This window comes from Schistocerca serialis, chromosome 3 (genome assembly GCF_023864345.2).
Source record: "Schistocerca serialis cubense isolate TAMUIC-IGC-003099 chromosome 3, iqSchSeri2.2, whole genome shotgun sequence".
NCBI lineage: Eukaryota > Metazoa > Arthropoda > Insecta > Orthoptera > Acrididae > Schistocerca > Schistocerca serialis.
The window spans coordinates 1,053,735,111-1,053,879,289 of record NC_064640.1 but is presented as its reverse complement, the minus strand read 5'-3'; positions in this window follow the sequence as shown (position 1 = coordinate 1,053,879,289).

Below are 144,179 nucleotides of genomic sequence, written 5' to 3'. Positions count from 1 at the left end.
AATTCGTCAGTGTGAGGGAGCCAGGGATGCAATAAAGAAGGAATAGTGTATCGGGAAGGAGATACTCGTATCCCAAAAGAAAATCCTGTTGATTCCATATAAACGTTACTCGATTAAGAAGGAGATGTCATAGAACCCATTGTCTTTCATAGCAACGCAATTTCTGTGTTAATTCGTCAATGTAGCGGATCAAGGGATGCAGTAAAGATGGAGTAGTGCTTCGGGAAACGAGATACTCGTAATCCAAAGGAAAATCCTGTCGTTTCAATACAAACGTTACTCGATTTACCAGTAGATGTCATAGAACCCATAGTATTTCATAGCGACGCAATTTCTGTGTTAATTCGTCAATGTGAGGGAACGAGGGATGCAGTAGAGAAGGAATAGTGCATCGGAAAGGACATACTCGTATCCCAAAAGAAAATCCTTTCCTTTCCATAGCAACGTTACTCGATTTATAAGGAGAAGTCATGGAACCCATAGTAATTCATAGCGACGCAATTTCTGTGTTAATTCGTGTATGTTAGGTAGCGAGGGATGCAGTAAAGAAGGAATCGTGCATCGGAAAGGAGATACTCGTATCCCAAAAGAATATCCTGTCGTTTCCATAGAAACGTTACTCGATTTAGAAGGAGATGTCATAGAACCCATAGTATTTCATAGGGACGCAATTTCTTTGTTAATACGTCAATGTTAGGTAGCGAGGGATGCAGTAAAGAAGGTATAGTGCATCGGAAAGGAGATATGCGTATCCGAAAAGAAAATCCTCTCGTTTCCATAGAAACGTTACACGATTAAGAAGGAGAAGTCATAGACCTGATAGTACTACATAGCGACTTAATTTCGGTGTTAATTCGAAAATGTGAGGGAGCGAGGGATGCAGTAAAGACGGAATAGTGCATCGGAAAGGAGATAGGCGTATCCCAAAAGAAAAATCCTGCCCTTTCCATAGACACGTTACTCGTTTTCGAAGCAGAAGTCATAGAACCATAGCATTTCATAGCGACGCAATATCTGTGTTAATTTGTCAAGGTGAGGGAGCGGGGGATGCAGTAAAGACGGAATACTGCATCGGAAAGGAAATACTCGTATCCCAAAATAAAATCCTGTCGTTTCCATAGAAACGGTACTCGATTTAGAAAGAGAAGTGACAAATCGCATAGTATTTCATAGCGACGCAATTACTGTGTTAATTTGTCAATGTGAGGGAGCGAGGGATGCAGTAAAGAAGGAATAGTGCATCGGAAAGGAGATACTTGTATACCAAAAGAAAATTCTGTCGTTTCCATAGAAACGTTACTCGATTTAGAAGGAGAAGTCACAGACCCAATAGTATTTCATAGCGACGCAATTACTGTGTTAATTTGACAATGTGAGGGAGCGAGGGATGCAGTAAAGAAGGAATAGTGCATCGGAAAGGAGATATTCGTATCCCAAACGAAAATCCTGTAGTTTCCATAGAACTGTTACTCGATTTAGAAGGAGAAGTCATAAACCCGTGGAATTTCATAGCGACGCAACTTCTGTGTTAATTCGACAATGTGAGTTGGCGAGTAATGCAGAAAAAAAGGAATAGTGCATCGGAAAGGAGATACTCGTATCCCAAAAGAAAATCCTGTCGTTTCCGTAGAAACGTTACTCGATTTAGAAGGAGTAGTCATAGAACCCATAGTATTTCATAGCGACGCAATTTCTGTGCTAATTCGACAATGTAAGGGAGCGAGGGTTGCAGTAAAGACGGAAAGGTACATCGGATAGGAGATAGGCGTATCCCAAAAGAAAAATCGTGTCCCTTCCATAGACACGTTACTCGATTTTGATGGAGAAGTCATAGAACCCATAGTATTACATAGCGACGCAATATCTGTGTTAAATCGTCAATAAGAGGGAGCGAGAGATGCAGTAAAGAGGGAATAGTGCATCGGGAAACGAGGTACTCGTATCCCAAAAGAAAATGCAGTCGTTTCCATAGAAACGTAACTTGATTTAGAAGTAGAAGTCATAGAACCCCATAGTATTTCATAGCGACGCAATTTCTGTGTTAATTCGTCAACGTTAGATAGCGAAAGTTGCAGTAAAGAACAAATGGTGCATTGGAAAGGAGATATTCGTATCCAAAAGAAAATCCTTTCGTTTCCAAAGAAACGTTACTTGATTTAGATGGAGAAGTAATACAACCCATAGTATTCCATAGCGACACAATTTCTGTGTTAATTCGACAATGTGAGGCAGCGAGTGAGGCAGTAGTGAAGGAATAGTGCATTGGAAAGGAGATACTCGTATCCCAAAGAAAATCCTTTCCTTTCCATAGAAACGTTACTCGATTTAGCAGGAGAAGACATAGAACCCTTAGTAATTCATAGTGATCACTTTCTGTGTTAATTCATAAAAGTGAGAGAGCGAGCGATGCAGTAAAGCGGGAATAGTGCATCGGGAAAGGAGATACTCGTATCCCAATAGAAAATTTAGTCGTTTCAATAGAAGCGTTACTCGATTTAGAAGTAGAAGTCATAGGACCCCATAGTATTTCATAGCGACGCAATTTCTGTGTTAATTCGTCAAAGTTAGGTAGCGAGGGATGCAGTAAAGATGGAATAGTGCATCGCAAAGTAGATATTCGTATTCAAAAGAAAATCCTATCGTTTCCATAGAAACGTTACTCGATTTAGATGGAGAAGTAATACAACCCATAGTATTCCATAGCGACGCAATTTCTGTGTTAATTCGTCAATGTGAGGGAGCGAGAGATGCAGTAAAGAAGGAGTAATGCATCGGAAGGGAGATAGTCGTGTCCCAATAGAAAATCCTGTAGTTTCCATAGAAACGTTACTCGATTTAGAAGGAGAAGTCATAGAACCCATGGAATTTCATAGCGACGCAACTTCTGTGTTAATTCGTCAATGTGAGGGAGCGAGTGATGCAGTAAAAAAGGAATAGTCCATCGGAAAGGAGATATTCGAATACCAAAAGAAAATCCTGTCGTTTCCATAGAATCGTTACTCGATTTAGAAGCAGAAGTCACAGACCCCATAGTATTTCATAGCGACGCAATTACTGTGTTAATTTGTCAATGTGAGGGAGCGAGGGATGCTGTAAAGAAGGAATAAAGCATCGGAAAGGAGATACTCGTATCCCAAAAGAAAATCCTGTCGATTCCATATAAACGTCACTCGATTAAGATGGAGATGTCATAGAAACCATTGTATTTCAAAGCAACGCAATTTCTGTGTTAATTCGTCAATGTGGCGGATCAAGGGATGCAGTAAAGATGGAGTAGTGCCTCGGGAAACGAGATACTCGTAATCCAAAGGAAAATCCTGTCGTTTCCATACAAACGTTCCTCGATTTACCAGTAGAAGTCATAGAACCCATAGTATTTCATAGCGACGCAATTTCTGTGTTAATTCTTCAATGTGAGCTAGCGAGGGATGCAGTAGAGAAGGAATAGTGCATCGGAAAGGACATACTCGTATCCCAAAAGAAAATCCTGTCCTTTCCATAGCAACGTTACTCGATCTATAAGGAGAAGTCATGGAACCCATAGTAATTCATAGCGACGCAATTTCTGTGTTAATTCGTCTATGTTAGGTAGCGAGGGATGCAGTAAAGAAGGAATCGTGCATCGGAAAGGAGATACTCGTGTCCCAAAAGAAAATCCTGTCGTTTCCATAGAAACGTTACTCGATTTAGAAGGAGATGTCATAGAACCCATAGTATTTCATATAGACGCAATTTCTTTGTTAATACGTCAATGTAATTTAGCGAGGGATGCAGTAAAGAAGGTATAGTGCATCGGAAAGGAGATATGCGTATCCGAAAAGAAAATCCTGTCGTTTCCATAGAAACGTTACACGATTAAGAAGGAGAAGTCATAGACCTGATAGTACTACATAGCGACTTAATTTCGGTGTTAATTCGACAATGTGAGGGAGCGAGGGATGCAGTAAAGACGGAATAGTGCATCGGAAAGGATATAGGCGTATCCCATAAGAAAAATCCTGCCCTTTCCATAGACACGTTAGTCGATTTAGAAGCAGAAGTCATAGAACCATAGCATTTCATAGCGACGCAATTACTGTGTTAATTTGTCAATGTGAGGGAGCGAGGGATGCAGTAAAGACGGGATAGTGCAACGGTAAGGAGATAGTCGAATACCAAAAGAAATTCCTGTCGCATCCATAGAAACGTTACTCGATTTAGAAGGAAATGTCATAGAACACATAGTATTTCATAGTGCCGTAATTTCTGTGTTAATTCGTCAGTGTGAGGGAGCCAGGAATGCAGTAAAGAAGGAATAGTGCATCGGAAAGGGGATACTTGTATACCAAAAGAAAATCCTGTCGTTTCCATAGAAACGTTACTCGATTTAGAAGGAGAAGTCACAGACCCCATAGTATTTCATAGCGACGCAATTACTGTGTTAATTTGACAATGTGAGGGAGCGAGGGATGCAGTAAAGAAGGAATAGTGCAACGGTAAGGAGATAGTCGTATCGGAAAAGAAAATCCTGTCGCTTCCACGGAAACGTTACGCGATTTAGAAGCAGATGTCATAGAACACATAGTATTTCATAGCGCCGCAATATCTGTGTTAAATCGTCAATAAGAGGGAGCCAGGGATGCAGTAAAGAGGGAATAGTGCATCGGGAAACGAGGTACTCGTATCCCAAAAGGAAATGCAGTCGTTTCCATAGAAACGTAACTTGATTTAGAAGTAGAAGTCATAGAACCCCATAGTATTTCATAGCGACGCAATTTCTGTGTTAATTCGTCAACGTTAGGTAGCGAAAGTTGCAGTAAAGAACAAATGGTGCATTGGAAAGGAGATATTCGTATCCAAAAGAAAATCCTTTCGTTTCCAAAGAAACGTTACTTGATTTAGATGGAGAAGTAATACAACCCATAGTATTCCATAGCGACGCAATTTCTGTGTTAATTCGACAATGTGAGGCAGCGAGTGATGCAGTAGTGAAGGAATAGTGCATTGGAAAGGAGATACTCGTATCCCAAAGAAAATCCTTTCCTTTCCATAGAAACGTTACTCGATTTAGCAGGAGAAGACATAGAACCCTTAGTAATTCATAGTGATCACTTTCTGTGTTAATTCATCAAAGTGAGAGAGCGAGCGATGCAGTAAAGCGGGAATAGTGCATCGGGAAAGGAGATACTCGTATCCCAATAGAAAATTTAGTCGTTTCAATAGAAGCGTTACTCGATTTAGAAGTAGAAGTCATAGAACCCCATAGTATTTCATAGCGACGCAATTTCTGTGTTAATTCGTCAAAGTTAGGTACCGAGGGATGCAGTAAAGAAGGAATAGTACATCGCAAAGTAGATATTCGTATTCAAAAGAAAATCCTATCGTTTCCAAAGAAACGTTACTCGATTTAGATGGAGAAGTAATACAACCCATAGTATTCCATAGCGACGCAATTTCTGTGTTAATTCGTCAATGTGAGGGAGCGAGAGATGCAGTAAAGAAGGAATAATGCATCGGAAGGGAGATAGTCGTGTCCCAATAGAAAATCCTGTAGTTTCCATAGAAACGTTACTCGATTTAGAAGGAGAAGTCATATAACCCATGGAATTTCATAGCGACGCAACTTCTGTGTTAATTCGTCAATGTGAGGGAGCGAGTGATGCAGTAAAAAAGGAATAGTCCATCGGAAAGGAGATATTCGTATACCAAAAGAAAATCCTGTCGTTTCCATAGAATCGTTACTCGATTTAGAAGCAGAAGTCACAGACCCCATAGTATTTTATAGCGACGCAATTACTGTGTTAATTTGTCAATGTGAGGGAGCGAGGGATGCTGTAAAGAAGGAATAAAGCAGCGGCAAGGAGATACTCGTATCCCAAAAGAAAATCCTGTCGATTCCATATAAACGTCACTCGATTAAGATTGAGATGTCATAGAACCCATTGTATTTCAAAGCAACGCAATTTCTGTGTTAATTCGTCAATGTGGCGGATCAAGGGATGCAGTAAAGATGGAGTAGTGCCTCGGGAAACGAGATACTCGTAATCCAAAGGAAAATCCTGTCGTTTCCATACAAACGTTACTCGATTTACCAGTAGAAGTCATAGAACCCATAGTATTTCATAGCGACGCAATTTCTGTGTTAATTCTTCAATGTGAGCTAGCGAGGGATGCAGTAGAGAAGGAATAGTGCATCGGAAAGGACATACTCGTATCCCAAAAGAAAATCCTGTCCTTTCCATAGCAACGTTACTCGATCTATAAGGAGAAGTCATGGAACCCATAGTAATTCATAGCGACGCAATTTCTGTGTTAATTCGTCTATGTTAGGTAGCGAGGGATGCAGTAAAGAAGGAATCGTGCATCGGAAAGGAGATACTCGTGTCCCAAAAGAAAATCCTGTCGTTTCCATAGAAACGTTACTCGATTTAGAAGGAGATGTCATAGAACCCATAGGATTTCATATAGACGCAATTTCTTTGTTAATACGTCAATGTAATTTAGCGAGGGATGCAGTAAAGAAGGTATAGTGCATCGGAAAGGAGATATGCGTATCCGAAAAGAAAATCCTGTCGTTTCCATAGAAACGTTACACGATTAAGAAGGAGAAGTCATAGACCTGATAGTACTACATAGCGACTTAATTTCGGTGTTAATTCGACAATGTGAGGGAGCGAGGGATGCAGTAAAGACGGAATAGTGCATCGGAAAGGATATAGGCGTATCCCATAAGAAAAATCCTGCCCTTTCCATAGACACGTTACTCGATTTCGAAGCAGAAGTCATAGAACCATAGCATTTCATAGCGACGCAATATCTGTGTTAATTTGTCAAGGTCAGGGAGCGGGGGATGCAGTAAAGACGGAATACTGCATCGGAAGGAAATACTCGTATCCCAAAATAAAATCCTGTCGTTTCCATAGAAACGGTACTCGATTTAGAAAGAGAAGTGACAAATCGCATAGTATTTCATAGCGACGCAATTACTGTGTTAATTTGTCAATGTGAGGGAGCGAGGGATGCAGTAAAGACGGGATAGTGCAACGGTAAGGAGATAGTCGAATACCAAAAGAAATTCCTGTCGCATCCATAGAAACGTTACTCGATTTAGAAGGAAATGTCATAGAACACATAGTATTTCATAGTGCCGCAATTTCTGTGTTAATTCGTCAGTGTGAGGGAGCCAGGAATGCAGTAAAGAAGGAATAGTGCATCGGAAAGGGGATACTTGTATACCAAAAGAAAATCCTGTCGTTTCCATAGAAACGTTACTCGATTTAGAAGGAGAAGTCACAGACCCCATAGTATTTCATAGCGACGCAATTACTGTGTTAATTTGACAATGTGAGGGAGCGAGGGATTCAGTAAAGAAGGAATAGTGCAAGGGTAAGGAGATAGTCGTATCGGAAAAGAAAATCCTGTCGCTTCCACGGAAACGTTACGCGATTTAGAAGCAGATGTCATAGAACACATAGTATTTCATAGCGCCGCAATATCTGTGTTAATTCGTCAGTGTGAGGGAGCCAGGGATGCATTAAAGATGGAATAGTGCATCGGTAAGGAGATACTCGTATCCCAAAATAAAATCATGTCATTTCCATATAAACGTTACTCAATTCAGAAGGAGATGTCATAGAACCCATAGTATTTCATAGCAACGAAATCTCTGTGTTAATTTGTCAATGTGACGGAGCGAGGGATGCAGTAAAGAAGGAATAGTGCATCGGGAAGGGAGATACTCGTATCCCAAAAGAAAAACCCTGTCGTTCCCATACAAACGTTACTCGATTTAGAAGGAGAAGTCATAAAACCCTTAGTATTTCATAGCGATCAATTTCTGTGTTAATTCATCAATGTGAGAGAGCGAGGGATGCAGTAAAGAGGGAATAGTGCATCGGGAAAGGAGATACTCGTGTCCCAATAGAAAATCCAGTCGTTTCCACAGAAACGTTACTCGATTTATAAGTAGATGTCGTAGATCCCATAGTATTTCATAGGGACGCAATTTCTGTGTTAATACGTCCACGTTAGGTAGCGAGGGATGCAGTAAAGAAGGAATAGTGCATCGGAAAGGAGATATTCGTATCCCAAACGAAAATCCTGTAGTTTCCATAGAAATGTTACTCGATTTAGAAGGAGAAGTCATAAACCCGTGGAATTTCATAGCGACGCAACTTCTGTGTTAATTCGACAATGTGAGTTGGCGAGTGATGCAGAAAAAAAGGTATAGTGCATCGGAAAGGAGATACTCGTATCCCAAAAGAAAATCCTGTCGTTTCCGTAGAAACGTTACTCGATTTAGAAGGAGTAGTCATAGAACCCATAGTATTTCAAAGGGACGCAATTTCTTTGTTAATACGTCAATGTTAGGTAGCGAGGGATGCAGTAAAGAAGGTACAGTGCATCGGAATGGGGATATTCGTATCCCAAAAGAAAATCCAGTCGTTTCCATACAAACGTTACTCGATTAAGAAGGAGAAGTCATAGAACTGATAGTACACCATAGCGACTTAATTTCTGTGCCAATTCGACAATGTGAAGGAGCGAGGGATGCAGTAAAGACGGAATGGTGCATCGGATAGGAGATAGGCGTATCCCAAAGGAAAAATCATGTCCCTTCCATAGACACGTTTCTCGATTTAGATGGAGAAGTCATAGAACCCATAGTATTACATAGCGACGCAATATCTGTGTTAAATCGTTAATAAGAGGGAGCGAGGGATGCAGTAAAGAGGGAATAGTGCATCGGGAAACGAGGTACTCGTATCCCAAAAGAAAATGCAATCGTTTCCATAGAAACGTAACTCGATATAGAAGTAGACGTCATAGAACCCCATAGTATTTCATAGCGACGCAATTTCTGTGTTAATTCGTCAACGTTAGGTAGCGAATGATGCAGTAAAGAAGAAATGGTGCATCGGAAAGGAGATATTCGAATCCAAAAGAAAATCCTTTCGTTTCCAAAGAGACGTTACTCGATTTAGATGGAGAAGTAATACAACCCATAGTATTCCATAGCGACGCAATTTCTGTGTTAATTCGTCAATGTGAGGGAGCGAGAGATGCAGTAAAGAAGGAGTAATGCATCGGAAGGGAGATAGTCGTGTCCCAATAGAAAATCCTGTAGTTTCCATAGAAACGTTACTCGATTTAGAAGGAGAAGTCATAGAACACATGGAATTTCATAGCGACGCAACTTCTGTGTTAATTCGTCAATGTGAGGGAGCGAGTGATGCAGTAAAAAAGGAATAGTCCATCGGAAAGGAGATATTCGTATACCAAAAGAAAATCCTGTCGTTTCCATAGAATCGTTACTCGATTTAGTAGCAGAAGTCACAGACCCCATAGTATATCATAGCGACGCAATTACTGTGTTAATTTGTCAATGTGAGGGAGCGAGTGATGCAGTAAAGAAGGAATAGTGCAAGGGTAAGGAGATAGTCGTATCCCAAAAAGAAAATCCTGTCGCATCCATAGAAACGTTACTCCATTTAGAAGGAAATGTCATACAACACATAGTATTTCATAGTGCCGCAATTTCTGTGTTAATTCGTCAGTGTGAGGGAGCCAGGGATGCAATAAAGAAGGAATAGTGCATCGGAAAGGAGATACTCGTATCCCAAAAGAAAATCCTGTCGATTCCATATAAACGTCACTCGATTAAGAAGGAGATGTCATAGAACCCATTGTATTTCATAGCAACGCAATTTCTGTGTTAATTCGTCAATGTGGCGGATCAAGGGATGCAGTAAAGATGGAATAGTGCATCGGGAAACGAGATACTCGTATCCCAAAGGAAAATCCTGTCGTTTCCATACAAACGTTACTCGATTTGGCAGTAGAAGTCATAGAAGCCATTGTATTTCATAGCGACGCAATTTCTGTGTTAATTCGTCTTTGTGACGGAGCGAGGGATGCAGTAGAGAAGGAATAGTGCATCGGAATGGAGATAAGCGCATCCCAAAAGAAAAATCTAGCCCTTTCCATAGACACGTTACTCGATTTCGAAGCAGAAGCCATAGAACCATAGCATTTCATAGCGACGCAATATCTATGTTAATTTGTCAAGGTGAGTGAGCGGGGGATGCAGTAAAGAAGGAATACTGTATCGGAAAGGAAATACTCGTATCCGAAAAGAAAATACTGTCGCTTCCATGGAAACGTTACGCGATTTAGAAGCAGATGTCATAGAACACATAGTATTTCATAGCGCCGCAATTTCTGTAATTCGTCAGTGTGAGGGAGCCAGGGATGCAGTAAAAAAGGAATAGTGCATCGGAAAGGAGATATTCGTATCCCAAAATAAAATCCTGTCATTTCCATATAAACGTTACTCGATTTAGAAGGAGAAGCCATAGAACCCTTAGTATTTCATAGCGATCAATTTCTGTGTTAATTCATCAATGTGAGAGAGCGAGGGATTCAGTAAAAAGATAATTTTGCATCGGGAAAGTAGATACTCGTATCCCAATAGAAAATCCAGCCGTTTCCATAGAAACGTTACTCGATTTAGAAGGAGAAGTCATACAACCCATAGTATTCCATAGCGACGCACTTTCTGTGTTAATTCGTCAATGTGAGGGAGCGAGGGATGCAGAAAAAAAGGAATGGTGCATCGGAAACGAGATAGGAGTATCCCAACAGAAAAATCATGTCCCTTCCATAGACACGTTACTCGATTTAGAAGGACAAGTCATAGATCCCATAGTATTACATAGCGACGCAATATCTGTGTTAAATCGTCAATAAGAGGGAGGCAGTGATGCAGTAAAGAGGGAATAGTGCATCCGGAAACGAGGTACTCGTATCCCAGAAGAAAATACAGTCGTTTCCATAGAAACGTTACTCGATTTAGAAGTAGATGTCATAGATCCCATAGTATTTCATAGGGACGCAATTTATGTGTTAATGCGTCAACGTTAGGTAGCGAGGGATGCAGTAAAGAGAAATGGTGAATCGGAAATTAGATATTCGTATTAAAAAGAAAATCCTTTCGTTTCCAAAGAAACGTTACTCGATTTAGATGGAGAAGTAATACAACCCATAGTATCCATAGCGACGCAATTTCTGTGGTAATTCGACAATGTGAGGCAGCGAGGGATCCAGTAGTGAAGGAATAGTGCATCGGAATGGAGATACTCGTATCCCAAAAGAAAATCCTGTCGTTTCTATATAAACGTCACTCGATTAAGAAGGAGATGTCATAGAACCCATTGTATTTCATAGCAACGCAATTTCTGTGTTAATTCGTCAATGTGGCGGATCAAGGGATGCAGTAAAGATGGAATAGTGCATCGGGAAACGAGATACTCGTATCCCAAAGGAAAATCCTGTCGTTTCCATACAAACGTTACTCGATTTAGCAGTAGAAGTCATAGAACCCACAGTATTTCATAGCCACGCAATTTCTGTGTTTATTCGTCATTGTGATGGAGCGAGGGATGCAGTAGAGATGGAATAGTGCATCGGAAAGGACATACTCGTATCCCAAAAGAAAATCCTGTCCTTTCCTTAGCAACGTTACTCGATTTATATAAACAAGTCATGGAACCCATAGTATTTCAAAGCGATGCAATATCTGTTTTAATTCGTCTATGTTAGGTAGCGAGAGATGCAGTAAAGAAGGAATCGTGCATCGGAAAGGAGATACTCGTATCCCAAAAAAAATCCTGTCGTTTCCATTGAAACGTTACTCGATTTAGAAGGCGAAGTCATAGAACCCATGGAATTTCATAGCGACGCAACTTCTGTGTTAATTCGTTAATGTGAGGGAGCGAGTGATGCAGTAAAAAAGGAATCGTTCATCGGAAAGGAGATATTCGTATCCCAAAAGAAAATCCTGTCGTTTCCATAGAATCGTTACTCGATTTAGTAGCAGAAGTCACAGACCCCATAGTATTTCATAGCGACGCAATTACTGTGTTAATTTGTAAATGTGAGGGAGCGAGGGATGCAGTAAAGAAGGAATAGTGCAAGGGTAAGGAGATAGTCGTATCCCAAAGAAATTCCTACCGCTTCCATAGAAACGTTGCTCGATTTAGAAGGAAATGTCGTAGAACTCATAGTTTTTCATAGTGCCGCAATTTCTGTGTTAATTCTTCAGTGTGAGGGAGCCAGGGATGCAATAAAGAAGGAATAGTGCATCGGAAAGGAGATACTCGTGTCCCATAAGAAAATCCTGTCGTTTCCATAGAAACGTTACACGATTAAGAAGTAGAAGTCATAGACCTGATAGAACTACATAGCGACTTAATTTCGGTGTTAATTCGACAATGTGAGGGAGCGAGGGATGCAGTAAAGACGGAATAGTGCATCGGAAAGGAGATAGGCGTATCCCAAAAGAAACATCCTGCCCTTTCCATAGACACGATACCCGATTTCGAATCAGAAGTCATAGAACCATAGCATTTCATAGCGACGCAATATCTGTGTTAATTTGTCAAGGTGTGGGAGCGGGGGATGCAGTAAAGAAGGAATACTGCATCGGAAAGGAAATACTCGTATCCCAAAATAAAATCCTGTCGTTTCCATAGAAACGGTACTCGATTTAGAAGGAGAAGTGACAAATCGCATAGTATTTCATAGCGACGCAATTACTGTGTTAATTTCTCAATGTGAGGGAGCGAGGGATGCAGTAAAGAAGGAATTGTGCATCGGAAAGGAGATAGGCGTATCCCAGAAGAAAAATCCTGCCCCTTCCATAGACACGTTACCCGATGTCGAAGCAGCAGTCATAGAACCATAGCATTTCATAGCGACGCAATATCTGCGTTAATTTGTCAATATGAGGGAGCGAGGGATGCAGTAAAGAAGGAATTGTGCAACGGTAAGGAGATAGACGTATCCCAAAAGAAAATCCAGTCGCTTCCATGGAAACGTTACGCGATTTAGAAGCAGATGTCATAAAACACATAGTATTTCATAGCGCCGATATTTCTGTGTCAATTCGTCAGTGTGAGGGAGCCAGGGATGCAGTAAAGAAGGAATAGTGCATCGGAAAGGAGATACTCGTATCCCAAAATAAAATCCTGTCATTTCCATATAAACGTTACTCGATTCAGAAGGAGATGTCATAGAACACATAGTAATTCATAGCAACGCAATCTCTGTGTTAATTTGTCAATGCGACGGAGCGAGGGATGCAGTAAAGAATGAATAGTGCATCGGGAAGGGAGATACTCGAATCCCGAAAGAAAAACCCTGTCGTTCCCATACAAAAGTTACTCGATTTAGAAGTAGAAGTCATAGAACCCATAGTATTTCATAGCCACGCAATATCTGTGTTAATTCGTCTATGTGAGGTAGCGAGGGATGCAGAAAAGAAGGAACCGTGGATCGGAAAGTAGATACTCGTATCCCAAATCAACATCCTGTCCTTTCCATAGAAACGTTACTCGATTTAGAAGTAGATGTCATAGATCCCATAGTATTTCATAGGGACGCAATTACTGTGTTAATACCTCAACGTTAGGTAGCGAGGGATGCAGTAAAGAAGGAATAGTGCATCGGATAGGAGATATAAGTATCCCATAAGAAAATCCTGTCGTTTCCATAGAAACGTTACTCGATTAAGAAGGAGAGGACACAGATCCGATTGTATTCCATAGCGACTCAATTTCTTTGTTAATTCGACAATGTGAGGCAGCTAGGGATGCAGTAGTGAAGGAATAGTGCATTGTAAAAGAGATACTCGTATCCAAAAAGAAAATCCTTACCTTTCCATAGAAACGTTACTCGATTTAGAAGGAGAAGTCACAGACCCCACAGTATTTCATAGCGACGCAATTATTATGTTAATTTGTCAATGTGAGGGAGCGAGGGATGCAGTAAAGAAGGAATAGTGCAACGATAAGGAGATAGTCGTATCCCAAACGAAAATCCTGTAGTTTCCATAGAAACGTTTCTCGATTTAGAAGGAGAAGTCACAAACCCGTGGAATTTCATAGCGACGCAACTTCTGTGTTAATTCGACAATGTGAGGGAGCGAGTGATTCAGAAAAAAAAAACAATAGTTCATCGGAAAGGAGATACTCGTATCCCAAAAAAAATCCTGTCGTTTCCGTAGAAACGTTACTCGATTTAGAAGGAGAAGTCATAGAACCCATAGTATTTCATAGCGACGCAATTTATGTGTTAATTCGTCATTGTTATGTAGTGAGGGATGCAGTAAACAAGGAATCGTGCATCGGAAAGGAGATACTCGTATCCCAAAAGAAAATCGTGTCGTTTCCGTAGAAACGTTACTCGATTGAGAAGGAGATGCCATAGAACCCATTGTATTTCAAAGGGACGCAATTTCTTTGTTAATACGTCAATGTTAGGTAGTGAGGGATGCAGTAAAGAAGGTATAGTGCATCGGAATGGAGATATTCGTATCCCAAAAGAAAATCCTGTCGTTTCCATAGAAACGTTACTCGATTAAGAAGGAGAAGTAATAGAACTGATAGCACACCATAGCGACTTAATTTCTGTGTTAATTCGACAATGTGAGGGAGCGAGGGATGCAGTTAAGACGGAATGGTGCATCGGAAAGGAGATAGGCTTATCCCGAAAGAAAAATCATGTCCCTTCCATAGACACGTTACTCGATTTAGAAGGAGAAGTCATAGAACCCATAGTATTACATAGCGACGCAATATCTGTGTTAAATCGTCAATAAGAGGGAGCGAAGGATGCAGTAAAGAGGGAATAGTGCATCGGGAAACGAGGTACTCGTATCCCAAATGAAAATACAGTCGTTTCCATAGAAACGTTACTCGATTTAGAAGTAGATGTCATAGATCCCATAGTATTTCATAGGGACGCAATTTATGTGTTAATGCTTCAACGTTAGGTAGCGAGGGATGCAGTAAAGAAGAAATGGTCCATCGGAAAGGAGATATTCGTATCCCAAAAGAATATCCTGTCGTTTCCATAGAAACGTTACTCGATTAAGAAGGAGAAGTCATAGAACCGATAGTATTCCATAGCGACGCAATTTCTGTGTTAATTCGACAATGTGAGGCAGGGAGGGATGCAGTAGTGAAGGAATAGTGCATTGGAAAGGGGATAGTCGTATCCAAAAAGAACATCTTTCCTTTTCCATAGAAACGTTACACGATTTAGAAGGAAAAGAAATAGAACCCATAGTATTTCATAGCGTTCAATTTCTGTGTTAATTCATCAATGTGAGAGAGCGAGGGATGCAGTAAAGAGGGAAAATTGCATCGGGAAAGTAGATACTCGTATCCCAATAGAAAATCAGTCGTTTCCAATGAAACGTTACTCGATTTAGAAGGAGAAGTCATAGAATCCGTGGAATTTCATAGCGCCGCAACTTCTGTGTTAATTCATCAATGTGAGGGAGAGAATGATGCAGAAAAAAAGGAATGGTGCATCGGAAAGGAGATACTCGTATTCCGAAAGAAAATCCTGTCGTTTCCATAGAGACGTTACTCGATATAGACGGAGAAGTCACAGAGCGCATAGTATTTCATTGCGACGCAATTACTGTGTTAATTTGTCAATGTGAACGAGCGAGCAATGCAGTAAAGAAGGAATAATGCAACGGTAAGGAGATAGTCGTATCCCAAAATAAAATCCTGTCGCTTCCACAGAAACGTTACTCGATTGAGAAGGAAATGTCATCGACCACATAGTATTTCATAGTGCCGCAATATCTGTGTTAATTCAACAGTGTGAGGGAGCTAGGGATGCAATAAGGAAGGAATAATGCATCGGAATGGAGATACTCGTCTCCCAAAAGAAAATTCTGTCGATTCCATATAAACGTTACTCGATTTAGAAGGAGATGTAATAGAACCCATTGTATTTCATAGCAACGCAATTTCTGTGTTAATTCATCAATGTGAGGGAGCGAGGGATGCAGTAGAGAAGGAATAGTGCATCGGAAGGACATACTCGTATCCCAAAAGAAAATTCTGTTCCTTCCATAGCAACGTTACTCGATTTAGAAGGAGAAGTCATAGAACCCATAGTACTTCATAGCGACGCAATTTCTGTGTTAATTCGTCAATGTTAGGTAGCGAGGGATGCAGTAAAGAAAGAATCGTGCATCGGAAAGGAGATACTCGTATCCCAAAAGAAAATCCTGTCGTTGCCATAGAAACGTAACTCGATTTAGTCGGAGAAGTCATAGAACCCATGGTATTTCATAGGGACGCAATTTCTTTGTTCATACGTCAATGTTAGGTAGCGAGGAATGCAGTAAAGAATGTATAGTGCATCGGAAAGGATATATTCGTATCCCAAAATAAAATCCTATCGTTTCCATAGAAACGGTACTCGATTTAGAAAGAGAAGTTATTGAACCCATAGTATTTCATAGCGACGCAATTTCTGTGTTAATTCGTCAATGTGTGGAAGCGAGGGATGCAGTACAGAACTAATAGTGCATCGGAAAGAAGATACTCGTATCAAAAAAGAAAATCCTGTCGATTCCATATAAACGTTACCCGATTTAGAAGGAGATGTCATAGAGCCCATTGTATTTCATAGCAACGCTATTTTGTGTAAATTCGTCAATGCGACGGAGCGAGGGATGCAGTTAAGAAGTAATAGTGCATCGGGAAAGGAGATACTCGTATCCCAAAAGAAAATCCTGTCGTTTCCATACAAACGTTACTCGATTTAGAAGTAGAAGTCATACAACCTATAGTATTTCATAGCGACGCAATTTTTCTGTTAATTCGTCATTGTGAGTGAGCGAGGGATGCAGTAGAGAAGGAATAGTGCATCGGAAAGGAGTTACTCGTATCCCAATAGAAAATCCAGTCCTTTCCATAGAAACGTTACTCGTTTTAGAAGGTTTAGTCATAGAACCCATAGTATTTCATAGCGACGCAATTTCTGTGTTAATTCGTCAATGTGAGGTAGCGAGGGATGCAGTAGAGAAGGAATAGTGCATCGGAAAGGAGATACTCGTATCCCAAAAGAATATTCTGTCCGTTCCATAGAAACGTTACTCGATTTAGAAGGAGAAGTCATAGAACCCATAGTATTTCATAGCGACGCTATTTCTGTGTTAATTCGTCAATGATAGGTAGCGAGGGATGCAGTAAAGAGGGAATCGTGCAACGAAAAGGAGATACTCGTATCCCAAATGAAAATCCTGTCGTTTACATAGAAACGTTACTCGATTTAGAAGGAGATGCCATAGAACCCATAGTATTTCACAGGGAAGCAATTTCTGTGATAATACGTCAATGTTAGGTTGCGAGAGATGCTGTAAAGAAGGAATAGTGCATCGGAAAGGCGATATTCGTATCCAAATGAAAATCTTTCGTTCCCATAGAGACGTTACTCGACTTAGATTGAGAAGTCATACAACACATAGTATTCCATAGCGACGATATTTTTGTGTTAATTCGGCAATTTGAGGGAGCGAGGGATGCAGTAAAGAAGGAATAATGCTTCGGATGGGAGATAGTCGTATCCCAAAAGAAAATCCTGTAGTTTCCATAGAAACGTTACTCGATTAAGAAGAAGGAGTCATAGAAGTGATGGTACTCCATAGCGACGCAATTTCTGTGTTAATTCTACAATGTGAATGAGCGAGGGATGCAGTAGGGACGGAATAGTGCATCGGAAAGGAGATAGGCGTATCCCAAAAGAAAAATCCTGTCCTTTCCATAGACACGTTACTCGATTTAGAATGAAAAGTCACAGATCTCATAGTATTTCATAGCGACGTAATTTCTGTGTTAATTTGTCAATGTGAGGGAGCTAGGGATGCAGTAAAGAAGGAGTAGAGCATCGGTAAGGAGATAGCCGTATTCCAAATGAAAATACTATGGATTCCATAGAAACGTTTCTCGACTTAGAAGAAGAAGTCTTGGTACCCATAGTATTTCATAGCGACGCAATTTCTATGTTAATTCGTCAATTTGAGGGAGCGAGGGATGCAGTAAAGAAGGAATAGTGCATCGGAAAGAAGATACTCGTATCCCAAAAGAAAATCCTGTCGATTTCATATAAACGTTACCCGATTTAGAAGGAGATGTCATAGAACCCATTGTATTTCATAGCAACGCAATTTCTGTGTAAATTCGTCAGTGTACGGAGCGAGGGATGCAGTAAAGAAGGAATAGTGCATCGGGAAAGGAGATACTAGTATCGCAAAAGAAAATCCTGTCGTTTCCATACAAACGTTACTCGATTTAGAAGTAGAAGTCAAAGAACCCATAGTATTTTATAGCGACGCAATTTCTCTGTTAATTCGTCAATGTGAGTGAGCGAGTGATGCAGTAGAGAAGGTTTAGTGCATGGGAAAGGAGATACTCGTATCCCAAAAGAAAATCCTGTCCTTTCCATAGAATTGTTACTCGTTTTAGAAGGAGTAGTCATAGAACCCATAGTATTTCATAGCGACGCAATTTCTGTGTTAATTCGTCAATGTGAGGTAGCGAGGGATGCAGTAGAGAAGGAATAGTACATCGGAAAGGAGATACTCGTATCCAAAAAGAGAATCCTGTCCGTTCCATTGAAACGTTACTCGATTTAGAAGGAGAAGTCACAGAACCCATAGTATTTCATGCCGACGCAATTTCTGTGTTAATTCGTCAATGTTAGGTAGCGAGGGATGCAGTAAAGAAGGAATCGTGCATCGGAAAGGAGATACTCGTATCCCAAAAGAAAATCCTGTCGTTTACATAGAAACGTAACTCGATTTAGTCGGAGATGTCATAGAACCCATAGTATTTCATAGGGACGCAATTTCTTTGTTAATACGTCAATGATAGGTAGCGAGGGATGCAGTAAAGAATGTATAGTGCATCGGAAAGGAAATATTCGTATCCCAAAAGAAAATCCTGTCGTCTCCATAGAAACGTTACTCGATTAAGAATGTGATGTCATAGAACTGATAGTACTCCATAGCGACTTAATCTCTGTGTTAACTCGACAATGTGAGGGAGCGAGGGATGCAGTAAAGACGGAATAGTGCATCGGAAAGGAGATAGGCGTATCCCAAAAGAAAAATCCTGTCCTTTCCGTAGACACGTTACTCGATTTCGAAGCAGATCTCATAGAACCCATAGCATTTCATAGCGACGCTATATCTGTGTTAATTCGTCAAGGTGAGGGAGCGAGGGATGCAGTTGAGTGGGAATACTGCATCGGAAATGAAATACTCGTATCCCAAAATAAAATCCTATCGTTTCCATAGAAACGGTACTCGACTTAGAAGGAGAAGTTATTGAACCCATAGTATTTCATAGCGACGCAATTTCTGTGTTAATTCGTCAATGTGTGGAAGCGAGGGATGCAGTAAAGAAGGAATAGTGCATCGGAAAGAAGATACTCGTATCAAAAAAGAAAATCCTGTCGATTCCATATAAACGTTACCCGATTTCGAAGGAGATGTCATAGAAGCCATTGTATTTCACAGCAACGCAATTTCTTTGTAAATTCGTCAATGCGACGGAGCGAGGGATGCAGTAAAGAAGGAATAGTGCATCGGGAAAGGAGATACTCGTATCCCAAAAGAAAATCCTGTCGTTTCCATACAAACGTTACTCGAATTAGAAGTAGAAGTCATAGAACCCATAGTATTTCATAGCGACGCAATTTTTCTGTTAATTCGTCATTGTGAGTGAGCGAGGGGAGCAGTAGAGAAGGAATAGTGCATCGGAAAGGAGTTACTCGTATCCCAAATGAAAATCCTGTCCTTTCCATAACAACGTTACTCGTTTTAGAAGGTGTAGTCATAGAACACATAGTATTTCATAGCGACGCAATTTCTGTGTTAATTCGTCAATGTGAGGGAGCGAGGGATACAGTAAAGATGGAATCGTGCATCGGAAAGGAGATACTCGTATCCCAAATGAAAATCCTGTCGTTTACATAGAAACGTTACTCGATTTAGAAGGAGATGTCATAGAACCCATAGTATTTCACAGGGACGCAATTTCTGTGATAATACGTCAATGTTAGGTTGCGAGGGATGCAGTAAAGAAGGTATAGTGCATCGGAACGAAGATACTCGTATCCCAAAAGAAAATCCTGTCGATTCCATATAAACGTTACCCGATTTAGATGGAGATATCATAGAACCCATTGTATTTCATAGCAACGCAATTTCTGTGTAAATTCGTCAATGTGACGGAGCGAGGGATGCTGTAAAGAAGGAATAGTGCATCGGAAAGGCGATATTCGTATCCAAAAGAAAATCCTTTCGTTACCATAGAGACGTTACTCGACTTAGATTGAGAAGTCATACAACACATAGTATTCCATAGCGACGATATTTCTGTGTTAATTCGGCAATTTGAGAGAGCGAGGGATGCAGTAAAGAAGGAATAATGCTTCGGAAAGGAGATAGTCGTATGCCAAAAGAAAATCCTGCAGTTTCCATAGAAACGTTACTCGATTAAGAAGGAGAAGTCATAGAAGTGATGGTACTCCATAGCGACGCAATTTCTGTGTTAATTCTGCAATGTGAGGGAGCGAGGGATGCATTAAAGACGGAATTGTGCATCGGAAAGGAGATAGGCGTATCCCAAAAGAAAAATCCAGTCCTTTCCATAGACACGTTACTCGATTTAGAATGAAAAGTCACAGATCCCATTGTATTTCATAGCGACGCAATTTCTGTGATAATTTGTCAATGTGAGGGAGCTAGGGATGCAGTAAAGAAGGAGTAGAGCATCGGTAAGGAGATAGTCGTATCCCAAATGAAAATACTGTGGATTCCATAGAAACATTTCTCGACTTAGAAGAAGAAGTCTTGGTACCCATAGTGTTTCATAGCGACGCAATTTCTATGTTAATTCGTCAATGTGAGGGAGCGAGGGATGCAGTAAAGGAGGAATAGTGCAACGGTAAGGAGATAGTCATATCCCAAAAGAAAATCTTGTCGATTTCATATAAACGTTTCCCGATTTAGAAGGAGATGTCATAGAACCCATTGTATTTCATAGCAACGCAATTTCTGTGTAAATTCGTCAGTGTGACGGAGCGAGGGATGCAGTAAAGAAGGAATAGTGCATCGGGAAAGGAGATACTAGTATCCCAAAAGAAAATCCTGTGGTTTCCCTACAAACGTTACTCGATTTAGAAGTAAAAGTCATAGAACCCATAATATTTTATAGCGACGCAATTTCTCTGTTAATTCGTCAATGTGAGTGAGCGAGGGATGCAGTAGAGAAGGATTAGTGCATGGGAAAGGAGATACTCGTATCCCAAATGAATATCCTGTCCTTTCCATAGAAACGTTACTCGTTTTAGAAGGAATAGTCATAGAACCCATAGTATTTCATAGCGACGCAATTTCTGTGTTAATTCGTCAATGTTAGGTAGCGAGGGATGCAGTAAAGAAGGAATCGTGCATCGGAATGGAGATACTCGTATCCCAAAAGAAAATCCTGTCATTTACATAGAAATGTTAATCGATTTAGAAGGAGATGTCATAAAACCCATAGTATTTCACAAGGACGCAATTTCTGTGATAATACGTCAATGTGAGGGAGTGAGGGATGCAGTAAAGAAGGTATAGTACGTCGGAAAGGAGATATTCGTATTCCAAAAGAAAATCCTGTCGTTCCCATAGAAATATTACTCGATTAAGAAGGAGAAGTCATAGAACTGATAGTACTCCATAGCGACGCAATTTCTGTGTTAATTCGACAATGTGAGGGAGCGAGGGATGCAGTAAAGACGGAATAGTGCATCGGAAAGGAGATAGGCGTATCTCCAAAGAAAAATCGTGTCATTTCCATAGACACGTTACTCGATTTAGAATGAAAAGTCATAGAACCCACAGTATTTCATAGCGACACAATTTCTGTGTTAATTCGTCATTAAGACGGGGCCAGGGATGCAGTAAAGAGGGAATAGTGCATCGGGAAAGGAGATACTCGTATCCCAAAAGAAAATACTGTCATTTCCATAAAAACGGTACTGGACTTAGAAGTAGAAGTCATAGAACCCATAGTATTTCATAGCGAGGCAATTTCTGTGTTAATTCGTCAATTTGAGAGAGCGAGGAATGCAGTAAAGAAGGAATAATGCTTCAGAAGGGAGATAGTCGTATCCCAAAAGAAAATCCTGTCTTTTTCATAGAAACGTTACCTGATTTAGAAGGAGAAGTCACAGAACCAATAGTATTTCATAGCGACGGAATTTCTGTGTTAATTCGTCAATGTGTGGGAGCGAGGATTACAGTAAAGAAGGAATGGTGCATCGGGAACTAGATAGAAGTTTCCCAAAAGAAATTCCTGTCGTTTACATATAAATGTTACTCGAGTTGGAAAGAAATGTCATAGAACACACAGTATTACATAGCAACGCAATTTCTGTATTAATTCGTCATTGTGAGTTAGCGAGGGATGCAGTTAAAAAGGAATAAAGCATCGGAAAGGAGATGGTCGTATCCCAAAAGAAAATCCTGTCGTTTCCATAGAAACGTTTCTCAATTTAAAAAGGGGGAGTCATTGATCTGACAGTATTTCAGAGCGACGCACTTTCTATGTTAATTCGTCTATGTGAGGGAACCAGGGATGCAGTAAAGATGGAATAGTCCATCGGAAAGAAGATACTCGTTTCTCAAAAGAAAATCATATCGTTTCCATTGAAACGTTACACAATTTAGAATGAGAAGCCAAAGAAACCATAGTATTTTATCGCGCCGCAATTTCTGTGTTAATTCGTTAATGTGATTGAGCGAGGGATGCAGTAAAGAAGGAATAGTGCATCGGAAAGGAGATACTCGTACACCAAAAGAAAATCCTGTCGCTTCCATAGAAACGTAACTAGATTTAGAAGGACAAGTCATAGAACCCATAGTATAACATAGAGACGGAATCTCTGTAATTATTCGTCAATGTGAGGGAGCGAGGGAGGCAGTAAAGAAGGAATAGTGCAAGGGAAAGGAGATACTGGTATACCAAAAGAAAATCTGCCGTTAACATAGAAACGTTACTCTATTTAGAAGGAGAAGTCATAGAACACATAATATTTCTTAGCCACTCAATTTTTGTGTTAATTCGTCAATGTGAGGGAGTGAGGGATGCAGAAAGGAAGGAATAGTGCATCGGAAAGGAGATACTCGTATCCCAAATGAAAATCCTGTCGTTTTCATAGAAACGTTACTCGATTTAGGAGAAGTCATGGAACACATGGTATTTCATAGCGGCGCAATTACTGTGTTAATTCGCCAATGTGAGGGAGCGAGGGATGCAGTAAAGAAGGAATAGTGCATCGGAAATTAGATACCCGTATACCAAAAGAAAATCCTGTCGTTTCCATAGAAACCTTACCCGATTTAGAAGGAGCAGTCATAGAACCCATAGGATATCATAGCGACGCAATATCTGTGTTAATACGTCAATGTGAGGGAGCGAGGGATGCAGTAAAGAAGGAATAGTGAGTCGGAAAGGAGATACTCGTATGCCAAAAGAAAATACTGTCGTTTCCATAGAAACGTTACTCGATTTAGAAGGAGAAGTCACAGTACCAATAGTATTTCATATCGACGCAATGTCTGTGTTATTTCGTCCATGTGAGGGAGGGAGGCATGCAGTAAAGAAGGAATAGTACATCGGAAAGGAGATACTCGTATCCCAAATGAAAATCCTGTCGTTTCAATAGAAACGTTACTCGATTTAGAAGGAGAAGTCATAGAACCCATAGTATTTCTTAGCGACGCTATTTCTGTGATAATTTGTCAATGTGCGGGAGCGAGGATGCAGCAAAGAAGGAAAAGTGAAATGGAAAGTTGATACTCGTATCCCAAATGAAAATCGAGTCGTTTCCATAGAACGTTATTTGATTTAGAAGAAGAAGTCATAGAACGCATAGTATTTCATAGCGACGCAATTTCTGTGTTAATTCGTCAATGTGAGGGAGTGAGGTATGCAGTAAGGATGGAATAGTGCATCGGAAAGGAGATACTCGTATCTCAAAAGAAAAGCCTGTCGCTTCCAAAGAAACGTTACTCGAGTTAGAAGGAGAAGTCATAGAACCAATAGTATTTATTAGCGACGCAATTTCTGTGTTAATTTGTCAATGTGAGGGAGGGAGGGACGAAGTAAAAACGGAATAGTGCATCGGAAAGGAGATCCTCATATGCCAAAAGAAAATCCTGTCGCTTTCATAGGAACGTTAATCGATTTAGTAGGTGAAGTCATAGAACCAATAGTATTTCTTAGCGACGCTATTTCTGTGATAATTTGTCAATGTGCGGGAGCGAGGATGCAGCAAAGAAGGAAAAGTGCAACGGAAAGGTGATACTCGTATCCCAAAAGAAAATCGAGTCGTTTCCATAGAACGTTATTTGATTTAGAAGAAGAAGTCATAGAACGCATAGTATTTCATAGCGACGCAATTTCTGTGTTAATTCGTCAATGTGAGGGAGCGAGGTATGCAGTAAGGATGGAATAGTGCATCGGAAAGGAGATACTCGTATCTCAAAAGAAAATCCTGTCGCTTCCGTAGAAACGTTACTCGATTTGGAAGCAGATGTCATAGAACCAATAGTATTTCATAGCGACACAATTTCTGTGTTAATTTGTCAATGTGAGGGACCAAGGGATGCAGTAAAGAAGGAATAGTACATCGAAAAGGAGATACTCGCATCCCAACAGAAAATCCTCTCGTTTCCATAGAAACCTTACCCGATTTAGAAGGAGCAGTCATAGAACCCATGGGATATCATAGCGACGCATTATCTGTGTTAATACGTCAATGTGAGGGAGCGAGGGATGCAGTAAAGAAGGAATAGTGAGTCGTAAAGGAGATACTCGTATGCCAAAAGAAAATACTGTCGTTTGCATAGAAACGTTACTCGATTTAGAAGGAGAAGTCACAGTACCAATAGTATTTCATAGCGACGCAATGTCTGTGTTATTTCGTCAATGTGAGTGAGCGAGGCATGCAGTAAAGAAGGAATAGTACATCGGAAAGGAGATACTCGTATCCCAAATGAAAATGCTGTTGTTTCAATAGAAACGTTACTCGATTTAGAAGGAGAAGTCATAGAACCCATAGTATTTCATAGCGACGCAATTTCTGAGTTAAATCGTCAGTGTGAGGAAGCGAGGGTTGCAGTATAGAAGGAATAGGGCATCGGAATGGAGATAGTCGTATCCCAGAAGAAAATTCTGACGTTTCCATAGTAACGTTACTCTAATTAGTAGGAGTAGTCATAAAACCCATAGTATTTCATAGCGACGCAATTTCTGTGTTAATTCGTCAAAGTGTGGGAGCGAGGGATGCAGTTAAGAAAGAATAGTGCATCGAAAAGGAGATACTCGTATACCAAAAGAATATCCTCTCGTTTCCATAGAAACGTTACTCGATTTAGAAGGAGAAGTCATAGAACACATAGTATTTCATAGCGACGCAATTTCTGTGTTCATTCGTCAATGTGAGGGAGCGAGGGAAGCAGTAAAGAAGACATAGTGCATCGGAAAGGAGATACTCGTATCCCAAAAGAAAATCCTGTCGCTTTCATAGGAACGTTACTCGATTTAGTAGGAGAAGTCATAAAACCAATAGTATTTCTTAGCGACGCTATTTCTGTGATAATTTGTCAATGTGAGGGAGCGAGGGATGCAGTAAATAAAGAATAGTGCATCGGAAAGGAGATACACGTATGCAAAAAGAAAATTCTGTCGTTTCCATAGAAACGTCGCTCGATTTAGAAGGAGAAGTCATTGAACCCATAGTATTTCATAGCAACGCAATTTCTGTGTTAATTCGTCAGTGTGAGGGAGCGAGGGATGCAGTAATGAAAGAATAGTGCATCGGAAAGGACATACTCGTTTCCCAAAGAAAATCCTGTCGTTTCCATAGAAACGTAACTAGATTCAGAAGGAGAAGTCATAGAACCCTTGTACTTCGTAGCGACGCAATCTCTTTGCTTAGTCGTCAATGTGAGGGAGTAAGGGAAGCAGTAAAGAAGGAATAGTGCATCGGAAAGGAGATATTGGAATCCCAAAAGAAAATCTGTCGTTTCCATAGAAACGTTACTCGATTTCGAAGGAGATGGCATAGAACCCACAGTATTTCATAGGCACGCAATTTCTGTGCTTATTCGTCAATGTGAGGGAACGAGGGATGCAGTAAAGAAGGAATAGTGCATCGGAAAGGAGATAGTCGTATCCCAAAAGAAAATCCTGTCGATTCCATAGAAACGTTACTCGATTGGAAGGAGAAGTAATAGAATCCATAGTAATTCATAGCGACGCAATATCATTGTTAATTCGTCAATGTGAGGGAGCGACGGATGCAGTAAAGGAGGAATAGCACATCGGAAAGGAGAAACTTGTATCCCAAATGAAAATCCTGTCGTCTCCATGGAAACGTTACTCGATTTAGAAGGAGAAGTCATAGAACCCATAGTATTTCATAGCGACGCAATTTCTGTGCTTATTCGTCAATGTGAGCGAACGAGGGATGCAGTAAAGAAGGAATGTTGCATCGGAAAGGAGATACTCGTATCTTAAAAGAAAGTCTGTCGTTTCCATAGAAACGTTACTCGATTAGAAAGAGAAGTCATAGAACACATAGTATTTCATAGCCATGATATATCATTGTTAATTCGACAATGTGAGGGAGCGAGGGATGCAGTAAAATAGGAATAGCGCATCGGAAAAGAGAAACTCGTAGCCCAAAAGAAAATCCGGTCGTTTCCATAGAAACATTACTAGATTTAGAAGGAGAGCTCATAGAACCGGTAGTATTTCATAGCGACGCAATGTCTGTGTTAATTCGTTAATGTGAGGGAGCGAGGGATGCAGTAAACAAGGAATAGCGCATCGGAAAGGAGAAACTCGTACCCCAAAAGAAAATCCGGTCATTTCCATAGAAACATTACTAGATTTAGAAGGAGAGCTCATAGAACCGGTAGTATTTCATACATCGCAAAGTCTGTGTTAATTCGTCACTGTGAGGGAGCGAGGGGAGCAGTAAAGAAGGAATAGTGCATCGAAAAGGACATACTCGTATACCAAAAGAATATCCTGTCGTTTCCATAGAAATGTTACTCGATTTAGAAGGAGAAGTCATAGAACCCATAGTATTTAATAGCCATGCAATTTCTGTCTTAATTCGTCAACGTGAAGGAGCGAGGAATGCAGTAAAGCAGGAATAGTGCATCGGAAAGGACATACTCGTATACCAAAGGAAAATCTTGTCGTTTCCATAGAAACGTTACTCGATTTACAAGGAGAATTCATAAAACCCATTGTATTTCGTAGCCACGCAATTTCTGTCGTAATTCGTCAATGTGAGGAAGCGAGGAATGCAGTAAAGCAGGAATAGTGCATCGGAAAGGAGATAGTCGTATCCCAAAAGAAAATCCAGTCGTTTCAATAGAAACGTTACTCGATTTAAAAGGAGAAGACATCGAACACATAGTATATCATAGCGACGTCATTTCTGTGTTAATTCGTCAATGTGAGGGAGCGAGGGATGAAGTAAAGAAGCATTAGTGCATCGGAAAGGGGATACTAGTATCCCAAAAGAAAATTCTTTCGTTTCCATAGAAATGTTACTTGATTTAGAAGGAGAAGTCATACAACCAATAGTATTTCATACCGACGCAATTGCTGTGTTAATTCGCCAATGTGAGGGAGTGAGGGAATCAGTACAGAAGGAATAGTGCATCGGAAAGGAGATAGTCGTATCCCAAAAGAAAATCCAGTCGTTTCCATAGAAACGTAACTCGATTTAGAAGGAGGAGTCATAGAACCCATAGTATTTCATAGCGACGCAATTTTTGATTTTATTCGTCAATGTGAGGGAGCGAGGTATGAAGTAAAGAAGGAAAACTGCATCGGAATGGAGATACTCGTTTCCCAAAAGAAAATCCTGTCATTTCCATAGAAACGTTACTCGATTTAGAAGGAGAAGTCATAGAACCCATAGTACATCATAGCCACACAATTTCTGTTTTAATTCGTCAATATGAGGGAGCGAGGAAGGCCGTAAAGAAGGAATAGTGCATCGGAAAGGACATAGTCGTATCCCAATAGATAATCCTGTCGTATCCATAGAAACGTTACCCGATTTAGTAGGAGAACTCATAGAACGCGAGTATATCATAGCGACGTAATTTCTGTGGTTATTCGTCTATGTGAGGGAGCGAGGGATGCAGTAAAGAACCAAGAGTGCATTGGAAAGGAGATCCTCGTATCCCAAAAGAAAATCCTGTCGTTTCCATATAAACGTTGCTCGATTTAGAAGGAGATGTCATAGAACACATAGTATTTCATAGCCACGCAGTTTCTGTGGTTATTCGTCAATGTGAGGGAGCGATGGATGCAGTAAACAAGGAATAGCGCATCGGAAAGGAGAAACTCGTAGCCCAAAAGAATATCCGGTCGTTTCCATAGAAACATTACTAGATTTAGAAGGAGAACTCATAGAACCGCTAGTATTTCATAGCGACACAATGTCTGTGTTAATTCGTCAATGTGAGGGAGCGAGGGAAGCAGTAAAGAAGGAAAAGTGCATCGAAAAGGACATACTCGTATTCCAAAAGAAAATCCTGTCGTTTCCATAGAAATGTTACTCGATTTAGAAGGAGAAGTCATAGAACCTATAGTATTTCATAGCCAAGCAATTTCTGTCTTAATTCGGCAATGTGAGGGAGCGAGGAATGCCGTAAAGAAGGAATAGTGCATCGGAATGGTGATACTCGTATCCCAAAAGAAAATCCTACCGTTTCTATTGAAACCATACTTTATTTAGAAGGAGAAGTCGTAGAACCTACAGTATTTGATAGCGACGCAATTTCTGTGCTTATTCGTCAATGTGGGGGAGAGAGGGATGCAGTAAAGAAGGAACAGTGCATCGAAAAGGAAATACTCGTATCCCAAACGATAATCCTGACGTTTCCATAGAAACGATACTCTATTTAGAAGGAGAAGTCATAGAACACATAGTATTTCATAGCGACACAATTTCTGTGCTTATTCGTCAATGTGAGGGAACGAGGGATGCAGTCAAGAAGGAATAGTGCATCGGAAAGGAGATACTCGTATCCCAAAAGAAGATCCTGTCGATTCCATAGAAACGTTGATCGATTAGAAGGAGAAGTCATAGAACCCATAGTATTTCATAGCGACGATATATCATTGTTAATTCGTCAATGTGAATGAGCGAGGGATGAAGTAAAGTAGGAATAGCGCATCGGAAAGGTGAAAGTCGTATCTCAAAAGAAAATCCTGTCGTTTCCATAAAAACGTTACGCGATTAAGAAGGAGAAGTCATAGAACAAGTAGTATTTCATAGCGACGCAATTTCTGTGTTAATTCGTCAATGTGAGGGAGCGAGGGATGCAGTAAAGAAGGAATAGTGCATCGGAAAGGAGGAACTCGTATCCCAAAAGAAAATCCTGTCGTTTCAATGGAAACGTTACTCGATTTAGAAGGAGAAGTCATAGAACCAATAGTATTTCATAGCGACGTCATTTCTGTATTAATTCGTCAATGTGATGGAGCGAGAGAAGAAGTAAAGAAGGAATAGCGCATCGGAATGGACATACTCGTATCCCAAAAGAAAATCCTGTCGATTTCATAGGAACGTTACTCGATTAGAAGGAGAAGTCATTGAACTTATAGTATTTCATAGCGACGCAATATCATTGTTAATACGTCAATGTGAGGGAGCGACGGATGCAGTAAAGAAACGATAGTGCATCGGAAAGGAGATAGTAGTATCCCAAAAGAAAATCCTGTCGTTTCTATAGAAACGTTACCTGATTTAGAAGGAGAAGTCATAGAACAGATAGTATTTCATTGCGACGTCATTTCTATGTTTATTCGTCAATGTGAGGGAGCGAGGGATGCAGTAAAGAAGGAATAGCGCATCGGATAGGAGAAATTCGTATCCCAAACGAAAATCCAGACGTTTCCATAGAAACGTTACTCGATTTAGAAGGAGAAGTCATAGAACAGATAGTATTTCATTGCGACATCATTTCTATGTTTTTTCGTCAATGTGAGGGAGCGAGGGATGCAGCAAAGAAGGAATAGTGCATCGGAAAGGAGATAGTCGTATCCCAAAAGAAAATCCTGTCGTATCCATAGGAACGTTACACGATTTAGAAGGAGAGCTCATTGAACGCATAGTATATCATAGCGACCCAATTTCTGTGGTTATTCGTCAATGTGTGGGAGCGAGGGATGCAGTAAAAAACCAATAATGCATTGGAAAGGAGATCCTCGTATCCCAAAAGAAAATACTGTCGTTTCGATAGAAACGTTGCTCGATTTAGAAGGAGATGTCATTGAATCCATAGTATTTCATAGCGACGCAGTTTCTGTGCTTATTCGTCAATGTGAGGGAACGAGGGACGCTGTAAAGGAGGAATAGAGCATCGGAAAGGAGGTACTCGTATCCCAAAAGAAAAACCTGTCGTTTCCATAGAAACGTTACTCGATTTAGAAGGAGAAGTCATAGATCACATAGTATTTCATAGCGACGAATTTTCTGTGCGTATTCGTCAGTGTGATGGAACGAGGGATGCAGTAAAGAAGGAATATTGCATCGGAAAGGAGATACTCGTATCTTAAAAGAAAATCCTGTCGTTTCCATATAACCGTTACTCGATTAGAAAGAGAAGTCAGAGAACCCATAGTATTTCATAGCCACGATATATCATTGTTAATTCGTCAATGTGAGGGAGCGAGGGATGCAGTAAAATGGGAATAGCGCATCTTCAGGAGAAACTCGTAGCCCAAAAGAAAATCCGGTCGTTTCCATAGAAACATTACTAGATTTAGAAGGAGAACTCATAGAACCGGTAGTATTTCATAGCGACGGAATGTCTGTGTTAATTCGTCAATGTGAGGGAGCGAGGGAAGCAGTAAAGAAGGAATAGTGCATCGAAAAGGGCATACTCTTATACCAAAAGAAAATTCTGTCGTTTCCGTAGAAATGTTACTCAATTTAGAAGGAGAAGTCATAGAACCCATAGTATTTAATAGCCATGCAATTTCTGTCTTAATTCGTCAATGTGAGGGAGCGAGGAATGCAGTAAAGAAGGAATAGTGCATCGGAAAGGAGATACTCGTATCCCGAAAGAAAATCCTACCGTTACTATTGAAACGATACTTTATTTAGAAGGAGATGTCGTAGAACCTACAGTATTTGATAGCAACGCAATTTCTGTGCTTATTCGTCAATGTGAGGGAGCGAGGGAAGCAGTAAAGAAGGCATAGTGCATCGGAAAGGACATACTCGTATACCAAAAGAAAATCCTGTCGTTTCCGTAGAAACGTTAATCGAATTAGAAGGAGAAGTCATAGAACCCATAGTACTTCATAGCCACGCAATTTCTGTCTTAATTCGTCAATGTGAGGGAGCGAGGAATGCAGTAAAGAAGGAATAGAGCATCGGAAAGGAGGTACTGGTATCCCAAAAGAAAATCCTGTCGTTTCTATAGAGACGTTACTGCATTTAGAAGGAGAAGTCATAGAAACAATAGTATTTCGTAGCGACGCCATTTCTGTGTTAATTCGTCAATGTGATGGAGCGAGAGAAGCAGTAAAGAAGGAATAGTGCATCGGAATGGACATACTCGTATACCAAATAATTAAATGTCGTTTCCATAGATACGTTACTCGAATTAGAAGGGGAAGTCATAGAACCCATAGTACTTCATAGCAACGCAATTTCTGTCTTAATTCCTCAATATGAGGAAACGAGGAATGCAGTAAAGAGGGAATAGTGCATCGGAAAGGACATACTCGTATCCCAATAGAAAATCCTGTCGTTTCCATAGAAACGTTACCCGATTTAGAAGGAGAAGTCATAGAACAGATAGTATTTCATTGCGACGTCATATCTATGATTATTCGATAATGTGAGGGAGCGAGGGATGCAGTAAACAAAGAATAGCGCATCGGAATGGATAAACCCGTAGCCCAAAAGATAATTCGGTCGTTTCCATAGTAACATTACTAGATTTAGAAGGAGAACTCTTAGAACCGGTAGTATTTCATAGCGACGCAATGTCTGTGTTAATTCGTCACTGTGAGGGAGCGAGGGTAGCTGTAAAGAAGGAATAGTGCATCGAAAAGGACATACTCGTATACCAAAAGAAAATCCTGTCGTTTCCATAGAAATGTTACTCGATTTAGAAGGAGAAGTCGTAGAACCTACAGTATTTGATAGCGACGCAATGTCTGTGCTTAATCGTCAATGTGAGGGAGCGAGGGATGCAGTAAAGAAGGAACAGTGCATCGGAAACGAGATACTCGCATCCCAAACGAAAATCCCGGCGTTTCCATAGGTACGATACTCGATTTAGATTGAGAAGTCATAGAACACATCGTATTTCATAGCGACACAATTTCTGTGCTTATTCGTCAATGTGAGGGAACGAGGGATGCAGTAAAGATGGAATAGTGCATCGGAAAGGAGATACTCGTATACCAAAACAAGATCCTGTCGATTCCATAGAAACGTTACTCGATTAGAAGGAGAAGTCATAGAACCCATAGTATTTCATAGCGACGATATATCATTGTTAATTCGTCAATGTGAGGGAGCGAGGGATGCAGTAAAGTAGGAATGTTGTTGTTGTTGGTGTGGTCTTCAGTCCTGAGACTGGTTTGATGCAGCTCTCCATGCTACTCTATCCTGTGCAAGCTTTTTCATCTCCCAGTACCTACTGCAACCTACATCCTTCTGAATCTGCTTAGTGTATTCATCTCTTGGTCTCCCTCTACGATTTTTACCCTCCACGCTGCCCTCCAATACTAAATTGGTGATCCCTTGATGCCTCAGAACATGTCCTACCAACCGATCCCTTCTTCTGGTCAAGTTGTGCCACAAACTTCTCTTCTCCCCAATCCTATTCAATACTTCCTCATTAGTTATGTGATCTACCCATCTAATCTTCAGCATTCTTCTGTAGCACCACATTTCGAAAGCTTCTATTCTCTTCTTGTCCAAACTATTTATCGTCCATGTTTCACTTCCATACATGGTTACACTCCATACGAATACTTTCAGAAATGACTTCCTGACACTTAAATCAATACTGGATGTTAACAAATTTCTCTTCTTCAGAAACGCTTTCCTTGCCATTGCCAGCCTACATTTTATATCCTCTCTACTTCGACCATCATCAGTTATTTTGCTCCCCAAATAGCAAAACTCCTTTACTACTTTAAGTGCCTCATTTCCTAATCTAATTCCCTCAGCATCACCCGACTTAATTAGAGTACATTCCATTACCCTTGTTTTGCTCTTGTTGATGTTCATCTTATATCCTCCTTTCAAGACACTGTCCATTCCATTCAACTGCTCTTCCAAGTCCTTTGCTGTCTCTGACAGAATTACTATGTCATCGGCGAACCTCAAAGTTTTTATTTCTTCTCCATGAATTTTAATACCTACTCCGAATTTTTCTTTTGTTTCCTTTACTGCTTGCTCAATATACACATTGAACAACATCGGGGAGAGGCTACAACCCTGTCTTACTCCCTTCCCAACCACTGCTTCCCTTTCATGTCCCTCGACCCTTATAACTGCCATCTGGTTTCTGTACAAATTGTAAATAGCCTTTCGCTCCCTGTATTTTACCCCTGCCACCTTTAGAATTTGAAAGAGAGTATTCCAGTCAACATTGTCAAAAGCTTTCTCTAAGTCTACAAATGCTAGAAACGTAGGTTTGCCTTTCCTTAATCTTTCTTCTAAGATAAGTCGTAAGGTCAGTATTGCTTCACGTGTTCCAGTGTTTCTACGGAATCCAAACTGATCTTCCCCGAGGTTGGCTTCTACTAGTTTTTCCATTCGTCTGTAAAGAATTCGTGTTAGTATTTTGCAGCTGTGACTTATTAAGCTGATAGTTCGGTAATTTTCACAGCTGTCAACACCTGCTTTCTTTGGGATTGGAATTATTATATTCTTCTTGAAGTCTGAGGGTATTTCGCCTGTTTCATACATCTTGCTCACCAGATGGTAGAGTTTTGTCAGGACTGGCTCTCCCACGGCCGTCAGTAGTTCCAATGGAATATTGTCTACTCCGGGGGCCTTGTTTCGACTCAGGTCTTTCAGTGCTCTGTCAAACTCTTCACGCAGTATCATATCTCCCATTTCATTTTCATCTACATCCTCTTCCATTTCCATAATATTGTCCTCAAGTACATTGCCCTTGTATAGACCCTCTATATACTCCTTCCACCTTTCTGCTTTCCCTTCTTTGCTTAGAACTGGGTTTCCATCTGAACTCTTGATATTCATACAAGTCGTTCTCTTATCTCCAAAGGTCTCTTTAATTTTCCTGTAGGCGGTATCTATCTTACCCCTAGTGTGATAGGCCTCTACATCCTTACATTTGTCCTCTAGCCATCCCTGCTTAGCCATTTTGCACTTCCTGTCGATCTCATTTTTGAGACGTTTGTATTCCTTTTTGCCTGTTTCACTTACTGCGTTTTTATATTTTCTCCTTTCATCAATTAAATTCAATATATCTTCTGTTACCCAAGGATTTCTACTAGCCCTCGTCTTTTTACCTACTTGATCCTCTGCTACCTTCACTACTTCATCCCTCAAAGCTACCCATTCTTCTTCTACTGTATTTCTTTCCCCCATTCCTGTCAATTGCTCCCTTATGCTCTCCTTGAATCTCTGTACAACCTCTGGTTCTTTTAGTTTATCCAGGTCCCATCTCCTTAAATTCCCACCTTTTTGCAGTTTCTTCAGTTTTAATCTACAGGTCATAACCAATAGATTGTGGTCAGAGTCCACATCTGCCCCTGGAAATGTCTTCCAATTTAAAACCTGGTTCCTAAATCTCTGTCTTACCATTATATAATCTATCTGATACCTTTTAGTATCTCCAGGGTTCTTCCATGTATACAACCTTCTTTCATGATTCTTAAACCAAGTGTTAGTTAAGATTATGTTGTGCTCTGTGCAAAATTCTACCAGGCGGCTTCCTCTTTCATTTCTGCCCCCCAATCCATATTCACCTACTATGTTTCCTTCTCTCCCTTTTCCTACACTCGAATTCCAGTCACCCATGACTATTAAATTTTCGTCTCCCTTCACAATCTGAATAATTTCTTTTATTTCATCATACATTTCTTCAATTTCTTCGTCATCTGCAGAGCTAGTAGGCATATAAACTTGTACTACTGTAGTAGGTGTGGGCTTCGTATCTATCTTGGCCACAATAATGCCTTCACTATGCTGTTTGTAGTAGCTTACCCGCATTCCTATTTTCCTATTCATTATTAAACCTACTCCTGCATTACCCCTATTTGATTTTGTGTTTATAACCCTGTAGTCACCTGACCAGAAGTCTTGTTGCTCCTGCCACCGAACTTCACTAATTCCCACTATATCTAACTTCAACCTATCCATTTCCCTTTTTAAATTTTCTAACCTACCTGCCCGATTAAGGGATCTGACATTCCACGCTCCGATCCGTAGAACGCCAGTTTTCTTTCTCCTGATAACGACATTCTCTTGAGTAGTCCCCGCCCGGAGATCCGAATGGGGGACTATTTTACCTCCGTAATATTTTACCCAAGAGGACGCCATCATCATGTAATCATACAGTAAAGCTGCATGCCCTCGGGAAAAAAAGTAGGAATAGCGCATCGGAAAGGAGAAACTCGTATCCCAAAAGAAAATCCTGTCGTTTTCATAGAAACGTTACTCGATTTAGAAGGGGAAGTCATAGAACCCATAGTACTTCATAGCCACGCAATTTCTGTCTTAATTCGTCAATATGAGGGAGCGAAGAAGGCCGTAAAGAAGGAACAGTGCATCGGAAAGGAGATACTCGTATCCCAAACGATAATCCTAAAGTTGCCATAGAAACGATACTCGATTTAGAAGGAGAAGTCATAGAACACATAGTATTTCATAGCGACACAATTTCTGTGCTTATTCGTCAATGTGAGGGAGCGAGGGAAGCAGTAACGAAGGAATAGTGCATCGGAAAGGACATACTCGTATACCAAAGGAAAATCCTGTCGTTTCCATAGAAACGTTACTCGAATTAGAAGGAGAACTCATAGAACACATATTATTTCATAGGACGCAATATCAGTGCTTATTCGTCAATGTGCGGGAGCGAGGGAAGCAGTAAAGAAGGAATAGTGCATCAAAAGGACATACTCGTATACCTAAAGAAAATCCCGTCGTTTCCATCGAAATGTTACTCGATTTAGAAGGAGAAGTCATAGATCCCATAATATATCATAGCGACGAAATATCTGTGCTTATTCGTCTATGTGAGGGAACGAGGAATGCAGTAAAGCAGGAATGGGGCATCGGAAAGGATATACTCGTATCCCAAAAGAAAATCCTGTAGTTTCCATAGAAACGTTACTCGAATTAGAAGGAGAAGTCATAGAAGACATATTATTTCATAGGACGCAACATCAGTGCTTATTCGTCAATGTGAGGGAACGAGGGATGCAGTAAAGAAGGAATGCTGCATCGGTAAGGAGATACTCGTACTCCAAAAATAAATCCTGTCGTTTCCATAGAAACGTTACTCGATTAGAAGGAGAAGTCATAGAACCCATAGTATTTCATAGCGACGCTATTTCTGTGCTTATTCGTCATTGTGAGGGAGCGATGGTTGCAGGAAAGAAGGATTAGTGCATCGGAAAAGGAGATACTCGTATCCCAAAAGAAAATCCTTTCGTTTCCATAGAAACAATACTCGACTGAGAAGGAGAAGTCATAGAACCCATGGTATTTCATAGCGACGCTATATCATTGTTAAGAAAATCCGGTCGTTTCCATAGAAACGTTACTAGATTTAGAAGGAGAAGTCATAGAACCCGTAGTATTTCATAGCGACGCAATTTCTGTGTTAATTCGTCAATGTGCGGGAGCGAGCGATGCAGTAAAGAAGGAATAGTGCATCGAAAGGACATACTCGTATACCTAACGAAAATCCCGTCGTTTCCATCGAAATGTTACTCGATTTAGAAGGAGAAGTCATAGATCCCATAATATATCATAGCGACGGAATATCTGTGCTTATTCGTCTATGTGAGGGAACGAGGAATGCAGTAAAGCAGGAATGGTGCATCGGAAAGGATATACTCGTATCCCAAAAGAAAATCCTGTAGTTTCCATAGAAACGTTACTCGAATTAGAAGGAGAACTCATAGAACACATATTATTTCATAGGACGCAATATCAGTGCTTATTCGTCAATGTGCGGGAGCGAGGGAAGCAGTAAAGAAGGAATAGTGCATCAAAAGGACATACTCGTATACCTAAAGAAAATCCCGTCGTTTCCATCGAAATGTTACTCGATTTAGGAGGAGAAGTCATAGATCCCATAATATATCATAGCGACGAAATATCTGTGCTTATTCGTCTATGTGAGGGAACGAGGAATGCAGTAAAGCAGGAATGGGGCATCGGAAAGGATATACTCGTATCCCAAAAGAAAATCCTGTAGTTTCCATAGAAACGTTACTCGAATTAGAAGGAGAAGTCATAGAAGACATATTATTTCATAGGACGCAATATCAGTGCTTATTCGTCAATGTGAGGGAACGAGGGATGCAGTAAAGAAGGAATGCTGCATCGGAAAGGAGATACTCGTATACCAAAAGAGAATTCTGTCGTTTCCATAGAAACGTTACTCGATTAGAAGGAGACGTCATTGAACCCATAGAATTACATAGCGACGCTATATCATTGATAATTCGTCAAGGTGAGGGAGCGAGGGATGCAGTAAACAAGGAATAGCGCATCGGAAAGGAGAAACTCGTATCCCAAAAGAAAATCCGGTCGTTTCCATAGAAACGTTCCTAGATTTAGAAGGAGAAGTCATAGAACCCGTAGTATTTCATAGCGACGCAATTTCTGTGTTAATTCGTCAAAGTGAGGGAGCGACTGAAGCAGTAAATAAGGAATAGTGCATCGGAAAAGAGATACTCGTATTCCAAATGAAAATCCTGACGTTTCCATAGAAACGTTACTCGATTTAGAAGGAGAAGTCATAGAACCCATAGTATCTCATTGCGACGAAATTTCTGTGCTTATTCGTCAATGTGAGGGAACGAGGGATACGGTAATGAAGGAATAGTGCATCGGAAAGGAGATACTCGTATCCCAAAAGAAAATCCTGTCGTTTCCATAGAAACGTTACTCGATTTAGAAGGAGAAGTCATAGAACCCATAGTATTTCATAGCGACGCAATTTCTGTGTTAATTCGTCCATGTGAGGTAGCGAGGGATGCAGTAAAGAAGGAATAGTGCATCGGAAGGAGGTACTCGTATCCCAAAAGAAAATCCTGTCGTTTCATAGAAACGTTACTCGATTTAGAAGGAGAAGTAATAGAACCCATAGTATTTCATAGCCACCCAATTTCTCTCTTAATTCGTCAATGTGAGGGTGCGAGGAATGCAGTAAAGAAGCAATAGTGCATCGGAGATGGGATACTCGTATCCCAAAAGAAAATCCTTTTGCTTCCATAGAAACGTTACTTGACTTAGAAGGAGAAGTCATAGAACCAAAAGTATTTGATAGCGACGCAATCTCTGTGCGTATTCGTCAATGTGATCGAGCGAGGGATGCAGTAAAGAACCAATAGTGCATCGGAAAGGAGATAGTCGTATCCCAAATGAAAATCCTGTCGTTTCCATAGAAACGTTACTCGGTTTAGAAGGTGAAGTCATAGAACCCATAGTATTTCATAGCCACGCAATATCTGTCCTAATTCGTCAATGTGAGGGAGCGAGGAAAGCAGTAAAGAAGGAATAGTGCATCGGAAAGGAGATACTCGTATCCCAAAAGAAATTCATGTAGTTTTATGCGAAACGTTACTCGATTTAGAAGGGGTAGTCATAGAACCCATAGTATTTCATAGCGACAATTTCTGTGTTAATTCGTCAATGTGAGGGAGCGAGGGATGCAGTAAAGAAGGAATAGTGCATCGGAAAGGAGATACTCGTATCCCAAAAGAAGATCCTCTCGTTTCCATTGAAACGTTAGTCGATCAGAAGGAGAAGTCACAGAACCCATAGTATTTCATAGCGACGATATATCATTGTTAATTCGTCGATGTGAGGGAGTGAGGAATGCAGTTAAGAAGGAATAGCGCATCGGAAAGGAGAAACTCGTATCCCAAAAGAAAATCCTGTCGTCTCCATAGAAACGTTACTCGATTTAGAAGGAGAAGTAATAGATCCCGTAGTATTTCATAGCCACCCAATTTCTGTCTTAATTCGCCAATGTGAGGGAGTGAGTGAATCAGTACAGAAGGAATAGAGCATCGGTAAGGAGATAGTCGTATCCCAATAGAAAATCCTGTCGTTTCGAAAGAAACGTTACTCGATTTAGAAGGAGATGTCATAGGACCCATAGTATTTCATAGCCACGGAATTTCGGTCTTAATTCGTCAATGTGAGAGAGCGAGGAATGCAGTAAAGAAGGAATAGAGCATCGGTAAGGAAGTACTCGTACCCTAAAAGAAAATCCTATCGTTTCAATAGAAACGTTACTCGATTTAGAAGGAGAACTCATAGAACCCATAGTATTTCATAGCGACCCAATCTCTGTGTTAATTCGTCCATGTGAGGCAGTGAGGAATGCAGTAAAGAAGGAATAGCGCATCGGAAAGGAGAAACTCGTATCCCAAAAGAAAATCCTGTCGTTTCCATAGAAACGTTACTCGATTTGGAAGGGGAAGTCATACAACCCATAGTATTTCATAGCGACGCAATTTCTGTGTTAATTCGTCAATGTGAGGGAGAGAGGGAAGCAGTAAAGAAGGAATAGTGCATCGGAAAGTAGATACTCGTATCCCAAAAGAAAATCCTTTTGCTTCCATAGAAACGTTACTTGACTTAGAAGGAGAAGTCATAGAACCAAAAGTATTTGATAGCGACGCAATTTCTGTGCGTATTCGTCAATGTGATCGAGCGAGGGATGCAGTAAAGAACCAATAGTGCATCGGAGATGGGATACTCGTATCCCAAAAGAAAATCCTTTTGCTTCCATAGAAACGTTACTTGACTTAGAAGGAGAAGTCATAGGACCAAAAGTATTTGATAGCGACGCAATTTCTGTGCGTATTCGTCAATGTGATCGAGCGAGGGATGCAGTAAAGAACCAATAGTGCATCGGAAAGGAGATAGTCGTATCCCAAATGAAAATCCTGTCGTTTCCATAGAAACGTTACTCGGTTTAGAAGGTGAAGTCATAGAACCCATAGTATTTCATAGCCACGCAATTTCTGTCCTAATTCGTCAATGTGAGGGAGAGAGGAATGCAGTAAAGAAGGAATAGTGCATCGGAAAGGAGATACTCGTATCCCAAAAGAAATTCATGTAGTTTTATGAGAAACGTTACTCGATTTAGAAGGGGAAGTCATAGAACCCATAGTATTTCATAGCGACAATTTCTGTGTTAATTCGTCAATGTGAGGGAGCGAGGGATGCAGTAAAGAAGGAATAGTGCATCGGAAAGGAGATACTCGTATCCCAAAAGAAAATCATGTCGTTACCATAGAAACGTTTCTCGATTTAGAAGGTGAAGTAATAGAACAAATAGTATTTCATAACCACCCAATTTCTGTCTTAATTCGTCAATGTGAGGGAGCGAGGAATGCAGTAAAGAAGCAATAGTGCATCGGAAATGGGATACTCGTATTCCAAGAGAATCCTTTTGCTTCCATAGAAACGTTACTTGATTTAGAAGGAGAAGTCATACAACCAAAAGTATTTGATAGCGACGAAATTTCTGTCCGTATTCGTCAGTGTGATCGAGCGAGGGATGCAGTAAAGAACCAATGGTGCATCGGAAAGCAGATAGTCGTAACCCAAATGAATATCCTGTCGTCTCCATAGAAACGTTACTCGGTTTAGAAGGAGAAGTCATAGAACCCATGGTATTTCATAGCGACGCAATTTCTGTGTTAATTCGACTATGAGAGGGAGTGAGGGAATCAGTACACAAGGAATAGTGCATCGGAAAGGAGATAGTGGTATCGCAATAGGAAATCCTGTCGTTTCCATAGAAACGTTACTCGATTTAGAAGCAGATGTCATAGAACCCAAGGTATTTCATAGCGACGCAATTTCTGTGTTATTTCGCAAATGTGAGGGCGTGAGGGAATCAGTAGACAAGGAATAGTGCATCGGAAAGGAGATACTCTTATACCAAAAGAAAATCCTGTCGTTTCCATAGAAACGTTACTCGATTAGAAGGAGATGCCATAGAACCCATAGTATTTCATAGCGACGCTATATCATTGATAATTCGTCAAGGTGAGGGAGCGAGGGATGCAGTAAACAAGGAATAGCGCATCAGAAAGGAAAAACTCGTATCCCAAAAGAAAATCCGGTCGTGTCCATACAAACATTCCTAGATTTAGAAGGAGAAGTCATAGAACCCGTAGTATTTCATTGCGACGCAAATTCTGTGTTAATTCGTCAAGGTGAGGGAGCGAGGGAAGCAGTAAAGAAGGAATAGTGCATCGAAAAGGACATACTCGTATAGCAAAAGAAAATCCTGTCGTTTTCATAGAAATGTTACTCGATTAAGAAGGAAAAGTCACAGAACCCAAAGTATTTCATTGCCACGAAATTTCTGCCTTACTTCGTCAATGTGAGGGAGCGAGGAATGCAGTAAAGACGGAATAGTGCATCGGAAAGGAAGAACTCGTACCCAAAAAGAAAATCCAGTCGTTTCAATAGAAACGTTAATCGATTTAGAAGGAGAACTCATAGAACCCATAGTATTTCATAGCGACGCAATTTCTGTCCTTATTCGACAATGTGAGGTAACGAGGGATGCAGTAAAGAAGGAATAGTGCATCGGAAAGGACATACTCGTATCCCAAAAGAAGATCTTGTCGTTTCCATTGAAACGTTTGTCGATCAGAAGGAGAAGTCATAGAACCCATAGTATTTTATAGCGACGATATATCATTGTTAATTCGTCATTGTGAGGGAGTGAGGAATGCAGTTAAGAAGGAATAGCGCATCGGAAAGGAGAAACTAGTATCCCAAAAGAAAATCCTGTCGTCTCCATAGAAACGTTACTCGATTTAGAAGGAGCAGTAATAGATCCCGTAGTATTTCATAGCCACCCAATTTCTGTCTTAATTCGCCAATGTGAGGGAGTGAGTGAATCAGTACAGAAGGAATAGAGCATCGGTAAGGAGATAGTCGTATCCCAATGGAAAATTCTGTCGTTTCGAAAGAAACGTTACTCGATTTAGAAGGAGATGTCATAGAACCCAAAGTATTTCATAGCGACGCCAATTCTGAGTTAAATCGTCAATGTGAGGGAGCGAGGGATGCAGTAAAGAAGGAATAGTGCATCGGCAAAGAGATACTCGTATCCCAAATGAAAAACCTTTCGTTTCCATAGAAACGTTACTCGATTTAGAAGGAGAAGTAATAGAACACATAGTATTTCATAGCGACGCACTTCCTGTGTTAATTCGTGAATGTGAGGGAGGGATAGATGCAGTAAAGATGTAATAGTGCATTGGAAAGGAGATACTCGTATCCCAAAAGAAAATCCTGTTGTTTCCATAGAAACGTTACTCGATTTAGAAGGAGAATTCATAGAACGCATAGTACTTCAAAACTACGCAGTATTTGTGTTAATTCGTCAATGTGAGGGAGCGAAGGATGCAAAACAGAAAGAATAGTGCATCAAAATGGAGATAGTCGTATCCCATAAGAAACCCCGTCGTTTCCATAGAAGCGTTACTCGATGTAGAAGGAGCAGTTATAGAACCCATAGTATGTTATAGCGACGCAATTTCTCTGAATTCGTCAATGTGAGGGAGCGAGGGATGCAATACAGAAGGAATAGTGCATCGGAAAGGAAATACTCGTATCCGAAAAGAAAATCCTGTCGTTAACATAGATGCGTTACTCGATTAAAAGGAGAAGTCATAGAACCCATAGTTTTTCATAGCGACGCTATAGCATTGTTAATTCGTCAAGGTGAGGGAGCGAGGGATGCAGTAAACTAGGAATAGCGCATCGGAAAGGAGAAACCCGTATCCCAAAAGAAATTGCTGTCGTTTCCATAGACACGTTACTCGATTTAGAATGAGAAGTCATAGATCCCACAGTATTTCATAGCGACGCAATTTCTGTGCATATTCGTCAATGTGAGGGAACGAAGGATGCAGTAAAGAAGGAATAGTGCATCGGAAAGGAGATACTCATAAACCAAAATGATATCCTGTCGTTTCCATAGTATGTTATAGCGACGCAATTTCTCTGAATTCGTCAATGTGAGGGAGCGAGGGATGCAATACAGAAGGAATAGTGCATCGGAAAGGAAATACTCGTATCCGAAAAGAAAATCCTGTCGTTAACATAGATGCGTTACTCGATTAAAAGGAGAAGTCATAGAACCCATAGTTTTTCATAGCGACGCTATAGCATTGTTAATTCGTCAAGGTGAGGGAGCGAGGGATGCAGTAAACTAGGAATAGCGCATCGGAAAGGAGAAACCCGTATCCCAAAAGAAATTGCTGTCGTTTCCATAGACACGTTACTCGATTTAGAATGAGAAGTCATAGATCCCACAGTATTTCATAGCGACGCAATTTCTGTGCATATTCGTCAATGTGAGGGAACGAAGGATGCAGTAAAGAAGGAATAGTGCATCGGAAAGGAGATACTCATAAACCAAAATGATATCCTGTCGTTTCCATAGAAACCATACTCGATTAGAAGGAGAAGGCATAGAAGCCATAGTATTTCATAGCGACGCTATATCATTGATAATTCGTCAAGGTGAGGGAACGAGGGATGCAGTAAACAAGGAATAGCGCATCGGAAAGGAGAAACTTGTATCCCAAAAGAAAATCCGTTCGTTACCATAGAAACGTTCCTAAATTTAGAAGGAGAAGTCATAGAACCCGTAGTATTTCATAGCGACGCAATTTCTGTGTTAATTCGTCAATGTGAGGGGGCGAGGAATGCAGTAAAGAAGAGATTGCGCATTGGAAAGGGGATACTCGTATCCCAAAAGAAAATCCTTTCGTTTCCATAGAAACGATACTTGATTAAGAAGGAGAAGTCATAGAACCAATAGTATTTGATAGCGACGCAATTTCTGTCTTAATACGTCAATGAGAGGGACCGAGGAATGCAGTAAAGAAGGAATAGTGCATCGGAAAGGAGATACTCGTATCCCAAAAGAAAATCCTTTCTTTTCCATAGAAACGTTACTCGAGTTAGAAGGAGAGGTACTAGAACACATAGTATGTCATAGCGACGCAATTTCTGAGCTTATTCGTCAATTTGATGGAGCGAGGGATGCAGTAAAGAAGGAATACTGCTTCGGAAAGGAGATGCTCGTATCCCAAAAGAATATCCTGTCGTTTCCACAGAAACGGTACTCGATTTAGATGGAGGAGCCATAGAAACCATAGTATTTCATAGCCACGCAATTTCTGTCGTAATTCGTCAGTGTGAGGGAGCGAGGAATGCAGTAAGAAGGAATAGTGCATCCGAAAGGAGATACTCGTATCCCAAAAGAAAATCCTGTAGTTTCAATAGAAACGTTACTCGATTTACAAGGAGATGTCATTGAACTCATAGTATTTCATAGCCACGCAATTTCTGTCGTTATTCGTCAGTGTGAGGGAGCGAGGAATGCAGTAAAGAAGGAATAGTGCATCCGAAAGGAGATACTCGTATCCCAAAAGAAAATCCTGTAGTTTCAATAGAAACGTTACTCGGTTTAGAAGGAGAAGTCATAGAACCCATAGTATTTCATAGCCACGCAATTTCTGTCTTAATTCGTCAATGTGAGGGAGCGAGGAATGCAGTAAAGAAGGAATAGTGCATTGGAAAGGAAGTACTCGTACCCCAAAAGAAAATCATGTCGTTTCCATAGAAACGTTACTCGATTTAGAAGGAGAAGTCATAGAACGCATAGTATTTCAAGGCTACGCAATATCTGTGTTAAATCATCAATGTGAGGGAGCGACGGCCGCAATACAGAAGGAATAGTGCATCAAAATGGAGATAGTCGTATATCAAAAGTAACCCTGTCGTTACCATAAAACCGTTACTCGATTTAGAAGGAGAAGTCATAGAACACATAGTATTTTATCTTGACGCAATTTCTGTGCTTATTCGTCAATGTGAGGGAACGTGGGATGCAGTAAAGAAGGAATAGTGTATCGGAAAGGAGAAACTCTTATCCCAAAAGAAAATCCTTTCGTTTCCATAGAAACGTTACTCGATTAGAAGGAGAAGTCATAGAACTCATAGTATTTCATAGCGACGCAATATCATTGTTAATTCGTCAATGTGATTGAGCGAGGGATGCACTAAAGAAGGAATATCGCATCGGAATGGAGAAACTCGTATCCCAAAAGAAAATCCTGTCGTTGCCGTAGAAACGTTACTCGATTTGGAAGGAGAAGTCATAGAACCCATAGTATTTCATAGCGACGCAATTTCTGTGTTAACTCGTCAATGTGAGGGAGCGAGGGAAGCAGTATAGAAGGAATAGTGCATCGGCAAGGTCATACTCGTATCCCAAAAGAAAATCCTGTCGTTTCCATAGAAACGTCATATGATTTAGAAGGAGGAGTCATAGAACCCATAGTATTACATAGCCACGCAATGTCTGTCTTAATACGTCAATGTGAGGGACCGAGGAATGCAGTAAAGAAGGAATAGTGCATCGGAAAGGAGATACTCGTATCCAAAAAGATAAACCTGTCGTTTCCTTAGAATCGTTACTCGATTTTGAAGGAGAAGTAATAGAACCCATAGTATTTCATAGCGACGCAATCTCTGTGTTAATTCATTAATGTGAGGGACCGAGGGATGCAGTAAAGAGGTAATAGTGCATCGGAAAGGTGTTACTTGTATCCCAAAAGAAAATCATGTCGTTTCCATTGAAAAGTTAGTCGATTTTGAAGAAGTCATAGAACGCATAGTATTTCAAGGCTACGCAACTTCTGTGTTAATTCATCAATGTGAGGGAGCGAGGGATGCAATACAGAAGGAATAGTGCATCGGAAAGGAGATACCCGTATCCCAAAAGCAAATCCTGTCGTTTCAATAGAAACGTTTCTCGATTTAGAGGGAGAAGTCATAGAACACATAGTATTTCATAGCGACGAAATTTCTGTGTTAATTCGTTTATGTGAGTAGGCGAGGGATGCAGTAAAGAAGGAATTGTGCATCGGAAGGGAGATACTCGTATCCCAAAAGAAAATCCTGTCGTTTACATAGAAGCGTTACTCGATTTAGATGGAGAAGCCACAGAACCCATATTAATTCTTAGCGACGCAATTTCTCTGTTAATACGACAATGTGAGGGAGCGAGGGATGCAGTAAAGAAGGAATAGTGCATCTGAAAGGATATACCTGTATCCCAAAAGAAGATCCTGTCGTTTCCATTTAAACGTTACTCGATTAAAAGGAGAATTCATAGAACCCATAGTATTTCATAGCGACGATATATCATTGTTAATTCGTCAATGTGAGGGAGCGAGGGATGCAGTAAAGAAGGAATAGTGCATGGGAAAGGAGATACTCGTATCCCAAAAGAAAATCCTGTCGTTTCCATAGAAACGTTACTCGATTTGGAAGGAGATTTCATAGAACCCATAGTATTTCATAGCGACGCAAATTCCGAGTTAAATCGACAATGTGAGGAAGCGAGGGATGCAGTAAAGAAGGAATAGTGCATCGGAAAGGAGATACTCGTATCCCAAAAGAAAATCCAGTCGCTTCCATAGAAACGTAACTCGATTTAGAAGGAGGAGAAATAGAACCCATAGTATCTTATAGCGACGGAATTTCTGAGCTTATTCGTCAATGTGATGGAGCAAGGGATGCAGTAAAGAAGGAATACTGCATCGGAAAGGAGATACTCGTATCCCAAAAGAATATCCTGTCGTTTCCACAGAAACGGTACTCGATTTAGATGGAGGAGCCATAGAAACCATAGTATTTCATAGCCACGCAATTTCTGTCGTAATTCGTCTGTGTGAGGGAGCGAGGAATGCAGTAAGAAGGAATAGTATATCCGAAAGGAGATACTCGTAACCCAAAAGAAAATCCTGTAGTTTCAATAGAAACGTTGCTCGGTTTAGAAGGAGAAGTCATAGAACCCATAGTATTTCATAGCCACGCAATTTCTGTCTTAATTCGTCAATATGAGGGAGCGAGGAATGCAGTAAAGAAGGAATAGTGCATCCGAAAGGAGATACTCGTATCCCAAAAGAAAATCCTGTAGCTTCAATAGAAACGTTGCTCGGTTTAGAAGGAGAAGTCATAGAACCCATAGTATTTCATAGCCACGCAATTTCTGTCTTAATTCGTCAATATGAGGGAGCGAGGAATGCAGTAAAGAAGGAATAGTGCATCGGAAAGGAAGTACTCGTACCCCAAAAGAAAATCCTGTCGTTTCCATAGAAACGTTACTCGATTTAGGAGGAGAAGTCATAGAACGCATAGTATTTCTAAGCTAAGCAATATCTGTGTTAAATCATCAATGTGAGGGAGCGACGGTCGCAATACAGAAGGAATAGTGCATCAAAATGGAGATAGTCGTATATCAAAAGAAACCCTGTCGTTACCATTGAAACGTTACTCGATTTAGAAGAAGAAGTCATAGAACACATAGTATTTTATCTCGACGCAATTTCTGTGCTTATTCGTCAATGTGAGTGAACGTGGGATGCAGTAAAGAAGGTATAGTGTATCGGAAAGGAGAAACTCTTATCCCAAAAGAAAATCCTTTCGTTTCCATAGAAACATTACTCGATTAGAAGGAGAAGTCATAGAACTCATAGTATTTCATAGCGACGCAATATCATTGTTAATTCGTCAATGTGATTGAGCGAGGGATGCAGTAAAGAAGGAATATCGCATCGGAAGGGAGAAACTCGTATCCCAAAAGAAAATCCTGTCGTTTCCATAGAAACGTTACTCGATTTGGAAGGAGAAGTCATAGAACCCATAGTATTTCATAGCGACGCAATTTCTGTGTTAATTCGTTTATGTGAGTAGGCGAGGGATGCAGTAAAGAAGGAATTGTGCATCGGAAGGGAGATAATCGTATCCCAAAAGAAAATCCTGTCGTTTACATAGAAGCGTTACTCGATTTAGATGGAGAAGCCACAGAACCCATATTAATTCGTAGCGACGCAATTTCTCTGTTAATACGACAATGTGAGGGAGCGAGGGATGCAGTAAAGAAGGAATAGTGCATCTGAAAGGATATACCTGTATCCCAAAAGAAGATCCTGTCGTTTCCATAGAAACGTTACTCGATTTGGAAGGAGATTTCATAGAAACCATAGTATTTCATAGCGACGCAAATTCCGAGTTAAATCGACAATGTGAGGGAGCGAGGGAAGCAGTAAAGAAGAAATTGTGCATCGGCAAAGTCATAATCGTATCCCAAAAGAAAATCGTGTCGTTTCCATAGAAACGTCATATGTTTTAGAAGGAGAAGTCATAGAACCCATAGTATTACATAGCCACGCAATGTCAGTCTTGATTCGTCAATGTGAGTTACCGAGGAATGCAGTAACGAAGGAATAGTGCATCGGAAAGGAGATACTCGTATCCCAAAAGATAAACCTGTCGTTTCCTTAGAGACGTTACTTGATTTTGAAGGAGATGTCATAGAACAAATAGTATTTCATAGCGGCGCAATTACTGTGTTAATTCGACAATGTGAGGGAGCGAGGGATGCAGTAAAGAAGGAATAGTTCATCGGAAGGAGATACTCGTATCCCAAGTGAAAATCCTGTCGTTTCCATAGAAACGTTACTCGATTTAGATGGAGAAGCCATAAAACCCATAGTATTTCATAGCGACGCCATTTCTGTGCTTATTCGTCACTGTGAGGGAGCGAGGGATGCAGTAAAGAAGGAATATCGCATCGAAATGGAGAAACTCGTATCCCAAAAGAAAATCCTGTCGTTTCCATAGAAACGTTACTCGATTTAGAAGGAGAAGTCGTAGAACCCATAGTATTTCATAGCGACGCAATTTCTGTGTTAACTCGTCAATGTGAGGGAGCGAGGGAAGCAGTAAAGAAGGAATAGTGCATCGGAAATGTCATACTCGTATCCCAACAGAAAATCCTGTCGTTTCCATAGAAACGTCATATGATTTAGAAGGATAAGTCATAGAACCGATAGTATTACATAGCCATGCAATGTCTGTCTTGATTCGTCAATGTGAGGGAGCGTGGAATGCAGTAAAGAAGCAATAGTGCATCGGAAAGGAGATACTCGTATCCCAAAAGAAAATCCTGTCGTTTCCTTAGAAACGTTACTCGATTTTGAAGGAGATGTCATAGAACAAATAGTACTTCATAGCGGGGCAATTACTGTGTTAATTCGACAATGTGAGGGAGCGAGGGATGCAGTAAAGAAGGAATAGTTCATCGGAAGGAGATACTCGCATCCCAAAAGAAATTCCTGAGGTTTCCATAGAAACGCTACTCAATTTAAAAGGAGAAGGCATAGAACATATAGTATTTCTAGCGACGCCATTTCTGTGTTAATTCGTCAATGAGAGGGAGCGAGGGAAGCAGTAAAGAAGCAATAGTGCATCGGGAGGAGATACTCGTATCCCAAGTGAAAATCCTGTCGTTCCCATAGAAACGTTACTCGATTTAGATGGAGAAGCCATAAAACCCATAGTATTTAATAGCGACGCCATTTCTGTGCTTATTCGTCATTGTGAGGGAGCGAGGGATACAGTAAAGAAGGAATAGTGCATCGGAAAAGAGATACTCGTATCCCAAAAGAAAATCCTGTAGTATCCATCGAAACGTAACTAGATTTAGAAGGAGAAGTAATAGAGCCTATAGTATTTCATAGCGACGCTATCTCTGTGTTTATTCGTTAATGTGAGGGAGCGAGGGATGCAGTAAAGAGGTAATAGTGCATCGGAAAGGAGATACTTGTATCCCAAAAGAAATTCCTGTCGTTTCCATTGAAACGTTAGTCGATTTTGAAGAAGTCATAGAACGCATAGTATTTCAAGGCTACGCAACCTCTGTGTTAATTCATCAATGTGAGGGAGCGAGGGATGCAATACAGAAGGAATAGTGCATCGGAAAGGATATACCCGTATCCCAAAAGAAATTCCTGTCGTTTCCATAGAAACGTTACTCGATTTAGAAGGAGAAGTCATAGAACCCATAGTATTTCATTATGAGGGATCGATAGATGCAGTTAAGAAGGAATAGTGCATCTGAAAGGCTATACCCGTATCCCAAAAGAAAAACCTGTCGTTTCCATTGAAACGTTACTCGATTTAGATGGAGAAGCCACAGAACCTATAGTAATTCGTAGCGACGCAATTTCTCTGTTAATACGACAATGTGAGGGAGCGAGGGATGCAGTAAAGAAGGAATAGTGCATCTGAATGGATATACCTGTATCCCAAAAGAAAATCCTGTCGTTTCAATAGAAACGTTACTCGATTTAGAAGGAGACGTCATAGATCACATAGTATTTCATAGCGACGTCATTTCTGTGTTTAGTCTTTATTATGAGGGAGCGAGAGATGCAGTAAAGAAGGAATAGTGCATCGGAAAGGAAGTACTCGTACCCCAAAAGAAAACCCTGTCGTTTCCATAGAAACGTTACTCGATTTAGAAGGAGAAGTCATAGAACACATAGTAATTCACGGCTACGCAATAACTGTGTTAATACGACAATGTGAGGGAGCGAGGGATGCAGTAAAGAAGTAATAGTGAATCTGAAAGGATATACCCGTATCCCAAAAGAAAATCCTGTCGTTTCCATAGAAACGTTACTCGATTTAAAAAGAGAAGTCATAGAACCCATAGTATTTCATTGCGACGCCATTTCTGTGTTTATTCGTCATTATGAGGGAGCGAGAGATGCAGTTAAGAAGGAATAGTGCATCGGAAAGGAGATACTCCTACACCAAAAGAAAATCCTTTCGTTTCAATAGAAACGGTTCTCGATTTAGAGGGAGAAGCCATACAGCCCATAGTAATTCGTAGCGACGCAATTTCTGTGTTAATACGACAATGTGAGGGACCGATTGATGCAGTAAAGAAGGAATAGTGCATCTGAAAGGATATACCCGTATCCTAAAAGAAAATCCTGTCGTTTCCATAGAAACGTTACTCGATTTAGAAGGAGAAGTCATAGAACCCATAGTATTTCATAGCGACGCCATTTCTGTGTTTATTCGTCATTATGAGGGATCGATAGATGCAGTTAAGAAGGAATAGTGCATCTGAAAGGATATACCCGTATCCCAAAAGTAATTCCTGTCGTTTCCATAGAAACGTTACTCGATTTAGAAGGAGAAGTCATAGAACCCATAGTATTTCATGGCGACGCCATTTCTGTGTTTGTTCGTCATATGAGGGAGCGAGAGATGCAGTTAAGAAGGAATAGTGCATCGGAAAGGAGATACTCGTACTCCAAAAGAAAATCCTGTCGTTTCAATAGAAACGTTTCTCGATTTAGAGGGAGAAGCCATAGAGCCCATAGTACTTCATAGCGACGCCATTTCTGTGTTTATTCGTCATTATAAGGGATCGATAGATGCAGTTAAGAAGGAATAGTGCATCTGAAAGGATATACCCTTATCCCAAAAGAAAATCCTGTCGTTTCCATAGAAACGTTACTCGATTTACATGGAGAAGCCATAGAGCCCATGGTATTTCGTAGCGACACAATTTCTGTGTTAATACGACAATGTGAGGGAGCGAGGGATGCAGTAAAGAAGGAATAGTGCTTCTGAAAGGATATACCGGTATCCCAAAACAAAATCCTGTCGTTTCCATAGAAACGTTACTCGATTTAGAAGGAGAAGTCATAGAACCCATAGTATTTCGTAGCGACGCCATTTCTGTGTTTATTCGTCATTATGAGGGAGCGAGAGATGCAGTTAAGAAGGAATAGTGCATCTGAAAGCATATACCCGTATCACAAAAGAAAAACCTCTCGTTTCCATAGCAACGTTACTCGATTTAGAGGGAGAAGTCATATAACCCATAGTATTTCATAGCGACCCAGTTTCTGTGTTAATTCGTCAATGTGAGGAACGAGGGATGCAGTAAAGAAGGAATAGTGCATCCGAAAAGAGACACTCGTATCCCAAAAGAAAATCCTGTCGTTTCCATAGAAACGTTACTCGATTTAGATGGAGAAGCCGTAGAGCCCATAGTATTTCGTAGCGACGCAATTTCTGTGTTAATACGACAATGTGGGGGAGCGAGGGATGCAGTAAAGAAGGAATAGTGCATCTGAAAGGGTATACCCGTATCCCAAAAGAAAACCCTGTCGTTTCCATAGAAACGTTACTCGATTTAGAAGGAGAAGTCATAGAACCCATAGTATTTCATAGCGACGCCATTTCTGTGTTTGTTCGTCATATGAGGGAGCGAGAGATGCAGTTAAGAAGGAATAGTGCATCGGAAAGGAGATACTCGTACTCCAAAAGAAAAACCTGTCGTTTCCATAGCAACGTTACTCGTTTTAGAGGGAGAAGCCATAGAGCCCATAGTATTTCGTAGCGACGCAATTTCTGTGTTAATAAGACAATGTGTGGGACCGATTGATGCAGTAAAGAAGGAATAGTGCATCTGAAAGGATATACCCGTATCCCAAAAGAAAATCCTATCGTTTCCATAGGAACGTTACTCGATTTAGAAGGAGAAGTCATAGAACCCATAGTATTTCATAGCGACGCCATTTCTTTGTTTATTCGTCATTATGAGGGATCGATAGATGCAGTTAAGAAGGAATAGTGCATCTGAAAGGCTATAGCCGGATCCTAAAAGAAAAACCTGTCGTTTTCATAGCAACGTTACTCGATTTAGAGGGAGAAGTCATAGAACAAATAGTATTTCATAGCGACACAGTTCCTGTGTTAATTCGCCAATGCGAGGAACGAGGGATGCAGTACAGAAGGAATAGTGCATCGGAAAAGAGATACTCGTATCCCAAAAGAAAATCCTGTCGTTTCCATAGAAACGTTACTCGATTTAGATGGAGAAGCCATAGAGCCCATAGTATTTCGTAGCGACACAATTTCTGTGTTAATACGACAATGTGAGGGAGCGAGGGATGCAGTAAAGAAGGAATAGTGCTTCTAAAAGGATATACCGGTATCCCAAAACAAAATCCTGTCGTTTCCATAGAAACGTTACTCGATTTAGAAGGAGAAGTCATAGAACCCATAGTAATTCGTAGCGACGCCATTTCTGTATTTATTCGTCATTATGAGGGAGCGAGAGATGCAGTTAAGAAGGAATAGTGCAACTGAAAGGATATACCCGTATCCCAAAAGAAAAACCTCTCGTTTCCATAGCAATGTTACTCGATTTAGAGGGAGAAGTCATAGAACCCATAGTATTTCATAGCGACCCAGATTCTGTGTTAATTCGTCAATGTGAGGAACGAGGGATGCAGTAAAGAAGGAATAGTGCATCGGAAAAGAGATACTCGTATCCCAAAAGAAAATCCTGTCGTTTACATAGAAACGTTACTCGATTTAGATGGAGAAGCCGTAGAGCCCATAGTATTTCGTAGCGACGCAATTTCTGTGTTAATACGACAATGTGAGGGAGCGAGGGATGTAGTAAAGAAGGAATAGTGCTTCTGAAAGGATATACCCGTATCCCAAAACAAAATCCTGGCGTTTCCATAGAAACGTTACTCGAATTAGAAGGAGAAGTCATAGAACCCATAGTATTTCATTGCGACGCCATTTCTGTGTTTTTTCGTCATTATGAGGGAGCGAGAGATGCAGTTAAGAAGGAACAGTGCATCTGAAAGGATATACCCGTATCCCAAAAGAAAAACCTGTCGTTTCCATAGCAACGCTACTGGATTTAGAGGGAGAAGTCATAGAACCCATAGTATTTCATAGCGACACAGTTTCTGTGTTAATTCGTCAATGTGGGGAACGAGGGATGCAGTAAAGAAGGAATAGTGCATCGGAAAAGAGATACTCGTATCCCAAAAGAAAATCCTCTCGTTTCCGTAGAAATGTTACTCGATTTAGATGGAGAAGCCATAGAGCCCATAGTATTTCGTAGCGACGCAATTTCTGTGTTAATACGACAATGTGAGGGAGCGAGGGATGCAGTAAAGAAGGAATAGTGCATCTGAAAAGATATACCCGTATCCCAAAAGAAAATCCTGTCGTTTCCATAGAAACGTTACTCGATTTAGAAGGAGAAGTCATAGAACCCATAGTATTTCATAGCGACGCCATTACTGTCTTTATTCATCATTATGAGGGAGCGAGAGATGCAGTTAAGATGGAATAGTGCATCGGAAAGGAGATACTCGTATCCCAAAAGAAAAACCTGTCGTTTCCATAGCAACGATACTCGATTTAGAGGGAGAAGTCATAGAACCCATAGTATTTCGTAGCGACGCAATTTCTGTGTTAATACGACAATGTGAGGGAGCGAGGGATGCATTAAAGAAGGAATAGTGCATCTGAAAGGATATACCCGTATCCCAAAAGAAAATCCTGTCGTTTCCATAGAAACGTTACTCGATTTAGAAGGAGAAGTCATAGAACCCATAGTAATTCATAGCGCCGCCATTTCTGTGTTTATTCGTCATTATGAGGGAGCGTGAGATGCAGTTAAGAAGGAATAGTGCATCGGAAAGGAGATACTCGTACTCCAAAAGAAAATCCTGTCCTTTCAATAGAAATGATATTCGATTTAGATGGAGAAGCCATAGAGCCCATAGTATTTCGTAGCGACGCAATTTCTGTGTTAATACGACAATGTGAGGGAGCGAGGGATGCAGTAAAGAAGGAATAGTGCATCTGAAAGGATATACCCGTATCCCAAAAGAAAATCCTGTCGTTTCCATAGAAACGTTACTCGATTTAGAAAGAGAAGTCATAGAACCCATTGTATTACATAGCGACGCCAATTCTGTTTTTATTCGTCGTTATGAGGAAGCGAGAGATGCAGTTAAAAAGGAATAGTGCATCGGAAAGGAGATACTCGTACTCCAAAAGAAAATCCTTTCGTTTCCATAGAAATGTTACTCGATTTAGATGGAGAAGCCATGGAGCACATAGTATTTCGTAGCGACGCTATTTCTGTGTTAATACAACAATGTGAGGGAGCGAGGGATGCAGTAAAGAAGTAATAGTGCATCTGAAAGGATATACCCGTATCCCAAAAGAAAATCCTGTCGTTTCCATAGAAACGTTACCCGATTTAGAAGGAGAAGTCATAGAACCCATAGTATTTCATAGCGACGCCATTTCTGTGTTTATTCGTCATTATGAGGGAGCGAGAGATGCAGTTAAGAAGGAATAGTGCATCGGAAAGGAGATACTCGTACTCCAAAAGAAAATCCTGTCGTTTCCATAGAATTGTTACTCGATTTAGATGGAGAAGCCATAGAGCCCATAGTATTTCATAGCGACGCAATTTCTGTGTTAATACGACAATGTGAGGGAGCGAGGGATGCAGTAAAGAAGGAATAGTGCATCTGAAAGTATATACCGGTCCCAAAACTATATCCTGTCGTTTCCATAGAAACGTTACTCGATTTAGAAGGAGAAGTCATAGACCCCATAGTATTTCATAGCGACGCCATTTCTGTGTTTATTCGTCATTATGAGGGAGCGAGAGATGCAGTTAAGATGGAATAGTGCATCTGAAAGGATATACCCGTATCCCAAAAGAAAAACCTCTCGTTTCCATAGCAACGTTTCTCGATTTAGAGGGAGAAGCCATAGAGCCCATAGTACTTCATAGCGACGCCATTTCTGTGTTTATTCGTCATTATGAGGGAGCGAGAGATGCAGTTAAGAAGGAATAGTGCATCTGAAAGGATATACCCGTATCACAAAAGAAAAACCTGTCGTTTCCATAGCAACGTTACTCGATTTAGAGGGAGAAGTATAGAACCCATAGTATTTCGTAGCGACGCCATTTCTGTGTAAATACGACAATGTGAGGGAGCGAGGGATGCAGTAAAGAAGGAATAGTGCATCTGGAAGGATATACCCGTATCCCAAAAGAAAATCCTGTCGTTTCCATAGAAACATTACTCGATTTAGAAGGAGAAGTCATAGAACCCATAGTATTTCATAGCGACGCCATTTCTGTGTTTATTCGTCATTATAAGTGAGCCAGAGATGCAGTTAAGAAGGTATAGTGCATCTGAAAGGAGATACTCGTACTCCAAAAGAAAAACCTGTCGTTTCCATAGCAACGTTACTCGATTTAGAGGGAGAAGCCATAGAGCCCATAGTATTTCGTAGCGACGCAATTTCTGTGTTAATAAGACAATGTGTGGGACCGATTGATGCAGTAAAGAAGGAATAGTGCATCTGAAAGGATATACCCGTATCCCAAAAGAAAATCCTATCGTTTCCATAGAAACGTAACTCGATTTAGAAGGAGAAGTCATAGAACCCATAGTATTTCATAGCGACGCCATTTCTGTGTTTATTCGTCATTATGAGGGATCGATAGATGCAGTTAAGAAGGAATAGTGCAACTGAAAGGATATACCCGTATCCCAAAAGAAAAACCTGTCGTTTCCATAGCAACGCTACTCGATTTAGAGGGAGAAGTCATAGAACCCATAGTATTTCATAGCGACACAGTTTCTGTGTTAATTCGTCAATGTGAGGAACGAGGGATGCAGTAAAGAAGGAATAGTGCATCGGAAAAGAGATACTCGTATCCCAAAAGAAAATCCTCTCGTTTCCGTAGAAATGTTACTCGATTTAGATGGAGAAGCCATAGAGCCCATAGTATTTCGTAGCGACGCAATTTCTGTGTTAATACGACAAAGTGAGGGAGCGAGGGATGCAGTAAAGAAGGAATAGTGTATCTGAAAGGATATACCCGTATCCCAAAAGAAAATCCTGTCGTTTCCATAGAAACGTTACTCGATTTAGAAGGAGAAGTCATAGAACCCATAGTATTTCATAGCGACGCCATTACTGTCTTTATTCATCATTATGAGGGAGCGAGAGATGCAGTTAAGATGGAATAGTGCATCGGAAAGGAGATACTCGTATCCCAAAAGAAAAACCTATCGTTTCCATAGCAACGATACTCGATTTAGAGGGAGAAGTCATAGAACCCATAGTATTTCGTAGCGACGCAATTTCTGTGTTAATACGACAATGTGAGGGAGCGAGGAATGCATTAAAGAAGGAATAGTGCATCTGAAAGGATATACCCGTATCCCAAAAGAAAATCCTGTCGTTTCCATAGAAACGTTACTCGATTTAGAAGGAGAAGTCATAGAACCCATAGTAATTCATAGCGCCGCCATTTCTGTGTTTATTCGTCATTATGAGGGAGCGAGAGATGCAGTTAAGAAGGAATAGTGCATCGGAAAGGAGATACTCGTACTCCAAAAGAAAATCCTGTCCTTTCAATAGAAATGATATTCGATTTAGATGGAGAAGCCATAGAGCCCATAGTATTTCGTAGCGACGCAATTTCTGTGTTAATACGACAATGTGAGGGAGCGAGGGATGCAGTAAAGAAGGAATAGTGCATCTGAAAGGATATACCCGTATCCCAAAAGAAAATCCTGTCGTTTCCAGAGAAACGTTACTCGATTTAGAAAGAGAAGTCATAGAACCCATTGTATTACATAGCGACGCCAATTCTGTTTTTATTCGTCGTTATGAGGAAGCGAGAGATGCAGTTAAAAAGGAATAGTGCATCGGAAAGGAGATACTCGTACTCCAAAAGAAAATCCTTTCGTTTCCATAGAAATGTTACTCGATTTAGATGGAGAAGCCATGGAGCCCATAGTATTTCGTAGCTACGCTATTTCTGTGTTAATACAACAATGTGAGGGAGCGAGGGATGCAGTAAAGAAGTAATAGTGCATCTGAAAGGATATACCCGTATCCCAAAAGAAAATCCTGTCGTTTCCATAGAAACGTTACCCAGTTTAGAAGGAGAAGTCATAGAACCCATAGTATTTCATAGCGACGCCATTTCTGTGTTTATTCGTCATTATGAGGGAGCGAGAGATGCAGTTAAGAAGGAATAGTGCATCGGAAAGGAGATACTCGTACTCCAAAAGAAAATCCTGTCGTTTCCATAGAATTATTACTCGATTTAGATGGAGAAGCCATAGAGCCCATAGTATTTCATAGCGACGCAATTTCTGTGTTAATACGACAATGTGAGGGAGCGAGGGATGCAGTAAAGAAGGAATAGTGCATCTGAAAGGATATACCGGTATCCCAAAACAAAATCCTGTCGTTTCCATAGAAACGTTACTCGATTTAGAAGGAGAAGTCATAGACCCCATAGTATTTCATAGCGACGCCATTTCTGTGTTTATTCGTCATTATGAGGGAGCGAGAGATGCAGTTAAGATGGAATAGTGCATCTGAAAGGATATACCCGTATCCCAAAAGAAAAACCTCTCGTTTCCATAGCAACGTTACTCGATTTAGAAGGAGAAGTCATAGAACCCATAGTATTTCATAGCGACACAGTTTCTGTGTTAATTCGTCAATGTGAGGAACGAGGGATGCAGTAAAGAAGGAATACTGCATCGGAAAAGAGATACTCGTATCCCAAAAGAAAATCCTGTCGTTTCCATAGAAATGTTACTCGATTTAGATGGAGAAGCCATATAGCCCATAGTATTTCGTAGCGACGCAATTTCTGTGTTAATACGACAATGTGAGGGAGCGAGGGATGCAGTAAAGAAGGAATAGTGCATCTGAAAGGGTATACCCGTATCCCAAAAGAAAACCCTGTCGTTTCCATAGAAACGATACTCGATTTAGAAGGAGAAGTCATAGAACCCATAGTATTTCATAGCGACGCCATATCTGTGTTTGTTCGTCATATGAGGGAGCGAGAGATGCAGTTAAGAAGGAATAGTGCATCGGAAAGGAGATACTCGTACTACAAAAGAAAATCCTGTCGTTTCAATACAAACGTTTCTCGATTTAGAGGGAGATGCCATAGAGCCCATAGTACTTCATAGCGACGCCATTTCTGTGTTTATTCGTCATTATGAGGGAGCGATAGATGCAGTTAAGAAGGAATAGTGCATCTGAAAGGATATACCCGTATCACAAAAGAAAAACCTGTCGTTTCCATAGCAACGTTACTCGATTTAGAGGGAGAAGTCATAGAACCCATAGTATTTCGTAGCGACGCCATTTCTGTGTAAATACGACAATGTGAGGGAGCGAGGGATGCAGTAAAGAAGGAATAGTGCATCTGAAAGGATATACCCGTATCCCAAAAGAAAATCCTGTCGTTTCCATAGAAACATTACTCGATTTAGAAGGAGAAGTCATAGAACCCATAGTATTTCATAGCGACGCCATTTCTGTGTTTATTCGTCATTATAAGTGAGCCAGAGATGCAGTTAAGAAGGTATAGTGCATCTGAAAGGAGATACTCGTACTCCAAAAGAAAATCCTGTCGTTTCAATAGAAACGTTACTCGATTTAGATGGAGAAGCCATAGAACCCATAGTATTTCGTAGCGACGCAATTTCTGTGTTAATACGACAATGTGAGGGAGCGAGGGATGCAGTAAAGAAGGAATAGTGCATCTGAAAGGATATACCCGTATCCCAAAAGAAAATCCTGTCGTTTCCATAGAAACGTTACTCGATTTAGAGGGAAAAGCCATAGAACCCATAGTATTTCATAGCGACGCCATTTATGTGTTTATTCGTCATTATGAGGGAGCGAGAGATGCAGTTAAGAAGGAATAGTGCATCGGAAAGGAGATACTCGTACTCCAAAAGAAAATCCTGTCGTTTCCATAGAATTGATACTCGATTTAGATGGAGAAGCCATAGAGCCCATAGTATTTCATAGCGACGCAATTTCTGTGTTAATACGACAATGTGAGGGAGCGAGGGATGCAGTAAAGAAGGAATAGTGCATCTGAAAGGATATACCGGTATCCCAAAACAAAATCCTGTCGTTTCCATAGAAACGTTACTCGATTTAGAAGGAGAAGTCATAGACCCCATAGTATTTCATAGCGACGCCATTTCTGTGTTTATTCGTCATTATGAGGGAGCGAGAGATGCAGTTAAGATGGAATAGTGCATCTGAAAGGATATACCCGTATCCCAAAAGAAAAACCTCTCGTTTCCATAGCAACGTTACTCGATTTAGAAGGAGAAGTCATAGAACCCATAGTATTTCATAGCGATACAGTTTCTGTGTTAATTCGTCAATGTGAGGAACGAGGGATGCAGTAAAGAAGGAATACTGCATCGCAAAAGAGATACTCGTATCCCAAAAGAAAATCCTGTCGTTTCCATAGAAATGTTACTCGATTTAGATGGAGAAGCCATATAGCCCATAGTATTTCGTAGCGACGCGTGAGGGAGCGAGGGATGCAGTAAAGAAGGAATAGTGCATCTGAAAGGGTATACCCGTATCCCAAAAGAAAACCCTGTCGTTTCCATAGAAACGATACTCGATTTAGAAGGAGAAGTCATAGAACCCATAGTATTTCATAGCGACGCCATTTCTGTGTTTGTTCGTCATATGAGGGAGCGAGAGATGCAGTTAAGAAGGAATAGTGCATCGGAAAGGAGATACTCGTACTACAAAAGAAAATCCTGTCGTTTCAATACAAACGTTTCTCGATTTAGAGGGAGAAGCCATAGAGCCCATAGTACTTCATAGCGACGCCATTTCTGTGTTTATTCGTCATTATGAGGGAGCGAGAGGTGCAGTTAAGAAGGAATAGTGCATCTGAAAGGATATACCCGTATCACAAAAGAAAAACCTGTCGTTTCCATAGCAACGTTACTCGATTTAGAGGGAGAAGTCATAGAACCCATAGTATTTCGTAGCGACGCCATTTCTGTGTAAATACGACAATGTGAGGGAGCGAGGGATGCAGTAAAGAAGGAATAGTGCATCTGAAAGGATATACCCGTATCCCAAAAGAAAATCCTGTCGTTTCCATAGAAACATTACTCGATTTAGAAGGAGAAGTCATAGAACCCATAGTATTTCATAGCGACGCCATTTCTGTGTTTATTCGTCATTATAAGTGAGCCAGAGATGCAGTTAAGAAGGTATAGTGCATCTGAAAGGAGATACTCGTACTCCAAAAGAAAATCCTGTCGTTTCAATAGAAACGTTACTCGATTTAGATGGAGAAGCCATAGAACCCATAGTATTTCATAGCGACGCAATTTCTGTGTTAATACGACAATGTGAGGGAGCGAGGGATGCAGTAAAGAAGGAAAAGTGCATCTGAAAGGATATACCCGTATCCCAAAAGAAAATCCTGTCGTTTCCATAGAAACGTTACTCGATTTAGAGGGAGAAGCCATAGAACCCATAGTATTTCATAGCGACGCCATTTATGTGTTTATTCGTCATTATGAGGGAGCGAGAGATGCAGTTAAGAAGGAATAGTGCATCGGAAAGGAGATACTCGTACTCCAAAATAAATCCTATCGTTTCAGTTGAAACGTTTCTCGATTTAGAGGGAGAAGCCATAGAGCCCATAGTATTTCGTAGCGACGCAATTTCTGTGTTAATACGACAATGTGAGGGAGCGAGGGATGCAGTAAAGAAGGAATAGTGCATCTGAAAGGATATACCCGTATCCCAAAAGAAAATCCTGTCGTTTCCATAGAAACGTTAATCGATTTAGAAGGAGAAGTCATAGAACCCATAGTATTTCATAGCGACGCCATTTCTGTGTTTATTCGTCATTATGAGGGAGCGAGAGATGCAGTTAAGAAGGAATAGAGCATCGGAAAGGAGAGTCTCGTACTCCTAAAGAAAATCCTGTCGTTTCAATAGAAACGTTTCTCGTTTTAGAGGGAGAAGCCATGGAGCCCATAATATTTCGTAGCGTCGCAATTTCCGTGCTAATACGACAATGTGAGGGAGCGAGGGATGCAGTAAAGAAGGAATAGTGCATCTGAAAGGATATACCCGTATCCCTAAAGAAAAACCTGTCGTTTCCATAGCAACGTTACTCGATTTAGTGGGAGAAGTCATAGAACCCATAGTATTTCATAGCGACACAGTTTCTGTGTTAATACGACAATGTGGGGGAGCGAGGGATGCAGTAAAGAAGGAATAGTGCATCTGAAAGGATATACCCGTATCCCAAAAGAAAATCCTGTCGTTTCCATAGAAACGTTACTCGATTTAGAAGGAGAAGTCATAGTACCCATAGTATTCCATAGCGACGCCATTTCTGTGTATATTCGACATTATGAGGGAGCGAGAGATGCAGTTGAGAAGGAATAGTGCATCTGAAAGGATATACCCGTATCGCAAAAGAAAAACCTGCCGTTTTCATATCAACGTTACTCGATGTAGAGGGATAAGTCTTAGAACCCTTAGTAATTCATAGCGACACAGTTTCTGTGTTAATTCGTCAATGTGAGGAACGAGGGATGCAGAAAGAAGGAATATTGCATCGGAAAAGAGATACTCGTATCCCAAAAGAAAATCCTGTCGTTTCCATAGAAATGTTACTCGATTTAGATGGAGAAGCCATAGAGCCCATAGTATTTCGTAGCGACGCAATTTCTGTGTTAATACGACAATGTGAGGGAGCGAGGGATGCAATAAAGAAGGAATAGTGCATGTGAAAGGATATACCCGTATCCCAAAAGACAATCCTGTCGTGTCCATAGAAACGTTACTCGATTTAGAAGGAGAAGTCATAGAACCCATAGTATTTCATAGCGACGCCATTTCTGTGTTTATTCGTCATTATGAGGGAGCGAGAGATGCAGTTGAGAAGGAATAGTGGATCTGAAAGGATATACCCGTATCCCAAAAGAAAAACCTGTCGTTTCCATTGCAACGTTACTCTTTTTAGAGGGAGATGTCATAGAACCCATGGTATTTCATAGCGACACAGTTTCTGTGTTAATTCGTCAATGTGAGGAACGAGGGATGCAGTAAAGAAGGAATAGTGCGTCGGAAAAGAGATACTCGTATCCCAAAAGAAGAACCTGTCGTTTCCATAGAAACGTTACTCGATTTAAATGGAGAAGCCATAGAGCCCATTGTATTTCGTAGCTACCCAATCTCTGTGTTACTACGACAATGTGAGGGAGCGAGGGATGCAGTAAAGATGGAATAGTGCATCTGAAAGGATATACCCGTATCCCAAAACAAAATCCTGTCGTTTCAATACAAACGTTACTCGATTTAGAAGGAGAAGTCATAGAACACATAGTATTTCATAGCGTCGCCATTTCTGTGTTTATTCGTCATTATGAGGGTGCGAGAGAAGCAGTTAAGAAGGAATTGTGCATCGGAAAGGAGATACTCGTACTCCAAAAGAATATCCTGTCGTTTCCATAGAAATGTTACTCGATTTAGATGGAGAAGCCATAGAGCCCATAGTATCTCGTAGCGACGCAATTTCTGTGTTAATACGACAATGTGAGGGAGCGAGGGATGCAGTAAAGAAGGAATAGTGCATATGAAAGGATATACCCGTATCCCAAAAGAAAATCCTGTCGTTTCCATAGAAACGTTACTCGATTTAGAAGGAAAAGTCATAGAACCCATAGTATTTCATAGTGACGCCATTTCTGTGTTTATTCGTCATTATGAGGGAGCGACAGATGGAGTTAAGAAGGAATAGTGCATCTGAAAGGATATACCCGTATCCCAAAAGAAAAACCTGTCGTTTCCATAGCAATGTTACTCGATTTAGAGGGAGAAGTCATAGAACCCATAGTATTTCATAGCGACACAGTTTCTGTGTTAATACAACGATGTGAGGAGCGAGGGATGCAGTAAAGAAGAAATAGTGCATCTGAAAGGATATACCCGTATCCCAAAAGAAAATCCTGTCGTTTAAATACAAACGTTACTCGATTTAGAAGGAGAAGTCATAGAACCCATAGTATTTCATAGCGACGCCATTTCTGTGTTTATTCGTCATTATGAGTGAGCGAGAGATGCAGTTAAGAAGGAATAGTGCATCGGAAAGGAGATACTCGTACTCCAAAAGAAAATCCTGTCGTTTCCATAGAAATGTTACTCGATTTAGATGGAGAGGCCATAGAGCCCATAGTATTTCGTAGCAACGCAATTTCTGTGTTAATACGACAATGTGAGGGAGCGAGGGATGCAGTAAAGAAGGAATAGTGCATCTGAAAAGATATACCCGTATCCCAAAAGAAAATCCTGTCGTTTCCATAGAAACGTTACTCGATTTAGAAGGAGAAGTCATAGAACACATAGTATTTCATTGCGACGCCATTTCTGTGTTTATTCGTCATTATGAGGGAGCGAGAGATGCAGTTAAGAAGGAATAGTGCATCGGAAAGGAGATACTCGTACTCCAAAAGAAAATCCTGTCGTCTCAATAGAAACGTTTCTCGATGTAGCGGGAGTAGCGATAGAGCCCATAGTATTTCGTAGCGACGCAATTTCTGTGTTAATACGACAATGTGAGGGAGCGAGGGATGAAGTAAAGAAGGAAAAGTGCATCTGAAAGGATATACCCGTATCCCAAAAGGAAATCCTGTCGTTTCCATAGAAACGTTACTCGATTTAGAAGGAGAAGTCATAGAACCCATAGTATTTCATAGCGACGCCATTTCTGTGTTTATTCGTCATTATGAGGGAGCGAGAGATGCAGTTAAGAAGGAATAGTGCATCTGAAAGGATATACCCGTATCCCAAAAGAAAATCCTGTCGTTTCCATAGAAACGTTACTCGATTTAGAGGGAAAAGCCATAGAACCCATAGTATTTCATAGCGACGCCATTTATGTGTTTATTCGTCATTATGAGGGAGCGAGAGATGCAGTTAAGAAGGAATAGTGCATCGGAAAGGAGATACTCGTACTCCAAAAGAAAATCCTGTCGTTTCCATAGAAATGTTACTCGATTTAGATGGAGAAGCCATAGAGCCCATAGTATTTCGTAGCGACGCAATTTCTGTGTTAATACGACAATGTGAGGGAGCGAGGGATGCAATAAAGAAGGAATAGTGCATGTGAAAGGATATACCCGTATCCCAAAAGACAATCCTGTCGTGTCCATAGAAACGTTACTCGATTTAGAAGGAGAAGTCATAGAACCCATAGTATTTCATAGCGACGCCATTTCTGTGTTTATTCGTCATTATGAGGGAGCGAGAGATGCAGTTGAGAAGGAATAGTGGATCTGAAAGGATATACCCGTATCCCAAAAGAAAAACCTGTCGTTTCCATTGCAACGTTACTCTTTTTAGAGGGAGATGTCATAGAACCCATGGTATTTCATAGCGACACAGTTTCTGTGTTAATTCGTCAATGTGAGGAACGAGGGATGCAGTAAAGAAGGAATAGTGCGTCGGAAAAGAGATACTCGTATCCCAAAAGAAGAACCTGTCGTTTCCATAGAAACGTTACTCGATTTAAATGGAGAAGCCATAGAGCCCATTGTATTTCGTAGCTACCCAATCTCTGTGTTACTACGACAATGTGAGGGAGCGAGGGATGCAGTAAAGATGGAATAGTGCATCTGAAAGGATATACCCGTATCCCAAAACAAAATCCTGTCGTTTCAATACAAACGTTACTCGATTTAGAAGGAGAAGTCATAGAACACATAGTATTTCATAGCGTCGCCATTTCTGTGTTTATTCGTCATTATGAGGGTGCGAGAGAAGCAGTTAAGAAGGAATTGTGCATCGGAAAGGAGATACTCGTACTCCAAAAGAATATCCTGTCGTTTCCATAGAAATGTTACTCGATTTAGATGGAGAAGCCATAGAGCCCATAGTATCTCGTAGCGACGCAATTTCTGTGTTAATACGACAATGTGAGGGAGCGACAGATGGAGTTAAGAAGGAATAGTGCATCTGAAAGGATATACCCGTATCCCAAAAGAAAAACCTGTCGTTTCCATAGCAATGTTACTCGATTTAGAGGGAGAAGTCATAGAACCCATAGTATTTCATAGCGACACAGTTTCTGTGTTAATACAACGATGTGAGGAGCGAGGGATGCAGTAAAGAAGAAATAGTGCATCTGAAAGGATATACCCGTATCCCAAAAGAAAATCCTGTCGTTTAAATACAAACGTTACTCGATTTAGAAGGAGAAGTCATAGAACCCATAGTATTTCATAGCGATACAGTTTCTGTGTTAATTCGTCAATGTGAGGAACGAGGGATGCAGTAAAGAAGGAATACTGCATCGCAAAAGAGATACTCGTATCCCAAAAGAAAATCCTGTCGTTTCCATAGAAATGTTACTCGATTTAGATGGAGAAGCCATATAGCCCATAGTATTTCGTAGCGACGCGTGAGGGAGCGAGGGATGCAGTAAAGAAGGAATAGTGCATCTGAAAGGGTATACCCGTATCCCAAAAGAAAACCCTGTCGTTTCCATAGAAACGATACTCGATTTAGAAGGAGAAGTCATAGAACCCATAGTATTTCATAGCGACGCCATTTCTGTGTTTGTTCGTCATATGAGGGAGCGAGAGATGCAGTTAAGAAGGAATAGTGCATCGGAAAGGAGATACTCGTACTACAAAAGAAAATCCTGTCGTTTCAATACAAACGTTTCTCGATTTAGAGGGAGAAGCCATAGAGCCCATAGTACTTCATAGCGACGCCATTTCTGTGTTTATTCGTCATTATGAGGGAGCGAGAGATGCAGTTAAGAAGGAATAGTGCATCTGAAAGGATATACCCGTATCACAAAAGAAAAACCTGTCGTTTCCATAGCAACGTTACTCGATTTAGAGGGAGAAGTCATAGAACCCATAGTATTTCGTAGCGACGCCATTTCTGTGTAAATACGACAATGTGAGGGAGCGAGGGATGCAGTAAAGAAGGAATAGTGCATCTGAAAGGATATACCCGTATCCCAAAAGAAAATCCTGTCGTTTCCATAGAAACATTACTCGATTTAGAAGGAGAAGTCATAGAACCCATAGTATTTCATAGCGACGCCATTTCTGTGTTTATTCGTCATTATAAGTGAGCCAGAGATGCAGTTAAGAAGGTATAGTGCATCTGAAAGGAGATACTCGTACTCCAAAAGAAAATCCTGTCGTTTCAATAGAAACGTTACTCGATTTAGATGGAGAAGCCATAGAACCCATAGTATTTCGTAGCGACGCAATTTCTGTGTTAATACGACAATGTGAGGGAGCGAGGGATGCAGTAAAGAAGGAATAGTGCATCTGAAAGGATATACCCGTATCCCAAAAGAAAATCCTGTCGTTTCCATAGAAACGTTACTCGATTAAGAGGGAGAAGCCATAGAACCCATAGTATTTCATAGCGACGCCATTTATGTGTTTATTCATCATTATGAGGGAGCGAGAGATGCAGTTAAGAAGGAATAGTGCATCGCAAAGGATATACCCGTATCCCAAAAGAAAAACCTCTCGTTTCCATAGCAACGTTACTCGATTTAGAAGGAGAAGTCATAGAACCCATAGTATTTCATAGCGACACAGTTTCTGTGTTAATTCGTCAATGTGAGGAACGAGGGATGCAGTAAAGAAGGAATACTGCATCGGAAAAGAGATACTCGTATCCCAAAAGAAAATCCTGTCGTTTCCATAGAAATGTTACTCGATTTAGATGGAGAAGCCATATAGCCCATAGTATTTCGTAGCGACGCAATTTCTGTGTTAATACGACAATGTGAGGGAGCGAGGGATGCAGTAAAGAAGGAATAGTGCATCTGAAAGGGTATACCCGTATCCCAAAAGAAAACCCTGTCGTTTCCATAGAAACGATACTCGATTTAGATGGAGAAGTCATAGAACCCATAGTATTTCATAGCGACGCCATTTCTGTGTTTGTTCGTCATATGAGGGAGCGAGAGATGCAGTTAAGAAGGAATAGTGCATCGGAAAGGAGATACTCGTACTACAAAAGAAAATCCTGTCGTTTCAATACAAACGTTTCTCGATTTAGAGGGAGAAGCCATAGAGCCCATAGTACTTCATAGCGACGCCATTTCTGTGTTTATTCGTCATTATGAGGGAGCGAGAGGTGCAGTTAAGAAGGAATAGTGCATCTGAAAGGATATACCCGTATCACAAAAGAAAAACCTGTCGTTTCCATAGCAACGTTACTCGATTTAGAGGGAGAAGTCATAGAACCCATAGTATTTCGTAGCGACGCCATTTCTGTGTAAATACGACAATGTGAGGGAGCGAGGGATGCAGTAAAGAAGGAATAGTGCATCTGAAAGGATATACCCGTATACCAAAAGAACATTCTGTCGTTTCCATAGAAACATTACTCGATTTAGAAGGAGAAGTCATAGAACCCATAGTATTTCATAGCGACGCCATTTCTGTGTTTATTCGTCATTATAAGTGAGCCAGAGATGCAGTTAAGAAGGTATAGTGCATCTGAAAGGAGATACTCGTACTCCAAAAGAAAATCCTGTCGTTTCAATAGAAACGTTACTCGATTTAGATGGAGAAGCCATAGAACCCATAGTATTTCATAGCGACGCAATTTCTGTGTTAATACGACAATGTGAGGGAGCGAGGGATGCAGTAAAGAAGGAAAAGTGCATCTGAAAGGATATACCCGTATCCCAAAAGAAAATCCTGTCGTTTCCATAGAAACGTTACTCGATTTAGAGGGAGAAGCCATAGAACCCATAGTATTTCATAGCGACGCCATTTATGTGTTTATTCGTCATTATGAGGGAGCGAGAGATGCAGTTAAGAAGGAATAGTGCATCGGAAAGGAGATACTCGTACTTCAAAATAAATCCTATCGTTTCAGTTGAAACGTTTCTCGATTTAGAGGGAGAAGCCATAGAGCCCATAGTATTTCGTAGCGACGCAATTTCTGTGTTAATACGACAATGTGAGGGAGCGAGGGATGCAGTAAAGAAGGAATAGTGCATCTGAAAGGATATACCCGTATCCCAAAAGAAAATCCTGTCGTTTCCATAGAAACGTTAATCGATTTAGAAGGAGAAGTCATAGAACCCATAGTATTTCATAGCGACGCCATTTCTGTGTTTATTCGTCATTATGAGGGAGCGAGAGATGCAGTTAAGAAGGAATAGAGCATCGGAAAGGAGAGTCTCGTACTCCTAAAGAAAATCCTGTCGTTTCAATAGAAACGTTTCTCGTTTTAGAGGGAGAAGCCATGGAGCCCATAATATTTCGTAGCGTCGCAATTTCCGTGCTAATACGACAATGTGAGGGAGCGAGGGATGCAGTAAAGAAGGAATTGTGCATCTGAAAGGATATACCCGTATCCCTAAAGAAAAACCTGTCGTTTCCATAGCAACGTTACTCGATTTAGTGGGAGAAGTCATAGAACCCATAGTATTTCATAGCGACACAGTTTCTGTGTTAATACGACAATGTGGGGGAGCGAGGGATGCAGTAAAGAAGGAATAGTGCATCTGAAAGGATATACCCGTATCCCAAAAGAAAATCCTGTCGTTTCCTTAGAAACGTTACTCGATTTAGAAGGAGAAGTCATAGTACCCATAGTATTCCATAGCGACGCCATTTCTGTGTATATTCGACATTATGAGGGAGCGAGAGATGCAGTTGAGAAGGAATAGTGCATCTGAAAGGATATACCCGTATCGCAAAAGAAAAACCTGTCGTTTTCATATCAACGTTACTCGATGTAGAGGGATAAGTCTTAGAACCCTTAGTAATTCATAGCGACACAGTTTCTGTGTTAATTCGTCAATGTGAGGAACGAGGGATGCAGAAAGAAGGAATATTGCATCGGAAAAGAGATACTCGTATCCCAAAAGAAAATCCTGTCGTTTCCATAGAAATGTTACTCGATTTAGATGGAGAAGCCATAGAGCCCATAGTATTTCGTAGCGACGCAATTTCTGTGTTAATACGACAATGTGAGGGAGCGAGGGATGCAATAAAGAAGGAATAGTGCATGTGAAAGGATATACCCGTATCCCAAAAGACAATCCTGTCGTGTCCATAGAAACGTTACTCGATTTAGAAGGAGAAGTCATAGAACCCATAGTATTTCATAGCGACGCCATTTCTGTGTTTATTCGTCATTATGAGGGAGCGAGAGATGCAGTTGAGAAGGAATAGTGGATCTGAAAGGATATACCCGTATCCCAAAAGAAAAACCTGTCGTTTCCATTGCAACGTTACTCTTTTTAGAGGGAGATGTCATAGAACCCATGGTATTTCATAGCGACACAGTTTCTGTGTTAATTCGTCAATGTGAGGAACGAGGGATGCAGTAAAGAAGGAATAGTGCGTCGGAAAAGAGATACTCGTATCCCAAAAGAAGAACCTGTCGTTTCCATAGAAACGTTACTCGATTTAAATGGAGAAGCCATAGAGCCCATTGTATTTCGTAGCTACCCAATTTCTGTGTTACTACGACAATGTGAGGGAGCGAGGGATGCAGTAAAGATGGAATAGTGCATCTGAAAGGATATACCCGTATCCCAAAACAAAATCCTGTCGTTTCAATACAAACGTTACTCGATTTAGAAGGAGAAGTCATAGAACACATAGTATTTCATAGCGTCGCCATTTCTGTGTTTATTCGTCATTATGAGGGTGCGAGAGAAGCAGTTAAGAAGGAACTGTGCATCGGAAAGGAGATACTCGTACTCCAAAAGAATATCCTGTCGTTTCCATAGAAATGTTACTCGATTTAGATGGAGAAGCCATAGAGCCCATAGTATCTCGTAGCGACGCAATTTCTGTGTTAATACGACAATGTGAGGGAGCGAGGGATGCAGTAAAGAAGGAATAGTGCATATGAAAGGATATACCCGTATCCCAAAAGAAAATCCTGTCGTTTCCATAGAAACGTTACTCGATTTAGAAGGAAAAGTCATAGAACCCATAGTATTTCATAGTGACGCCATTTCTGTGTTTATTCGTCATTATGAGGGAGCGACAGATGGAGTTAAGAAGGAATAGTGCATCTGAAAGGATATACCCGTATTCCAAAAGAAAAACCTGTCGTTTCCATAGCAATGTTACTCGATTTAGAGGGAGAAGTCATAGAACCCATAGTATTTCATAGCGACACAGTTTCTGTGTTAATACAACGATGTGAGGAGCGAGGGATGCAGTAAAGAAGAAATAGTGCATCTGAAAGGATATACCCGTATCCCAAAAGAAAATCCTGTCGTTTAAATACAAACGTTACTCGATTTAGAAGGAGAAGTCATAGAACCCATAGTATTTCATAGCGACGCCATTTCTGTGTTTATTCGTCATTATGAGTGAGCGAGAGATGCAGTTAAGAAGGAATAGTGCATCGGAAAGGAGATACTCGTACTCCAAAAGAAAATCCTGTCGTTTCCATAGAAATGTTACTCGATTTAGATGGAGAGGCCATAGAGCCCATAGTATTTCGTAGCAACGCAATTTCTGTGTTAATACGACAATGTGAGGGAGCGAGGGATGCAGTAAAGAAGGAATAGTGCATCTGAAAAGATATACCCGTATCCCAAAAGAAAATCCTGTCGTTTCCATAGAAACGTTACTCGATTTAGAAGGAGAAGTCATAGAACACATAGTATTTCATTGCGACGCCATTTCTGTGTTTATTCGTCATTATGAGGGAGCGAGAGATGCAGTTAAGAAGGAATAGTGCATCGGAAAGGAGATACTCGTACTCCAAAAGAAAATCCTGTCGTCTCAATAGAAACGTTTCTCGATGTAGCGGGAGTAGCGATAGAGCCCATAGTATTTCGTAGCGACGCAATTTCTGTGTTAATACGACAATGTGAGGGAGCGAGGGATGAAGTAAAGAAGGAAAAGTGCATCTGAAAGGATATACCCGTATCCCAAAAGGAAATCCTGTCGTTTCCATAGAAACGTTACTCGATTTAGAAGGAGAAGTCATAGAACCCATAGTATTTCATAGCGACGCCATTTCTGTGTTTATTCGTCATTATGAGGGAGCGAGAGATGCAGTTAAGAAGGAATAGTGCATCTGAAAGGATATACCCGTATCCCTAAAGAAAAACCTGTCGTTTCCATAGCAACGTTACTCGATTTAGAGGGAGAAGTCATAGAACCCATAGTATTTCGTAGCGATGCCATTTCTGTGTAAATACGACAATGTGAGGGAGCGAGGGATGCAGTAAAGAAGGAATAGTGCATCTGAAAGGATATACCCGTATCCCAAAAGAAAATCCTGTCGTTTCCATAGAAACATTACTCGATTTAGAAGGAGAAGTCATAGAACCCATAGTATTTCATAGCGACGCCATTTCTGTGTTCATTCGTCATTATAAGTGAGCCAGAGATGCAGTTAAGAAGGTATAGTGCATCTGAAAGGAGATACTCGTACTCCAAAAGAAAATCCTGTCGTTTCAATAGAAACGTTACTCGATTTAGATGGAGAAGCCATAGAACCCATAGTATTTCGTAGCGACGCAATTTCTGTGTTAATACGACAATGTGAGGGAGCGAGGGATGCAGTAAAGAAGGAATAGTGCATCTGAAAGGATATACCCGTATCCCAAAAGAAAATCCTGTCGTTTCCATAGAAACGTTACTCGATTAAGAGGGAGAAGCCATAGAACCCATAGTATTTCATAGCGACGCCATTTATGTGTTTATTCGTCATTATGAGGGAGCGAGAGATGCAGTTAAGAAGGAATAGTGCATCGCAAAGGATATACCCGTATCCCAAAAGAAAAACCTCTCGTTTCCATAGCAACGTTACTCGATTTAGAAGGAGAAGTCATAGAACCCATAGTATTTCATAGCGACACAGTTTCTGTGTTAATTCGTCAATGTGAGGAACGAGGGATGCAGTAAAGAAGGAATACTGCATCGGAAAAGAGATACTCGTATCCCAAAAGAAAATCCTGTCGTTTCCATAGAAATGTTACTCGATTTAGATGGAGAAGCCATATAGCCCATAGTATTTCGTAGCGACGCAATTTCTGTGTTAATACGACAATGTGAGGGAGCGAGGGATGCAGTAAAGAAGGAATAGTGCATCTGAAAGGGTATACCCGTATCCCAAAAGAAAACCCTGTCGTTTCCATAGAAACGATACTCGATTTAGAAGGAGAAGTCATAGAACCCATAGTATTTCATAGCGACGCCATTTCTGTGTTTGTTCGTCATATGAGGGAGCGAGAGATGCAGTTAAGAAGGAATAGTGCATCGGAAAGGAGATACTCGTACTACAAAAGAAAATCCTGTCGTTTCAATACAAACGTTTCTCGATTTAGAGGGAGAAGCCATAGAGCCCATAGTACTTCATAGCGACGCCATTTCTTTGTTTATTCGTCATTATGAGGGAGCGAGAGGTGCAGTTAAGAAGGAATAGTGCATCTGAAAGGATATACCCGTATCACAAAAGAAAAACCTGTCGTTTCCATAGCAACGTTACTCGATTTAGAAGGAGAAGTCATAGAACCCATAGTATTTCATAGCGACGCCATTTCTGTGTTTATTCGTCATTATAAGTGAGCCAGAGATGCAGTTAAGAAGGTATAGTGCATCTGAAAGGAGATACTCGTACTCCAAAAGAAAATCCTGTCGTTTCAATAGAAACGTTACTCGATTTAGATGGAGAAGCCATAGAACCCATAGTATTTCATAGCGACGCAATTTCTGTGTTAATACGACAATGTGAGGGAGCGAGGGATGCAGTAAAGAAGGAAAAGTGCATCTGAAAGGATATACCCGTATCCCAAAAGAAAATCCTGTCGTTTCCATAGAAACATTACTCGATTTAGAAGGAGAAGTCATAGAACCCATAGTATTTCATAGCGACGCCATTTCTGTGTTTATTCGTCATTATAAGTGAGCCAGAGATGCAGTTAAGAAGGTATAGTGCATCTGAAAGGAGATACTCGTACTCCAAAAGAAAATCCTGTCGTTTCAATAGAAACGTTACTCGATTTAGATGGAGAAGCCATAGAACCCATAGTATTTCATAGCGACGCAATTTCTGTGTTAATACGACAATGTGAGGGAGCGAGGGATGCAGTAAAGAAGGAAAAGTGCATCTGAAAGGATATACCCGTATCCCAAAAGAAAATCCTGTCGTTTCCATAGAAACGTTACTCGATTTAGAGGGAGAAGCCATAGAACCCATAGTATTTCATAGCGACGCCATTTATGTGTTTATTCGTCATTATGAGGGAGCGAGAGATGCAGTTAAGAAGGAATAGTGCATCGGAAAGGAGATACTCGTACTCCAAAATAAATCCTATCGTTTCAGTTGAAACGTTTCTCGATTTAGAGGGAGAAGCCATAGAGCCCATAGTATTTCGTAGCGACGCAATTTCTGTGTTAATACGACAATGTGAGGGAGCGAGGGATGCAGTAAAGAAGGAATAGTGCATCTGAAAGGATATACCCGTATCCCAAAAGAAAATCCTGTCGTTTCCATAGAAACGTTAATCGATTTAGAAGGAGAAGTCATAGAACCCATAGTATTTCATAGCGACGCCATTTCTGTGTTTATTCGTCATTATGAGGGAGCGAGAGATGCAGTTAAGAAGGAATAGTGCATCTGAAAGGATATACCCGTATCCCTAAAGAAAAACCTGTCGTTTCCATAGCAACGTTACTCGATTTAGAGGGAGAAGTCATAGAACCCATAGTATTTCGTAGCGACGCCATTTCTGTGTAAATACGACAATGTGAGGGAGCGAGGGATGCAGTAAAGAAGGAATAGTGCATCTGAAAGGATATACCCGTATCCCAAAAGAAAATCCTGTCGTTTCCATAGAAACATTACTCGATTTAGAAGGAGAAGTCATAGAACCCATAGTATTTCATAGCGACGCCATTTCTGTGTTTATTCGTCATTATAAGTGAGCCAGAGATGCAGTTAAGAAGGTATAGTGCATCTGAAAGGAGATACTCGTACTCCAAAAGAAAATCCTGTCGTTTCAATAGAAACGTTACTCGATTTAGATGGAGAAGCCATAGAACCCATAGTATTTCGTAGCGACGCAATTTCTGTGTTAATACGACAATGTGAGGGAGCGAGGGATGCAGTAAAGAAGGAATAGTGCATCTGAAAGGATATACCCGTATCCCAAAAGAAAATCCTGTCGTTTCCATAGAAACGTTACTCGATTAAGAGGGAGAAGCCATAGAACCCATAGTATTTCATAGCGACGCCATTTATGTGTTTATTCGTCATTATGAGGGAGCGAGAGATGCAGTTAAGAAGGAATAGTGCATCGCAAAGGATATACCCGTATCCCAAAAGAAAAACCTCTCGTTTCCATAGCAACGTTACTCGATTTAGAAGGAGAAGTCATAGAACCCATAGTATTTCATAGCGACACAGTTTCTGTGTTAATTCGTCAATGTGAGGAACGAGGGATGCAGTAAAGAAGGAATACTGCATCGGAAAAGAGATACTCGTATCCCAAAAGAAAATCCTGTCGTTTCCATAGAAATGTTACTCGATTTAGATGGAGAAGCCATATAGCCCATAGTATTTCGTAGCGACGCAATTTCTGTGTTAATACGACAATGTGAGGGAGCGAGGGATGCAGTAAAGAAGGAATAGTGCATCTGAAAGGGTATACCCGTATCCCAAAAGAAAACCCTGTCGTTTCCATAGAAACGATACTCGATTTAGAAGGAGAAGTCATAGAACCCATAGTATTTCATAGCGACGCCATTTCTGTGTTTGTTCGTCATATGAGGGAGCGAGAGATGCAGTTAAGAGGGAATAGTGCATCGGAAAGGAGATACTCGTACTACAAAAGAAAATCCTGTCGTTTCAATACAAACGTTTCTCGATTTAGAGGGAGAAGCCATAGAGCCCATAGTACTTCATAGCGACGCCAATTCTTTGTTTATTCGTCATTATGAGGGAGCGAGAGGTGCAGTTAAGAAGGAATAGTGCATCTGAAAGGATATACCCGTATCACAAAAGAAAAACCTGTCGTTTCCATAGCAACGTTACTCGATTTAGAGGGAGAAGTCATAGAACCCATAGTATTTCGTAGCGACGCCATTTCTGTGTAAATACGACAATGTGAGCGAGCGAGGGATGCAGTAAAGAAGGAATAGTGCATCTGAAAGGATATACCCGTATCCCAAAAGAAAATCCAGTCGTTTCCATAGAAACATTACTCGATTTAGAAGGAGAAGTCATAGAACCCATAGTATTTCATAGCGACGCCATTTCTGTGTTTATTCGTCATTATAAGTGAGCCAGAGATGCAGTTAAGAAGGTATAGTGCATCTGAAAGGAGATACTCGTACTCCAAAAGAAAATCCTGTCGTTTCAATAGAAACGTTACTCGATTTAGATGGAGAAGCCATAGAACCCATAGTATTTCATAGCGACGCAATTTCTGTGTTAATACGACAATGTGAGGGAGCGAGGGATGCAGTAAAGAAGGAAAAGTGCATCTGAAAGGATATACCCGTATCCCAAAAGAAAATCCTGTCGTTTCCATAGAAACGTTACTCGATTTAGAGGGAGAAGCCATAGAACCCATAGTATTTCATAGCGACGCCATTTATGTGTTTATTCGTCATTATGAGGGAGCGAAAGATGCAGTTAAGAAGGAATAGTGCATCGGAAAGGAGATACTCGTACTCCAAAATAAATCCTATCGTTTCAGTTGAAACGTTTCTCGATTTAGAGGGAGAAGCCATAGAGCCCATAGTATTTCGTAGCGACGCAATTTCTGTGTTAATACGACAATGTGAGGGAGCGAGGGATGCAGTAAAGAAGGAATAGTGCATCTGAAAGGATATACCCGTATCCCAAAAGAAAATCCTGTCGTTTCCATAGAAACGTTAATCGATTTAGAAGGAGAAGTCATAGAACCCATAGTATTTCATAGCGACGCCATTTCTGTGTTTATTCGTCATTATGAGGGAGCGAGAGATGCAGTTAAGAAGGAATAGTGCATCGGAAAGGAGAGTCTCGTACTCCTAAAGAAAATCCTGTCGTTTCAATAGAAACGTTTCTCGTTTTAGAGGGAGAAGCCATGGAGCCCATAATATTTCGTAGCGTCGCAATTTCCGTGCTAATACGACAATGTGAGGGAGCGAGGGATGCAGTAAAGAAGGAATAGTGCATCTGAAAGGATATACCCGTATCCCAAAAGAAAAACCTGTCGTTTCCATAGCAACGTTACTCGATTTAGTGGGAGAAGTCATAGAACCCATAGTATTTCATAGCGACACAGTTTCTGTGTTAATACGACAATGTGGGGGAGCGAGGGATGCAGTAAAGAAGGAATAGTGCATCTGAAAGGATATACCCGTATCCCAAAAGAAAATCCTGTCGTTTCCATAGAAACGTTACTCGATTTAGAAGGAGAAGTCATAGTACCCATAGTATTCCATAGCGACGCCATTTATGTGTATATTCGACATTATGAGGGAGCGAGAGATGCAGTTGAGAAGGAATAGTGCATCTGAAAGGATATACCCGTATCGCAAAAGAAAAACCTGTCGTTTTCATATCAACGTTACTCGATGTAGAGGGATAAGTCTTAGAACCCTTAGTAATTCATAGCGACACAGTTTCTGTGTTAATTCGTCAATGTGAGGAACTAGGGATGCAGAAAGAAGGAATATTGCATCGGAAAAGAGATACTCGTATCCCAAAAGAAAATCCTGTCGTTTCCATAGAAATGTTACTCGATTTAGATGGAGAAGCCATAGAGCCCATAGTATTTCGTAGCGACGCAATTTCTGTGTTAATACGACAATGTGAGGGAGCGAGGGATGCAATAAAGAAGGAATAGTGCATGTGAAAGGATATACCCGTATCCCAAAAGACAATCCTGTCGTGTCCATAGAAACGTTACTCGATTTAGAAGGAGAAGTCATAGAACCCATAGTATTTCATAGCGACGCCATTTCTGTGTTTATTCGTCATTATGAGGGAGCGAGAGATGCAGTTGAGAAGGAATAGTGGATCTGAAAGGATATACCCGTATCCCAAAAGAAAAACCTGTCGTTTCCATTGCAACGTTACTCTTTTTAGAGGGAGATGTCATAGAGCCCATGGTATTTCATAGCGACACAGTTTCTGTGTTAATTCGTCAATGTGAGGAACGAGGGATGCAGTAAAGAAGGAATAGTGCGTCGGAAAAGAGATACTCGTATCCCAAAAGAAGAACCTGTCGTTTCCATAGAAACGTTACTCGATTTAAATGGAGAAGCCATAGAGCCCATTGTATTTCGTAGCTACCCAATTTCTGTGTTACTACGACAATGTGAGGGAGCGAGGGATGCAGTAAAGATGGAATAGTGCATCTGAAAGGATATACCCGTATCCCAAAACAAAATCCTGTCGTTTCAATACAAACGTTACTCGATTTAGAAGGAGAAGTCATAGAACACATAGTATTTCATAGCGTCGCCATTTCTGTGTTTATTCGTCATTATGAGGGTGCGAGAGAAGCAGTTAAGAAGGAATTGTGCATCGGAAAGGAGATACTCGTACTCCAAAAGAATATCCTGTCGTTTCCATAGAAATGTTACTCGATTTAGATGGAGAAGCCATAGAGCCCATAGTATCTCGTAGCGACGCAATTTCTGTGTTAATACGACAATGTGAGGGAGCGAGGGATGCAGTAAAGAAGGAATAGTGCATATGAAAGGATATACCCGTATCCCAAAAGAAAATCCTGTCGTTTCCATAGAAACGTTACTCGATTTAGAAGGAAAAGTCATAGAACCCATAGTATTTCATAGTGACGCCATTCCTGTGTTTATTCGTCATTATGAGGGAGCGACAGATGGAGTTAAGAAGGAATAGTGCATCTGAAAGGATATACCCGTATCCCAAAAGAAAAACCTGTCGTTTCCATAGCAACGTTACTCGATTTAGAGGGAGAAGTCATAGAACCCATAGTATTTCATAGCGACACAGTTTTTGTGTTAATACAACGATGTGAGGAGCGAGGGATGCAGTAAAGAAGAAATAGTGCATCTGAAAGGATATACCCGTATCCCAAAAGAAAATCCTGTCGTTTAAATACAAACGTTACTCGATTTAGAAGGAGAAGTCATAGAACCCATAGTATTTCATAGCGACGCCATTTCTGTGTTTATTCGTCATTATGAGTGAGCGAGAGATGCAGTTAAGAAGGAATAGTGCATCGGAAAGGAGATACTCGTACTCCAAAAGAAAATCCTGTCGTTTCCATAGAAATGTTACTCGATTTAGATGGAGAGGCCATAGAGCCCATAGTATTTCGTAGCAACGCAATTTCTGTGTTAATACGACAATGTGAGGGAGCGAGGGATGCAGTAAAGAAGGAATAGTGCATCTGAAAAGATATACCCGTATCCCAAAAGAAAATCCTGTCGTTTCCATAGAAACGTTACTCGATTTAGAAGGAGAAGTCATAGAACACATAGTATTTCATTGCGACGCCATGTCTGTGTTTATTCGTCATTATGAGGGAGCGAGAGATGCAGTTAAGAAGGAATAGTGCATCGGAAAGGAGATACTCGTACTCCAAAAGAAAATCCTGTCGTTTCAATAGAAACGTTTCTCGATGTAGCGGGAGTAGCGATAGAGCCCATAGTATTTCGTAGCGACGCAATTTCTGTGTTAATACGACAATGTGAGGGAGCGAGGGATGAAGTAAAGAAGGAAAAGTGCATCTGAAAGGATATACCCGTATCCCAAAAGGAAATCCTGTCGTTTCCATAGAAACGTTACTCGATTTAGAAGGAGAAGTCATAGAACCCATAGTATTTCATGGCGACGCCATTTCTGTGTTTATTCGTCATTATGAGGGAGCGAGAGATGCAGTTAAGAAGGAATAGTGCATCTGAAAGGATATACCCGTATCCCTAAAGAAAAACCTGTCGTTTCCATAGCAACGTTACTCGATTTAGTGGGAGAAGTCATAGAACCCATAGTATTTCATAGCGACACAGTTTCTGTGTTAATACGACAATGTGGGGGAGCGAGGGATGCAGTAAAGAAGGAATAGTGCAGCTGAAAGGATATACCCGTATCCCAAAAGAAAATCCTGTCGTTTCCATAGAAACGTTACTCGATTTAGAAGGAGAAGTCATAGTACCCATAGTATTCCATAGCGACGCCATTTCTGTGTATATTCGACATTATGAGGGAGCGAGAGATGCAGTTGAGAAGGAATAGTGCATCTGAAAGGATATACCCGTATCGCAAAAGAAAAACCTGTCGTTTTCATATCAACGTTACTCGAAGTAGAGGGATAAGTCTTAGAACCCTTAGTAATTCATAGCGACACAGTTTCTGTGTTAATTCGCCAATGTGAGGAACGAGGGATGCAGAAAGAAGGAATATTGCATCGGAAAAGAGATACTCGTATCCCAAAAGAAAATCCTGTCGTTTCCATAGAAATGTTACTCGATTTAGATGGAGAAGCCATAGAGCCCATAGTATTTCGTAGCGACGCAATTTCTGTGTTAATACGACAATGTGAGGGAGCGAGGGATGCAATAAAGAAGGAATAGTGCATGTGAAAGGATATACCCGTATCCCAAAAGACAATCCTGTCGTTTCCATAGAAACGTTACTCGATTTTGAAGGAGAAGTCATAGAACCCATAGTATTTCATAGCGACGCCATTTCTGTGTTTATTCGTCATTATGAGGGAGCGAGAGATGCAGTTGAGAAGGAATAGTGGATCTGAAAGGATATACCCGTATCCCAAAAGAAAAACCTGTCGTTTCCATTGCAACGTTACTCTTTTTAGAGGGAGATGTCATAGAACCCATAGTATTTCATAGCGACACAGTTTCTGTGTTAATTCGTCAATGTGAGGAACGAGGGATGCAGTAAAGAAGGAATAGTGCGTCGGAAAAGAGATACTCGTATCCCAAAAGAAAATCCTGTCGTTTCCATAGAAACGTTACTCGATTTAAATGGAGAAGCCATAGAGCCCATTGTATTTCGTAGCGACCCAATTTCTGTGTTACTACGACAATGTGAGGGAGCGAGGGATGCAGTAAAGATGGAATAGTGCATCTGAAAGGATATACCCGTATCCCAAAACAAAATCCTGTCGTTTCCATAGAAACGTTACTCGATTTAGAAGGAGAAGTCATAGAACACATAGTATTTCATAGCGTCGCCATTTCTGTGTTTATTCGTCATTATGAGGGTGCGAGAGAAGCAGTTAAGAAGGAATAGTGCATCGGAAAGGAGATACTCGTACTCCAAAAGAATATCCCGTCGTTTCCATAGAAATGTTACTCGATTTAGATGGAGAAGCCATAGAGCCCATAGTATCTCGTAGCGACGCAATTTCTGTGTTAATACGACAATGTGAGGGAGCGAGGGATGCAGTAAAGAAGGAATAGTGCATATGAAAGGATATACCCGTATCCCAAAAGAAAATCCTGTCGTTTCCATAGCAACGTTACTCGATTTAGAAGGAAAAGTCATAGAACCCATAGTATTTCATAGTGACGCCATTTCTGTGTTTATTCGTCATTATGAGGGAGCGAGAGATGGAGTTAAGAAGGAATAGTGCATCTGAAAGGATATACCCGTATCCCAAAAGAAAAACCTGTCGTTTCCATAGCAACGTTACTCGATTTAGGGGGAGAAGTCATAGAACCCATAGTATTTCATAGCGACACAGTTTCTGTGTTAATACAACGATGTGAGGAGCGAGGGATGCAGTAAAGAGGAAATAGTGCATCTGAAAGGATATACCCGTATCCCAAAAGAAAATCCTGTTGTTTAAATACAAACGTTACTCGATTTAGAAGGAGAAGTCATAGAACCCATAGTATTTCATAGCGACGCCATTTCTGTGTTTATTCGTCATTATGAGTGAGCGAGAGATGCAGTTAAGAAGGAATAGTGCATCGGAAAGGAGATACTCGTACTCCAAAAGAAAATCCTGTCGTTTCCATAGAAATGTTACTCGATTTAGATGGAGAGGCCATAGAGCCCATAGTATTTCGTAGCAACGCAATTTCTGTGTTAATACGACAATGTGAGGGAGCGAGGGATGCAGTAAAGAAGGAATAGTGCATCTGAAAAGATATACCCGTATCCCAAAAGAAAATCCTGTCGTTTCCATAGAAACGTTACTCGATTTAGAAGGAGAAGTCATAGAACACATAGTATTTCATTGCGACGCCATTTCTGTGTTTATTCGTCATTATGAGGGAGCGAGAGATGCAGTTAAGAAGGAATAGTGCATCGGAAAGGAGATACTCGTACTCCAAAAGAAAATCCTGTCGTTTCAATAGAAACGTTTCTCGATGTAGCGGGAGTAGCGATAGAGCCCATAGTATTTCGTAGCGACGCAATTTCTGTGTTAATACGACAATGTGAGGGAGCGAGGGATGAAGTAAAGAAGGAAAAGTGCATCTGAAAGGATATACCCGTATCCCTAAAGAAAAACCTGTCGTTTCCATAGCAACGTTACTCGATTTAGAGGGAGAAGTCATAGAACCCATAGTATTTCATAGCGACACAGTTTCTGTGTTCATTCGATAATGTGAGGATCGAGGGATGCAGTAAAGAAGGAATAGTGCATCGGAAAAGACATACTCGTATACCAAAAGAAAAGCCTGTCGTTTCCATAGAAATGTTACTATCTTTAGATGGAGAAGAGATATACCCCATAGTATTTCGTAGCGACGCAATTTCTGTGTTAATTCGACAATGTGAGGGAGCGAGGGATGCAGTAAAGAAGGAATAGTGCATCTGAAAGGATATACCCGTATCCCAAAAGAAAATCCTGTCGTTTCCATAGAAACGTTACTCGATCTAGAAGGAGAAGTCATAGAACCCATAGTATTTCATAGCGACGCCATTTCTGTGTTTATTCGTCATTATGAGGGAGCGAGAGATGCAGTTAAGAAGGAATAGTGCATCGGAAAGGAGATCCTCGTACTCCAAAAGGAAATCCTGTCGTTTCAATAGAAACGTTTCTCGATTTAGAGGGGGAAGCCATAGAGCCCATAGTATTTCGTAGCGACGCAATTTCTGTGTCAATACGACAATGTGAGGGAGCGAGGGATGCAGTAAAGAAGGAATAGTACACCTGAAAGGATATACCCGTATCCCAAAAGGAAATCCTGTCGTTTCCATAGAAACGTTACTCGATTTAGAAGGAGAAGTCATAGAACACATAGTATTTCATAGCGACGCCATTTCTGTGTTTATTCGTCATTATGAGGGAGCGAGAGATGCAGTTAAGAAGGAATAGAGCATCTGAAAGGATATACCCGTATCCCAAAAGAAAAACCTGTCGTTTCCACAGCAACGTTACTCGATTTAGAGGGAGAAGTCATAGAACCAATAGTATTTCATAGCGACACAGTTTCTATGTTAATTCGTCAATGTGAGGAACGAGGGATGCAGTAAAGAAGGAATAGTGCATCGCAAAAGAGATACTCGTATTCCAAAAGAAAAGCCTGTCGTTTCCATAGAAATGTTACTCGATTTAGATGGAGAAGCCATATAGCCCATAGTATTTCGTAGCGACGCAATTTCTGTGTTGATACGACAATGTGAGGGAGCGAGGGATGCAGTAAAGAAGGAATAGTGCATCTGAAAGGATATACCCGTATCCCAAAAGAAAATCCTGTCGTTTCCATAGAAACGTTACTCGATTTAGAAGGAGAAGTCATAGAACCCATAGTATTTCATAGCGACGCCATTTCTGTGTTTATTCGTCATTATGAGGGAGCGAGAGATGCAGTTAAGAAGGAATAGTGCATCGGAAAGGAGATACTCGTACTCCAAAAGAAAATACTGTCATTTCAATAGAAACGTTTCTCGATTTAGAGGGAGAAGCGATAGAGCCCAAAGTATTTCGTAGCGACACAATTTCTGTGTTAATACGACAATGTGAGGGAGCGAGGGATGCAGTAAAGAAGGAATAGTGCATCTGAAAGAATATACCCGTATCGCAAAAGAAAATCCTGTCGTTTCCATAGAAACGTTACTCGAATTAGAAGGAGACGTCATAGAACCCATAGTATTTCATAGCGACGCCTTTTCTTTGTTTATTCGTCATTATGAGGGAGCGAGAGATGCAGTTAAGAAGGAATAGTGCATCTGAAAGGATATACCCCTATCCCAAAAGAAAAACCTGTCGTTTCCATAGCAACGTTACTCGATTTAGAGGGAGAAGTCATAGAACCCATAGTATTTCATAGCGACACAGTTTCTGTGTTAATTCGTCAATGTGAGGAACGAGGGATGCAGTAAAGAAGGAATAGTGCATCTGAAAGGATATACCCGTATCCCAAAAGAAAATCCTGTCGTTTCCATAGAATCGTTACTCGATTTAGAAGGAGAAGTTATAGAACCCATAGTATTTCATAGCTACGCCTTTTCTGTGTTTATTCGTCATTATGAGGGAGCGAGAGAAGCATTTAAGAAGGAATAGTGCATCTAAAAGTATATACCCGTATCCCAAAAGGAAAACCTGTCGTTTCAATAGCAACGTTACTCGATTTAGAGGGAGAAGTCATAGAACCCACAGTATTTCATAGCGACACAGTTTCTGTGTTCATTCGTCAATGTGAGGAACGAGGGATGCAGTAAAGAAGGAATAGTGCAGCGGAAAAGAGATACTCGAATCCCAAAAGAAAATCCTGTCGTTTCCATAGAAATGTTACTCGATTTAGATGGAGAAGCCATAGAGCCCATAGTATTTCGTAGCGACGCAATTTCTGTGTTAATACGACTATGTGAGGGAGCGAGGGATGCAGTAAGGAAGGAAAAGTGCGTCTGAAAGGATATACCCGTATCCCAAAAGAAAATCCTTTCGTTTCCATAGAATCGTTACTCGATTTAGAAGGAGAAGTCATAGAACCCATAGTATTTCATAGCGACGCCATTTCTGCGTTTATTCGTCATTATGAGGGAGCGACAGATGCAGTTAAGAAGGAATAGAGCATTTGAAAGTATATACCCGTATCCCAAAATAAAAACCTGTCGTTTACATAGCAACGTTACTCGATTTAGAGGGAGAAGTCATAGAACCCATAGTACTTCATAACGACACAGTTCCTGTGTTAATTCGTCAATGTGAGGAACGAGGGATGCAGTAAAGAAGGAATAGTGCATCGGAAATGAGATACTCGTATCCCAAAAGAAAATACTGTCCTTTCCATGGAAATGTTACTCATTTTAGATGGCGAAGCCATAAAGCCCATAGTATTTCGTAGCGACGCAATTTCTGTGTTAATACGACAATGTGAGGGAGCGAGGGATGCAGTAAAGAAGGAAAAGTGCATCTGTAAGGATATACCTGTATCACAAAAGAAAATCCTGTCGTTTCCATAAAAATGTTACTCGATTTAGAAGGAGAAGTCATAGAACCCATAGTATTTCATAGAGACACCATTTCTGTGTTTACTTGTCATTATGAGGGAGCGAGAGATGCAGTTAAGAGGGAATAGTGCATCTGAATGGATATACCCGTATCCCAAAAGAAAAACCTGTCGTTTCCATAGCAACGTTACTCGATTTAGAGGGAGAAGTCATAGAACCCATAGTATTTCATAGCGACACAGTTTCTGTGTTCATTCGATAATGTGAGGATCGAGGGATGCAGTAAAGAAGGAATAGTGCATCGGAAAAGACATACTCGTATACCAAAAGAAAAGCCTGTCGTTTCCATAGAAATGTTACTATCTTTAGATGGAGAAGAGATATACCCCATAGTATTTCGTAGCGACGCAATTTCTGTGTTAATTCGACAATGTGAGGGAGCGAGGGATGCAGTAAAGAAGGAATAGTGCATCTGAAAGGATATACCCGTATCCCAAAAGAAAATCCTGTCGTTTCCATAGAAACGTTACTCGATCTAGAAGGAGAAGTCATAGAACCCATAGTATTTCATAGCGACGCCATTTCTGTGTTTATTCGTCATTATGAGGGAGCGAGAGATGCAGTTAAGAAGGAATAGTGCATCGGAAAGGAGATCCTCGTACTCCAAAAGGAAATCCTGTCGTTTCAATAGAAACGTTTCTCGATTTAGAGGGGGAAGCCATAGAGCCCATAGTATTTCGTAGCGACGCAATTTCTGTGTCAATACGACAATGTGAGGGAGCGAGGGATGCAGTAAAGAAGGAATAGTACACCTGAAAGGATATACCCGTATCCCAAAAGGAAATCCTGTCGTTTCCATAGAAACGTTACTCGATTTAGAAGGAGAAGTCATAGAACACATAGTATTTCATAGCGACGCCATTTCTGTGTTTATTCGTCATTATGAGGGAGCGAGAGATGCAGTTAAGAAGGAATAGAGCATCTGAAAGGATATACCCGTATCCCAAAAGAAAAACCTGTCGTTTCCACAGCAACGTTACTCGATTTAGAGGGAGAAGTCATAGAACCAATAGTATTTCATAGCGACACAGTTTCTATGTTAATTCGTCAATGTGAGGAACGAGGGATGCAGTAAAGAAGGAATAGTGCATCGCAAAAGAGATACTCGTATTCCAAAAGAAAAGCCTGTCGTTTCCATAGAAATGTTACTCGATTTAGATGGAGAAGCCATATAGCCCATAGTATTTCGTAGCGACGCAATTTCTGTGTTGATACGACAATGTGAGGGAGCGAGGGATGCAGTAAAGAAGGAATAGTGCATCTGAAAGGATATACCCGTATCCCAAAAGAAAATCCTGTCGTTTCCATAGAAACGTTACTCGATTTAGAAGGAGAAGTCATAGAACCCATAGTATTTCATAGCGACGCCATTTCTGTGTTTATTCGTCATTATGAGGGAGCGAGAGATGCAGTTAAGAAGGAATAGTGCATCGGAAAGGAGATACTCGTACTCCAAAAGAAAATACTGTCATTTCAATAGAAACGTTTCTCGATTTAGAGGGAGAAGCGATAGAGCCCAAAGTATTTCGTAGCGACACAATTTCTGTGTTAATACGACAATGTGAGGGAGCGAGGGATGCAGTAAAGAAGGAATAGTGCATCTGAAAGAATATACCCGTATCGCAAAAGAAAATCCTGTCGTTTCCATAGAAACGTTACTCGAATTAGAAGGAGACGTCATAGAACCCATAGTATTTCATAGCGACGCCTTTTCTTTGTTTATTCGTCATTATGAGGGAGCGAGAGATGCAGTTAAGAAGGAATAGTGCATCTGAAAGGATATACCCCTATCCCAAAAGAAAAACCTGTCGTTTCCATAGCAACGTTACTCGATTTAGAGGGAGAAGTCATAGAACCCATAGTATTTCATAGCGACACAGTTTCTGTGTTAATTCGTCAATGTGAGGAACGAGGGATGCAGTAAAGAAGGAATAGTGCATCTGAAAGGATATACCCGTATCCCAAAAGAAAATCCTGTCGTTTCCATAGAATCGTTACTCGATTTAGAAGGAGAAGTTATAGAACCCATAGTATTTCATAGCTACGCCTTTTCTGTGTTTATTCGTCATTATGAGGGAGCGAGAGAAGCATTTAAGAAGGAATAGTGCATCTAAAAGTATATACCCGTATCCCAAAAGGAAAACCTGTCGTTTCAATAGCAACGTTACTCGATTTAGAGGGAGAAGTCATAGAACCCACAGTATTTCATAGCGACACAGTTTCTGTGTTCATTCGTCAATGTGAGGAACGAGGGATGCAGTAAAGAAGGAATAGTGCAGCGGAAAAGAGATACTCGAATCCCAAAAGAAAATCCTGTCGTTTCCATAGAAATGTTACTCGATTTAGATGGAGAAGCCATAGAGCCCATAGTATTTCGTAGCGACGCAATTTCTGTGTTAATACGACTATGTGAGGGAGCGAGGGATGCAGTAAGGAAGGAAAAGTGCGTCTGAAAGGATATACCCGTATCCCAAAAGAAAATCCTTTCGTTTCCATAGAATCGTTACTCGATTTAGAAGGAGAAGTCATAGAACCCATAGTATTTCATAGCGACGCCATTTCTGCGTTTATTCGTCATTATGAGGGAGCGACAGATGCAGTTAAGAAGGAATAGAGCATTTGAAAGTATATACCCGTATCCCAAAATAAAAACCTGTCGTTTACATAGCAACGTTACTCGATTTAGAGGGAGAAGTCATAGAACCCATAGTACTTCATAACGACACAGTTCCTGTGTTAATTCGTCAATGTGAGGAACGAGGGATGCAGTAAAGAAGGAATAGTGCATCGGAAATGAGATACTCGTATCCCAAAAGAAAATACTGTCCTTTCCATGGAAATGTTACTCATTTTAGATGGCGAAGCCATAAAGCCCATAGTATTTCGTAGCGACGCAATTTCTGTGTTAATACGACAATGTGAGGGAGCGAGGGATGCAGTAAAGAAGGAAAAGTGCATCTGTAAGGATATACCTGTATCACAAAAGAAAATCCTGTCGTTTCCATAAAAATGTTACTCGATTTAGAAGGAGAAGTCATAGAACCCATAGTATTTCATAGAGACACCATTTCTGTGTTTACTTGTCATTATGAGGGAGCGAGAGATGCAGTTAAGAGGGAATAGTGCATCTGAATGGATATACCCGTATCCCAAAAGAAAAACCTGTCGTTTCCATAGCAACGTTACTCGATTTAGAGGGAGAAGTCATAGAACCCATAGTAATTCATAGCGACACAGTTTCTGTGTTAATTCGTCAATGTGTGGAACGAGGGATGCAGTAAAGAAGGAAATGTGCATCTGAATAGATATACCCGTATCCCAAAAGAAAATCCTGTCGTTTCCGTAGAAACGTAACTCGATTTAGAAGGAGAAGTCATAGAACCCATAGTATTTCATAGCGTCGCCATTTCTGTGTTTATTCGTCATTATGAGAGAGCGAGAGATGTAGTTAAGAAGGAATAGTGCATCTGAAAGGATATACCCGTATCCCAAGAGAAAAACCTGTCGTTTCCATAGCAACGTTACTCGATTTAGTGGGAGAAGTCATAGAACCCATAGTATTTCATAGCGACACAGTTTCTGTGTTAATTCGTCAATGTGAGGAACGAGGGATGCAGTAAAGAAGGAATAGTGCATCAGAAATGAGATACTCATATCCCAAAAGAAAAGCCTGTCGTTTCCATATAAATGTTACTCGATTTAGAAGGAGAACCATATAGCCCATAGTATTTCGTAGCGACGCAATTTCTGTGATAATACGACAATGTGAGGGAGCGAGGGATGCAGTAAAGAAGGAATAGTGCATCTGAAAGGATATACCCGTATCCCAAAAGAAAATCCTGTCGTTTCCAGAGAAACGTTACTCTATTTAGAAGGGGAAGTCATAGAACCCATAGTATTTCATAGCGACACTGTTTCTGTGTTAATTCGTCAATGTGAGGAACGAGGGATGCAGTAAAGAAGGAATAGTGCATCTGAAAGGATATACCCGTATCCCAAATGAAAATCCTGTCGTTTCCATAGAAACGTTACTCGATTTAGAAGGAGAAGTCATAGAACCCTAAGTATTTCATAGCGACGCCATTTCTGTGTTTATTCGTCATTATGAGGGAGCGAGAGATGCAGTTAAGAAGGAATAGTGCATCTGAAAGGATATACCCCTATCCCAAAAGAAGAACCTGTCGTTTCCATAGCAACGTTACTCGATTTAGAGGGAGAAGTCATAGAACCCATAGTATTTCATAGCGACACAGTTTCTGTGTTAATTCGTCAATGTGAGGAACGAGGGATGCAGTAAAGAAGGAATAGTGCATCTGAAAGGATATACCCGTATCCCAAAAGAAAATCCTGTCGTTTCCATAGAATCGTTACTCGATTTAGAAGGAGAAGTTATAGAACCCATAGTATTTCATAGCTACCCCTTTTCTGTGTTTATTCGTCATAATGAGGGAGCGAGAGAAGCATTTAAGAAGGAATAGTGCATCTAAAAGTATATACCCGTATCCCAAAAGGAAAACCTGTCGTTTCTATAGCAACGTTACTCGATTTAGAGGGAGAAGTCATAGAACCCACAGTATTTCATAGCGACACAGTTTCTGTGTTCATTCGTCAATGTGAGGAACGAGGGATGCAGTAAAGGAGGAATAGTCCAGCGGAAAAGAGATACTCGAATCCCAAAAGAAAATCCTGTCGTTTCCATAGAAATGTTACTCGATTTAGATGGAGAATCCATAGAGCCCATAGTATTTCGTAGCGACGCAATTTCTGTGTTAATACGACAATGTGAGGGAGAGAGGGATGCAGTAAGGAAGGAAAAGTGCATCTGAAAGGATTTACCCGAATCCCAAAAGAAAATCCCGTCGTTTCCATAGAATCGTTACTCGATTTAGAAGGAGAAATCATAGAACCCATAGTATTTCATAGCGACGCCATTTCTGCGTTTATTCGTCATTATGAGGGAGCGAGAGATTCAGTTAAGAAGGAATGGAGCATTTGAAAGTATATACCCGTATCCCAAAATAAAAACCTGTCGTTTACATAGCAACGTTACTCGATTTAGAGGGAGAAGTCATAGAACCCATAGTATTTCATAACGACACAATTCCTGTGTTAATTCGTCAATGTGAGGAACGAGGGATGCAGTAAAGAAGGAATAGTGCATCGGAAATGAGATACTCGTATCCCAAAAGAAAATACTGTCCGTTCCATGGAAATGTTACTCATTTTAGATGGCGAAGCCATAAAGCCCATAGTATTTCGTAGCGACGCAATTTCTGTGTTAATACGACAATGTGAGGGAGCGAGGGATGCAGTAAAGAAGGAAAAGTGCATCTGAAAGGATATACCTGTATCCCAAAAGAAAATCCTGTCGTTTCCATAGAAACGTTACTCGATTTAGAAGGAGAAGTCATAGAACCCATAGTATTTCATAGCGACACCATTTCTGTGTTTACTCGTCATTATGAGGGAGCGAGAGATGCAGTTACGAAGGAATAGTGCATCTGAATTGATATACCCGTATCCCAAAAGAAAAACCTGTCGTTTCCATAGCAACGTTACTCGATTTAGAGGGAGAAGTCATAGAACCCATAGTAATTCATAGTGACACAGTTTCCGTGTTAATTCGTCAATGTGAGGAACGAGGGATGCAGTAAAGAAGGAAAAGTGCATCTGAGAAGATATACCCGTATCCCAAAAGAAAATCCTGTCGTTTCCATAGAAACGTAACTCGATTTAGAAGGAGAAGTCATAGAACCCATAGTATTTCATAGCGACGCCATTTCAGTGTTTATTCGTGATTATGAGGGAGCGAGAGATGCAGTTAAGATGGAATAGTGCACCGGAAAGGAGACACTCGTACTCCAAAAGAAAATACTGTCGTTTCCATAGAAATGTTACTCGATTTAGATGGAGAGGAAATAGAGCCCATAGTATTTCGTGGCGACGCAATTTCTGTGTTAATACGACAATGTGAGGGAGCGAGGGATGCAGTAAAAAAGGAATAGTGCATCTGAAAAGATATACCCGTATCCCAAAAGAAAATCCTGTCGTTTCCATAGAAATGTTACTTGATTTAGAAGGAGAAGTCATAGAACCCACAGTATTTCATAGCGACGCCATTTCTGTGTTTATTCGTCATTATGAGGGAGCGAGAGATGCAGATAAGAAGGAATAGTGCATCGGAAAGGAGATACTCGTACTCCAAAAGAAAATCCTGTCGTTTCAATAGAAACGTTTCTCGATTTAGTGGGACAAGCCATAGAGCCCATAGTATTTCGTAGCGACGCAATTTCTGTGTTAATACGACAATGTGAGGGAGTGAGGGATGCAGTAAAGAAGGAATAGTGCATCTGAAAGGATATAACCGTATCCCAAAAGGAAATCCTGTCGTTTCCATAGAAACGTTACTCGATTTAGAAGGAGAAGTCATAGAACCCATAGTATTTCATAGCGACGCCATTTCTGTGTTTATTCGTCATTATGAGAGAGCGAGAGATGCAGTTAAGAAGGAATAGTGCATCTGAAAGGATATACCCGTATCCCAAGAGAAAAACCTGTCGTTTCCATAGCAACGTTACTCGATTTAGAGGGAGAAGTCAAAGAACCCATAGTATTTCATAGCGACACAGTTTCTGTGTTAATTCGTCAATGTGTGGAACGAGGGATGCAGTAAAGAAGGAATAGTGCATCGGAAATGAGATACTCGTATCCCAAAAGAAAAGCCTGTCGTTTCCATATAAATGTTACTCGATTTAGATGGAGAAGCCATATAGCCCATAGTATTTCGTAGCGACGCAATTTCTGTGTTAATACGACAATGTGAGGGAGCGAGGGATGCAGTAAAGAAGGAATAGTGCATCTGAAAGGATATACCCGTATCCCAAAAGAAAATCCTGTCGTTTCCATAGCAACGATACTCGATTTAGAAGGGGAAGTCATAGAAATCATAGTATTTCATAGCGACGCCATTTCTGTGTTTATTCGTCATTATGAGGGAGCGAGAAATGCCGTTAAGAAGGAATAGTGCATCGGAAAGGAGATACTCGTACTCCAAATGAAAATCCTGTCGTGTCAATAGAAACGTATCCCGATTTAGAAGGAGAAGCGATAGAGCCCATAGTATGCCGTAGCAACGCAATTTCTGTGTTAATACGAGAATGTGAGGGAGCGAGGGATGCAGTAAAGAAGGAATAGTGCATCTGAAAGGTTATACCCGTATCCCAAAAGAAAATCCTGTCGTTTCCATAGAAACGTTACTCGATTTAGAAGGAGAAGTCATAGATCCCATAGTATTTCATATCGACGCCATTTCTATGTTTATTCGTCATTATGAGGGAGCGAGAGATGCAGTTAAGAAGGAATAGTGCATCTGAAAGGATATACCCGTATCCCAAAAGGAAAACCTGTCGTATCTATAGCAACGTTACTCGATTTAGAGGGGGAAGTCATAGAACCCACAGTATTTCATAGCGACACAGTTTCTGTGTTCATTCGTCAATGTGAGGAACGAGGGATGCAGTAAAGAAGGAATAGTTCATCGGAAAAGCGATACTCGTATCCCAAAAGAAAATGCTGTCGCTTCCATAGAAACGTTACTCGATTTAGATGGAGAAGCCATAGAGCCCATAGTATTTCGTAGCTACGCAATTTCTGTGTTAATACGACAATGTGAGGGAGCGAGGGATGCAGTAAAGAAGGAATAGTGCATCTGAAAGGATATACCCATATCCCAAAAGAAAATCCCGTCGTTTCCATAGAATCGTTACTCGATTTAGAAGGAGAAGTCATAGAACCCATAATAATTTCATAGCGACGCCATTTCTGCGTTTATTGGTCATTATGAGGGAGCGAGAGATGCAGTTAAGAAAGAATAGAGCATCTGAAAGGATATACCCGTATCCCAAAAGAAAAACCTGTCGTTTCCATAGCAACGTTACTCGATTTAGAGGGAGAAGTCATAGAACCCATAGTATTTCATAGCGACACAGTTTCTGTGTTAATTCGTCAATGTGAGGAACGAGGGATGCAGTAAAGAAGGAATAGTGCCTCGGATAAGAGATACTCGTATCCCAAAAGAAAATCCTGTCGTTTCCATAGAAATGTTACTCGATATCGATGGAGAAGCCATAGAGCCCATAGTATTTCGTAGCGACGCAATTTCTGTGTTAATTCGACAATGTGAGGGAGCGAGGGATGCAGTAAGAAGGAATAGTGCATCTGAAAGGATATACCTGTATCCCAAAACAAAATCCTGACGTTTCCATAGAAACGTTACTCCATTTAGAGGGAGAAGTCATAGAACCCATAGTATTGAATAGCGACACCATATCTGTGATTATTCGTCATTATGAGGGAGCGAGAGATGCAGTTAAGAAGTAATAGTGCATCTGAATGGATATACCCGTATCCCAAAAGAAAAACCTGTCGTTTCCATAGCAACGTTACTCAATTTCCAGGGAGAAGTCATAGAACCCATAGTATTTCATAGCGACAGTGTTTCCGTGTTAATTCGTCAACGTGAGGATCGAGGGATGCAGTAAAGAAGGAATAGTGCATCGGAAAAGAGATACTCGTATCCCAAAAGAAAATCCTGTCGTTTCCATAGAAACGTTACTCGATTTAGATGGAGAAGCCATAGAGCCCATAGTATTTCGTAGCGACGCAATTTCTGTGTTAATACGACAATGTGAGGGGGCGAGGGATGCAGTAAAGAAGGAATAGTGCATCTGGAAGGATATACCCGTATCCCAAAAGAAAATCCTTTCGTTTCCATAGAAACGTTACTCGATTTAGAAGGAGAAGTCATAGAACCCATAGTATTTCATAGCGACACTATTTCATTGATTATTCGTCATTATGAGGGAGCGAGAGATGCAGTTATGTTGGAATAGTGCATCTGAATGGATATACCCGTATCCCAAAAGAAAAACCTGACGTTTCCATAGCTACGTTTTTCGATTTAGAGGGAGAAGTCATAGAACCCATAGTAATTCATAGCGACACAGTTTCTGTTTTAATTCGTCAATGTGAGGAACGAGGGTTGCAGTAAAGAAGGAATAGTGCATCTGAAAAGATATACCCGTATCCCAAAAGAAAATCCTGTCGTTTCCATAGAAACGTAACTCGATTTAGAAGGAGAAGTCATAGAATCCATAGTATTTCATAGCGACGCCATTTCTGTGTTTTTTCAGTCATTATGAGGGGCGAGAGATGCAGTTAAGAAGGAATAGTGCATCGGAAAGGAGATACTCGTACTCCAAAAAAAATCCTGTCGTTTCAATAGAAACGATTCTCGATTTAGAGGGAGAAGCCATAGGGCCCATAGTATTTCGTAGCGACGCAATTTTTGTGTCAATACGACAATGTGAGGAGCGAGGGATGCAGTAAAGAAGGAATAGTGCATCTGGAAGGATATACCCGTATCCCAAAAGAAAATCCTGTCGTTTCCATAGAACCGTTACTCGACTTAGAATGGGAAGTCATTGAACCCATAGTATTTCATAGCGACACCATTTCAGTGATTATTCGTCATTATGAGGGAGCGAGAGATGCAGTTATGAAGGAATAGTGCATCTTTATGGATATACCCGTATCCCAAAAGAAAAACCTGACGTTTCCATAGCTACGTTACTCGATTTAGAGGGAGAAGTCATAGAACCCATAATAATTCATAGCGACACAGTTTCTGTGTTAATTCGTCAATGTGAGGAACGAAGGATGCAGTAAAGAAGGAATAGTGCATCTGAAAAGATATACCCGTATCCCAAAAGAAAATCCTGTCGTTTCCATAGAAACGTAACTCGATTTAGAAGGAGAAGTCATAGAACCCATAGTATTTCATAGCGACGCCATTTCTGTGTTTATTCGCCATTATGAGGGGCGAGAGATGCAGCTAAGAAGGAATAGTGCATCGGAAAGGAGATACTCGTACTCCAAAAGAAAATCCTGTCGTTTCAATAGAAACGTTTCTCGATTTAGAGGGAGAAGCCATAGAGCCCACAGTATTTCGTAGCAACGCAATTTCTGTGTCAATACGACAATGTGAGGGAGCGAGGGATGCAGTAAAGAAGGAATAGTGCATCTGAAAAGATATACCCGTATCCCAAAAGAAAATCCTGTCGTTTCCATAGAAACGTTACTCGATTTAGAAGAAGAAGTCATAGAACCCATAGTATTTCATAGTGACGCCATTTCTGTGTTTATTCGTCATTATAAGGGAGCGAGAGATGCAGTTAAGAAGGAATAGTGCATCTGAAACGATACACCCGTATCCCAAAAGAAAAACCTGTCGTTTCCTTAGCAACGTTACTCGATTTAGAGGGAGAAGTCATAGAACTCATAGTATTTCATAGCGACACAGTTTCTGTGTTAATACGACAATGTGAGGGAGCGAGGGATGCAGTACAGAAGGAATAGTGCATCTGAAAGGATATACCCGTATCCCAAAAGAAAATCGTGTCGTTTCCATAGAAACGTTACTCGATTTAGAAGGAGAAGTCATAGAACCCATAGTATTTCATAGCGACGCCATTTCTGTGTTTATTCGTCATTATGAGGGAGCGAGAGATGTAGTTAAGAAGGAATAGTGCATAGGAAAGGAGATACTCGTACTCCAAAAGAAAATCCTGTCGTTTCAATAGAAACTTTTCTCGATTTAGTGGGAGAAGCCATAGAGCCCATTGTATATCGTAACGACGCTATTTCTGTGTTAATACGATAATGTGAGGGAGCGAGGGATGCAGTAAAGAAGGAATAGTGCATCTGAAATGTTATAACCGTATCCCAAAAGGATATCCTGTCGTTTCCATAGAAACGTTACACGACTTAGAAGGAGAAGTCATAGAACTCATAGAATTTCATAACGACGCCATTTCTGTGTTTATTCGTCATTATGAGGGAGCGAGAGATGCAGTTAAGAAGGAATAGTGCATCTGAAAGGATATACCCGTATCCCAAAAATAAGCCTGTCGTTTCCATAGAAATGTTACTCGATTTAGATGGAGAAGCCATATAGCCCATAGTATTTCGTAGCGACGCAATTTCTGTGTTAATACGACAATGTGAGGGAGCGAGGGATGCAGTAAAGAAGGAATAGTGCATCTGAAAGGATATAACCGTATCCCAAAAGAAAATCCTGTCGTTTCCATAGAAACGTTACTCGATTTAGAAGGAGAAGTCATAGAACCCATAGTATTTCATAGCGACACAGTTTCTGTGTTAATTCGTCAATGTGAGCAACGAAGGATGCAGTAAAGAAGGAATAGTGCATCTGAAAGGATATACCCGTAACCCAAAAGAAAATCCTGTCGTTTCCATAGAAGCGTTACTCGATTTAGAAGGAGAAGTCATAGAACCCATTAGGATTTCATAGCTACACCATTTCTGTATTTATTCGTCATTATGAGGGATCGAGAGATGCAGTAAAGGAGGAATAGTGCATCGGAAAGGAGATACTCGTACTCCAAAAGAAAATCCTGTCGTTTCAATAGAAACGTTTCTCGATTTAGAGGGAGAAGCGATAGAGCCCATAATATTTCGTAGCGACGCAATTTCTGTGTTAATACGACAATGTGAGGGAGCGAGGGAAGCAGTAAAGAAGGAATAATGCATCTGAAAGGATATACCCGTACCCCAAAAGAAAATCCTGTCGTTTCCATAGAAACGTTACTCGATTTAGAAGGAGAAGTCATAGAACCCATAGTATTTCATAGCGACGCCATTTCTGTGTTTATTCGTCATTATGAGGGAACGAGAGATGCAGTTAAGAAGGAATAGTGTATCGGAAAGGAGATACTCGTACTCCAAAAGAAAATCCTGTCGTTTCCATAGAAATGTTACTCGATTTAGATGGAGAGGCCATAGAGATCATAGTATTTCGGGGCGACGCAATTTCTGTGTTAATACGACAATGTGAGGGAGCGAGGGATGCAGTAAAGAAGGAATAGTGCATCTGAAAAGATATACCCGTATCCCAAAAGAAAATCCTGTCGTTTCCATAGAAACGTTACTCGATTTAGAATGAGAAGTCATAGAACCCATAGTATTTCATAGCGACACCATTTCAGTGATTATTCGTCATTATGAGGGAGCGAGAGATGCAGTTATGAAGGAATAGTGCATCTGAATGAATATACCCGTATCCCAAAAGAAAAACCTGACGTTTCCATAGCTACTTTACTCGATTTAGAGGGAGAAGTCATAGAACCCATAGTAATTGATATTGACACAGTATCTGTGTTAATTCGTCAATGTGAGGAACAAGGGATGCGGTAAAGAAGAATAGTGCATCTGAAAAGATATACCCGTATCCCAAAAGAAAATCCTGTCGTTTCCATAGAAACGTAACTCGATTTAGAAGGAGAAGTCATAGAACCCATAGTATTTCATAGCGACGCCATTTCTGTGTTTATTCGTCATTATGAGGGGCGAGAGATGCAGTTAAGAAGGAATAGTGCATCTGAAAGGATATATCCGTATCCCACAATAAAAACTTGCCGTTTCCATAGCAACGTTACTCGATTTAGAGGGAGAAGTCATAGAACCCATAGAATTTCATAGCGACACAGTTTCTGTGTTAATTCGTCAATGTGAGGAACGAGGGATGCAGTAAAGAAGGAATAGTGCATCTGTAAGGATATACCCGTATCCCAAAAGAAAATCGTGTCGTTTCCACAGAAACGTTACTCGATCTAGAAGGAGAAGTCATAGAACCTATAGTATTTCATAGCGACGCCTTTTCTGTGTTTATTCGTCATTATGAGGGAGCGAGAGATGCAGTTAAGAAGGAATAGTGCATCTGAAATTATATACCCGTATCCCAAAAGGAAAACCTGTCGTTTCTATAGCAACGTTACTCGATTTAGAGGGGGAAGTCATAGAACCCACAGTATTTCATAGCGACACAGATTCTGTGTTCATTCGTCAATGTGAGGAACGAGGGATGCAGTAAAGAAGGAATAGTTCATCGGAAAAGAGATACTCGTACTCCAAAAGAAAATCCTGTCGTTTCAATAGCAACGTTACTCGATTTAGAGGGAGAAGTCATAGAACTCATAGTATTTCATAGCGACACAATTTCTGTGTTAATACGACAATGTGAGGGAGCGAGGGATGCAGTAAAGAAGGAATAGTGCATCTGAAAGGATATACCCGTATCCCAAAAGAAAATCCTGTCGTTTCCATAGAAACGTTACTCGATTTAGAGGGAGAAGTCATAGAACCCATAGTATTTCATAGCGACGCCATTTCTGTGTTTATTCGTCATTATGAGGGAGCGAGAGATGCAGTTAAGAAGGAATAGTGTATCGGAAAGGAGATACTTGTACTCCAAAAGAAAATCCTGTCGTTTCCATAGAAATGTTATTCGATTTAGATGGAGAGGCCATAGAGCCCATAGCATTTCGTGGCGACGCAATTTCTGTGTTAATACGACAATGTGAGGGAGCGAGGGATGCAGTAAAGAAGGAATAGTGCATCTGAAAAGATATACCCGTATCCCAAAAAAAAATCCTGTCGTTTCCATAGAAACGTTACTCGATTTAGAAGGAGAAGTCATAGAACCCATAGTATTTCATAGCGACGCCATTTCTGTGTTTATTCGTCATTATGAGGGAGCGAGAGATGCAGTTAAAAAGGAATAGTGCATCGGAAAGGAGATACTCGTACTCCAAAAGAAAATCCTGTCGTGTCAATAGAAACTTTTCTCTATTTAGTGGGAGAAGCCATAGAGCCCATAGTATATCGTAACGACGCAATTTCTGTGTTAATACGACAATGTGAGGGAGCGAGGGATGCAGTAAAATAGGAATAGTGCATCTGAAAAGATATACCCGTATCCCAAAAGGAAATCCTGTCGTTTCCATAGCAACGTTACTCGATTTAGAGGGAGAAGTCATAGAACCCATAGTATTTCATTGCGACACAGTTTCTGTGTTAATTAGTCAATGTGAGGAACGAAGTATGCAGTAAAGAAGGAATAGTGCATCGGAAAAGAGATACTCGTATCCCAAAAATAAGCCTGCCGTTTCCATAGAAATGTTACTCGATTTAGATGGAGAAGCCATATAGCCCATAGTATTTCGTAGCGACGCAATTTCTGTGTTAATACGACAATGTGAAGGAGCGAGGGATGCAGTAAAGAAGGAATAGTGCATCTGAAAAGATATACCAGTATCCCAAAAGAAAATCCTGTCGTTTCCATAGAAACGTTAATCGATTTAGAAGGAGAAGTCATAGAACCCATAGTATTTCATAACGACACAGTTTCTGTGTTAATTCGTCAATGTGAGGAACGAGGGATGCAGTAAAGAAGGAATAGTGCATCTGAAAGGATATACCCGTATCCCAAAAGAAAATCCTGTCGTTTCCATAGAAACGTTACTCGATCTAGAAGGAGAAGTCATAGAACACATAGTATTTCATAGCGACGCCTTTTCTGTGTTTATTCGTCATTATGAGGGAGCGAGAGATGCAGTTAAGAAGGAATAGTGCATCTGAAAGGATATACCCGTATCCCAAAAGGAAAACCTGTCGTTTCTATAGCAACGTTACTCGATTTAGAGGGGGACGTCACAGAACCCACAGTATTTCATAGCGACACAGTTTCTGTGTTCATTCGTCAATGTGAGGAACGAGGGATGCAGTAAAGAAGGAATAGTTCATCGGAAAAGAGATACTCGTACTCCAAAAGAAAATCCTGTCGTTTCAATAGCTACGTTACCTGATTTAGAGGGAGAAGTCATAGAACTCATAGTATTTCATAGCGACACAGTTTCTGTGTTAATACGACAATGTGAGGGAGCGAGGGATGCAGTAAAGAAGGAATACTGCATCTGAAAGGATATACCCGTATCCCAAAAGAAAATCCTGTCGTTTCCATAGAAACGTTACTTGATTTAGAGGGAGAAGTCATAGAACCCACAGTATTTCATAGCGACGCCATTTCTGTGTTTATTCGTCATTATGAGGGAGCGAGAGATGCAGTTAAGAAGGAATAGTGTATCGGAAAGGAGATACTCGTACTCCAAAAGAAAATCCTGTCGTTTCCATAGAAATGTTATTCGATTTAGATGTAAAGGCCATAGAGCCCATAGTATTTCGTGGCGACGCAATTTCTGTGTTAATACGACAATGTGAGGGAGCGAGGGATGCAGTAAAGAGGGAATAGTGCATCTGAAAAGATATACCCGTATCCCAAAAGAAAAATCTGTCGTTTCCATAGAAACGTTACTCGATTTAGAAGGAGAAGTCATAGAACCCATAGTATTTCATAGCGACGCCATTTCTGTGTTTATTCGTCATTATGAGGGAGCGAGAGATGCAGTTAAGAAGGAATAGTGCATCGGAAAGGAGATACTCGTACTCCAAAAGAAAATCCTGTCGTTTCAATTGAAACTTTTCTCTATTTAGTGGGAGAAGCCATAGAGCCCATAGTATATCGTAACGACGCAATTTCTGTGTTAATACGACAATGTGAGGGAGCGAGGGATGCAGTAAAGAAGGAATAGTGCATCTGAAAGGATATACCCGTATCCCAAAAGGAAATCCTGTCGTTTCCATAGAAACGTTACTCGACTTAGAAGGAGACGTCATAGAACCCATAGTATTTCATAGCGACGCCATTTCTGTGTTTATTCGTCATTATGAGGGAGCGAGAGATGCAGTTAAGAAGGAATAGTGCATCTGAAAGGATATACCCGTATCCCAAAAGAAAAACCTGTCTTTTCCATAGCACCGTTTCTCGATTTAGAGGGAGAAGTCATAGAACCCATAGTATTTCATTGCGACACAGTTTCTGTGTTAATTCGACAATGTGAGGAACGAGGTATGCAGTAAAGAAGGAATAGTGCAACGGAAAAGAGATACTCTTATCCGAAAAATAAGCCTGCCGTTTCCATAGAAATGTTACTCGATTTAGATGGAGAAGCCATATAGCCCATAGTATTTCGTAGCGACGCAATTTCTGTGTTAATACGACAATGTGAGGGAGCGAGGGATGCAGTAAAGAAGGAATAGTGCATCTGAAAAGATATACCTGTATCCCAAAAGAAAATCCTGTCGTTTCCATAGAAACGTTAATCGATTTAGAAGGAGAAGTCATAGAACCCATAGTATTTCATAACGACACAGTTTCTGTGTTAATTCGTCAATGTGAGGAACGAGGGATGCAGTAAAGAAGGAATAGTGCATCTGAAAGGATATACCCGTATCCCAAAAGAAAATCCTGTCGTTTCCGTATAAGCGTTACTCGATTTAGAAGGAGAAGTCATAGAACCCATAATATTTCATAGCGACACCATTTCTGTGTTTATTCGTCATTATGAGGGAGCGAGAGATGCAGTTAAGAAGGAATAGTGCATCGGAAAGGAGATACTCGTACTCCAAAAGAAAATCCTGTCGTTTCAATAGAAACGTTTCTCGATTTAGAGGGAGAAGCGATAGAGCCCATAGTATTTCGTAGCGACGCAATTTCTGTGTTAATACGACAATGTGAGGGAGCGAGGGATGCAGTAAAGAAGGAATAGTGCATCTGAAAGGATATACCCGTATCCCAAAAGAAAATCCTGTCGTTTCCGTAGAAACGTTACTCGATTTATAAGGAGAAGTCATAGAACCCATAGTATTTCATATCGACGCAATTTCTGTGTTTATTCGTCATTATGAGGGAGCGAGAGATGCAGTTAAGAAGGAATAGTGCATCTGAAAGGATATACCCGTATCCCAAAAGAAAAACCTGTCGTTTCCATAGCAACGTTACTCGATTTAGAGGGAGAAGTCATGGAACCCATAGTTTTTCATAGCGACACAGTTTCTGTGTTAATTCGTCAATGTGAGGAACGAGGGATGCAGTAAAGAAGAAATAGTGCAGCTGTAAGGATATACCCGTATCCCAAAAGAAAATCCTGTCGTTTCCATAGAAACGTTACTCGATCTAGAAGGAGAAGTCATAGAACCCATAGTATTTCATAGGGACGCCTTTTCTGTGTTTATTCGTCATTATGAGGGAGCGAGAGATGCAGTTAAGGAGGAATAGTGCATCTGAAAGGATATACCCGTATCCCAAAAGGAAAACCTGTCGTTTCTATAGCAACGTTACTCGATTTAGTGGAGGAAGTCATAGAACCCACAGTATTTCATAGCGACACAGTTTCTGTGTTCATTCGTCAATGTGAGGAACGAGGGATGCAGTAAAGAAGGAATAGTTCATCGGAAAAGAGATACTCGTAACCCAAAAGAAAATGCTGTCGTTTCCATAGAAACGTAACTCGATTTAGATGGAGAAGCCATAGAGCCCATAGTATTTCGTAGCGACGCAATTTCTGTGTTAATACGACAATGTGAGGGAGCGAGGGATGCAGTAAAGAAGGAATAGTGCATCTGAAAGGATATATCCGTATCCCAAAAGAAAATCCTGTCGTTTCCATAGAAACGTTACTCGATTTAAAAGGAGAAGTCATAGAACCCATAGTATTTCATAGCGACGCCATTTCTGCGTTTATTCGTCATTATGAGGGAGCGAGAGATGCAGTTAAGAAGGAATAGAGCATCTGAAAGGATATACCCGTATCCCAAAAGAAATACCTGTCGTTTCCATAGCAACGTTACTCGATTTAGAGGGAGAAGTCATAGAACCCATAGTATTTCATAGCGACACAGTTTCTGTGTTAATTCGTCAATGTGAGGAACGAGGGATGCAGTAAACAAGGAATAGTGCATCTGAAAAGATATACCCGTATCCCAAAAGAAAACCCTGTCGTTTCCATAGAAACGTAACTCGATTTAGAAGGAGAAGTCATAGAACCCATAGTATTTCATAGCGATGCCAAATCTGTGTTTATTCGTCATTATGAGGGAGCGAGAGATGCAGTTAACAAGGAACAGTGCATCTGAAAGGATATACCCGTATCCCAAAAGAAAAACCTGTCGTTTCCATAGCAACGTTACTCGATTTAGAGGGAGAAGTCATAGAACCCATAGTATTTCATAGCGACACTGTTTCTGTTTTAATTCGTCAATGTGAGGAACGAGGGATGCAGCAAAGAAGGAATAGTGCATCGGAAAAGAGATACTCGTATCCCAAAAGATAATCCTGTCGTTTCCATAGAAACGTTACTCGATTTAGATGGAGAAGCCATAGAGCACATAGTATTTCGTAGCGACGCAATTTCTGTATTAATACGACAATGTGAGGGAGCGAGGGATGCAGTAAAAAAGGAATAGTGCATCTGAAAGGATATACCCGTATCCCAAAAGAAAATCCTGTCGTTTCCATAGAAACGTTACTCGATTTAGAAGGAGAAGTCATAGAACACACAGTATTTCATAGCGACACCATTTTATTGATTATTCGTCATTATGAGGGAGCGAGAGATGCAGTTAAGGAGGAATAGTGCATCTGAATGGATATACCCGTATCCCAAAAGAAAAACCTGTCGTTTCCATAGCAACATTACTCGATTTAGAGGGAGAAGTCATAGAACCCATAGTCATTCATAGCGACACAGTTTCTGTGATAATTCGTCAATGTGAGGAACGAGGATTGCAGTAAAGAAGGAATAGTGCATCTGAAAAGATATACCCGTATCCCAAAAGAAAATCCAGTCGTTTCCATAGAAACGTAACTCGATTTAGAAGGAGAAGTCATAGAACCCATAGTATTTCATCGCGACGCCATTTCTGTGTTTATTCGACATTATGAGGGAGCGAGAGATGCAGTTAAGAAGGAATAGTGCATCGGAAAGGAGATACTCGTACTCCAAAAGAAAATCCTGTCGTTTCAATCGATACGTTTCTCGATTTAGAGGGAGAAGCCATAGAGCCCATAGTATTTCGTAGCGACGCAATTTCTGTGTCAATACGACAATGTGAGGGAGCGAAGGATGCAGTAAAGAAGGAATAGTGCATCTGAAAGTTTATGCCCGTATCCCAAAAGAAAATCCTGTCGTTTCCATAGAAACGTTACTCGATTTAGAAGGAGAAGTCATGGAACCCATAGTATTTCATAGTGACGCCATTTCTGTGTTTATTCGTCATTATGAGGGAGCGAGAGATGCAGTTAAGAAGGAATAGTGCATCTGAAAGGATATACCCGTATCCCAAAAGAAAAACCTGTCGTTTCCATAGCAACGTTACTCGATTTAGAGGGAGAAGTCATAGGACTCATAGTATTTCATAGCGACACAGTTTCTGTGTTAATACGACAATGTGAGGGAGCGAGGGATGCAGTAAAGAAGGAATAGTGCATCTGAAAGGATATACCCGTATCCCAAAAGAAAATCCTGTCGTTTCCATAGAAACGTTACTCGATTTAGAGGGAGAAGTCATAGAACCCATAGTATTTCATAGCGACGCCATTTCTGTGTTTATTCGTCATTATGAGGGAGCGAGAGATGCAGTTAAGAAGGAATAGTGTATCGGAAAGGAGATACTTGTACTCCAAAAGAAAATCCTGTCGTTTCCATAGAAATGTTATTCGATTTAGATGGAGAGGCCATAGAGCCCATAGCATTTCGTGGCGACGCAATTTCTGTGTTAATACGACAATGTGAGGGAGCGAGGGATGCAGTAAAGAAGGAATAGTGCATCTGAAAAGATATACCCGTATCCCAAAAAAAAATCCTGTCGTTTCCATAGAAACGTTACTCGATTTAGAAGGAGAAGTCATAGAACCCATAGTATTTCATAGCGACGCCATTTCTGTGTTTATTCGTCATTATGAGGGAGCGAGAGATGCAGTTAAAAAGGAATAGTGCATCGGAAAGGAGATACTCGTACTCCAAAAGAAAATCCTGTCGTGTCAATAGAAACTTTTCTCTATTTAGTGGGAGAAGCCATAGAGCCCATAGTATATCGTAACGACGCAATTTCTGTGTTAATACGACAATGTGAGGGAGCGAGGGATGCAGTAAAATAGGAATAGTGCATCTGAAAGGATATACCCGTATCCCAAAAGGAAATCCTGTCGTTTCCATAGAAACGTTACTCGACTTAGAAGGAGAAGTCATAGAACCCATAGTATTTCATAGCGACGCCATTTCTGTGTTTATTCGTCATTATGAGGGAGCGAGAGATGCAGTTAAGAAGGAATAGTGCATCTGAAAGAATATACCCGTATCCCAAAAGAAAAACCTGTCGTTTCCATAGCAACGTTACTCGATTTAGAGGGAGAAGTCATAGAACCCATAGTATTTCATTGCGACACAGTTTCTGTGTTAATTAGTCAATGTGAGGAACGAAGTATGCAGTAAAGAAGGAATAGTGCATCGGAAAAGAGATACTCGTATCCCAAAAATAAGCCTGCCGTTTCCATAGAAATGTTACTCGATTTAGATGGAGAAGCCATATAGCCCATAGTATTTCGTAGCGACGCAATTTCTGTGTTAATACGACAATGTGAAGGAGCGAGGGATGCAGTAAAGAAGGAATAGTGCATCTGAAAAGATATACCTGTATCCCAAAAGAAAATCCTGTCGTTTCCATAGAAACGTTAATCGATTTAGAAGGAGAAGTCATAGAACCCATAGTATTTCATAGCGACGCCATTTCTGTGTTTATTCGTCATTATGAGGGAGCGAGAGATGCAGTTAAAAAGGAATAGTGCATCGGAAAGGAGATACTTGTACTCCAAAAGAAAATCCTGTCGTTTCCATAGAAATGTTATTCGATTTAGATGGAGAGGCCATAGAGCCCATAGCATTTCGTGGCGACGCAATTTCTGTGTTAATACGACAATGTGAGGGAGCGAGGGATGCAGTAAAGAAGGAATAGTGCATCTGAAAAGATATACCCGTATCCCAAAAAAAAATCCTGTCGTTTCCATAGAAACGTTACTCGATTTAGAAGGAGAAGTCATAGAACCCATAGTATTTCATAGCGACGCCATTTCTGTGTTTATTCGTCATTATGAGGGAGCGAGAGATGCAGTTAAAAAGGAATAGTGCATCGGAAAGGAGATACTCGTACTCCAAAAGAAAATCCTGTCGTGTCAATAGAAACTTTTCTCTATTTAGTGGGAGAAGCCATAGAGCCCATAGTATATCGTAACGACGCAATTTCTGTGTTAATACGACAATGTGAGGGAGCGAGGGATGCAGTAAAATAGGAATAGTGCATCTGAAAGGATATACCCGTATCCCAAAAGGAAATCCTGTCGTTTCCATAGAAACGTTACTCGACTTAGAAGGAGAAGTCATAGAACCCATAGTATTTCATAGCGACGCCATTTCTGTGTTTATTCGTCATTATGAGGGAGCGAGAGATGCAGTTAAGAAGGAATGGTGCATCTGAAAGAATATACCCGTATCCCAAAAGAAAAACCTGTCGTTTCCATAGCAACGTTACTCGATTTAGAGGGGGACGTCATAGAACCCACAGTATTTCATAGCGACACAGTTTCTGTGTTCATTCGTCAATGTGAGGAACGAGGGATGCAGTAAAGAAGGAATAGTTCATCGGAAAAGAGATACTCGTACTCCAAAAGAAAATCCTGTCGTTTCAATAGCTACGTTGCTCGATTTAGAGGGAGAAGTCATAGAACTCATAGTATTTCATAGCGACACAGTTTCTGTGTTAATACGACAATGTGAGGGAGCGAGGGATGCAGTAAAGAAGGAATACTGCATCTGAAAGGATATACCCGTATCCCAAAAGAAAATCCTGTCGTTTCCATAGAAACGTTACTTGATTTAGAGGGAGAAGTCATAGAACCCACAGTATTTCATAGCGACGCCATTTCTGTGTTTATTCGTCATTATGAGGGAGCGAGAGATGCAGTTAAGAAGGAATAGTGTATTGGAAAGGAGATACTCGTACTCCAAAAGAAAATCCTGTCGTTTCCATAGAAATGTTATTCGTTTTAGATGTAAAGGCCATAGAGCCCATAGTATTTCGTGGCGACGCAATTTCTGTGTTAATTCGACAATGTGAGGGAGCGAGGGATGCAGTAAAGAGGGAATAGTGCATCTGAAAAGATATACCCGTATCCCAAAAGAAAATCCTGTCGTTTCCATAGAAACGTTACTCGATATAGAAGGAGATGTCATAGAACCCATAGTATTTCATAGCGACGCCATTTCTGTGTTTATTCGTCATTATGAGGGAGCGAGTGATGCAGTTAAGAAGGAATAGTGCATCGGAAAGGAGATACTCGTACTCCAAAAGAAAATCCTGTCGTTTCAATTGAAACTTTTCTCTATTTAGTGGGAGAAGCCATAGAGCCCATAGTATATCGTAACGACGCAATTTCTGTGTTAATACGACAATGTGAGGGAGCGAGGGATGCAGTAAAGAAGGAATAGTGCATCTGAAAGGATATACCCGTATCCCAAAAGGAAATCCTGTCGTTTCCATAGAAACGTTACTCGACTTAGAAGGAGACGTCATAGAACCCATAGTATTTCATAGCGACGCCATTTCTGTGTTTATTCGTCATTATGAGGGAGCGAGAGATACAGTTAAGAAGGAATAGTGCATCTGAAAGGATATACCCGTATCCCAAAAGAAAAACCTGTCGTTTCCATAGCACCGTTACTCGATTTAGAGGGAGAAGTCATAGAACCCATAGTATTTCATTGCGACACAGTTTCTGTGTTAATTCGTCAATGTGAGGAACGAGGTATGCAGTAAAGAAGGAATAGTGCATCGGAAAAGAGATACTCTTATCCGAAAAATAAGCCTGCCGTTTCCATAGAAATGTTACTCGATTTAGATGGAGAAGCCATATAGCCCATAGTATTTCGTAGCGACGCAATTTCTGTGTTAATACGACAATGTGAGGGAGCGAGGGATGCAGTAAAGAAGGAATAGTGCATCTGAAAAGATATACCTGTATCCCAAAAGAAAATCCTGTCGTTTCCATAGAAACGTTAATCGATTTAGAAGGAGAAGTCATAGAACCCATAGTATTTCATAACGACACAATTTCTGTGTTAATTCGTCAATGTGAGGAACGAGGGATGCAGTAAAGAAGGAATAGTGCATCTGAAAGGATATACCCGTATCCCAAAAGAAAATCCTGTCGTTTCCGTATAAGCGTTACTCGATTTAGAAGGAGAAGTCATAGAACCCATAATATTTCATAGCGACACCATTTCTGTGTTTATTCGTCATTATGAGGGAGCGAGAGATGCAGTTAAGAAGGAATAGTGCATCGGAAAGGAGATACTCGTACTCCAAAAGAAAATCCTGTCGTTTCAATAGAAACGTTTCTCGATTTAGAGGGAGAAGCGATAGAGCCCATAGTATTTCGTAGCGACGCAATTTCTGTGTTAATACGACAATGTGAGGGAGCGAGGGATGCAGTAAAGAAGGAATAGTGCATCTGAAAGGATATACCCGTATCCCAAAAGAAAATCCTGTCGTTTCCGTAGAAACGTTACTCGATTTATAAGGAGAAGTCATAGAACCCATAGTATTTCATATCGACGCAATTTCTGTGTTTATTCGTCATTATGAGGGAGCGAGAGATGCAGTTAAGAAGGAATAGTGCATCAGAAAGGATATTCCCGTATCCCAAAAGAAAAACCTGTCGTTTCCATAGCAACGTTACTCGATTTAGAGGGAGAAGTCATGGAACCCATAGTTTTTCATAGCGACACAGTTTCTGTGTTAATTCGTCAATGTGAGGAACGAGGGATGCAGTAAAGAAGAAATAGTGCAGCTGTAAGGATATACCCGTATCCCAAAAGAAAATCCTGTCGTTTCCATAGCAACGTTACTCGATTTAGAGGGAGAAGTCATAGAACCCATAGTATTTCATAGGGACGCCTTTTCTGTGTTTATTCGTCATTATGAGGGAGCGAGAGATGCAGTTAAGAAGGAATAGAGCATCTGAAAGGATATACCCGTATCCCAAAAGAAAAACCTGTCGTTTCCATAGCAACGTTACTCGATTTAGAGGGAGAAGTCATAGAACCCATAGTATTTCATAGCGACACTGTTTCTGTGTTAATTCGTCAATGTGAGGAACGAGGGATGCAGCAAAGAAGGAATAGTGCATCGGAAAAGAGATACTCGTATCCCAAAAGAAAATCCTGTCGTTTCCATAGAAACGTTACTCGATTTAGATGGAGAAGCCATAGAGCACATAGTATTTCGTAGCGACGCAATTTCTGTAATAATACGACAATGTGAGGGAGCGAGGGATGCAGTAAAAAAGGAATAGTGCATCTGAAAGGATATACCCGTATCCCAAAAGAAAATCCTGTCGTTTCCATAGAAACGTTACTCGATTTAGAAGGAGAAGTCATAGAACACACAGTATTTCATAGCGACACCATTTTATTGATTATTCGTCATTATGAGGGAGCGAGAGATGCAGTTAAGGAGGAATAGTGCATCTGAATGGATATACCCGTATCCCAAAAGAAAAACCTGTCGTTTCCATAGCAACATTACTCGATTTAGAGGGAGAAGTCATAGAACCCATAGTCATTCATAGCGACACAGTTTCTGTGATAATTCGTCAATGTGAGGAACGAGGATTGCAGTAAAGAAGGAATAGTGCATCTGAAAAGATATACCCGTATCCCAAAAGAAAATCCAGTCGTTTCCATAGAAACGTAACTCGATTTAGAAGGAGAAGTCATAGAACCCATTGTATTTCATCGCGACGCCATTTCTGTGTTTATTCGTCATTATGAGGGAGCGAGAGATGCAGTTAAGAAGGAATAGTGCATCGGAAAGGAGATACTCGTACTCCAAAAGAAAATCCTGTCGTTTCAATCGATACGTTTCTCGATTTAGAGGGAGAAGCCATAGAGCCCATAGTATTTCGTAGCGACGCAATTTCTGTGTCAATACGACAATGTGAGGGAGCGAAGGATGCAGTAAAGAAGGAATAGTGCATCTGAAAGTTTATACCCGTATCCCAAAAGAAAATCCTGTCGTTTCCATAGAAACGTTACTCGATTTAGAAGGAGAAGTCATGGAACCCATAGTATTTCATAGTGACGCCATTTCTGTGTTTATTCGTCATTATGAGGGAGCGAGAGATGCAGTTAAGAAGGAATAGTGCATCTGAAAGGATATACCCGTATCCCAAAAGAAAAACCTGTCGTTTCCATAGCAACGTTACTCGATTTAGAGGGAGAAGTCATAGGACTCATAGTATTTCATAGCGACACAGTTTCTGTGTTAATACGACAATGAGAGGGAGCGATTGATGCAGTAAAGAAGGAATAGTGCATCTGAAGGGATATACCCGTATCCCAAAAGAAAATCCGGTCGTTTCCATAGAAACGTTACTCGATTTAGAAGGAGAAGTCATAGAACCCATAGTATTTCATAGCGACGCCATTTCTGTGTTTATTCGTCATTATGAGGGAGCGAGAGATGCAGTTAAGAAGGAATAGTGCATCGGAAAGGAGATACTCGTACTCCAATAGAAAATCCTGTTGTTTCCATAGAAATGTTACTCGATTTAGATGGAGAGGCCATAGAGATCATAGTATTTCGTGGCGACGCAATTTCTGTGTTAATACGACAATGTGAGGGAGCGAGGGATGCAGTAAAGAGGGAATAGTGCATCTGAAAAGATATACCCGTATCCCAAAGGAATATCCTGTCGTTTCCATAGAAACGTTACTCGATTTAGAAGGAGAAGTCATAGAACCCATAGTATTTCATAGCGACGCCATTTCTGTGTTTATTCGTCATTATGAGGGAGCGAGAGATGCAGTTAAGAAGGAATAGTGCATCGGAAAGGAGATACTCGTACTCCAAAAGAAAATCCTGTGTTTCAATAGAATCTTTTCTCGATTTAGTGGGAGAAGCCATAGAACCCATAGTATTTCGTAACGACGCAATTTCTGTGTTTATTCGTCATTATGAGGGACCGAGAGATGCAGTTAAGAAGGAATAGTGAATCTGAAAGGATATACCCGTATCCCATAAGAAAAACCTGTCGTTTCCATAGCAACGTTACTCGATTTAGAAGGGATAAGTCATAGAACCCATAGTATTTCATAGCGACACAGTTTCTGTGTTATTTCGTCAATGTGAGGAACGAGGTATGCAGTAAAGATGGAATAGTGCATCGGAAAAGAGATACTCGTATCCCAAAAGAAAAGCCTGTCGATTCCATAGAAATGTTACTCGATTTAGATGGAGAAGCCATATAGCCCATACTATTTCGTAGCGACACAATTTCTGTGTTAATACGACAGTGTGAGGGAGCGAGGGATGCAGTAAAGAAGGAATAGTGCATCTGAAAGGATATACCCGTATCCCAAAAGGAAATCCTGTCGTTTTCATAGAAACGTTACTCGATTTAGAAGGAGAAGTCCAAGAACCCATAGTATTTCATAGCGACGCCATTTCTGCGTTTATTCGTCATTATGAGGGAGCGAGAGATGCTGTTAAGAAGGAATAGAGCATCTGAAAGGATATACCCCTATCCCAAAAGAAAAACCTGTCGTTTCCATAGCAACGTTACTCGATTTAGAGGGAGAAGTCCTAGAACCCATAGTATTTCATAGCGACACTGTTTCTGTGTTAATTCGTCTATGTGAGGAAAGAGGGATGCAGTAAAGAAGGAATAGTGCATCGGAAAAGAGATACTCGTATCCCAAAAGAAAATCCTGTCGTTTCCATAGAAACGTTACTCGATTTAGATGGAGAAGCCATAGAGCCTATAGTATTTCGTAGCGACGCAATTTCTGTGTTAATACGACAATGTGTGGGAGCGAGGGATGCAGTAAAGAAGGAATAGTGCTTCTGAAAGTATATACCCGTATCCCAAAAGAAAATCCTGTCGTTTCCATAGAAACGTTACTCGATTTAGAAGGAGAAGTCATAGAACCCATAGTATTTCATAGCGACGCCATTTCTGTGTTTATTCGTCATTATGAGGGAGCGAGAGATGCAGTTAAGAAGGAATAGTGCATCTGAAAGGATATACCCGTATCCCAAAAGAAAAACCTGTCGTTTCCATAGCAAGGTTACTCGATGTAAAGGGAGAAATCATAGAACACATAGTATTTCATAGCGACACAGTTTCTGTGTTAATTCTTCAATGTGAGGAACGAGGGATGCAGTAAAGAAGGAATAGTGCATCGGAAAAGAGATACTCGTATCCCAAAAGAAAATCCTGTCGTTTCCATAGAAACGTTACTCGATTTAGATGGAGAAGCCATAGAGCCCATAGTATTTCGTAGAGACGCCATTTCTGTGTTAATACGACAATGTGAGGGAGCGAGGGATGCAGTAAAGAAGGAATAGTGCATTTGAAAGGATATACCCGTATCCCAAAAGAAAATCCTGTCGTATCCATAGAAACGTTACTCGATTTAGATAGAGAAGTCATAGAACACATAGTATTTCATAGCGACGCCATTTATGTTATTATTCGTCATTATGAGGGAGCGAGAGATGCAGTTAAGAAGGAATAGTGCATCGGAAAAGAGATACTCGTATCCCAAAAGAAAATCCTGTCGCTTCCATAGAAATGTTACTCGATTAAATGGAGAAGTCATAGAGCACATAGTATTTTGTAGCGACGCAATTTCTGTGTTAATACGACAATGTGAGGGAGCGGGGGATGCAGTAAAGAAAGAATGGTGCATCTGAAAGGATATACCCGTGTCCCTAAAGAAAATCCTGTCGTTTCCATATAAACGTTACTCGATTTAGAGGGAGAAGTCATAGAACCCATAGTACTTCATAGCGACGCCATTTCTGTGTTTATTCATCATTATGAGGGAGCGAGAGATGCAGTTAAGAAGGAATAGTGCATCTGAAAGGATATACCCGTATCCCAAAAGAAAAACCTGTCGTTTCCATAGCAACGTTACTCGATTTAGTGGGAGAAGTCATAGAACCCACAGTATTTCATAGCGACACAGTTTCTGTGTTAATTCGTCAATGTAAGAAACGAGGGATGCAGTAAAGAAGGAATAGTGCATCTGAAGGAATATACCCGTATCCCAAAAGAAAATTCTGTCGTTTCCATAGAAACGTTTCTCGATTTAGAAGGAGAAGTCATAGAACCCATAGTATTTCATAGCGACGCCATTTCTGTGTTTATTCGTCATTATGAGAGAGCGAGAGATGCAGTTAAGAAGAAGTAGTGCATCTGAAAGGATATACCCGTATCCCAAAAGAAAAACCTGTCGTTTCCATAGCAACGTTACTCGATTTAGAGGGAGAAGTCATAGAACCCATAGTATTTCATAGCGACACAGTTTCTGTGTTAATTTGTCAATGTGAGTATCGAGGGATGCAGTAAAGAAGGAATAGTGCGTCGGAAAAGAGATACTCGTATCACAAAAGAAAATCCTGTCGTTTCCATAGAAACGTTACTCGATTTAGATGGAGAAGCCATAGAGCCCATAGTGTTTCGTAGCGACGCAATTTCTGTGTTAATACGACAATGTGAGGGAGCGAGGGACGCAGTAAAGAAGGAATAGTGCATCTGAAAGGATATACCAGTATCCCAAAAGAAAATCCTATCGTTTCCATAGAAACGTTACTCGATTTAGATGGAGAAGTCATAGAAGCCATTGTATTTCATAGCGACGCCATTTCTGTGTTTATTCGTAATTATGAGGGAGCGAGAGATGTAGTTAACAAGGAATAGTGCCTCTGAAAATATATACCCGTATCCCAAAAGAAAAACCTGTCGTTTCCATAGCAACGTTACTCGATTTAGAGGGAGAAGTCATAGAACCCATTGTATTTCATAGCGACACAGTTTCTGTGTAAATTCGTCAATGTGAGGAACGAAGGATGCAGTAAAGAAGGAATAGTGCATCTGAAAGGATATACCCATATCCCAAAAGAACATCCAGTCGTTTCCGTAGAAACGTTACTCGAATTTAGAAGGAGAAGTCATAGAACCCATTGTTTACATAGCGACGCCATTTCTGTGTTTATTCGTCATTATGAGGGAGCGAGAGATGCAGTTAAGAAGGAATAGTGCATCTAAAAGGATATACCCGTATCCCAAAAGGAAAACCTGTCGTTCCCATAGCAACGTTACTCAATTTAGAGGGAGACGTCAAAGAACCCATAGTATTTCATAGCGACACAGTTTCTGTATTCATTCGTCAATGTGAGGAACGAGGGATGCAGTAAAAAAGGAATAGTGCATCTGAAAGGATATACACGTATCCCAAAAGGAAATCCGGTCGTTTCCATAGAAACGTTACTCGATTTAGAAGGAGAACTCATAGAACCCATAGTATTTCATAGCGACGCCATTTCTGTGTTTATTCGTCATTATGAGGGAGCGAGAGATGCGGTTAAGAAGGAATAGTGCATCTGAAATGATATACCCGTATCCCAAAAGGAAAACCTGTCGTTTCCATAGCAACGTTACTCGATTTATAGGGAGAAGTCATAGAACACATCGTATTTCATAGCGACACAGTTTCTGTGTTAATTCGTCAATGTGAGGAACGAGGGATGCAGTAAAGAAGGAATAGTGCATCGGAAAAGAGATACTCGTAACCCAAAAGAAAAACCTGTTGTTTCCATAGCAACGTTACTCGATTTAGAGGGAGGAGGCATAGAACCCATAGTATTTCATAGCGACTCAGATTCTGTGTTAATTCGTCATTGTGAGGAACGAGGGATGCAGTAAAGAAGGAATAGTGCATCGGAAAAGAGATACTCGTATCCCAAAACAAAATCCTGTCGTTTCCATAGAAACGTTACTCGATTTAGATAGAGAAGCCATAGAGCCCATAGTATTTCGTAGCGACACAATTTCTGAGTTAATACGACAATGTGAGGGAGCGAGGGATGCAGTAAAGAAGGAATAGTGCATCTGAAAGGATATACCCGTATCCCAAAAGAAAACCCTGTCGTTTCATAGAAACGTAACTCGATTTAGAAGGAGAAGTCATAGAACCCATAGTATTTCATAGCGATGCCAAATCTGTGTTTATTTGTCATTATGAGGGAGCGAGAGATGCAGTTAACAAGGAACAGTGCATCTGAAAGGATATACCCGTATCCCAAAAGAAAAACCTGTCGTTTCCATAGCAACGTTACTCGATTTAGAGGGAGAAGTCATAGAACCCATAGTATTTCATAGCGACACTGTTTCTGTGTTAATTCGTCAATGTGAGGAACGAGGGATGCAGCAAAGAAGGAATAGTGCATCGGAAAAGAGATACTCGTATCCCAAAAGAAAATCCTGTCGTTTCCATAGAAACGTTACTCGATTTAGATGGAGAAGCCATAGAGCACATAGTATTTCGTAGCGACGCAATTTCTGTAATAATACGACAATGTGAGGGAGCGAGGGATGCAGTAAAAAAGGAATAGTGCATCTGAAAGGATATACCCGTATCCCAAAAGAAAATCCTGTCGTTTCCATTGAAACGTTACTCGATTTAGAAGGAGAAGTCATAGAACACACAGTATTTCATAGCGACACCATTTTATTGATTATTCGTCATTATGAGGGAGCGAGAGATGCAGTTAAGGAGGAATAGTGCATCTGAATGGATATACCCGTATCCCAAAAGAAAAACCTGTCGTTTCCATAGCAACATTACTCGATTTAGAGGGAGAAGTCATAGAACCCATAGTCATTCATAGCGACACAGTTTCTGTGATAATTCGTCAATGTGAGGAACGAGGATTGCAGTAAAGAAGGAATAGTGCATCTGAAAAGATATACCCGTATCCCAAAAGAAAATCCAGTCGTTTCCATAGAAACGTAACTCGATTTAGAAGGAGAAGTCATAGAACCCATTGTATTTCATCGCGACGCCATTTCTGTGTTTATTCGTCATTATGAGGGAGCGAGAGATGCAGTTAAGAAGGAATAGTGCATCGGAAAGGAGATACTCGTACTCCAAAAGAAAATCCTGTCGTTTCAATCGATACGTTTCTCGATTTAGAGGGAGAAGCCATAGAGCCCATAGTATTTCGTAGCGACGCAATTTCTGTGTCAATACGACAATGTGAGGGAGCGAAGGATGCAGTAAAGAAGGAATAGTGCATCTGAAAGTTTATACCCGTATCCCAAAAGAAAATCCTGTCGTTTCCATAGAAACGTTACTCGATTTAGAAGGAGAAGTCATGGAACCCATAGTATTTCATAGTGACGCCATTTCTGTGTTTATTCGTCATTATGAGGGAGCGAGAGATGCAGTTAAGAAGGAATAGTGCATCTGAAAGGATATACCCGTATCCCAAAAGAAAAACCTGTCGTTTCCATAGCAACGTTACTCGATTTAGAGGGAGAAGTCATAGGACTCATAGTATTTCATAGCGACACAGTTTCTGTGTTAATACGACAATGAGAGGGAGCGATTGATGCAGTAAAGAAGGAATAGTGCATCTGAAGGGATATACCCGTATCCCAAAAGAAAATCCTGTCGTTTCCATAGAAACGTTACTCGATTTAGAAGGAGAAGTCATAGAACCCATAGTATTTCATAGCGACGCCATTTCTGTGTTTATTCGTCATTATGAGGGAGCGAGAGATGCAGTTAAGAAGGAATAGTGCATCGGAAAGGAGATACTCGTACTCCAATAGAAAATCCTGTTGTTTCCATAGAAATGTTACTCGATTTAGATGGAGAGGCCATAGAGATCATAGTATTTCGTGGCGACGCAATTTCTGTGTTAATACGACAATGTGAGGGAGCGAGGGATGCAGTAAAGAGGGAATAGTGCATCTGAAAAGATATACCCGTATCCCAAAGGAATATCCTGTCGTTTCCATAGAAACGTTACTCGATTTAGAAGGAGAAGTCATAGAACCCATAGTATTTCATAGCGACGCCATTTCTGTGTTTATTCGTCATTATGAGGGAGCGAGAGATGCAGTTAAGAAGGAATAGTGCATCGGAAAGGAGATACTCGTACTCCAAAAGAAAATCCTGTGTTTCAATAGAATCTTTTCTCGATTTAGTGGGAGAAGCCATAGAACCCATAGTATTTCGTAACGACGCAATTTCTGTGTTTATTCGTCATTATGAGGGAGCGAGAGATGCAGTTAAGAAGGAATAGTGCATCGGAAAAGAGATACTCGTATCCCAAAAGAAAAGCCTGTCGATTCCATAGAAATGTTACTCGATTTAGATGGAGAAGCCATATAGCCCATACTATTTCGTAGCGACACAATTTCTGTGTTAATACGACAGTGTGAGGGAGCGAGGGATGCAGTAAAGAAGGAATAGTGCATCTGAAAGGATATACCCGTATCCCAAAAGGAAATCCTGTCGTTTTCATAGAAACGTTACTCGATTTAGAAGGAGAAGTCCAAGAACCCATAGTATTTCATAGCGACGCCATTTCTGCGTTTATTCGTCATTATGAGGGAGCGAGAGATGCTGTTAAGAAGGAATAGAGCATCTGAAAGGATATACCCCTATCCCAAAAGAAAAACCTGTCGTTTCCATAGCAACGTTACTCGATTTAGAGGGAGAAGTCCTAGAACCCATAGTATTTCATAGCGACACTGTTTCTGTGTTAATTCGTCTATGTGAGGAAAGAGGGATGCAGTAAAGAAGGAATAGTGCATCGGAAAAGAGATACTCGTATCCCAAAAGAAAATCCTGTCGTTTCCATAGAAACGTTACTCGATTTAGATGGAGAAGCCATAGAGCCTATAGTATTTCGTAGCGACGCAATTTCTGTGTTAATACGACAATGTGTGGGAGCGAGGGATGCAGTAAAGAAGGAATAGTGCTTCTGAAAGGATATACCCGTATCCCAAAAGAAAATCCTGTCGTTTCCATAGAAACGTTACTCGATTTAGAAGGAGAAGTCATAGAACCCATAGTATTTCATAGCGACGCCATTTCTGTGTTTATTCGTCATTATGAGGGAGCGAGAGATGCAGTTAAGAAGGAATAGTGCATCTGAAAGGATATACCCGTATCCCAAAAGAAAAACCTGTCGTTTCCATAGCAAGGTTACTCGATGTAAAGGGAGAAATCATAGAACACATAGTATTTCATAGCGACACAGTTTCTGTGTTAATTCTTCAATGTGAGGAACGAGGGATGCAGTAAAGAAGGAATAGTGCATTTGAAAGGATATACCCGTATCCCAAAAGAAAATCCTGTCGTATCCATAGAAACGTTACTCGATTTAGATAGAGAAGTCATAGAACACATAGTATTTCATAGCGACGCCATTTATGTTATTATTCGTCATTATGAGGGAGCGAGAGATGCAGTTAAGAAGGAATAGTGCATCTGAAAGGATATACCCGTATCCCAAAAGAAAAACCTGTCGTTTCCATAGCAACGTTACTCGATTTAGAGGGAGAAGTCATAGAACCCAGAGTATTTCATAGCGACACAGTTTCTGTGTTAATTCGTCAATGTGAGGAACGAGGGATGCAGTAAAGAAGGAATAGTGCATCGGAAAATAGATACTCGTATCCCAAAAGAAAATCCTGTCGCTTCCATAGAAATGTTACTCGATTAAATGGAGAAGTCATAGAGCACCTAGTATTTTGTAGCGACGCAATTTCTGTGTTAATACGACAATGTGAGGGAGCGGGGGATGCAGTAAAGAAGGAATGGTGCATCTGAAAGGATATACCCGTGTCCCTAAAGAAAATCCTGTCGTTTCCATAGAAACGTTACTCGATTTAGAGGGAGAAGTCATAGAACCCATAGTACTTCATAGCGACGCCATTTCTGTGTTTATTCGTCATTATGAGGGAGCGAGAGATGCAGTTAAGAAGGAATAGTGCATCTGAAAGGATATACCCGTATCCCAAAAGAAAAACCTGTCGTTTCCATAGCAACGTTACTCGATTTAGTGGGAGAAGTCATAGAACCCTCAGTATTTCATAGCGACACAGTTTCTGTGTTAATTCGTCAATGTAAGAAACGAGGGATGCAGTAAAGAAGGAATAGTGCATCTGAAGGAATATACCCGTATCCCAAAAGAAAATTCTGTCGTTTCCATAGAAACGTTTCTCGATTTAGAAGGAGAAGTCATAGAACCCATAGTATTTCATAGCGACGCCATTTCTGTGTTTATTCGTCATTATGAGAGAGCGAGAGATGCAGTTAAGAAGAAGTAGTGCATCTGAAAGGATATACCCGTATCCCAAAAGAAAAACCTGTCGTTTCCATAGCAACGTTACTCGATTTAGAGGGAGAAGTCATAGAACCCATAGTTTTTCATAGCGACACAGTTTCTGTGTTAATTTGTCAATGTGAGTATCGAGGGATGCAGTAAAGAAGGAATAGTGCGTCGGAAAAGAGATACTCGTATCACAAAAGAAAATCCTGTCGTTTCCATAGAAACGTTACTCGATTTAGATGGAGAAGCCATAGAGCCCATAGTGTTTCGTAGCGACGCAATTTCTGTGTTAATACGACAATGTGAGGGAGCGAGGGACGCAGTAAAGAAGGAATAGTGCATCTGAAAGGATATACCAGTATCCCAAAAGAAAATCCTATCGTTTCCATAGAAACGTTACTCGATTTAGATGGAGAAGTCATAGAAGCCATTGTATTTCATAGCGACGCCATTTCTGTGTTTATTCGTAATTATGAGGGAGCGAGAGATGTAGTTAACAAGGAATAGTGCCTCTGAAAATATATACCCGTATCCCAAAAGAAAAACCTGTCGTTTCCATAGCAACGTTACTCGATTTAGAGGGAGAAGTCATAGAACCCATAGTATTTCATAGCGACACAGTTTCTGTGTAAATTCGTCAATGTGAGGAACGAAGGATGCAGTAAAGAAGGAATAGTGCATCTGAAAGGATATACCCATATCCCAAAAGAACATCCAGTCGTTTCCGTAGAAACGTTACTCGAATTTAGAAGGAGAAGTCATAGAACCCATTGTTTACATAGCGACGCCATTTCTGTGTTTATTCGTCATTATGAGGGAGCGAGAGATGCAGTTAAGAAGGAATAGTGCATCTAAAAGGATATACCCGTATCCCAAAAGGAAAACCTGTCGTTCCCATAGCAACGTTACTCAATTTAGAGGGAGACGTCAAAGAACCCATAGTATTTCATAGCGACACAGTTTCTGTATTCTTTCGTCAATGTGAGGAACGAGGGATGCAGTAAAAAAGGAATAGTGCATCTGAAAGGATATACACGTATCCCAAAAGGAAATCCGGTCGTTTCCATAGAAACGTTACTCGATTTAGAAGGAGAACTCATAGAACCCATAGTATTTCATAGCGACGCCATTTCTGTGTTTATTCGTCATTATGAGGGAGCGAGAGATGCAGTTAAGAAGGAATAGTGCATCTGAAATGATATACCCGTATCCCAAAAGGAAAACCTGTCGTTTCCATAGCAACGTTACTCGATTTATAGGGAGAAGTCATAGAACACATCGTATTTCATAGCGACACAGTTTCTGTGTTAATTCGTCAATGTGAGGAACGAGGGATGCAGTAAAGAAGGAATAGTGCATCGGAAAAGAGATACTCGTAACCCAAAAGAAAAACCTCTTGTTTCCATAGCAACGTTACTCGATTTAGAGGGAGGAGGCATAGAACCCATAGTATTTCATAGCGACTCAGATTCTGTGTTAATTCGTCATTGTGAGGAACGAGGGATGCAGTAAAGAAGGAATAGTGCATCGGAAAAGAGATACTCGTATCCCAAAACAAAATCCTGTCGTTTCCATAGAAACGTTACTCGATTTAGATAGAGAAGCCATAGAGCCCATAGTATTTCGTAGCGACACAATTTCTGAGTTAATACGACAATGTGAGGGAGCGAGGGATGCAGTAAAGAAGGAATAGTGCATCTGAAAGGATATACCCGTATCCCAAAAGAAAATCCTGTCGTTTCCATAGAAACGTTACTCGATTTAGAAGGAGAAGTCATAGAACCCATAGTATTTCATAGCGACGCCATGTCTGTGTCTATTCGTCATTATGTGGGAGCGAGAGATGCAGTTAAGAAGGAATAGTGCATCTGAAAGGATATACCCGTATCCCAAAATAAAAACCTGTCGTTTCCATAGCAACGTTACTCGATTTAGAGGGATGAGGCATAGAACCCATAGTATTTCATAGCGACACAGATTCTGTGTTAATTCGTCAATGTGAGGAACGAGGGATTTAGTAAAGAAGGAATAGTGCATCGGAAAAGATATACTCGTATCCCAAAAGAAAATCCTGTCGTTTCCATAGAAACGTTACTCGATTTAGATGGAGAAGCAATAGATCCCATAGTATTTCGTAGCGACGCAATTTCTGAGTTAATACGACAATGTGAGGGAGCGAGGGCTGCAGTAAAGAAGGAATAGTGCATCTGAAAGGATATACCAGTATCCCAAAAGAAAATCCTGTCGTTTCCATAGAAACGGTACTCGATTTAGAAGGAGAAGTCATAGAACACATAGTATTTCATAGCGACGCCATTTCTGTGTTTATTCGTCATTATGAGGGAGCGAGAGATGCAGTTAAGAAGGAATAGTGCATCTGAAAGGATATACCCGTATCCCAAAAGAAAAACCTGTCGTTTCCGTAGCAACGTTACTCGATTTAGAGGGAGAAGTCATAGAACCCATAGTATTTCATAGCGACACAGTTTCTGTGTTAATTCGTCAATGTGAGGAACGAGGGATGCAGTAAAGAAGGAATAGTGCATCGAAAAAGATACACTCGTATCCCAAAGAAAATCCTGTCGTTTCCATTGAATCGTTACTCGATTTAGATGGAGACGCCATAGAGCCCATACTATTTCGTAGCGACGCAATTTCTGTGTTAATACGACAATGTGAGGGAGCGAGGGAAGCAGTAAAGAAGGAATAGTGCATCTGAAAGGATATACCCGTATCCCAAAAGAAAATCCTGTCGTTTCCATAGAAACGTTACTCGACTTAGAAGGAGAAGTCATAGAACCCATAGTATTTCATAGCGACGCCATTTCTGTGTTTATTCGTCATTATGAGGGAGCGAGAGATGCAGTTAAGATAGAATAGTGCATCTGAAAGGATATACCCGTATCCCAAAAGAAAAACCTGTCGTTTCCATAGCAACGTTACTCGATTTAGAGGGAGAAGTCATAGAACCCATAGTATTTCATAGCGACACAGTTTCTGTGTTCATTCGTCAATGTGAGGAACGAGGGATGCAGTAAAACAGGAATAGTGCAGTGGAAAAGAGATACTCGTATCCCAAAAGAAAATCCTGTCGTTTCCATAGAAATGTTACTCGATTTAGATGGAGAAGCCATAGAGCCCATAGTATTTCGTAGCGACGCAATTTCTATGTTAATACGACAATGTGAGGGAGCGAGGGATGCAGTAAAGAAGGAATAGTGCATCTGAAGGGATATACCCGTATCCCGAAAGAAAATCCTGTCGTTTCTATAGAACCGTTACTCGATTTAGAAGGAGAAGTCATAGAACCCATAGTATTTCATAGCGACGCCATTTCTGTGTTTATTCGTCACTAAGAGGGAGCGAGAGATGCAGTTAAGAAGGAATAGTGCATCAGAAAGGATATACCCGTATCCCAAAAGAAAAAGCTGTCTTTTCCTTAGCAACGTTACTCGATCTAGAGGGAGAAGTCATAGAACCCATAGTATTTCATAGCGACATAGTATCTGTGTTAATTCGTCAATGTGAGGAACGAGGGATGCAGTAAAAAAGGAATAGTGCTTCTGAAAGGATATACCCGTATCCCAAAAGAAAAACCTGTCGTTACCATAGAAACGTTACTCGATATAGAAGGAGAAGTCATAGAACCCATAGTATTTCATAGCGACGCCATTTCCGTGTTTATTCGTCATTATGAGGGAGCGAGAGATGCAGCTAATAAGGAATAGTGCATCTGAAAGGATATACCCGTATCCCAAAAGAAATACCTGTCGTTTCCATAGCAACGCTACTCGATTTTGAGGGAGAAGTCATAGGACCCATAGTATTTCATAGCGACACAGTTTCTGTGTTAATTCGTCAATGTGAGGATCGAGGGATGCAGTAAAGAAGGAATAGTGCGTCGGAAAAGAGATGCTCGTATCCCAAAAGAAAATCCTGTCGTTTCCATAGAAACGTTACTCGATTTAGATGGAGAAGCCATAGAGCCCATAGTATTTCGTAGCGACGCAATTTCTGTGTTAATACGACAATGTGAGGGAGCGAGGGATGTAGTAAAGAAGGAATAGTGCATCTGAAAGGATATAAACGTATCCCAAAAGAAAAACCTTTCGTTTCCATAGCAACGTTACTCGATTTAGAGGGAGAAGTCATAGAAGCCATAGTATTTCATAGCGACACAGTTTCTGTGTTAATTCGTCCATGTGAGGAACGAGGGATGCGGTAATGAAGGAATGGTGCATCTGAAAGGATATACCCGTATCCCAGAAGAAAATCCTGTCGTTTCCATAGAAACGTTACTCGAATTAGAAGGAGAATACATAGAACCCATAGTATTTCATAGCGACGCCATTTCTGTGTTTATTCGTCATTATGAGGGAGCGAGAGATGCAGTTAAGAAGGAATAGTGCATCTGAAAGGATATACCCGTATCCCAAACGAAAAACCTGTCGTTTCCATAGCAACGTTACTCGATTTACAGGGAGGAGTCATAGAACCCATAGTACTTCATAGCGAAACAGTTTCTGTGTTAATTCGTCAATGTGAGGAACGAGGGATGCAGTACAGAAGGAATAGTGCATCGGAAAAGAGATACTCGTATCCCAAAAGAAAATCCTGTCGTTTCCATACAAACGTTACTCGATTTAGATGGAGAAGCCATAGAGCCCATAGTATTTCGTAGCGACGCAATTTCTGTGTTAAAACGACAATGTGAGGGAGCGAGGGATGCAGTAAAGAAGGAATAGTGCATCGGAAAGTATATACCCGTATCCCAAAAGAAAATCCTGTCGTTTCCATAGAAACGTTACTCGATTTAGAAGGAGAAGTCATAGAACCCATAGTATATCATAGCGACGCCATTTCTATGTTTATTCGTCATTATGAGGGAGCGAGAGATGCAGTTAAGAAGGAATAGTGCATCTGAAAGGATATCCCCGTATCCCAAAAGAAAAACCTGTCGATTCCTTAGCAACGTTACTCGATTTAGAGGGAGAAGTAATAGAACCCATAGTAATTCATGGCGACACAGTTTCTGTGTTAATTCGTCAATGTGAGGAACGAGGGATGCAGTAAAGAAGGAATAGTGCATCGGAAAAGAGATACTCGTATCCCAAAAGAAAATCCTGTCGTTTCCATAGAAACGTTACTCGATTTAGATGGAGAAGCCATAGAGCCCATAATATTTCGTAGCGACGCAATTTCTTTGTTAATACGACAAATTATTCAGATTGTGAAGGGAGACGAAAATTTAATAGTCATGGGTGACTGGAATTCGAGTGTAGGAAAAGGGAGAGAAGGAAACATAGTAGGCGAATATGGATTGGGGGACAGAAATGAAAGAGGAAGCCGCCTGGTCGAATTTTGCACAGAGCACAACATAATCATAACTAACACTTGGTTTAAGAATCATGAAAGAAGGTTGTATACATGGAAGAACCCTGGAGATACTAAAAGGTATCAGATAGATTATATAATGGTAAGACAGAGATTTAGGAACCAGGTTTTAAATTGTAAGACATTTCCAGGGGCAGATGTGGACTCTGACCACAATCTATTGGTTATGACCTGTAGATTAAAACTGAAGAAACTACAAAAAGGTGGGAATTTAAGGAGATGGGACCTGGATAAACTAAAAGAACCAGAGGTGGTACAGAGATTCAGGGAGAGCATAAGGGAGCAATTGACAGGAATGGGGGAAATAAATACAGTAGAAGAAGAATGGGTAGCTTTGAGGGATGAAGTAGTGAAGGCAGCAGAGGATCAAGTAGGTAAAAAGACGAGGGCTAGTAGAAATCCTTGGGTAACAGAAGAAATATTGAATTTAATTGATGAAAGGAGAAAATATAAAAATGCAGTAAGTGAAACAGGCAAAAAGGAATACAAACGTCTCAAAAATGAGATCGACAGGAAGTGCAAAATGGCTAAGCATAGATGGCTAGAGGACAAATGTAAGGATGTAGAGGCCTATCTCACTAGGGGTAAGATAGATACCGCCTACAGGAAAATTAAAGAGACCTTTGGAGATAAGAGAGTCACTTATATGAATAACAAGAGCTCAGATGGAAACCCAGTTCTAAGCAAAGAAGGGAAAGCAGAAAGGTGGAAGGAGTATATAGAGGGACTATACAAGGGCGATGTACTTGAGGACAATATTATGGAAATGGAAGAGGATGTAGATGAAGATGAAATGGGAGATATGATATTGCGTGAAGAGTTTGACAGAGCACTGAAAGACCTGAGTCGAAACAAGGCCCCCGGAGTAGACAATATTCCATTGGAACAACGGACGGCCGTTGGAGAGCCAGTCCTGACAAAACTCTACCATCTGGTGAGCAAGATGTATGAAACAGGCGAAATACCCTCAGACTTCAAGAAGAATATAATAATTCCAATCCCAAAGAAAGCAGGTGTTGACACATGTGAAAATTACCGAACTATCAGCTTAATAAGTCACAGCTGCAAAATACTAACACGAATTCTTTACAGACGAATGGAAAAACTAGTAGAAGCCAACCTCGGGGAAGATCAGTTTGGATTCCGTAGAAACACTGGAACACGTGAGGCAATACTGACCTTACGACTTATCTTAGAAGAAAGATTAAGGAAAGGCAAACCTACGTTTCTAGCCTTTGTAGACTTAGAGAAAGCTTTTGACAATTTTGACTGTAATACTCTATTTCAAATTCTAAAGGTGGCAGGGGTAAAATACAGGGAGCGAAAGGCTATTTACAATTTGTACAGAAACCAGATGGCAGTTATAAGAATCGAGGGACATGAAAGGGAAGCAGTGGTTGGGAAGGGAGTAAGACAGGGTTGTAGCCTCTCCCCGATGTTGTTCAATCTGTATATTGAGCAAGCAGTAAAGGAAACAAAAGAAAAATTCGGAGTAGGTATTAAAATTCATGGAGAAGAAATAAAAACTTTGAGGTTCGCCGATGACATTGTAATTCTGTCAGAGACAGCAAAGGACTTGGAAGAGCAGTTGAATGAAATGGATGGTGTCTTGAAAGGAGGATATAAGATGAACATCAACAAAAGCAAAACAAGGATAATGGAACGTAGTCTAATTAAGTCGGGTGATGCTGAGGGAATTAGATTAGGAAATGAGGCACTTAAAGTAGTAAAGGAGTTTTGCTATTTGGGGAGCAAAATAACTGATGATGGTCGAATTAGAGAGGATATAAAATGTAGGCTGGCAATGGCAAGGAAAGCGTTTCTGAAGAAGAGAAATTTGTTAACATCCAGTATTGATTTAAGTGTCAGGAAGTCATTTCTGAAAGTATTCGTATGGAGTGTAGCCATGTATGGAAGTGAAACATGGACGATAAATAGTTTGGACAAGAAGAGAATAGAAGCTTTCGAAATGTGGTGCTACAGAAGAATGCTGAAGATTAGATGGGTAGATCACATAACTAATGAGGAAGTATTGAACAGGATTGGGGTGAAGAGAAGTTTGTGGCACAACTTGACCAGAAGAAGGGATCGGTTGATGGGACATGTTCTGAGGCATGAAGGGATCACCAATTTAGTATTGGAGGGCAGCGTGGAGGGTAAAAATCGTAGAGGGAGACCAAGAGATGATTAAACTAAGCAGATTCAGAAGGATGTGGGTTGCAGTAGGTACTGGGAGATGAAAAGGCTTGCACAGGATAGAGTAGCATGGAGGGCTGCATCAAACCAGTCTCAGGACTGAAGACCACAACAACAACAACAACGACAATGTGAGGGAGCAAAGGATGCAGTAAAGAAGGAATAGTGCATCTGAACGGATATACCCGTATCCCATAAGAAAATCCTGTCGTTTCCATAGAAACGTTACTCGATTTAGAAGGAGAAGTCATAGAACCCATAGTATTTCACAGCGACGCCATTTCTGTGTTTATTCGTCATTATGAGGGAGCGAGAGATGCAGTTAAGAAGGAATAGTGCATCTGAAAGGATATACCCGTATCCCAAAAGAAAAACCTGTCGTTTCCATAGCAACGTTACTCGATTTAGAGGGAGAAGTCATAGAACCCATAGTATTACATAGCGACACAGTTTCTGTGTTAATTCGTCATTGTGAGGAACGAGGGATACAGTAAAGAAGGAATAGTGCAACGGAAAAGAGATACTCGTATCCCAAAAGAAAATCCTGTCCTTTCCATAGAAACGTTACTCGATTTAGAGGGAGAAGTCATAGAACCCATAGTATTTCATAGCGACACAGTTTCTGTGTTAATTCGTCATTGTGAGGAACGAGGGATGCAGTAAAGAAGGAATAGTGCAACGGAAAAGATATACTCGTATCCCAAAAGAAAATCCTGTCGTTTCCATAGAAACGTTACTCGATTTAGATGGAGAAGCCATAGAGCCCATAGTATTTCGTAGCGACGCAATTTCTGTGTTAATACGACAATGTGAGGGAGCGAGGGATGCAGTAAAGAAGGAATAGTGCATCTGAAAGTATATACCCGTATCCCAAAATAAAATCCTGTCGTTTCCATAGAAACGTTACTCGATTTAGAAGGAGAAATCTAGAACCTATAGTATTTCATAGCGACGCCATTTCTGTGTATATTCGTCATTAAGAGAGAGCGAGAGATGCAGTTAAGAAGGAATAGTGCATCTGAAAGGATATACCAGTATCCCAAAAGAAAAACCTGTCGTTTCCATATCAACGTTACTCGATTTAGAGGGAGAAGTCATAAAACCCATAGTATTTCATAGCGACACAGTTTCTGTGTTAATTCGTCAATGTGAGGAACGAGGGATGCAGTAAGGAAGGAATAGTGCATCTGAAAGGATATACCCGTATCCCAAAAGAAAATCCTGTCGTTTCCATAGAAACGTTACTCGATTTAGAAGGAGAAGTCATAGAACCCATAGTATTTCATATCGACGCCATTTCTGTGTTTATTCGTCAATATGAGGGAGCGAGAGATGTAGTTGAGAAGGAATAGTGCATCTGAAAGGAATACCCGTATCCCAAAAGAAAAACCTGTCGTTTCGATAGCAACGTTACTCGATTTAGAGGGAGAAGTCATAGAACCCATAGTATTTCATAGCGACACAGTTTCTGTGTTAATTCGTCATTGTGAGGAACGAGGGATGCAGTAAAGAAGGAATAGTGCATCGGAAAAGAGATACTCGTATCCCAAAAGAAAGTCCTGTCGTTTACATAGAAACGTTCTCGATTTAGATGGAGAAGCCATAGAGCCCATAGTATTTCGTAGCGACGCAATTTCTGTGTTAATACGACAATGTGAGGGAGCGAGGGATGCAGTAAAGAAGGAATAGTGCATCTGAAAGGATATACCCGTATCCCAAAAGAAAATCCTGTCGTTTCCATGGAAACGTTACTCGATTTAGAAGGAGAAGTCATAGAACCCATAGTATTTCATAGCGACGCCATTTCTGTGTTTATTCGTCATTATGAGGGAGCGAGAGATGCAGTTAAGAAGGAATAGTGCATCTGAAAGGATATACCCGTATCCCAAAAGAAAAACCTGTCGTTTCCATAGCAACGTTACTCGATTTAGAGGGAGAAGTCATAGAACCCATAGTATTTAATAGCGACACAGTTTCTGTGTTAATTCGTCAATGTGAGGAACGAGGGATGCAGTAAAGAAGGAATAGTGCATCTGAAAGGATATACCCGTATCCCAAAAGAAAAACCTGTCGTTTCCATAGCAACGTTACTCGACTTAGAGGGAGAAGTCATAGAACCCATAGTATTTCATAGCGACACAGTTTCTGTGTTAATTCGTCATTGTGAGGAACGAGGGATGCAGTAAAGAAGGAATAGTGCAACGGAAAAGAGATACTCGTATCCCAAAAGAAAATCCTATCGTTTCCATAGAAACGTTACTCGATTTAGATGGAGAAGCCATAGAGCCCATAGTATTTCGTAGCGACGCAATTTCTGTGTTAATACGACAATGTGAGGGAGCGAGGGATGCAGTAAAGAAGGAATAGTGCATCTGAAAGGATATACCCGTATCCCAAAAGAAAATCCTGTCGTTTCCATAGAAACGTTACTCGATTTCGAAGGAGAAGTCATAGAACCCATAGTATTTCATAGCGACGCCATTTCTGTGTTTATTCGTCATTATGAGGGAGCGAAATATGCAGTTAAGGAGGAATAGTGCATCTGAAAGGATATACCCGTATCCCAAAAAAAAAACCTGTCGTTTCCATAGCAACGTTACTCGATTTAGAGGGAGAAGTCATAGAACCAATAGTATTTCATAGCGACACAGTTTCTGTGTTAATTCGTCAATGTGAGGAACTAGGGATGCAGTAAAGAAGGAATAGTGCATCGGAAAAGAGATACTCGTATCCCAAAAGAAAATACTGTCGTTTCCATAGAAACGTTATCGATTTAGATGGGGAAGCCATAGAGCCCATAGTATTTCGCAGCGACGCAATTTCTGTGTCAATACGACAATGTGAGGGAGCGAGGGATGCAGTAAAGAAGGAATAGTGCATCTGAAAGGATATGCCCGTATCCCAAAAGAAAATCCTCTCGTTTCCATTGAAACGTAACTCGATTTAGAAGGAGAAGTCATAGAACCCATAGTATTTCATAGCGACGCCATTTCTGTGTTTATTCGTCATTATGAGGAAGCGATAGATGCAGTTAAGAAGGAATAGTGCATCTGAAAGGATATACCGGTATCTGAAAAGAAAAACCTTTCGTTTCCATAGCAACGTTACTCGAATTAGAGGGAGAAGTCATAGAACCCACAGTATTTCATAGCGACACAGTTTCTGTGTTAATTCGTCAATGTGAGGAACGAGGGATGCAGTAAAGAAGGAATAGTGCATCTGAAAGGATATACCCGTATCCCAAAAGAAAATCCTGTCGTTTCCATAGAAACATTACTCGATTTAGAAGGAGAAGTCATAGAACCCATAGTATTTCATAGCGACGCCATTTCTGTGTTTATTCGTCAATATGAGGGAGCGAGAGATGCAGTTGAGAAGGAATAGTCCATCTGAAAGGAATACCCGTATCCCAAATGTAAAACGTGTCGTTTCCATAGCAACGTTACTCGATTTAGAGGGAGAAATCATAGAACCCATAGTATTTCATAGCGACACAGTTTCTGTGTCAATTCGTCAATGTGAGGAACGAGGGCTGCAGTAAAGAAGGAATAGTGCATCGGAAAAGGGATACTCGTATCCCAAAAGAAAATCCTGTCGTTTCCATAGAAACGTTACTTGATTTAGATGGAGAAGCCATAGAGCCCATAGTATTTCGTAGCGACGCAATTTCTGTGTTAATACGACAATGTGAGGGAGCGAGGGATGCAGTAAAGATGGAATAGTGCATCTGAAAGGATATACCCGTATCCTAAAAGAAAATCCTGTCGTTTCCATAGAAACGTTACTCGATTTAGAAGGAGAAGTCATAGAACACATAGTATTTCATAGCGACGCCATTTCTGTGTTTATTCGTCATTATGAGGAAGCGAGAGATGCAGTTAACAAGGAATAGTGCATCTGAAAGGATATACCCGTATCCCAAGAGAAAATCCTGTCGTTTCTATAGCAATGTTGCTCGATTTAGAGGGAGAAGTCATAGAACCCATAGTATTTCATAGCGACACAGTTTCTGTGTTAATTCGTCAATGTGAGGAACGAGGGATGCAGTAAAGAAGGAATAGTGCATCGGAAAAGAGATACTCGTATCCCAAAAGAAAATCTTGTCGTTTCCATAGAAACGTTACTCGATTTAGATGGAGAAATCATAGAGCCCATAGTATTTCGTAGCGACGCAATTTCTGTCTTAATACGACAATGTGAGGGAGCGAGGGATGCAGTAAAGTAGGAATAGTGCATCTGAAAGTATATACCCGTATCCCAAAAGAAAATCCTGTCGTTTCCATACAAACGTTACTCGATTTAGAAGGAGAAGACATAGAACCCATAGTATTTCATTGCGTTGCCATTTCTGTGTTTATTCCTCATTATGAGGGAGCAAGAGATGCAGTAAAGAAGGAATAGTGCATCGGAAAAGAGATACTCGTATCCCAAAAGAAAATCCTGTCGTTTCCATAGAAACGTTACTCGATTTAGATGGAGAAATCATAGAGCCCATAGTATTTCGTAGCGACGCAATTTCTGTCTTAATACGACAATGTGAGGGAGCGAAGGATGCAGTAAAGAAGGAATAGTGCATCTGAAACGACATATACCCGTATCCCAAAAGAAAAACCTCTCGTTTCCATTGCAACGTTACTTGATTTAAAAGGAGATGTGGCAGAACCCATAGTATTACATAGCGACACAGTTTCTGTGTCTATTCGTCAATGTGAGGAACGAGGGATGCAGTAAAGAAGGAATAGTGCATCGGAAAAGAGATACTCGTATCCCAAAAGAAAATCCTGTCGTTTCCATAGAAACGTTGCTCGATTTAGAAGGAGAAGCAATAGAGCCCATAGTATTTCGTAGCGACGCAAATTGTGTTTTAATACGACAATGTGAGGGAGCGAGGGATGCAGTAAAGAAGGAATAGTGCATCTGAAAGTATATACCCGAGTCCCAAAATAAAATCCTGTCGTTTCCATAGAAACGTTACTCGATTTAGAAGGAGAAATCTAGAACCTATAGTATTTCATAGCGACGCCATTTCTGTTTATATTCGTCATTAAGAGAGAGCGAGAGATGCAGTTAAGAAGGAATAGTGCATCTGAAAGGATATACCAGTATCCCAAAAGAAAAACCTGTCGTTTCCATATCAACGTTACTCGATATAGAGGGAGAAATCATAAAACCCATAGTATTTCATAGCGACACAGTTTCTGTGTTAATTCGTCAATGTGAGGAACGAGGGATGCAGTAAAGAAGGAATAGTGCATCTGAAAGGATATACCCGTATCCCAAAATAAAATCCTGTCGTTTCCATAGAAACGTTACTCGATTTAGAAGGAGAAGTCATAGAACCCATAGTATTTCATATCGACGCCATTTCTGTGTTTATTCGTCAATATGAGGGAGCGAGAGATGCAGTTGAGAAGGAATAGTGCATCTGAAAGGAATACCCGTATCCCAAAAGAAAAACCTGTCGTTTCGATAGCAACGTTACTCGATTTAGAGGGAGAAGTCATAGAACCCATAGTATTTCATAGCGACACAGTTTCTGTGTTAATTCGTCATTGTGAGGAACGAGGGATGCAGTAAAGAAGGAATAGTGCATCGGAAAAGAGATACTCGTATCCCAAAAGAAAATCCTGTCGTTTCCATAGAAACGTTACTCGATTTAGATGGAGAAGCCATAGAGCCCATAGTATTTCGTAGCGACGCAATTTCTGTGTTAATACGACAATGTGAGGGAGCGAGGGATGCAGTAAAGAAGGAATAGTGCATCTGAAAGGATATACCCGTATCCCAAAAGAAAAACCTGTCGTTTCCATGGAAACGTTACTCGATTTAGAAGGAGAAGTCATAGAACCCATAGTATTTCATAGCGACGCCATTTCTGTGTTTATTCGTCATTATGAGGGAGCGAGAGATGCAGTTCAGAAGGAATAGTGCATCTGGAAGGATATACCCGTATCCCAAAAGGAAAACCTGTCGTTTCCATAGCAACGTTACTCGATTTAGAGGGAGAAGTCATAGAACCCATAGTATTTCATAGGGACTCAGTTTCTGTGTTAATTCGTCAATGTGAGGAACGAGGGATGCAGTAAAGAAGGAATAGTGCATCTGAAAGGATATACCCGTATCCCAAAAGAAAAACCTGTCGTTTCCATAGCAACGTTACTCGATTTAGAGGGATAAGTCATAGAACCCATAGTATTTCATAGCGACACAGTTTCTGTGTTAATTCGTCATTGTGAGGATCGAGGGATGCAGTAAAAAAGGAATAGTGCAACGGAAAAGATATACTCGTACCCCAAAAGAAAATCCTATCGTTTCCATAGAAATGTTACTCGATTTAGATGGAGAAGCCATAGAGCCCATAGTATTTCGTAGCGACGCAATTTCTGTGTTAATACGACAATGTGAGGGAGCGAGGGATGCAGTAAAGAAGGAATCGTGCATCTGAAAGGATATACCCGTATCCCAAAAGAAAATCCTGTCGTTTCCATAGAAACGTTACTCGATTTCGAAGGAGAAGTCATAGAACCCATAGTATTTCATAGCGACGCCATTTCTGTGTTTATTCGTCACTATGAGGGAGCGAAAGATGCAGTTAAGAAGGAATAGTGCATCTGAAAGGATATACCCGTATCCCAAAAAAAAACCTGTCGTTTCCATAGCAACGTTACTCGATTTAGAGGCAGAAGTCATAGAACTCATAGTATTTCATAGCGACACAGTTTCTGTGTTAATTCGTCAATGTGAGGAACGAGGGATGCAGTAAAGAAGGAATAGTGCATCGGAAAAGAGATACTCGTATCCCAAAAGAAAATACTGTCGTTTCCATAGAAACGTTACTCGATTTAGATGGAGAAGCCATTGAGCCCATAGTATTTCGCAGCGACGCAATTTCTGTGTCAATACGACAATGTGAGGGAGCGAGGGATGCAGTAAAGAAGGAATAGTGCATCTGAAAGGATATGCCCGTATCCCAAAAGAAAATCCTCTCGTTTCCATTGAAACGTTACTCGATTTAGAAGGAGAAGTCATAGAACCCATAGTATTTCATAGCGACGCCATTTCTGTGTTTATTCGTCATTATGAGGAAGCGATAGATGCAGTTAAGAAGGAATAGTGCATCTGAAAGGATATACCGGTATCTGAAAAGAAAAACCTGTCGTTTCCATAGCAACGTTACTCGATTTAGAGGGAGAAGTCATAGAACCCACAGTATTTCATAGCGACACAGTTTCTGTGTTAATTCGTCAATGTGAGGAACGAGGGATGCAGTAAAGAAGGAATAGTGCATCTGAAAGGATATACCCGTATCCCAAAAGAAAATCCTGTCGTTTCCATTGAAACGTTACTCGATTTAGAAGGAGAAGTCATAGAACCCATAGTATTTCATAGCGACGCCATTTCTGTGTTTATTCGTCAATATGAGGGAGCGTGAGATGCAGTTGAGAAGGAACAGTGCATCTGAAAGGAATACCCGTATCCCAAAAGTAAAACGTGTCGTTTCCATAGCAACGTTACTCGATTTAGAGGGAGAAGTCATAGAACCCATAGTATTTCATAGCGACACAGTTTCTGTGTCAATTCGTCAATGTGAGGAACGAGGGATGCAGTAAAGAAGGAATAATGCATCGGAAAAGGGATACCCGTATCCCAAAAGAAAATCCTGTCGTTTCCATAGAAACGTTACTCGATTTAGATGGAGAAGCCATAGAGCCCATAGTATTTCGTAGAGACGCAATTTCTGTGTTAATACGACAATGTGAGGGAGCGAGGGATGCAGTAAATATGGAATAGTGCATCTGAAAGGATATACCCGTATCCTAAAAGAAAATCCTGTCGTTTCCATAGAAACGTTACTCGATTTAGAAGGAGAAGTCATAGAACACATAGTATTTCATAGCGACACCATTTCTGTGTTTATTCGTCATTATGAGGAAGCGAGAGATGCAGTTAACAAGGAATAGAGCATCTGAAAGGATATACCCGTATCACAAAAGAAAAACCTCTCGTTTCCATAGCAACGTTACTCGATTTAGAGGGAGAGGTCATAGAACCCATAGTATTTCGTAGCGAGACAGTTTCTGTGTTAATTCGTCAATGTGAGGAACGAGGGATGCAGTAAAGAAGGAATAGTGCATCGGAAAAGAGATACTCGTATCCCAAAAGAAAATCCTGCCGTTTCCATAGAAACGTTACTCGATTTAGATGGAGAATCCATAGAGCCCATAGTATTTCGTAGCGACGCTATTTCTGTGTTAAAACGACAATGTGAGGGAGCGAGGGATGCAGTAAAGAAGGAATAGTGCATCTGAAAGTATATACCCGTATCACAAAAGAAAATCCTGTCGTTTCTATAGAAACGTTACTCGATTTAGAAGGAGAAGTCATAGAACCAATAGTATTTCATAGCGACGCCATTTCTGTGTTTATTCGTCATTATGAGAGAGCGAGAGATGCAGTTACGAAGGAATAGTGCATCTGAAAGTATATACCCGTATCCCAAGAGAAAATCCTGTCGTTTCTATAGCAACGTTGCCCGATTTAGAGGGAGAAGTCATAGAACCCATAGTATTTCATAGCGACACAGTTTCTGTGTTAATTCGTCAATGTGAGGAACGAGGGATGCAGTAAAGAAGGAATAGTGCATCGGAAAAGAGATACTCGTATCCCAAAAGAAAATCCTGTCGTTTCCATAGAAACGTTACTCGATTTAGATGGAGAAATCATAGAGCCCATAGTATTTCGTAGCGACGCAATTTCTGTCTTAATACGACAATGTGAGGGAGCGAGGGATGCAGTAAAGTAGGAATAGTGCATCTGAAAGGATATACCCGTATCCCAAAAGAAAATCCTGTCGTTTCCATACAAACGTTACTCGATTTAGAAGGAGAACACATAGAACCCATAGTATTTCATTGCGTTGCCATTCTGTGTTTATTCGTCATTATGAAGGAGCAAGAGATGCAGTAAAGAAGGAATAGTGCATCTGAAAGGATATACCATATCCCAAAAGAAAATCGTGTCGTTTCCATAGAAACGTTACTCGATTTAGAGGGAGAAGTCATAGAACCCATAGTATTTCGTAGCGACGCAATTTCTGTGTTAATACGACAATGTGAGGGAGCGAAGGATGCAGTAAAGAAGGAATAGTGCATCTGAAACGACATATACCCGTATCCCAAAAGAAAAACCTCTCGTTTCCATTGCAACGTTACTCGATTTAGAGGGAGAAGTCGTAGAACCCATAGTATTACATAGCGACACAGTTTCTGTGTCTATTCGTCAATGTGAGGAACGAGGGATGCAGTAAAGAAGGAATAGTGCTTCGGAAAAGAGATACTCGAATCCCAAAAGAAAATCCTGTCGTTTCCATAGAAACGATACTCGATTTAGATGGAGAAGCCATAGAACCCATAGTATTTCATAGTGACACACTTTCTGTGTCAATTCGTCATTATGAGGGAGCGAGAGATGCAGTTAAGAAGGAATAGTGCATCTGAAAGGATATACCCGTATCCCAAAAGAAAAACCTGTCGTTTCCATAGCAAAGTTACTCGATTTAGAGGGAGAAGTCATAGAACCCATAGTATTTCATAGTGACACAGTTTCTGTGTTAATTCGTCAATGTGAGGAACGAGGAAGCAGTAAAGAAGGAATAGTGCATCGGAAAAGAGATACTCGTATCCCAAAAGAAAATCCTGTCATTTCCATAGAAACGTCACTCGATTTAGATGGAGAAGCCATAGAGCCCATAGTATTTCGTAGCGACGCAATTTCTGTGTTAATACGACAATGTGAGGGAGCGAGGGATGCAGTAAAGAAGGAATAGTGCATCTGAAAGGATATACCCGTATCCCAAAAGAAAATCCTCTCGGTTCCATAGAAACGTTACACGATTTTGAAGGAGAAGTCATAGAACCCATAGTATTTCATAGCGACGCCATTTCTGTGTTTATTCGTCATTATGAGGGAGCGAGAGATGCAGATAAGAAGGAATAGTACATCTGAAAGGATATACCCGTATCCCAAAAGAAAAACCTGTCGTTTCCATAGCAACGTTACTCGATTTAGAGGGAGAAGTCATAGAACCCATAGTATTTCATAGCGACACAGTTTCTGTCTTAATTCGTCAATGTGAGGAACGAGGGATGCAGTAAAGCAGGAATAGTGCATGTGAAAAGAGTTACTCGTATCCCAGAAGAAAATCGTGTCGTTTCCATAGAAACGTTACTCGATTTAGATGGAGAAGCCATAGAGCCCATAGTATTTCGTAGCGACGCAATTTCTGTGTTAATACGACAAAGTGAGGGAGCGAGGGATGCAGTAAAGAAGGAATAGTGCATCAGAGAGGATGTACCCGTATCCCAAAAAAAAATCCTGTCGTTTCCATAGAAACGTTACTCTATTTAGAAGGAGAAGTCATAGAACCCATAGTATTTCATAGCGACGCCATTTCGGTGGTTATTCGACATTATGAGGGAGCGAGAGATGCAGTTAAGAAGGAATAGTGCATCTGAAAGGATATACCCGTATCCCAAAAGAAAAACCTGTCGTTTCCATAGCAACGTTACTCGATGTAGAGGGAGAAGTCATAGAACCCATAGTATTTCATAGCGACACAGTTTCTGTGATAATTCATCAATGTGAGGAACGAGGGATGCAGTAAAGAAGGAATAGTGCATCGGAAAAGAGTTACTCATATGCCAAAAGAAAATCCTGTCGTTTCCATAGAAACGTTACTCGATTTAGATGGAGAAGCCATAGAGCCCATAGTATTTCGTAGCGACGCTATTTCTGTGTTAATACGACAATGTGAGGGAGCGAGGGATGCAGTAAAGAAGGAATAGTGCATCTGAAAAGATATACCCGTATCCCAAAAGAAAATCCTTTCGGCTCCATAGAAACGTTACTCGATTTAGAAGGAGAAGTCATAGAATCCATAGTATTTCATAGCGACACAGTTTCTGTGTTAATTCGTCAATGTGAGGAACGAACGATGCAGTAAAGAAGGAATAGTGCATCTGAAAGGATATACCCGTATCCCAAAAAAAAATCCTGTCGTTTCCATAGAAACGTTACTCGATTTAGAAGGAGAAGTCACAGAACACATAGTATTTCATAGCGACGACTTTTCTGTGTTTATTCGTCATTATGAGGGAGCGAGAGATGCAGTTAAGAAGGAATTTTGCATCTGAAAGGATATACCCGTATCTCAAAGAAAATCCTGTCGTTTCCTTTGAAACGTTACTCGATTTAGATGGAGAAGCCATAGAGCCCATAGTATTTCGTAGCGACGCAATTTCTGTGTTAATACGACAATGTGAGGGAGCGAGGGATGCAGTAAAGAAGGAATAGTGCATCTGAAAGGATATACCCGTATCCCAAAAGAAAATGCTGTCGTTTCCATAGAAACGTTACTCGATTTAGATGGAGAAGCCATAGAGCCTATAGTATTTCCTAGCGACGCAATTTCTGTGTTAATACGTCAATGAGAGGGAGCGAGGGATGCAGTAAAGAAGGAATAGTGCATCTGAAAGGATATACCCGTGTCCCAAAAGGTAATCCTGTCGTTTCCATAGAAACGTTACTCGATTTAGATGGAGAGGCAATAGGGCCCATAGTATTTCGTAGCGACGCATTTTCTGTGTTAATACGACAATGTGAGGGTGCGAGGGATGCAGTAAAGAAGGAATAGTGCATCTGAAAGGATATACCCGTATCACCAAAAGAAAATCCTGTCGTTTCCATAGAAACGTTACTCGATTTAGATGGAGAAGCCATAGAGCCCATAGTATTTCATAGCGACGCAATTTCTGTGTTAATACGACAATATGAGGGAGCGAGGGATGCAGTAACGGATGGAATAGTGCATCTGAAAGGATATACCCGTATCCCAAAAGAAAATCCTGTGGTTTCCATAGAAACGTCACTCGATTTAGAAGGAGAAGTCATAGAACCCACAGTATTTCATAGCGACGCCATTTCTGTGTTTATTCGTCATTATGAGGGAGCGAGAGATGCAGTTAAGAAGGAATACTGCATCTGAAAGGATATACCCGTATGCCAAAAGAAAAACCTGTCGTTTACGTAGCAACGTTACTCGATTTAGAGGGAGAAGTCATACAACCCATTGTATTTCATAGCGACACAGTTTCTATGTTAAGTCGTCAATGTGAGGAACAAGGGATGCAGTAAAGAAGGAATAGTGCATCGGAAAAGTGATACTCGTATCCCAAAAGAAAATTCTGTGGTTTCCATAGAAATGTTACTCGATTTAGATGGAGAAGCCATAGAGCCCATAGTATTTCGTAGCGACGCAATTTCTGTGTTGATACGACAATGTGAGGGAGCGAGGGATGCAGTAAAGAAGGAATAGTGCATCTGAAAGGATATACCCGTATCCCAAAAGAAAATCCTGTCGTTTCCATAGAAACGTTACACGATTTAGATGGAGAAGCCATAGAGCCCATAGTATTTCATAGCGACGCAATTTCTGTGTTAATACGACAATGTGATTGAGCGAGGGATGCAGTAACGAAGGAATAGTGCATCTGAAAAGATATACCCGTATCCCAAAAGAAAATCCTGTCGTTTCCATAGAAACGTTACTCGATTTAGATGGAGAAGCCATAGAGCCCATAGTATTTCGTCGCGACGCAATTTCTGTGTTAATACGACAATCTGAGGGAGCGAGGGATGCAGTAAATAAGGAATAGAGCATCTGAAAGGATATACCCGTATCCCAAAAGAAAATCCTGTCGTTTCCATAGAAACGATACTCGATTTAGAAGGAGAAGTCATAGAACCCATAGTATTTCATAGCGACGCCATTTCTGTGTTTATTCGTCATTATGAGGGAGCGAGAGATGCAGTTAAGAATGAATAGTGCATCTGAAAGGATATACCCGTTTCCCAAAAGAAAAACCTTTCGTTTCCATAGCAACGTTACTCGATTTAGAGGGAGAAGTCATAGAACCCATTGTATTTCACAGCGACACAGTTTCTGTGTTAATTCGTCAATGTGAGGAGCGAGGGATGCAGTAAAGAAGGAATAGTGCATCGGAAAAGAGATAATCGTATCCCAAAAGAAAATTCTGTGGTTTCCATAGAAATGTTACTCGATTCAGATGGAGAAGCCATAGAGCCCATAGTATTTCGTAGCAACGCAATTTCTGTGTTGATACGACAATGTGAGGGAGCGAGGGATGCAGTGAAGAAGGAATAGTGTATCTGAAAGGATATACCCGTATCCCAAAAGATAATCCTGTCGTTTACATAGAAACGTTACTCGATTTAGATGGAGAGGCCATAGAGCCCATTGTATTTCATAGCGACGCCGTTTCTGTGTTTATTCGTCATTATGAGGGAGCGAGAGATGCAGTTAAGAAGGAATAGTGCATCTGAAAGGATATACCCGTATCCCAAAAGAAAAACCTGTCGTTTCCATAGCAACGTTACTCGATTTAGAGGGAGAAGACATGGAACCCACAGTATTTCATAGCGACACAGTTTCTGTGTTAATACGTCAATGTGAGGAACGAAGGATGCAGTAAAGAAGGAATAGTGCATCGGAAACGAGATACTCGTACCCCAAAAGAAAATCCTGTTGTTTCCATAGAAACGTTACTCGATTTAGATGGAGAAGCCATTGAGCCCACAGTATTTCATAGCGACGCAATTTCTGTGTTAATACGACAATATGAGGGAGCGAGGGATGCAGTAACGGATGGAATAGTGCATCTGAAAGGATATACCCGTATCCCAAAAGAAAATCCTGTCGTTTCCATAGAAACGTTACTCGATTTAGAAGGAGAAGTCATAGAACCCACAGTATTTCATAGCGACGCCATTTCTGTGTTTATTCGTCATTATGAGGGAGCGAGAGATGCAGTTAAGAAGGAATACTGCATCTGAAAGGATATACCCGTATGCCAAAAGAAACACCTGTCGTTTACGTAGCAACGTAACTCGATTTAGAGAGAGAAGTCATACAACCCATTGTATTTCATAGCGACACAGTTTCTGTGTTAAGTCGTCAATGTGAGGAACAAGGGATGCAGTAAAGAAGGAATAGTGCATCGGAAAAGAGATACTCGTATCCCAAAAGAAAATTCTGTGGTCTCCATAGAAATGTTACTCGATTTAGATGGAGAAGCCATAGAGCCCATAGTATTTCGTAGCGACGCAATTTCTGTGTTGATACGACAATGTGAGGGAGCGAGGGATGCAGTAAAGAAGGAATAGTGCATCTGAAAGGATATACCCGTATCCCAAAAGAAAATCCTGTCGTTTCCATAGAAACGTTACTCGATTTAGAAGGAGAAGTCATAGAACACATAGTATTTCATAGCGACGCCATTTCTGTGTTTAATCGTCATTATGAGGGAGCGAGAGATGAAGTTAAGAAGGAATAGTGCATCTGAAAGGATATACCCGTATCCCAAAAGAATATCCTGTCGTTTCCATAGAAACGGTGCTCGATTTAGAGGGAGAAGTCATAGAACCCATAGTATTTCATAGCGATACAGTTTCTGTGTTAATACGTCAATGAGAGGTACGAGGGATGCAGTAAAGAAGGAATAGTGCATCGGAAAAGTGATACTCGTATCCCAAAAGAAAATCCTGTCGTTTCCATTGAAATGTTACTCGATTTAGATGGAGAAGCCATAGTGCCCATAGTATTTCGTAGCGACGCAATTTCTGTGTTAATACGACAATGTGAAGGGAGCGAGGGATGCAGTAAAGAAGGAATAGTGCATCTGAAAGGATATACCCGTATCCCAAAGGAAAATCCTGTCGTTTCCATAGAAACGTTACTCGATTTAGATGGAGAAGCCATAGAGCCCATAGTATTTCATAGCGACGCAATTTCTGTTTTAATACGACAATGTGATTGAGCGAGGGATGCAGTAACGAAGGAATAGTGCATCTGAAAAGATATATCCGTATCCCAAAAGAAAATCCTGTCGTTTCCATAGAAACGTTACTCGATTTAGATGGAGAAGCCATAGAGCCCATAGTATTTCGTCGCGACGCAATTTCTGTGTTAATACGACAATCTGAGGGAGCGAGGGATGCAGTAAATAAGGAATAGAGCATCTGAAAGGATATACCCGTATCCCAAAAGAAAATCCTGTCGTTTCCATAGAACGATACTCGATTTAGAAGGAGAAGTCATAGAACCCATAGTATTTCATAGCGACGCCATTTCTGTGTTTATTCGTCATTATGAGTTAGCGAGAGATGCAGTTAAGAAGGAATAGTGCATCTGAAAGGATATACCCGTTTCCCAAAATAAAAACCTTTCGTTTCCATAGCAACGTTACTCGATTTAGAGGGAGAAGTCATAGAACCCATTGTATTTCACAGCGACACAGTTTCTGTGTTAATTCGTCAATGTGAAGAGCGAGGGATGCAGTAAAGAAGGAATAGTGCATCGGAAAAGAGATACTCGTATCCCAAAAGAAAATTCTGTGGTTTCCATAGAAATGTTACTCGATCCAGATGGAGAAGCCATAGAGCCCATAGTATTTCGTAGCGACGCAATTTCTGTGTTGATACGACAATGTAAGGGAGCGAGGGATGCAGTGAAGAAGGAATAGTGCATCTGAAAGGATATACCCGTATCCCAAAAGATAATCCTGTCGTTTACATAGAAACGTTACTCGATTTAGATGGAGAGGCCATAGAGCCCATAGTATTTCATAGCGACGCCGTTTCTGTGTTTATTCGTCATTATGAGGGAGCGAGAGATGCAGTTAAGAAGGATTAGTGCATCTGAAAGGATATACCCGTATCCCAAAAGAAAAACCTGTCGTTTCCTTAGCAACGTTACTCGATTTAGAGGGAGAAGATATGGAACCCACAGTATTTCATAGCGACACAGTTTCTGTGTTAATACGTCAATGTGAGGAACGAAGGATGCAGTAAAGAAGGAATAGTGCATCGGAAACGAGATACTCGTACCCCAAATGAAAATCCTGTCGTTTCCATAGAAACGTTACTCGATTTAGATGGAGAAGCCATTGAGCCCATAGTATTTCATAGCGACGCAATTTCTGTGTTAATACGACAATATGAGGGAGCGAGGGATGCAGTAACGGATGGAATAGTGCATCTGAAAGGATATACCCGTATCCCTAAAGATAATCCTGTCGTTTCCATAGAAACGTTACTCGATTTAGAAGGAGAAGTCATAGAACCCATAGTATTTCATAGCGACTCCATTTCTGTGTTTAATCGTCATTATGAGGGAGCGAGAGATGAAGTTAAGAAGGAATAGCGCATCTGAAAGGTTATACCCGTATCCCAAAAGAATATCCTGTCGTTTCCATAGAAACGTTACTCGATTTAGAGGGAGAAGTCATTGAACCCATAGTATTTCATAGCGACACAGTTTCTGTGTTAATACGTCAATGAGAGGTACGAGGGATACAGTAAAGAAGGAATAGTGCATCGGAAAAGTGAGACTCCAATCCCAAAAGAAAATCCTGTCGTTTCCATTGAAGTGTTACTCGATTTAGATGGAGAAGCCATAGTGCCCATAGTATTTCGTAGCGATGCAATTTCTGTGTTAATACGACAATGTGAGGGAGCGAGGGATGCAGTAAAGAAGGAATAGTGCATCTGAAATGATATACCCGTATCCTAAAAGAAAATCCTGTCGTTTCCATAGAAACGTTACTCGATTTAGATGGAGAAGCCATGGAGCCCATAGTATTTCATAGCGACGCAATTCCTGTGTAAATACGACAATGTGATTGAGCGAGGGATGCAGTAACGAAGGAATAGTGCATCTGAAAAGATATACCCGTATCCCAAAAGAAAATCCTGTCGTTTCCATAGAAACGTTACTCGATTTAGATGGAGAAGCCATAGAGCCCATAGTATTTCGTCGCGACGCAATTTCTGTGTTAATACGACAATCTGAGGGAGCGAGGGATGCAGTAAATAAGGAATAGAGCCTCTGAAAGGATATACCCGTATCCCAAAAGAAAATTCTGTCGTTTCCATAGAAACGATACTCGATTTAGAAGGAGAAGTCATAGAACCCATATTATTTCATAGCGACGCCATTTCTGTGTTTATTCGTCATTATGAGGGAGCGAGAGATGCAGTTAAGAAGGAATAGTGCATCTGAAAGGATATACCCGTTTCCCAAAAGAAAAACCTTTCGTTTCCATAGCAACGTTACTCGATTTAGAGGGAGAAGTCATAGAACCCATTGTATTTCACAGCGACACAGTTTCTGTGTTAATTCGTCAATGTGAGGAGCGAGGGATGCAGTAAAGAAGGAATAGTGCATCGGAAAAGAGATACTCGTATCCCAAAAGAAAATTCTGTGGTTTCCATAGAAATGTTACTCGATTCAGATGGAGAAGCCATAGAGCCCATAGTATTTCGTAGCGACGCAATTTCTGTGTTGATAC